The sequence below is a fragment of the Pseudorca crassidens genome, chromosome X (genome assembly GCF_039906515.1).
Source record: "Pseudorca crassidens isolate mPseCra1 chromosome X, mPseCra1.hap1, whole genome shotgun sequence".
NCBI lineage: Eukaryota > Metazoa > Chordata > Mammalia > Artiodactyla > Delphinidae > Pseudorca > Pseudorca crassidens.
Window position 1 is genome coordinate 28891380 of NC_090317.1, and position 121896 is coordinate 29013275.

At 39.9% G+C, this 121896-nt stretch overlaps 2 protein-coding genes and 1 long non-coding RNA gene across 5 annotated transcripts; 1 reads left to right on the forward strand and 2 right to left on the reverse strand.

Annotated features, from left to right (window-relative positions):
• Positions 1-69702: 69702 nt before the first annotated feature.
• Positions 69703-95315, reverse strand: LOC137217069 (uncharacterized). 2 transcript variants are annotated; one of them, XR_010940001.1, is made up of 3 exons: positions 95152-95315; positions 84978-85098; positions 69703-73709 (listed from the first exon to the last, which is right to left on the reverse strand). It is a non-coding gene; the product is annotated as an uncharacterized lncRNA (long non-coding RNA). The 2 variants fall into 2 exon arrangements; XR_010940000.1 differs by having other exon boundaries at positions 94921-95315.
• A 33-nt stretch (positions 95316-95348) lies between these two features.
• On the forward strand, positions 95349-100578 carry C1GALT1C1 (C1GALT1 specific chaperone 1). Its single transcript, XM_067723325.1, has 2 exons — positions 95349-95574; positions 97654-100578. The coding sequence occupies exon 2, from the start codon at positions 97659-97661 to the stop codon at positions 98613-98615; it is 957 nt and encodes a 318-aa protein (XP_067579426.1). The 5' UTR covers positions 95349-95574; positions 97654-97658; the 3' UTR covers positions 98616-100578.
• Positions 100579-109964: 9386 nt separating this feature from the next.
• MCTS1 (MCTS1 re-initiation and release factor) lies at positions 109965-118401 on the reverse strand. 2 transcript variants are annotated; one of them, XM_067723328.1, is made up of 6 exons: positions 118057-118401; positions 116713-116865; positions 116084-116181; positions 112952-113085; positions 110935-111002; positions 109965-110171 (listed from the first exon to the last, which is right to left on the reverse strand). In XM_067723328.1, exons 1-6 carry the CDS (start codon positions 118065-118067, stop codon positions 110090-110092), a joined length of 546 nt encoding a protein of 181 aa, XP_067579429.1. In that variant the 5' UTR covers positions 118068-118401; the 3' UTR covers positions 109965-110089. The 2 variants fall into 2 exon arrangements, with proteins under 2 accessions (XP_067579429.1, XP_067579427.1); XM_067723326.1 differs by lacking the exon at positions 118057-118401 and adding an exon at positions 117433-117984.
• Positions 118402-121896: the final 3495 nt, after the last annotated feature.

The window sequence follows — 121896 nt, forward strand, 5'->3', positions numbered from 1 at the left end:
TCACTGCAACTAGAGAAAGCCCGCGCGCAGCAACAAAGACCCAATGCAGCCAAAAATAAATAAATGAAATAGATAATTTTTTTAAAAAAATTCTATAAAAGAAGAATAATACAGAGAGAAACCCAGGTATCCTTTACCCAGTTTCCCCAATAAGATTATCTGTAAAACTGTAGTACCATATCACAACCAGGATACTGACATTGATAGAGTCACAACACAGAACATTTCCATCGCCTCAGGGATCCCTCATGTGCTCCTTTAATAGCCACACCCACTACCCCCACCTTAATCCTGGCAACTACTAATCTGTTTTCCATTTCTGTAAGTCTGTCATTTCAAGGATGTTATACATTTGGAATCATACAGTATGTAGCCTTTAGGCATTGTTTTTCTTCATTCAGTGTAATTCTTTATAGATCTACCCAAGATGTATGTGTGAAGCAATAATTTGTTCCTTTTTACTGCTGAATACTATTCCATGACATGGATATACCACAGTTTGTTTAACCATTCACCTGTTGAAGGACATCTGGATTGTTTCCATTTTGGGGCTATCACAAATAATGCTGCTGTGAACATTTGTGTAGAGGTTTTTGTGTGAACATAAGTTTTCACTTCTTTGGGATAAACACCCATGAGTACAATTGCTGGCTTGTAGAGTAGTTGCATATTTAGTTTTATAAGAAACTGTCCAACTCTCTTCCAGAATCTGTACCATTTTACATTTCCGCCAGCAATGTAAGAGTGATCCAGTTTCTCCACATAAGAGGAAAGGTTTTCAAAACAATACAAAACCACACTCGTAGATACAGAGAACAGATGGGTGGTTACCAGAGGGGAGGGAGTTTGGGGGTAGATGAAATGGGTGAAGGGGGTCAAGAGGTTCAAACTTCCAGTTATCAAATAAATAAGTCATGGGGATGTAATGTACAGCATGGTGACTATAGTCAATAATATTGTATTGCATATTTGAAAGTTGTTGAGAATAAATCTTAAAAATTTCTCATCACAAGAAAAAATGTTTTAACTTTGTATGGTGACAGATGTTAACTAAACTCATAGTGGTGATCATTTTGCAGTGTATACAAATTTTGAATCATTATGCTGTACACCTGAAACTAGTATAATGTTAAATGTCAATTATACAGCATTTTTTTTAAGAAGAAAGATTTTTAATTCAGTTATCAAGTGTTTTTTGTGAATCACAAAGTAGACTGGAAAAAGGACACTGGGATCAATTCTGAAGAGCATTAGCCATAAGCACAGTCCAGAAATATGTTGCTAAGCAAATAAAAGAGGTGGCACCCAAATGCCAAGCCACTCACTGCTTGATACGCTGATAACAGTTAGCAATCAGTAACATGTCCCTTGATCACATTCAGTATTGAAAAAAACCATAAAAATTGTGAATATAATCAAATTGTGGCCCCTAAGGGTATGTCTTCCCAGCATGCTGTACAAAGAAATGCAGCAAATACCAACTCCACTTTTCTACTCTAAGCATGCCAGCTGTTGAGAGAAATTACTTTCCTGCAAGTTATTAAAACAAGGGATGGTGGCAGGGGGGAAGACTCTGACATTGATAATGACACTAAGGATAATTTCTCAGATTTTAAATGCCTTGCTCAAGAGGTATTTCATAGCCATATATTCAGAATCTCGAAGAGGCTGCAAGTAATTACTTCAGTGATGAAATATCACTGTGCTTAATGTTAAAGATGAAATGAGCAGGATTTCTTTAAAAAGACGAAACTATGGGGCAGTTTTATCACTAAGAATTTGACTCTGCCCCAACATGTGGAGATTTCTTCACTTCTCACAGAAAGAAATAGACTACATATTGTTGGGGACATTTAAACATCACATCCAAGTCTTTCAGTAGAACTTGCTACCACACTTTGTAGAACAGAATCAATCAAAGAAGTGATCAGTGAATCCACACCCATCTACTTCCTGGTTTAACTATTCAGCCTTCCAGCCTTTGAGTATGATTTGTTCAAGGACTTTAGCATCTGATGGAGTGCTTCAAAGTGTCAGCAGGGAGCTTTCATTGTAATTTCTGGGCCCATGTTTGTTCCAAACACCCAAAACTATACAAGGAAGCCACTAAATACTTAAGGCAGTTCCCAATGACCTATGATTCTGAGTTAGGATTTCTAACTTTTTATTATGAAAATTCTCGAACATATACAAAAGTAGGGTGGATAGGACTATGAGCTTCCATGTACCCACTACTCAGCTTCAGTATTAGTGCAAATGCCTCTGGGGCCCTACATCACAGTCCCTCCATCCACCTCTGATTTCAGCCAGAGCTGTGATGGACAGTTCTGTGCAAGCTCAGACTCATATCACCCCAAGAGCATCACACCTCAAGATCAAGCTTCTCTCTTTCTGCTTCTGCCCCAGTGCCTTCTCCAAAGCCAGTCCACATCAAAGCACAGCCTGGAAGAGTGGGAATGCTAATCCCTTTGGGGATAACCTTGAATGGGGGGAGGGGCGGGGATAGGAACAAGTGGATGAGAACTACCACCGCTCATCCATCAGGGGGACAGTTCTGGGAGATGTTTGGTATCCTTCTCAGGAAGCCCAACCAGAATCAAGCCCTTGTGGCGCAATGTAGCAACCGCACAATGCACCCTCACGTTGACTTTTCCTCCTTCTCTAATTCTCCCAAATACCTCACTCCTGCTTCCTGGGACAACACCCCAAATATACCCAACTACTCCCAAGTCCTTGCCTCAGACTCTGCTTTGGGGAAACCTAACTAAGACAAATAAGTTATCAAATTATACGATTTTTATTTCATCTATCCTGGGGTATTTTAAAGCATTTAAAGTATTTTAAAGTTTGGATTTTTTTTTTAATTTAGTAGAAATAGGAAGGAAAGAAACCAGTTCAATATAGAAGTTGATCTGTGGTCAAGCTGTGCATCACCAAGGTAGACCTATACACCTTGGTGAAATATTGCCCCTAAATCTCATCCCTCTCCCTTATATTAAGTTATTATTAAATATATTATTCTAAATAATATTTTAATATAATGGTGATAAAAATGCGATAGGGTTTCTTTTCAATTTACCTCAACAGTGGTCTATGTGTAGGGGGGCTGCCCATTACGTGGCTCTTGAAAATCAACAATGAGAAACACTGACCATCCAAAGACTCCCCACAGTAGTTCACAGGAGTCTGTGAACGCCTATAAAAATGTAGGCTGACATGTGCACACACATGTGCGTTTCTGCAGGGAAAGGTCTTTCACCAGATCCTAAAGCAAGTCCTTGACCAAAAAAGGGCTAAGAATCACTGATGAAAGGCTATCAGGCATTATGAACCTGACTAGGGATGATTTTTATGGGAGTGGGAGCCTTTCTGGAACTCTTTAAATCATTCTACATGGCTGATCATCATCTTTGCCAAACTGCATGGCTAACCTCATTATGTGAAACTAACTAGAATTGATATGATTACAATGAAAAGATTTTCCCCTCCTCAAGGTCTAGTTTATAAAGAAGAGATTTTTTTTTCCCTCAAGGCCTAGTTTATAATAAAAGGTTTCTTCCCTCCTCAAGGCCTGGTTTTCCACATCTGGATTAGATGATCTGGTCCCAATTTTCTTCTCAAAGCTATCTCTCCTAGCCTCAAAGAACTTTTGGGATTTTGCCAATGAACAGGAAAAGGATTTAGATTACAGTACGTGCTTTTTGCAGACTAGCCCTAGTTCTCCCAGATAGCTCTGTACCCTGAACTGGTGCACTTCCAGGAATGTGAGAGATTCAGGGCCAGCTGTCAGTGAAGAAATTCCTTCCACCTGCATCTTGTCCAGCCCTGAAATTACTAACTCAGAAAGGAAGTTGGAAAGTTAAAGAGGCACACTTTCTCTAAAGAGACTTAATTAGGTTTAGCATTTGGGTTTGGGTTTTTCTTTTTTTCTTTCCCTATTAACAAAGAACTATTTGTACATCATAAACACAAGTAGAGGAAGAAAATTACATCTTAAAATCATTTCCACTTAAAAACCAAGACAAAAATGGTACAGGTGGCTTTTTAAAAGGCGGGGGGAAAAACTCCTCCACATAAGCCCTTTTCTTGAATAGGCCTCTAACTAGCCCTCGTGCAGCTGCAAGGACGCATTTAATGTTCCTGTGATTTATTACTCTAAAGAGGATATTCTCAGTCATCATCTGCAGAAGAGGGCCTAGCAGGATGTAGAATGGGAGACTAGGAACACATTGGAAGGAGCTGAATTTTCCATGTGGTTTTCATTTTCTTTTTGATTGTACACTGAAAATCTCTTTTTTAAAGAGTTTTTTAGACACCACAAATATCACAAAGGCACCCTGCTCCTAGGGCGGCTTGCAGCAGGCCTGAGCAAGGAACTGAGCCCACTACGAAGGGGAGGAGCCCAAAACAAGCTCCATATTGAAAGGTAAAGCTTCCTAAAGCCTCCTCTTGGCACAAAATGTCCTCCCTGACTCAAAGACATAACTGCTATGGTGTGTCTCCCGACCAAGTCACCATTGGTAGGTAGTAAAGAGCAGCTAACTACATGACAGGGAATGTTCTGGGCCATTTGCTTGGGTTATTTCATTTAACCTCAATTTATCATACCCATTTTTCAGATAAGGAAACTTTAGCCAAGGGAAGTTTAATCACTTTACCCAAGGTCACAGAGCCTGTGAAAAGAGAGCCAGGATTTGATCCATGGTTTGTATGATTCCAACAGTAGTGCTTTTAATGACTACATAGTTTTCACCCCTTCCTTTTCTTCTAGGGTCTGTCCCTGACCACAAGTGCCAGGCTTTATACTAGCTCCTGGCTACCTAGGAGCTCTAGCTACCGTAGCTATCTGGCCTGCCTTCAGGACTAATGCCTCATGCGTGAAATTTCCCATTTATCCAAATATATCTAACCCCATTGAACTCTGGGTTTCCCATCAAATCTTTAAGAAAAACTATGGCACTTTATATAATGAAAAGCACTTCGGATTCTCTTGGTATTATCTCTAAAATTGCTCTTGTGTATACCCCCCCACACACACACATCTTCTCATTGTACTAGTTCACATATATTGAGCATTCACTTTGTGCCAGACATCATGTTAATTACTTCACATGAATTTTCTCATTCAATTCCCCACAGTAACCTTATGAGGTAGCTACTATTATTACTCCTGCTTTACATATGAGAAAACTGAGGCCTAGAAAAATTCCGTCACTTACTCAGGCAACTGGAGGAGCCAGAATTTGAATTCAGTTGTGTTTGACTTGAGAGCCCAAACCTCGAAAGCACTACACTCTACTTACACTCTTCTTACCAGTAATAAGTCACTCTGATAGTATATACCTGTGATATAATGTGGTGAGACCTGCACTTTACTGCTGTGTTGTTTCTCCCAAAATCCATAGCCCCAGCAAATCTTGAGCAGAAACATCAGACAGATATCATTGGAGGGGCGTTTGAAAAAATACCTGACCAGTATTCCTCAGAACAGTCAAGGCCATCAAAAACAAGGAAGAATCCAGGTGACATCTGTGAAAATGGTAGAGTAGGGAACTCCAAAAGTTCATCCCTCCACAAAAGCTATGAATAAACTGCCAAAAACCATCAGAATTAACTTTTTCAGAACTCTGGATACTAATCAAAAGCTTGCAGAAACAGGGGTATATTCAATCAAGAGAAAGCAGCTGGATCTTGCTAAGAGAGATTTGTGGCATTTTAATTTACCTTGGACCCATTCCTTGCTCCCCAGCTCGGCAGTGACCTTGAAGACAACAGCAGCCCACATTCCTGGTATAAGTACCCAGTACCCAGGACAGCAGAACAGACTTTATTCTCAAAGAATTGTGTCTGTTTATTTTAATGTGCCTGGAGACTTCCTGAAAGACCAACTCAAAGGGCCTACCTTTATTTAGACTAACTCAGAACTCTCCCAGGGCTGAGGTGACTACCCAGGGGGGCAATTGTTAAAATCATCTGAAGGCAAACATTAGTAGCTGCCACCTGGGGTAACGCATAACAGTTGGGGAAACAATAGACTAAGCAAAAATCTGGGGAGGAAAGGCTGGGCAATGAGATGCTTTGGGGAATAAGGGCTTTGAAAAGCTTCCACATATTCCTGGGAATCTAGAAGGCCACACGCATGCCCAGGACCGGGCGCATACTCAGAAGACAGCTGAGAAGCCCCTAAGTGCTATATCTGATTGACAGTGTATACTTTTCTTCTTTTTTTTTAATCTTTTGGCCGCACCACGTGGCCTGTGGGATCTTTGTTCCCCGACCAGGGATCGAACCCACACCCCCTGCATTGGAAGTGCAGAGTCTTAACCACAGAACCACTAGAGAAGTCCCCCAATGTATACATTTTCTTATATAACGTAAAGAAAATTAAACAACATGTATTGTTTGTGACATGAGAAAACATAGAAATGTATTTTCATATCACATTCAGTATACATTTTGGCCACTCACCTCCCCTATTTTTAGTATGCTACTCAGGTTCACAACTGTGCACTCTTACCTTCCATCATGATATGTACAACTGGAAGACAAAACCAAAATTGTCTTCTAGAATGAGTTCCAAAGTCACCTTGTAACCGAGCAGGACTGTATGGGGCCTTCTGGAGACAGGACCCCCCATCACCACCACCACCAAGTCCTCTGCCTGCCTCTTGTTTGTGGAAAAGCTGAAGTCTCCCAGGCCTCTCCTGAGTCACAAAAGCCTGGATCGAGAATTAATGATTGAAAGGATGTGAACATGTAGTGACAAAAGTAGCAGTTGGGCCAGGAGAATGGATAAGAATTTAAATGGTAAATCAGACATACAGCAGTCACAGAATCTTAAGTTCCTCCCTGAAATACCTAGATAACAGTATCTGATGCACATTTCTTAAGTTGTTTTACAGATGCTAAAATCCTCACCAAATGGAAGAAGTTAACTACATGATGACCATGAGCACAAGCCCCCAGACCTACTGGAGCCTAAGGATTGATAATGTTAACCCCTGTGACACCAACCTGTTACCTCACCATCAACCAATCAGAGAATTGTACACAAGCTGGTCATACACCCTGCGACTCCCCTCCCTCACCTGGCCTTTAAAAATGCTTCCCTGAAACCCGCCGGGGAGTTTGGGCGTTTTGAGCATGAGCCACCCATTCTCCTTGCTTTGCCCTGCAATAAACCTTTCTCTGCTCCAAACTCTGATGTTCCAGTTTGTTTGGCCTCACTGTGCATTAGGCACATGAAAACTGTTCCATAAACAGACTTTTTATTTTTTTAACATCTTTATTGGAGTATAATTGCTTTACAATGTTGTGTTAGTTGCTGCTGTATAACAAAGTGAATCAGCTATATGTATACATATATCCCCATATCCCCTCCCTCTTGCGTCTCCCTCCCACCCTCCCTAGCCCACCCCTCTAGATGGTCACAAAGCACCGGGCTGATCTCCCTGTGCTATGCAGCAGCTTCCCACTAGCTATCTATTTTACATTTGGTAGTCATAAACAGACTTTTAAATTACCTCCAAGTTCTCAACCCTGTACTCACTGTCAAAGTTACATGGTTCCTCCAATTCCCAAGCCTATCTGAAATTTTGAAGGGAGAATCAACTTACTTTTCATTGGTCTTCTTTTGTGAGCACTTGGGATGAGACCTTCCTCCATTCTGTTCAGTCATTTACCAGTCATTCATATGCTTTTCCTCCTCATATACTGAGGTTAGGAGTTACTGATGAAGCCTGGTTTCATCAAACATGGAGAAGAAAGAGATAAAAAAATAAAATCAATGCACCAGTCCATGATATCCAATATCTGACTATTAGGTGTACTAGAAAGAGACAACAGTATAAAGGAGAGAAGGAAATATTAAAGAAAGAATACAAGATTATTCCCCAGAACTAAAGGACATGAGACTCCAGATGAGTCTCCAGCTAGAAAAGCCCACTGAGTGTCCAGCACGATGAATGAAAAAAATAGCCCCAGTAAGGCTTATCATCATTACATTTTGGAAAAATCAGTGCTAAAGATAAGTTATTCTAAGCTTCCAGAGGGGGAATAATCATAACAGGACACAAACAGAGATCAAGAATACTGATTGGGAATCAGAATCACATTCAATTCCTCAATAGCAACACTGGAAATTAAACACTGGGGATTTTTTTTTCCAACTTAGAAATACACACCCAGCCAAACAACAAGAAGTTCTAGAAAAGAATAAAGACATTTTCAGATATTCAAATTCTCAATTTACTTCCGATGCATCTTTTCTTAGGAAACATCTTGAGAGGAACGTATGAAATCCAGGAAACAGTGAACGGAACGTAGAAGAGATGCAGAGAGAGATCCCAGAATGCAATTGTGCATGAGGCCAGAGCAGGGCTACTTGAAACGTGGAAATAAAACCAATATATCATTTGCAGAAAAGTGTTGCAGATAGCTCACTGAAAGATCCTTTCCTATTGAACACCAGAAACAAAATGCAGAAATGAAAAAGAAAAAGATCAGTGGTTATTTTAAGGGAATTTCTGGAGAAAATGTATTTAAAGGAACTTTAGAATATAGTTAAATGTAGTTAACTATATATAGTTTAAATACAGTTCACATGATTATATGAACACATTCCTAGGGCCACACTCAGAGCTTCAGAAGGGGCTGGTGGAAATACAGGACCCTGTAGCTCAAGCTTCATTGGTGTCAAGGCAAATCTATCTTTAGCACAGGCATTGGCACTTTTCTGAGGGTACCATCAAAGAAGCTCCTTCAAGTAGCTTTTGGGACAGTTCCACCTCATTGTTTTTAGAGTCATACCATGTCTGTCTTAAAATGAGAAGTATGTTCTTTGCACACATAATTTTATTGAACACTTGATCTTTGCCAGACACTGTTCTAGGAATTTTACAAATACTACTACAAGCATGAATTAATTCTCACCATAACTCTGTGGGCAGATACTATTATTATCTCTTTTACAGATATAGGAAGTGAGGTTCAGAAGATAAAACTATTTGCCCAAGGTCATGTAGATAAGTTGTAGAGGCAGGATTTAAAGTTAGGTCTCTATGATCCCAGAACTCTAACTTGTTTCACCACAGCCAAAACTCCAAAATTCTTTTCATTTACCTGATTCTTCCACTTTCTTTATCTGTCATTGAGCTTTTCCAGCTGCTTCTGACCATGGCATTCTTTGTTTAAAACCCTTGGTTTTCTTTGGCAGTAGCTATGGCTGCCATCAGCACAAACAATGCTATCACCGCTGTTATGCCATCAAGGTGAGAAGGAGACTCCCACCTCTTGCAGTATTTACAGGATTTTTTCCAAGCATCCTGACTCAGATTCCTGGATCTGTGTATTCTAACTATAAGGGATGTAGTACTCTATATCAATCAGAGTATCAAGGCATATACTACATCCATATAATATACAGCAGCCAACCCTCTTTCTGGACCCTTAGCAGAGCCTTCAACAGCCTGTTCTATTGTTCTATCAGCTATTCTGTAAGCCCTCAGACAGTGGTGCCAGTGTGGGCAATGTGGGCAGAGAAGGTGAGTCTAGAGTAAAAAACCATTCAGCTGAGGAAGGATCACTGCCCTCTTCAGGACAGACGAGATCCAAGTAATTGATCTGACACCAGGTAGCTGGCTGGTCTCCCTGAAGAACGGTGCTGTATGAGGGCTGCCACACGTTTGGGCACCTCGCTGTGGCAGATGCTAGATCAGCTTTAGTGAAAGGAAGTCTACCCACTGGGTGTATTTCCTTCTCCACTGTCCTTCAGAGCCCCTGCTGATTGGAGCTAGAATGGGACAGCAATCCATTTCCACACGGTGCCAACATATTGCCCTGACCCATCTGCTAATCAGGCCAGAATCCGTTCCTCCTCTGTCAGTTAATAGCAGCAGACAGCACACCACCACCACCACCAACAACAACATCAGGCAACACAGGTGTGGCTTGAAAGAGGGGTGGTGCCACAGAAACAGGTGACACCTGTCTGGGCCATCTGCTCTGATGCTTTGTTCATGCCTGCTGGACCTGCTTGAGCCCAGTCCCAACTGTATCACTTCCATCCACAATAGACTGTTGCTGTTCATGCCCAACCTTACAACTCGGTATGTCAGTTAACACCCATTTTACTATGAGGAGCTCGTTTTCACAGTCGGTGTCTGTGGTGGACATACCTAAGGTGACTCCCAATGAGTCACATGCTTATATAATGCTTTCCCCTTATGTGTAGGCAGAACCTGTGACTTGCTTCTAGCCAACAGAAGATGGCCAAGGTGACAGGACAATCACTGCAGTGTTTATGTTACATTATATAAACTCCACCTTGGCAGACTGGAGTGCTTCTCCTCCTGGCCTCTAAGAACTAAACTGCATGGCAACTACAGTTAATAATATGGTATTGTATACTTGAAAGTTGCTGAGAGTAGATCTTAAACATTCTCACCAAAAAAAAGAAAAAAAGTTAACTATGTAAGGTAATGGATGTGTTAATTATCTTGATCTTGGCAATCATTCTACAATGTATATGAAGAAGAAGGAGAAAGAGAGGGAGAGGGAGGAGGAGAAGAAGAAGAGAAAGAGGAAGAAGAGGAAGGACGAAACGGCAATGTTGTAGGAGGACCTGTGTGAGGGCCATGTGACAAGAAACCACGGGCAGTCCCTGAGACTAAGAGAGGTGCCTGGTCAACAACCAGCAAGCAAACAGAGACCTCAGTCCTACAGCTGAAAGGAGCTTAATTCTGTCAACAACCACATGAGCTTGAAAGAGGACCCTGAGCTCCAGAAAGGAATGCAGCCTGGCCAATACCTTGATTGCAGCCTTGTGAGACCCTGAGCAGAGGATTCAGCTAAGCCAAGACCAGACTCCCAACACATGGAAACTACCAGATAATAAATGTGTGTTGTTTTAAGTTGCTAAGTTTTTGACAATTGTGTAACTCAGCAAGAGATAACTAATACAGTGCCCCATGATGAGCTGCTCAGTCTTACTAGCACACTAGATGATGTTTTTAAAAGAACAGTTTTCTGGTGGGAATGCAAATTGGTAGAGCCACTATGGAAAACAGTATGGAGGGTACTCAAAAAATTAAAAATTAGAATTACCACACAATATAGCAGTTCCACTCCTGGGTATTTATCCAAAGAAAATGAAAACACTAATTCAAAAAGATATATGTACCCCAATGTTCATTGCAGCATTATTTACAATAGCCAAGATATGGAAACAACCTAAATGTCCATTGGTAGATAAATGGATAAAGGAGATGTGGCATACACACACATACACACACACACACACACACACACACACACACACACACAGAGGAATATTACTTAGCCATAAAAAATGAAATCTTACCATTTGTGACAACATGGATGGGTCTAGAGGGTATTATGCTAAGCAAAATAAGACACAAAGAAAAATATCGTATGATCTCACTTATATGTGGAATCTGAAAAACAAAGCAAACAAAAACAAAATGAAAACAGACTCATAGATACAGAGAACAAACAAGTGGTTGCCAGAGGTGAGGGGGTGGGAGTGGGGCAAAATAGGTGAAGGGGTTAAAAGGTATAAACCTCCAGTTATAAAATAAATAAACCATGGGGCTATAATATACAGCATAAGGAATATGGTCAATTACATTGTAATAATTTTATATGGGGACAGATGGATACTACCGTTATCATGGTGATTATTTCATAATGCATGCAAATGTCAAATCACCATGTAGTATACCTGAAACTAACATAATATTGTACGCCAACCACCAAGGGCATGACCCTGCTCCAGAACCTTAGAGATCTGCACTGTGACTTTCCTAGGGTTTGCCAAAGGCTTAATCTAGCACCACTGGATCTGATACATCATAAGGCCCAGAAGGCAGATCAGCTTGTCAGGTGGTCTAGTCCTCCTGCAGAGCCCTCTCTTGCTCTGGGCCTCACGTGAACCCAGCAGCCTTCTAGATTACCAAATAAATGAGTCAGAGGTGTGTTCCATGTGTTGTATCCAAAATCCCAAAAGATCTATCAGTGCTGTGCCTCTTAGTGGTAGGAGGTATAAAGTACAGGGTTTTGTCCTTTGCCTTTGAGAGTATATTCTGCCCCAGACCCTCAAACCTGCAGAAATTCATGATGTAAATATATTCATCAATATAGTGGGCTAGTGTGATATTCTTCAGTGTCAAGATGTATAAGCCCTGAATACAATATTATTATAGAAAGTATGAGAGCTAAAATAGGCCTGAGGTAAGACAGTGAGCATGTCCTTGCCATATAAAGGTGAACTGATTGTTAATTCTTTATTGATGTATGATTTACATACAAAAACTATACAGTTCTTAGTTTTGACAGCTGTATATACTGATGTAACCACCACTCAAAATAAGATATGCAACATTTCCATCACCTTGGAAAGTTCCCTCCTGCCCTTTCCAGTTAATCCCGACACCCATCCAGAGGCAACCACTTTCTGATTTTCTTTCTCCATAGATTTGTATTGTCTGTTCTTGGAAGTCGTTTAAATGGAATCATGCAGTATGTATTTTGGGGTATATCTGACTTCTTGCATGCAAATAATGTTTTTGAGATTGTGAACTGCTTTCAATTCTCCCTATGAATGAGCATAAAAAATTTCTAGAGCAGGGTGTGTACTTTTCTTTCAAAGCTGTGCCAAGATGTAATTCTGGTTATTAACTGGAGGTAGTGAGGATGGTGAGATGCATCTTGAGAAAAAAGGTCATCTCACAAGGCAGCTGCTTCAGGTGAAATCATTACATAATCTCCATGAAAAGGAAACTTACTCTCCTCTGGCAAGGGAAAAGCAGCTGCTTCTGCCAGCAAGAAAAGCTCGGGGAAACTGGAGGTTCATAATACTTGGATTCATCTATCCAAATAACCACTCCAGATCTCCATGTTCCAATTTTTCCCTATCTGATCTTGAAAAAATGCCCTGACAAGGTTGTACATTTAGTCTTTTTTGCACCTCTGCTACCCTTATTATCGGATCCTGAGCCTGATTTTTAGTATAGTCTGTCCTGCAGCTGCAGGAGATAAGGATCTCCTTTAAATCTTCCACAGAGGCAGAGTTCCTCCTGCAGTCAAAAGCAACAATTCTACTCCAAGATCCTTATAAATAACATTGTCCATATATTGATTAAGTGCCACAGTCACTTGACCTCCGCATATCTTGTCTTGTGCCTACATATCATACCAATAAAATACCACATAGCACAGGTGAAAGCCCGAGAGATTGCAATGCCATTTCATGGCAGGGGTTATCTTCACACACTTAACACCAGCAATAGGGTCCCTACTGCTTTTATTTTTTTTTTAATTTATCCTTTGGGGGTTTTTTTTTGATAATTTATCCTTTGTTTTTATTTATTTTTTTAATTTTTATTTTATATTAGAGCATAATTGATTAACAATGTTGTGTTAGTTTCAGGTGTACAGCAAGGTGATTCAGTTATACATATAGATGCATCAATTCTTTTTCAAATTCTTTTGTCATTTAGATTATTACAGAATATTGAGCAGCGTTCCCTGTGCTATACAGTAGGTCCTTGTTGGTTATCTATTTTAAATATAGAAGTGTGTACATGTCAATCCCAAACTCCCAGTCTACCCCTCCCCCCAACCGTTCCCCCTGGTAACCATAAGTTCCTTCTCTAAATCTGTAAGTCTGTTTCTGTTTTGTAAATAAGTTCATTTGTATCATTTTTACAGCTCATGTGACTCAATATCCCCAAAACAAACAACCCAGTCAAAAAAGTGGGCAGAAGACTTAAATAGACATTTCTCCAAAGAAGACATACAGATAGCCAAGAGGCATGTGAAAAGATGCTCAACATCGCTAATTATTAGAGAAATGCAAATCAAAATTACAATGATGTACCAATTCACACTGGGCAGAATGGCCATCATTAAAAAGTCTATAAATAACAAATGCTGGAGAGGGTGTGGAGAAAAGGGAACCCTCCTACACTGTTGGTGGGAATGTAAATTGGTACAACCACTATGAAGAACAGTATGGAGGTTCCTTAAAAAACTAAAGCTAGTGGGAAGCAGCCGCATAGCACAGGGAAATCAGCTCGGTGCTTTGTGACCACTTAGAGGGGGTGGGATAGGGAGGGTGGGAGGGAGGGAGACACAAGAGGGAAGAGATATGGGAACATATGTATATGTATAACTGACTCACTTTGTTATAAAGCAGAAACTAACACACCATTGCAAAGCAATTATACTCCAATAAAGATGTTAAAAAAAAAAAAACTAAAAATAGAGCTACCACATGATCCAGAGATCCCACTCCTGGGCATATATGGGGAGGAAAACATGGTTCAAAAGGATACATGTACCACAATATTCGTTGCAGCATTGTTTACAATAGTCAAGACATGGAAGCAACCTAAATGCCCATTAACAGATAAAGAAGATGTGGTACATATATACAATGGAATATTACTCAGCCATTAAAAAGAATTAGGTGGGCCTTCCCCTGGCACGAGCATCCCGATGGAAAAAAAAAAAAAAAGAATTAAATAATGCCATTTGCAGTAACATGGATTGGACATGGAGATTATCATACTAAGTGAAGTAGGTCAGACAGAAAACGACAAATATCATATGATATCACTTATATGCAGAATCTAAAAAAAAGAAATGATACCTACTGCTTTTAGACAGGAGAACAACACAGCTCCCAAACCCCATCCTGATAGTCTGTTTTCTAGAACCATTTCTAATATCAAATGTCTTAGCCAGGGTCTTATAAAACAGAACCTGAGGGCTTCCCTGGTGGCGCAGTGGTTAAGAATCCGCGTGCCTACTCAGCCATAAAAAGAAACGAAATTGAATTATTTGTAGTGAGGTGGATGGACCTAGAGTCTGTCATACAGAGTGAAGTAAGTCAGAAAGAGAAAAACAAATACCGTATGCTAACACATATATTAACACATATATATGGAATCTCAGAAAAAAAAAGTTCATGAAGAACCTAGGGGCAAGACGGGAATAAAGACGCAGACCTACTAGAGAATGGACTTGAGGACACAGGGAGGGGGAAGGGTAAGCTGGGACAAAGTGACAGAGTGGCATGGACATATATACACCACCAAACGTAAAACCGATAGCTAGTGGGAAGCAGCCACATAGCACAGGGAGATCAGCCCGGTGCTTTGTGACCACCTAGAGGGGTGGGATGGGGGGGTGGGAGGGAGGGAGATGCAAGAGGGAAGAGATATGGGGATATATGTATATGTATAGCTGATTCACTTTGTTATAAAGCAGAAACTAACACACCATTGTAAAGCAATTATACTCCAATAAAGATGTTAAAAAAAAAAAAACAGAATCCGCCTGCCAATGCAGGGGACACGGGTTCGAGCCCTGGTCTGGGAAGATCCCACATGCCGCGGAACACCTAAGCCCACGAGCCACAACTACTGAAGCCCGCACGCCTAGAGCCCAAGTGCCGCAACTACTGAAGGGTGCATGCCTAGAGCCCGTGCTCCGCAACAAGAGAAGCCACCACAGTGAGAAGCCCGCGCACTGCAACGAAGAGTAGCCCCTGTTCGCCACAACTAGAGAAAGCCCGTGCGCAGCAACAAAGACCCAACTCAGCCAAAAATAAATAAATAAATTTATTATTTTTTTTAAAAGAAAAAACAGAGCCTCAGTCAGAAAATCAAGTACTAACCATATGGGAGTTGTGCAAGCCTAAGGCAACAAGGATGAGGAAAAAAGGCAAGTGAGGCAAGGAAAGATGTAAAACAATGTGACACAATGCATTACTTCACTGGCCATCATGTCAGAAACTGCAGGTCACTTGCCAGGTGTGTTTGCTCACAATGGTTGAAAGGAAAACACGCATACACGTTTCAGAGTTGTACACAACGGGAGAAATTAGGAGAAATTGATCTGCCTGGCTCCCTCCTGCCTCCTCATTTCCACTAGTCAGTCCCCTACCCCAGGGTACTCATTCCCCTTCACTTCCAGTTGCATCATCTGGTCCCTTGGCAGTTTCTCACGAAGCCAGATCCCATTCCCATGGTATGGCATTTTCCCCAGGTATGGAAGTGGAGTGATAACTTGGCACTCACAGGTAAATGGGTAGAACATGAGGGTCATGCAGGTGTAGGGCATCAACTTAGACTACCTTGTAGCTCTGAAAGTTCAGGAGGGATGCTCCCAAAATGGAATGACGGCAGCACAATTTGGAAAGTGGGCAGCATCTCAGAAAAGAATCCAAGAAGGCACATAAGCTTGTGTCCAATACAGGTTAGCCCAAGTAAGACCAAAGGATAGTCTGGACTAGAGTAGTGACATTGGGGATGGAGAAAAGAGGACAGATTTAGGGTACATTTTGAAGATAGAGTCAACAGTACTTTCTAATGAACTGGATGTGAAGGGTCAGGGAAAGGAAGGATTCATGGATGACGCTTACATGTTTTACTTGAATAACTGGATAGTACAAGATATCATCTCTGAGATATGGAATATGGAGGAGTAGATTTGTCAGGGAGGGGAGTGATATTTAGTGTAATACTGTCGACATTTTGATCAAAAACATTTTGTGTTTATTTTTTAAAACTGAAGCATTAGACTTAACAACCACATCCCAGGACAATTCCATTCCCTAATTCAAAGGCCAGCCCTACACATGGATAGGACCAGTCACAACTTGCATGATGTAGTTGGGAATACATGGACCCACCTGCCCCAGAAGATCTCCCCCACCTATTGGCCAGCTGCCCGCAATATATGTTCTGATTATCTATCGCTGTGTGACAAATCATCTCAAACTTAGTGGCTTAAAACGACAACATTTATGCTGGTCACAACAATGGACAAGGTTTGGCAAAGCGGGCTGATCTTTGCTTCATGTGACATCAGCTGGGGTGGATCAATGGGGAGCTAGAGGAACTACATCCCAGATGGCTCACTCACACTGATTGGCAAGTTCATGCTGGCTGTCAACTGAGAGCTCAACCAGGGCTGAGGGCCAGGAGCCTCATTTCCTCTCCACAAGGACCTTTAAATGGGCTGGTTGGCTTTTGTCACAGAATGTGTCCGAGTTCCAAGAGTGAACACCCCCAGAGATAGGAAGTGGAAGCTGCCAGTTTCTTGAGGCATAGGCCCAGAAACTGGTACAGTGCCACTTCTGCCATATTCTATTGGTCAATCATTCACAGAATGCAGATTCAAGGGGAGGGGATTAGACATCACTTCTCAATGGGAGGAGTGTCAAAAATTTGGGGGCCATGTTTTAAAACGACACAGCTTAGAACCCATAAGCTGCCACTAGGTAATGGTGTCTTTGGTTTCATGGTGGTGGAGTAGGGGACACTTAAGCCATTAAGTGTCCACTTATATGATTTTGTCAGGTGAACTCTTGATACCCCTCAGGTTCCTGAGAGAATGGTAGCCAGGATGGAGAGAACAATATAGATAATAATAGAGCTACCACTTTTTGAGCACTTACCATGTGTCAGACATTGTTCTGAGCACTATACATATATCAGCGCATTGAATCCTCCCAGCAATCTCATGAGATAACAATATTATTATTGCTATTTTATAGATAAGGAAAGCGTGCGTGGCACAGAAGGGTTAAATGATTTGTCCAAAGTTGTACAGTCAGGGAGTAGTTGAGCTGTAGATTCCAGCACAGATCTGTCCACACTCCAGAGCCCACACTCAAAACCATTATACCACATTGGAAAGGGTAAGAGGTGGGCTTGTCAAAGACAGAGGGGCTGCCAGGCCACAGCCCTGAGCAGAGACCAAGGGTTTATCAAGCCTTCACTGGTAGCTGCCTTATAGGAAGAAGTATGTGTAAAATAACAGAGCTCTTGGGATTTTCGACCACAAAAGATTTGTGGTCTGGAAAAGCATGAAAGGAAACAAATATTCATTGTTGAGTACCTTTTTTTCAGGCATTACACTAAGTGCTTTATGTGCATTAATTTCATATAATTCTCTGAACAATCATGTGGTATTATTATTACTGCCATTTTGTAGCTGAGGAAACAGAAGGAGATTAAGTAACTCAATCAAGGTCACATAGGTGATAAGGGGCCATGATGGGATTCTAGATCAGATCCAACTCCAAACCCAAACTCTTAATCATTACATGTGAAACCTTGGGGTTCTGTCTATAGTGACATAGACCCAGGGTTGGGACTGCTGTGTACAGCCTTGGGGAAAAGATTGCTGAAAAAGTTGGGAGAAGGTGCAGGATACTCTGAATCCATCTAGTCCGTCATATTGCTCTTAGCCAAGCATCACCTCTAGCTGGGTGCCTCCCTTTGTGCCGACTTCATTTTATCCAAGATCTCATTAACAGCCAAGAATATTGACTCTACAAGGCACAAGCTAGTCTGAGCAAATCCATCTCCAATTACTCTCCTCTTTATTCCCAGTTAATAGCTAACTATTGAAGAAAGATTAAAATAATTGACTTCCCGATGACACTGAACAATTAAGTTCTCAGCTCTCTTCAGAAATCTAATCACTACCTAAGTGGAGATTAATAGAGATGGATCCTCTCTCCATCTAATTCCCATTTTGCAACCAACTACCCATTGCAGGCTTCTGACCCTTCCAAGATAGTTTCCCTGAAGCAAGTTTAAATCTTAGCTCAGTCAAGTAAACATTTCCAATCATCAATTAACCTGTTGTTAATTGCAAGATAACTAGTCCAGAAAAGTGGGGAGAGATGGTAACAGAAGGGTGTCTAGATTTCAGGATACCAGTTGGGCCACTTAAATGCTTCTTGAAGCATGCCCAAAGAGATTAGGTTCAAGCCTACCTGGCTTCCTCCCTATAGATTTCTAAATCCTGGTAGCCTGGTCCCTTGACCTTCAGCTCTGACCCCTCTCTAGTCTGAGGCAACACAAAGTCTCTAGTCTAGAGAGCAATGAAGACCTAAGACTAGAAGACCATCACTCTGAGGCCTGTAATGGAGTCCTAACCTAAGTTTGCAGACTGATATCCCAGGGTTAACTTTAGATCCCCATCTCACTAACATTTTGAACATCTCTCATCCCAGCCTGACCTGGAGTTCAATGTGCTTCTACTCAGATGCTTCCTTCCAAAATGGTTCTCCTACCCAGCCTACCCAACTTTCACTGGCCAGACCTAGACATCAGTCTATGAGCCACTTGTCCTAGAGACACCTCCTGGAAGAGTTCACAGCAACTGTATCATTCTTAATCCTAGTTATCACAGGAGCTGAGGGAGGAAGCTACCACTTTCTGGTTGATGGCAGCAGCCTGTTAAGTAGTTGGCAATGAACTTGGCAATGAACATTAACTAATGAACTTTAGTTAATAATATGTATCAATATCGGTTAGTTAATTGTAATAAATGTACTGGAGTAATGCAAGATGATAATAAAAGGGGAAACTCTGAAAGACGGGGAGAGGAGACATATGGGAACTCTGTACCTTGGACTCAGTTTTTCCGTAAACCCCAAAGTTCCCTACAAAATAGTCTGTTTAAAAAACAAAAAAAAATTACTTATGCTGATTGCATTTCTCATTAAAAAGGATCCATGGGGGCTTCCCTGGTGGCGCAGTGGTTAAGAATCCGCCTGCCAATGCAGGGGACACAGGTTCAAGCCCTGGTCCAGGAAGATCCCACATGCTGTGGAGCAACTAAGCCCGTGTGCCACAACTACTGAGCCTGCACTCTAGAGCCCGCGAGCCACAACTACTGAAGCCCATGTGCCTAGAGCCCATGCTCTGCAACAAGAGAAGCCACCGCAACGAGAAGCTCACGCACCACAACAAAGAGTAGCCCCCACTCGCCACAACTAAAGAAAGCCCGCGCTCAGCAACAAAGCCCCAATGCACCCAAAAATAAATAAATAAAATAAGTAAATTAAAAAAAAAAAAGGATCCATGGCTCCCTGGAGAAATGGCTGTTTCCAGATCTAAAGTAGAAAATGTTCAAGATGAGACTGGGGCATCTTGTCATACCAGAAAGCAAGGACGCTATCAAAGACTGCTGAAGACATGTCAAAAAGACAGAGGAGCCAACTTGAAAGGCCTTCTACCGACCAAAGATTGTCAAATTAATTGAGCATTAAAAAAATGACTGAGGTTGATTCAAGCACATCAAATATATAAAATTCTACAACTTCATTATTATACTTAAGAAAAAAACCCATTGATTATCATTGGAGGTTTCTAGAGCAACAACTCATTAGCTAAAAATTAATAAAGGTAAAGAATTAAGCATTGATTCTGCATTTCCTGGTCAAACAGTATTTCAGGGTCACTAAAATAGTTGAGAAGGAAAGTTCTTCATCATGGAGAATGCCACTAATCAATGCAAAAGGAATGATAGGATGATAAAATCACCATTTCACAACTTCAAACGAAATAATGGATTTAGACAAAGATCATCAATGAATTCTAAATCTATTAGGTGAAAGCTTAACAAGGAACAGGCCAAACACACCTCATAATGAAATCAATCTCATGGCTAAAACTGGGACAGACACAATGTGCCTTCTGACTGATGCAATTAAATGTACACAGAATTACCTACAAAGTATTTTGCCAAAAGAAATGAACCTGAAACAAATCAATCCTCTAGTCTAGATCTAAATACCAGTATATAGGAAATAAAAGAGATAGAGTAACAAGTTAAATGGTACCAGGAGGTAATCAGCCAAATGCAGAAAGTAGAGCATTTTAAGGAACAAATGACCCAATTTCTCCAATAGTATAGTGTCTTAGCCGATTCAGGCTGCTGTAACAGAATATGTAACAGACTGGATGGCTTATAAACAACAGATACTTGTTTCTCACATTTCTGGGGCCTGGACATTCAAGATCAGGGTGAAAGCATGGTTGGGTTCTTGGTGAAGGCCTGCTCCCTGGTTGCAGACAGTTGTCTTCTTGCTGTGCCCTCGCATGGTGGGAGGGGTAAGAGAGCTCTGTGGGGCTTCTATAAAAGTGCTTCTATAAAAGCACTACTCCTATTCATGAGGGCTCCACCCTCATGACCTAATCACCTCCCAAAGGCCCAACCTGCAAAGACCATCACATTGGGGATTATATTTCAATGTATGAATTACGAATTTTGGGGGGACACAAGCATTCAATCTATAGAAACTTGGCAATTCTACTCCTTTAAAATATATATTTATTGAGGGACTTCCCTGGTGGTCCAGTGGTTAAGACTCCATGCTCCCAATTCAGAGGGCACAGGTTTGATCCCTGGTCAGGGAACTAGATCCTGCATGCCGCAACTAAAGATCCTGCATGCTGCAACTAAAGATCCTACATGCTGCAACTAAGACCCAGCGCAGCCAAATAAATAAATATTTAAAAATACATTTATTGAGGGATAATTTACCTTCTTTTAGTGTGCAGGTCTATGAGTTTTGAAAAGAACTCATACAGTTGTATAAGCATCACTGTGATCAAGATATAGGACATTTGCATCATATGAATTTGGGGAGGGTGGGGACACAAACATTCAGCACATAACACATGGGAAGAAAATGAGGAGGGGAAATTGTTACAGAATAAAAAAGACTCAAGAAACACAGCCACAAAATGTAATGTGTGGCCCTTGTTTGGATCCTGATTCAAATTAACCATTTCTTAAGATAAACAGGGAAATTCGAATATGAGCTGGGTATTAATAAATTACTGTTAATTTTGTTAGAAGTAATAATATCATTGTGGTTATATATTAAATAAGTCCTTAGTTTTTAAAAAGTGGGGTAAATTATATATGTATCTGTGTGTATACATACACACACATACACACACATGTGTGTGTGTATACATATATATATGTAACTTTTTAAAAAGACTTTGACTCTAAGAGTAGAAAGGTTAAGTATTGGTTGAAAGAGCAGCTTTTTTTTTTCTTCGCTTGATTGCTAGAGCACATTAGTGTCATAACAGCAGAGACAGACACAGAAGCAACTAAAGACTTTGATATTGGGTTAAAGGAAATGGGTGACACAAAGCACTCTGCTTGCAAACCCACTGACTGGAAGGCCCCCACGAAATTAGCTGGCTACTAAGGCTGCCAATGGCTTAAAAGTCTTGTCTTACCAGCTGGAAATCAATTGAGCTCCTGAACCAAAAGCTTTCTTTCCAGAAGGTGGTAAGGGAAATTGTCCAGGACGTCGAAATAGGTTTGAGTTTCCAGAATACAGCCTTAGTGTACTTCGGAAAGCCAGTGAAGCATACAGGGTGGTTTTATTTGAAGATTTTAACCTGTGAGTCATCTGTGATAAGAGAGTCTCTGTCAGGCCCTAAGATGCCCTGTTAGCCTGCTGGATAGAGTGAGAAAGACCTTAAGTTAAGGCAGTTTTTATGTGTTTAATAGTAAATTATGCAAGATATTTTGTTTTCAACTTATGACTTTTCTTACAAAGAAATGTTTATACGTTTTATTTGAGCTTACATCATCCCATCATTCACTCAAGATGAGTGTGAAGAGTGACTATCCAGATTAATGAAGGGAGCACTATGGCTCAATGGTGGCAAACTGCTAATCTATAGAATGGATGCGTGGTAGTTCTTTCTCCTAATGATGAATGTTTCTGTATATTAATGAGTTGTTGGGTAGCAATTACAATACTAGAACATGTAGTGGGCTCTTTTGCAATAATATTGCTTATGATTTGATCCAAGTAGTTAATAGTTGAAACTGTTTTTTAAAAATTGAACTTGAATTCTGAGCATCATAAATGATTATGACTACAGACTTATTTACACAAGGTAAAGTTTATAAATCTTTGACTGAGAGTCAAATTTCTAACAAGGAGTCAATGACTGCTAATTTTTTATTTTGTACAACAACGGATGTCCAAAACCTAGTATTTCTGCTCTTGCTATGTCTCAATTCTATTAACTCCCTTCTGGGGAAAAAAAAAAAAAGACAATTCTACAGGAACTCAGAACAACTCCATGTAATAGCTTAAAATCATATTAATTCAAATTAATATTATTGGAGGAATGTATGACATTACTACCATAAAATAATAATGTGTAAATTATTAATATACTAAAATAAAATAATTTTCTTATTCCTAAAAAAAAAGAAATTGAACTTGAACCTGAGTAAGCATCTAGATCCAACTACTAAGTTATAGGAAATACAGAAGACAGAGGAACATGTTAAACACCGTGGGATAGCTTTCAGCAAAATCCAGGCTGTGGAAAATTCTACTGAACAAACAACCCAGTTTCTTCAATAACTAAATTGCAAAGAATAAAAAGGTATGAGAGGAACCTATAAATTAAAAGAAATGTAAAAGACATATCAACCAATTACAGTGTATGGCCCTTATTTGCATCCTGATTCAAATAAACAGGAAAAACAAGACATTTATGAGACAACTGAAAATTTATACATGAACGAATATTTTATTATAATTAAAGACATTAATTTAGATGTATTATGAATATTTTGTGGGTTTTTATCCTTTTTCTTTTACAAATATACACAGTCATAGTTACAGATGAAATTATACAATATCTTTTATTTGACTCAAAACAATACAGGAATGGATCTGCTCTCACCACTCCTATTCAACATTGTGTTGATAGTGCTAAATTAAAGAGAAGCTAAATAAATGGAGAAAGATACCATGTTAATGTGTTGAAATACTTAATTCGTGGGAATTCCCTGGTGGTTCAGTGGTAAAGCATCCACCTTCCAATGCAGGGGACATGGGTTCGATCCCTGGTCAGGGAACTAGGATCCCACATGTCGCGGGGCAACTAAGCCCATGCACCACAACTACTGAGCTCATGCGCCTCAACTAGAGAGGCTGCATGCACCACAACTAGAGAAGAGAAAAAATCCCGTGCACCACAACTAGAGAAGAGAAAAAATCTGCATGCCACAACTAGAGAGAAGCCTGTGTGCCACAACGAAGAGACCTCATGCCGCAATGAAAGATCCTGTGTGCTGCAACTAAGACCTGATGCAGCCATAAATAAATAAATAATTTGTTAATATGTCAATTCTCTCCAAATCGATCTACACTTTAAACATAATTCCAATCAAAAGCCCAGCAGGATATTTTGTAGAGCTCAACAAGCTAATTCAAAAACTTATATGAAAAAGCACAAGAAATAGAAGAGCCAAAACAATTTTGAAAAAGAACAAAGTCATAGGACTCATGATACATGCTCTCAGGGCTTTCTATAAAGCAACAGTAATCAAGAGAAGTGTCAAGATAAACAGACAGATGAATGGGACAGAATATAGCCTAGAAGTAGACCAACACATAAGTGCTCAATTGATTTTTGACAAAGGTGCAGAGGCAATCCAAAGGAGAAAGTATAGTTGTCTCAACAAATGAAATTGGATCAAATAAACATCCATATGCAAAGAAAAACAAAACAAAATATTGACCTAAATCTCACACACTATACAAAATTAACTCAAAATGAATCTTAGAAAACATAGAAGAAAATCTTCTTGATCTGGTACTCAGTAAAGAATTCTTAGACATGACATAAAAAACATGATTCATAAAAGAAAAAAATGATTAATTAGAACATCAAAAATTTTAAATTCTGCTCTTGAAAAGACACTGTATTGAAATGAAAACACAATCCATAGACTGGGAGAAAATATTTGCAAACTGTATATCTGATAAAGGATTTGTATTCTACCTATCTGTCTATACCTCAAAACTCAACAGTAAGAAAAAAAACATTCCAGTGAAAAAAAATGGGCAAAAGGTATGAACAGACATTTCACCAAAGAGGAAATTGAAATTCGTTTCCACAGAAACCTGTACACAAATGTTCATATCAGCTTTTTTCATAACAGTCAAATTTGGCAACAACCCCAAAGTCCTTCAATGGGTGAATGGACAAATTGTGGTACATCCATACCATGTGATACTATATACTATAAAGTGTCATAAAGGAACATTTTAGGGTGATGCAAATGTCCTATATCTTGATCACAGTGATGCTTATACAACTGTATGAGTTTTTCAAAACTCATAGACCTGCACAATAAAAGAAGGTAAATTATCCCTCAATAAATATATTTTTAAATATTTATTTATTTGGCTGCACTGGGTCTTAGTTGCAGCATGCAGGATCTTTAGTTGCAGCATGCAGGATCTTTAGTTGTGGCATGCAGGATCTAGTTCCCTGACCAGGGATCAAACCTGTGCCCTCTGAATTGGGAGCATGGAGTCTTAACCACTGGACCACCAGGGAAGTCCCTCAATAAATATATATTTTAAAGGAATAGAATTGCCAAGTTTCTATAGATTGAATGCTTGTGTCCCCCCAAAATTCATAATTCATACATTGAAATATAATCCCCAATGTGATGGTATTTGGAGGTGGGGCCTTTGGGAGGTGATTAGGTCATGAGGAAGGAGCCTTCGTGAACGGGATTAGTGCCCTTATAAAAGAACTCAAAGTGTTCCCTCGGCCCTTCTGCCACGTGAGGCCACAGTGAGAAGATGGCCATCTATGAACCAGGAAGCAGCCAGCTCTCACCAGACACAGAATCTATTAGCAACACCTTGATCTTGGACTCCCCAGCCTCTAGAACTGTGAGGAACAAATATTTCTTGTTCAAGCCACTCAGTCTATATGGTATTTGTGTTATAGCAGCCCAAACAGACTAAGACACAAGTATAGAGGGAGTAATGGGGATACAGATGTTACAAAATTGACCATGGGTTATTAATTATTTAAAATGTCTGATGGAAACATAGGGGTTATTTATACTGTTCTGTCTACTACTGTATCAAAATCTATAATATACCGACCCCAAAAAATGGAATCTGAGAAATCTGGCCATACACATTTGTGATAGAATATGGGCTTTTCCATAGGTGAAATTTACAGTTTCCTTAGATAGATAGATGATGATGATGATGATGATGATGATAGATAGATTGATAGATAAAATATTTTTAAGCAAAGGAAATCTGGTAGCTGAAGAAAACATTATAGGTGTTTATATAAGAGCTATTTTTAATATATTGTAGAGTAGCATTTTTAAATTAAATGTTTTGCAGTTTATAAAATATAAGTATGCTCTGTCCACACCTCAGAACAATTAAATCAGAATCCCTGGGGTTTGGGGCCTGGACATGGGCATATTTTTAAAGCTTCTCAGGTGATTCTAGTATATAGCCAGGGTTGACAACCATTGCTTTGGGAGAATTGTAATAAGAAAGACAAGGCTCACACTTTAGTGTGAACAGCACTCAAAGTCCACTTGTTCCTTGAAGCAAGTACCACCACTATAATCACTCACCCAGCACAACAGCTTCATTCACACCCTGCCCTATCCTCACATACATCTAAATCTCCCTGTCTTAAAGCCTCTGGAGATCTTGATTTATACACCCCCTTGTCCTCTTTCATGTGTCTCCTTCTCTCCAGGATACTAAATGGACATGGAGGTATCTAAGCAACTCTGTGTGAGCATGTGTGTATGTGTGTTTCACAGATCGAAAGGTCACAGAGAATAGATTTCCCAGGGACATAGAAAACTGTAACAGAGAACAAGAGAACAACAGGTCACTGAATCAATTCCAGAAGTGGTATCAGTAAGTCAATAAGCAGAAGCAAAGTACAATTTGGTTGATGCCACACGGCTAGCTTTTAAATTGGGGCTGCTTTGGAGAAATAAAGAAGAAAAACACACCTAAGAGATCAGCCTGGGTAGCATCTCTGTTGTTTGGAAAGTTCTCTGTCTATCTCTATCTCTCCTCTTAAACATTAGATAAGATGGTTTCAGTAAACTTAGGCCCATGGATTTCAGAGTCTATGAAACCCCTAAAATTCTATGCAAAATTCTTTGTGTGTGTGCATTTTTCTAAGAAGTCTCATAACTTCCATCAGATTCTCAAAGAATACTAACAATCACTATCTTAAACAAAGGTGTGCACGTGTGCACGTATGCACACACACACACATTCACACACACATCCTGTCTTTAGGGATGTTTTAGTTTTTGATCCCATGCCGGCAGACCCCATAGCTATTTCTGCATATGAAAAATAGCTGACCTGATCTCACCACTGCTTCCTTTCTTTTCTTTCTTTCTTTTTTCTTTTTTTTTTGGCACTTACTTTTAGAATCTGCCCTGTCCTGGTGTTCATTTCTCTGGCTATCAGGCCTTGCACTGCATGCTCAGGGTTATATCTCAAGTTGTAAGCCATTTTCAGCCATTAGTATCCCACACATACTCATCCTGAACTCTACCTCCACTTCATCCTGCTTGAGTTGCCCCACTCCCAGGTTCCTGCTGTTGGGCCTTCCCTGCTCACAAATGATCACTATCTGAAGCCTCAGATCTTGGTCCCCACCCATTCTTGGCCTACTTCCTCCCTTGGTCCTTAATAGCTGAGGAGCACAGAATGATGAGCAGAGCAATCTATTGTTAGGGGGAATATAGTTAGGGGGAAATGGGCCACGTAGAGAAGCAGTGGAAAATGAAATCAGGCTCAGTTAACTTAGGACCAGGTTGCAAAGGTCCTTGAAAGAAGGCTGGCAAGGTGGACATCCCTCCCCAAGGAGAAAATGGGGAACCACTGGAGATTTCTAAACTGGGAAAATGGCATGATCAAAGCAATGCTTCAGGGCAACATTTCTGAAGAAGTTTTGTATGTAATATTAACTGATGTTTCATGAAAAAGAAGTTTTGTGGTCAACTAAGCATGGGAAATGCTGGGTTAAAGAAAGTTAAAAATGTTTATCACAGAACTTCTCAGACCCTTTAACATGCTAATCATGTACATCGTGAATTTTCAAATTTGAACATTCCCTGGTTTCTAAACTTGCGTTAGCACAAAATCCTCTTTTTAATGGGGGCTAACGTTCCTCAAAGCACAATTTGGGAAACACGACTTTAGGAAGTCCTGTTAATCTGGCAACGGTGTACAGGTGAGGCGGAAGTGAGATGAAAGTGGGCTGGGAGACTATGGGCAGCAAAGCAGGTCTAGTGGAATAGCAGCCCACACTACCACCTGGGCAGTGAGAATTAAGTGGAACTGGCGAATCAAGAGACTATGTGAAGAAGAACGGGGGGATTGGGGTTAAGCTTCTGGAGGAAGGCAGAAACTGTGTCTTATTCCTGTTTTATCGCCTACACTTTAGCATCTAGCAAAGAGCTTTGCATATGAGGGAAATATACATACTTGCTAACCATTACTATATTCCAAACACTAGAGATTTAATAAAATTACTTTTTTCTGTTCCACTTTAAAAGTAGTTTACCTGGTGTTTTTAAATATAATTAGCACAATTTGCAAAACTAATTTACTGTTCACATTGCAACTGAAGAGGGGATTGGGGTTATCTAAACAGAGTTTCTTTTTATCTACTTGCAAGACAGATTGTATATTTTGGTGAGAGTGTTGGACTGAGAGCTTTTGTATGAAAGAGAAGAGGGAGGAAGAAGATAAAGAAAGAATACTCTATCCCAGGGATCTTTTGATTTGTTACTCAGCCCACCTCCCCAAAGCTTTCATGGTATCTATATAGTTTACAGTGTTATGGTTACACGAAAAAGACACAACATTAACAGTTAACAAGTTCACTAGCCAGAGAAATCTGACTGAGGTAAGAAATTCCAAAGCACAATTAGGGGAAATTTTGCTTGGTTAATCAAAGTTTACAGAGTTAGTCCCCATAATTTATTTTTCCTTTGGCCACACAGCTTGTGGGATCTTAGTTCTCCGACCAGGGATTGAACCTGCGCCCTCGGCAGTGAAAGCGTGGAGACCTAACCACTGGACCGCCAGAGAATTCAGTCCCCATGATTTTAAAATCCTCATGTCATGCAAATGTGAAATAGATAGCTAGTGGGAAGCTGCTGCAAAGCACAGGGAGATCAGCTCGGTGCTTTGTGACCACCTAGAGGAGTGGGTAGGGAGGGTGGGAGGGAGGCTCAAGAGAGAGGGAATATGGAGATATATGTATACATATAGCTGATTCACTTTGTTGTACAGCAGAAACTAACACAACACTGTAAAGCAATTATACTCCAATAAAGATGTATAAAAAAATCCTCATGTCATGGATCTCTCAGTTGATGTTAAGTCAGTTACAACAAGTTGTGGAGTTCAGATTGTTCTCCCAAGATTTGACATTAACATCACCTTTTTGGTCACATTTTAAAATTAACCAACATGTTTCTGACTTTTCATAGCCCCTTTTAGCAGAAGCAGTCCCTGGTGATGGCAGAAGAACGTGGTTTCCCAAGAGGGTTCCAGCAGCCTTCAGGACATCATCCATGCCAACAGTATCAACATGGTAGCCAGAGATTCTTAGGCAATAAATACAGCCCCAATTCCGGTGGAGCTTGACTGTACTGCCACCCCCTTGAAAGGAAACAGCTATCCCCAAGGCTGCTGCACTTTCTATATAAACCTATACACAGGGGTGGGGGGGGACCTTCAAGATGGCAGAGGAGTAAGACGTGGAGATCACCTTCCTCCCCACAAATACATCAAAAATACATCTACATGTGGAACAACTCCTACAGAACACGTATTGAACGCTGGCTGAAGACCTCAGACTTCCCCAAAGGCAAGAAACTCCCCACGTACCTGGGTAGGGCAAAAGAAAAAAGAATAAACAGAGACAAAAGAATAGGGACGGGACATGCACCAGTGGGAGGGAGCTGTGAAGGAGGAAAGGTTCCCACACACCAGGAAGCCCCTTCGCGGGCGGAGACTGCGGGTGGCGGAGTTGGGGAGCTTCGGGGCCGCAGAGGAGAGCACAGCAACAGGGGTGCAGAGAGCAAAGCGGAGAGATTCCCGCACAGAGGATCAGTGCCGACCGGCATTCACCAGCCCGAGAGGTTTGTTTACTCACCCGACAGGGAGAGCGGGGCTGGGAGCTGAGGCTCGGGCTTTGGTCGGAGCGCAGGGAGAGGACTGGGGTTGGCGGCGTGAACACAGCCTGCAGGGGGTTAGTGCGCCACGGCTGGCCGGGAGGGAGTCCGGGGAAAAGTCTGGACCTGCCAAAGAGGAAAGAGACCATTGTTTCGGGGTGCACGAGGAGAGGGGATTTAGAGCACCACCTAAACGAGCTCCAGAGATAGGCGCCAGCCATAGCTATCAGCTCAGACACTAGAGACGGGCATGAAACGCTAACACTGCTGCTGCAGCCACCAAGAAGCCTGTGTGCAAGCACAGGTCACTCTCCACACACCCCTGGGAGCCTGTGCAGCCCGCCACTGCCAGAATGCCGTGATCCAGGGGCAACTTCCCCAGGAGAACACACAACGCACCTCATGCTGGTGGACCGTCACGCCGGCCTCTGCCGCCGCAAGCTCGCCCGGCATTCCAATTATAACTACCATACCCCTCCCTGCCCCTGACCTGAGTGAGCCAGAGCCCCCTAATCAGCTGCTGCTTTAACGCCATCCTGTCTGGGTGGGAACAGAAGTCTGAGGGCAACCTACATGCAGAGGTGGGGCCAAAACCAAAGCTGAACCCAAGGAGCTGGGTGAACAAAGAAGAGAAAGGGAAATTTCTCCCAGCAGCCTCAGGAGCAGTGGATTAAATCCCCACAATCAACTTGATGTACCCTGCACCTATGGAATACCTGAATAGACAATGAATCAACCCAAAATTGAGGCAGTGGACTTTGGGAACAACTGTAGGGGGGTTTGCCATCTGAGAGTGACTTCTTTCTGATTTTTATGTTTATCTTAGTATAGTTTTTAGCACTTGTTGTCACTGGTGGATTTCTTGATTGGTTTGGTTGCTCTCTTCTTTTTTTCTTATTACTTTTTTTAAAATAATTTTTTTATTTTTATTATTATTTTTAAATTTTATTTTCTTTCTTATTTTTCTCCCTTTTCTTCTGAGCCATGTGGCTGACAGGGTCTTGGTGCTCCGGCCTCGTGTCAGGCCTGAGCCTCTGAGGTGAGAGAGCTGAGCTCAGGACATTGGACCACCAGAGACCTCCCGGCTCCACATAATATCAATCAGCAAGAGCTCTCCCAAAGATCTCTGTCTCAACGCTAAGACCCAGCTCCACTCAATGGCCAGCAAGCTCCAGGGCTGGACGCCCCATGCTAAACAACTAGCAAGACAGGAACACAACCACACCCATTAGCAGAGAGGCTGCCCCAAATCATAATAAGTTCACAGACACCCCAAAATGCACCCTGCACACCAGAAAGACAAGATCCAGCCTCACCCACCAGAACACAGGCACCAGTCCCCTCCACCAGGAAGCCTACACAAGCCACTGAACCAAACTCACCCACTGGGGGCAGACACCAAAAACAATGGGAACTACGAACCTGCAGCCTGCGAAAAGAACCTCAAACACAGTAAGTTAAACAAAACGAGAAGGCAGAGAAATATGCAGTAAATGAAGGAGCAACATAAAAACCCACCAGACCGGGCTTCCCTGGTGGCACAGTGGTTGAGAGTCCGCCTGCCGATGCAGGGGACATGGGTTCGTGCCCCGGTACGGGAAGATCCCACATGTTGCGGAGCAGCTGGACCTGTGAGCCATGGCTGCTGGGCCTGCGCATCTGGAGCCTGTGCTCCGCAACGGGAGAGGCCACAACAGCAAGAGGCCCGCATAACGCAAAAAAAAAAAAAAAAAAAAAACCCACCAGACCAAACATATGAAATGGAAATAGGCAATCTACCTGAAAAAGAATTCAGAGTAATAATAGTAAAGATGATCCAAAATCTTGGAAATAGAATGGAGAAAATACAAGAAATGTTTAATAAGGACCTATAAGAACTAAAGAGCAAACAAACAATGATGAACAACGCAATAAATGAAATTAAAAATTCTCTAGAATGAATGAATAGCAGAATAACTGAGGCAGAAGAACACATAAGTGACCTGGAAGATAAAATAGTGGAAATAACTACCACAGCAGAATAAAGAAAAAAGAATGAAAAGAATTGAGGACAGTCTCAGAGACCTCTGGGACAACGTTAAACGCACCAACATTCTAATTATAGGGGTCCCAGAAGAAGAAGAGAAAAAGAAATGGTCTGAAAAAATATTTGAAGAGATTATAGTTGAAAACTTCCCTAACATGGGAAAGGAAATAGTCAATCAAGTCCAGGAAGTGCAGAGAGTCCCATACAGGATAAATCCAAGGAGAAACATGCCAAGACACATATTAATCAAACTATCAATAATTAAATACAAAGAAAAAATATTAAAAGCAGCAAGGGAAAAAAACAAATAACACACAAGGGAATCCCCATAAGGTTAACAGCTGATCTTTCAGCAGAAACTCTGCAAGCCAGAAGGGAGTGGCAGGACATATTTAAAGTGATGAAAGGAAAAAACCTACAACCAAGATTACTCTACCCAGCAAGGATCTCATTCAGGTTTGATGGAGAAATTAAAACCGTTACAGACAAGCAAAAGTTAAGAGAAGTCAGTACCAGCAAACCAGCTTTACAACAAATGCTAAATGAACTTCTCTAAGCAGGAAACACAAGAGAAGGAAAAGGCCTACAAAAACAACCCAAAACAATTAAGAAAATGGTAATAGGAACATACATATTGATAATTACCTTAAATGTAAATGGATTAAATGCTCCCACCAAAAGACACAGACTGGCTGAAAGGATACAAAAACAAGACCCATATATATGCTGTCTATAAGAGACCGACTTCAGACCTAGGGACACATACAGAAAGAAAGTGAGGCGATGCAAAAAGATATTCCATGCAAATGGAAATCAAAAGAAGGCTGGAGTAGCAATTCTCATATCAGACAAAATAGACATTAAAATAAAGAGTATTACAAGAGACAGAGAAGGACACTACATAATGATCAAGGGATAAATCTGAGAAGAAGATATAACAATTGTAAATATTTATGCACCCAACATAGGAGCACCTCAATACATAAGGCAAATGCTAACAGCCATAAAAGGGGAAATCGACAGTAACATAATAATAGTATGGAACTTTAACACCCCACTTTCACCAATGGACAGATCATCCAAAATGAAAATAAATAAGGAAACACAAGCTTTAAATGACACATTAAACAAGATGGACTTAATTGATATTTATAGGATATTCCATCCAAAAACAGCAGATTACACTTTCTTATCAAGTGCTCATGGAACATTCTCCAGGATACATCATATCTTGGGTCACAAATCAAGCCTTGGTAAATTTAAGAAAACTGAAACCATATCAAGTATCTTTTCCAACCACAATGCTATGAGACTAGATTTCAATTATAGGAAAAGATCTGTAAAAAATACAAACACATGGAGGCTAAACAGTACACTACTAAATAAACAAGAGATCACTGAAGAATTCAAAACGGAAATCAAATAATACCTAGAAACAAATGACAATGAAAACAAGACAACCCCAAACCTGTGGGATGCAGCAAAGGCAGTTCTAAGAGGGAAGTTAATGGCAATACAATCCTACCTCAAGAAACAAGAAACAGTTCAAATAAAAAACCTAACCTTACATCTAAAGCAATTAGAGAAAGAAGAACAGAAGAACCCCAAAGTTAGCAGAAGGAAAGAAATCATCAAGATCAGATCAGAAATAAATGAAGAAGAAATAAAGGAAATGATAGGAAAGATCAATAATACTAAAAGCTGGTTCTTTGAGAAGAGAAACACAATTGATAAACCATCAGCCAGACTCATCAAGAAACAAAGGTAGAAGACTCAAATCATTAGAATTAGAAATGAAAAAGGAGAAGTAACAACTGACACTGCAGAAATATGAAATATCATGAGAGATTACTACAAGAAACTATATGCCAGTAAAATGGACAACCTGGAAGAAATGGACAAATTCCTGGAAAAGCACAACTTACCGAGACTAAATCAGGAAGAAATAGAAAATATAAACAGACCAATCACAAGCACTGAAATTGAAACTGTGATTTAAAATCTTCCAACAAACAAAAGCCCAGGACCAGATGGCTTCACAGGCAAATTCTATCAAACATTTAGAGAAGAGCTAACACCTCTTCCAAAATATAGCAAAGGGAGGAACACTCCCAAACTCATTCTACGAGGCCACCATCACCCTGATGCCAAAACCAGACAAAGATGTCACCAAGAAAAGAAAACTACAGATCAATAGCGCTGATGAACATAGATGTAAAAGTCCTCAACAAAACGCTAGCAAACAGAATCCAACAGCACATAAAAGGATCATACACCATGATCAAGTGGGGTTTATCCCAGGAATACAAGGATTCTTCAATATACACAAATCAATATGATCCACCATATTAACAAATTGAAAGATAAAAACAATATGATAATCTCAATAGATGAAGAAAAAGCTTTCGACAAAATTCAACACCCATTTATGATAAAAACTCTCCAGAAAGTGGGCATAGAGGGAACTTACCTCAACATAATAAAGGCCATATATGACAAACCCAGAGCCAACATCATTTCAATGGTGGAAAATTGAAACCATTTCCTCTAAAATCAGGAACAAGACAAGGATGTCCACTCTCACCACTATTATTCAACATAGTTTTGGAAGTTTTAGCCACAGCAATCAGAGAAGAAAAGGAAATAAAAGGAATCCAAATTGGAAAAGAAGAAGCAAAGCTATCACTGTTTGCAGATGACATGATACTATACATAGAGAATCCTAAAGATGCTACCAGAAAACTACTAGAGCTAATCGATGAATTTGGTAAAGTAGCAGGATATAAAATTAATGCACAGAAATCTCTTGGATTCCTATACACGAATGATGAAAAATCTGAAAGATAAATTAAGGAAACACTCCCAATTACCACTGCAACAAACAGAATAAAATACCTAGGAATAAACCTACCTAAGGAGACAAAAGACCTGTATGCAGAAAACTATAAGACACTGATGAAAGAAATTAAAGATGATACAAACAGATGGAGAGATATACCATGTTCTTGGATTGGAAGAATCAGCTTTGTGAAAATGACTCTACTACCCAAAGCAATCTACAGATTCAATGAAATCCATATCAAACTACCAATGGCATTTTTCACAGAACTAGAACAAAAAGTTTCACAATTTGTATGGAAACACAAAAGACCCTGAATAGCCAAAGCAATCTTGAGAAAGAAAAACGGAGCTGGAGGAATCAGGCTCCCTGACGTCAGACTATACTACAAAGCTATAGGAATCAAGACAGTATGGTACTGGCACAAAAACAGAAATATAGGTCAATGGAACAGGATAGAAAGCCCAGAGTTAAACCTATGCACATATGGTCACCTGATCTTTGATAAAGGAGGCAAGAATATACAATGGAGAAAAGACAGCCTCTTCAATAAGTGGTGCTGGGAAAACTGGACAGCTACATATAAAAGAATGAAAGCAGAACACTTCCTAACACAATACACAAAAATAAACTCAAAATGGATTAAAGACCTAAATGTAAGGTCAGACACTACCAAACTCTTAGAGGAAAACATAGGCAGGACACTCTATGACATAAATCACAGTAAGATCCTTTCTGACCCACCTCCTAGAGAAATGGAAAGAAAAACAAAAATAAACAAATGGGACCTAATGAAACTTCAAAGCTTTGGCACAGCAAAGGAAACCATAAACAAGATGAATAAACCCTCAGAATGGGAGAAAATATTTGTAAATGAAGCAACTGACAAAAGATTAATCTCCAAAATTTACAAGCAGCTCATGCAGCTCAACATCAAAAAAACAAACAACCCAATCCAAAAATGGGCAGAAGACCTACATAGACATTTCTCCAAAGAAGATATACAGATTGCCAACAAATACATGAAAGGATGCTCAACATCAGTAATCATTAGAGAAATGCAAATCAAAACTACAGTGAGGTATCACCTCACACCAGTCAGAATGGCCATCATCAAAAAATCTAGAAACAATAAATGCTGGAGAGGGTGTGGAGAAAAGGGAACCCTCTTGCACTGTTGGTGGGAGTGTTAACTGATACAGCTACTATGGAGAACAGTATGGAGGTTCCTTAAAAAACTAAAAATAGAACTACCATACGACCCAGCAATCCCACTACTGGGCATATACCCTGAGAAAACCATAATTCAAAAAGAGTCATGGGGCTTCCCTGGTGGCACAGTTGTTGAAAGTCCGCCTGCCAATGCAGGGTACATGGGTTTGCGCCCTGGTCCGGGAAGATCCCTCATGCCGTGGAGCAGCTAGGCCCATGAGCCATGGCCACTGAGCCTGCGCATCCGGAGCCTGTGCTCCGCAACGGGAGAGGCCACAACAGTGAGAGGCCCGCGTACCGCAAAAAAAAAAAAAAAAAAATGAGTCATGTACCACAATGTTCACTGCAGCAGTATTTACAATAGCCAGGACATGGAAGCAACCTAAGTGTCCTTCGACAGATGAATGGATGAAGAAGATGTGGCACATATATACAATGGAATATTACTCGCCATAAAAAGAAACGAAATTAAAAAAAAAAAAAAGAAACGAAATTGAGTTATTTGTGGCGAGGTGGATGGACCTAGAGAGCATCATACAGAGTGAAGGAAGTCAGAAAGAGAAAAACAAATACCGTATGTTAACACATATATATGGAATCTAAAAAAAAAAAAGGTTCTGATGAACCTAGGGGCAGGACAGGAATAAAGATGCAGACGTAGAGAATGGACTTGAGGACATGGGGAGGGAAAAGGGTAAGCTGGGACGAAGTGAGAGAGCAGCATTGACGTATGTACACTGCCAAACGGAAAATAGATAGCTAGTGGGAAGCAGCTGCCTAGCACAGGGAGATCAGATCGGTGCTTTGTGACCACCTAGAGGGGCGGGATAGGGAGAGTGGGAGGGAGACATGAGAGGGATGGGATATGGGGATATATGTATACATATAGCTGATTCACTTTGTTATACAGCAGAAACTAACACAGCATTGCAAAGCAATTATACTCCAATAAAGATGTTAAAAATTAATTCATTAATTTTTTTAAAAACCTATACACAGCAAAACCAGCATATCAGTCTGTGCCTCTGTTTCTTCATCTATAAAATGGCGATAATAACAGCACCTACTTCATGTGATTGAGGCAAAGATTTAATGAGTTCATATATGTAAAATGCTTAGTACAATGCCTGACAACAGTAAGTGCTCACTGTTGACTATTTTTACCATTATTATTGTTGTTTTTGTTGTTAATGGAATATATTATCAAAGCCCAACAATCTATCAAGATCCAACCATACAGTGGTTGGCAGATGGAAGATTTTCTTATAGGAGCATGCCCTATTTCCTTCATTCAAATCTATACCTTTCTCACATGCATCCTCAAAGCCCATTTCCTCTGTGGAAACCTGAGTGTGAAATCTTGAGTTTCTTTGCCATGTAGGCCCCTTCAAATGTCCTCATTTACCAATATAGACCAAAGCACTCAAGTTTCCATAAAGTAATATGGCAAGGCAGCAATGAAACACGACTGTGATGAGAATGCTCCCAAGAATAAGAACCAAGTCTTTTTCATCTGTCAATCCTCAGTCCAGTGCAGAGCCTGGTCCGGAGTAGATGCTCAGTGAAATTTCATTGAATTGCACGAGAAGAGAAGGAAGAAGCAGTTCTCAACCTTCCCTAGCAGGTATCACAGCATTAGGCAGTAGACGAACTGAGAGGGAGATACTGTCACCCACAGCATGAGTGGGGACATGGCAAGACCTTCATTCCAGAGTCACTTTCTTTTACATTAGATGCAAATTCATTACTCTTTCGAGATGGCCTTAGCCTCCTGTGTTGTCACCATCAACCACTAGCAGCATGGTGTTGTGAACAGAAAGTGCAGCTCTGAAAGTGCTTCCTAACCAAAGTGATCCCGCACACTGGCCTGTCATGCTGCCTTATCTTCTCAGTACAGTCTTCACTCTTTAAAGGGTTAAGATGTATACTTTATACTATCTTTTCTCCTATACTGTAGGGTATATACTTTATACTATCAAGGATTAACATGCAGCAGAGGGACTTCCCTGGAGGTCCAGTGGTTAAGAATCCGCCTGCCAATGAAGGGGACACGGGTACGATCCCTGGTCTGGGAAGATCCCACATGCCGCGGAGCACATGTGGCCCCAACTACTGAGCCTGCACTCTAGAGCCCCCGAGCCACAACTACTGAAGCCCAGGTGCCTAGAGCCATGCTCCACAACAAGAGAAGCCACAGCAATGAGAAGCCCACGCACTGCAACAAAGAGCAGCCCCCGCTCGTCGCAACTAGAGAAAGCCCATGCCCAGAAACGAAGACCCAATGCAGCCAATAAATAAATAAATAATAAAATAAAATAAAATTCTAAAAAAAAAAAAAAAAAGACTCTGAGCTTCCACTGCAGGGGGCATGGGTCTATCCCTGGTCAGGGAACTAAGATCTCACATGCCACACGGCCAAATAAATAAATAATGTTTTTCTAAAAAACGCAGCAGAGATTGGGTCATCTGATTAACATGGAGAGAGCCAGATCTCAGCTCTTATAGCTCTTTTGCGGGCAACCTATGATTCTTCAAGCCTTCTGAATTCTGTATTATAATATCCTTCTATACTTTTAATAAATGATATTATTACACAATTATATATATTATACTCCTTATACTTTTATTCTTTTATATTTGATTAGGCATGTGGTAGGTACATGGTTCTCCTGCATAATAATGTAAGAAAGCATCCTTCTCCTAGAGTTGGTGACCAGTCTTCTGGTACTCTATGTTTATATCTGATATCTTTCTCTGACACAGTGGCATAGAGCACATAGGTTAAGTGACTCTTACTTGCAGAGACTTGACGGGGCCAATGTCCTAGCTGCGTAACCAATCCAACAGTGCAGATTTTTTTAAAATTTATTTATTTTTGGCTGTGTTGGGTCTTCGTTTCTGTGCAAGGGCTTTCTCTAGTTGCGGTAAGTGGAGGCCACTCTTCATTGTGATGTGCAGGCCTCTTCGCGGCCTCTCCTGTTGCGGAGCACAGGCTCCAGACGCGCAGGCTCAGTAGTTGTGGCTCACGGGCCTAGTTGCTCCGCGGCATGTGGGATCTTCCCAGACCAGGGCTCAAACCCGTGTCCCCTGCATTGGCAGGCAGATTCTCAACCACTGTGCCACCAGGGAAGCCCCAGATTTTTTTAAATGGTAGGAACAATGGTATGAAGCCAAATTTGGAGAAGGAGCCAAAAGAGTTTATGAATCAAGACTGTCAAAAGCAGTAGAGACCTTAATATATACCATATACAAAAATTAACTCAAAATGGATCAAAGCCCTAAATTCATAGAAGAAAACATAAGGGCAAATCTTCATTACCATGGTTTGAAGCATGTTTCCTTAAATATCACACCAAAAGCACAGGTAACAAAAGAAAAAAATTAATTAAATGCACTTCATTAAAACTGAAAGCTTTTGTGCATCAAAGGACACCAAGAGAGTGAAAAGACAAGCCACAGAATGGGAGAAAACTACTCGCAAATCATATATCTGATAAGGGTTTAATATCCAAAATATATAAAGAACTCCTACAACTCAATAACAGAAAGACAAACAACCCAATTTAAAAATGGGCAAAGGATTTGAAAAGACATTTGCCAAAGAAGATATACAAATGGCCAATAAGCACAAGATGCATCGTTAGTCATTAGGGAGATGTAAAGCAAAACCAAAAAACGATACTACTTCACTCCTACTAGAACAGCTATCATCTTTTAAAAATCAGAAAATAACAAGTATTGATGAGAAGTTGGAGAAACTGGAGCCCTCATGCATTGCTTATGGGAATGTAAAATGGTGAGGTCACGGTGGAAAACAGTGTGGCAGTTCTTCAAAAAGTTAAACATAGAATTACTATATGATCCAGCAATTCCACTTCTAACTTGAAAGTAGGGTCTCAAAAAACAGATATCTGAATACCAATGTTCATAGCAACCTTATTCACAATAGCCAAGAGGTGGAAACAACCCAAGTGTCCATCAACAGATGAATGGATAAATAAAATGTGGTATACCCATACAATGGAATATTATTCAGCCACAAAAAGGAATTAAATACTGATACATGCTACAACGTGGATGAACCTAGAAAATATTATTCTGAGCAAAATACGCCAGGCACAAAGAACAAATTTTACATAATTCCATTTATATGAAATATCTTGAATAGGAAAATTCATAGGGACAGAAAATAGATTAGAGGTTACCAGGGGCGAGGAATGGGAGGGATGAAAGAGTGGGGAGTTATTGTTTAATGGGTACAGAATTTTTTGGGGGGTGACAAAACTTTTTAGAAATAGTGGTGATGGTTGCACGACATTGTGAATGTAATTAATGCCACTAAATTGTACGCTTAAAACAGTTTAGGGCTTCCCTGGTGGTGCAGTGGTTGAGAATCTGCCTGCCAATGCAGGGGACACGGGTTTGAGCCCTGGTCTGGGAAGATCCCACATGCCGTGGAGCAACTAGGCCCGTGAGCCACAACTACTGAGCCTGCGCGTCTGGAGCCTGTGCTCCGCAACAAGAGAGGCCACGATAGTGAGAGGCCCGCGCACCACGATGAAGAGTGGCCCCCGCTTGCCGCAACTAGAGAACGCCCTCGCACAGAAACGAAGACCCAACACAGCCAAAAATGAATAAATAAATAAATATTTTTTTAAAAAAGGTAAAAAATCTTAAAAAAAAGTTTAAATGGCAATGTTTATATCATATATATTTTACGACAATTTTAAAAAAGCAATTGCTTTATTCATGTCACTGTTTATATTTGAAATGAGAAGACATAACAGAAGCAGAAGCAGCTCAAGGGCACCTTGACAGGGGGCCTGAGAGGACCGTGCCAGCAATTCCAACCTTGCTTTTGCACAAGGATGATGGTAGTTCAGTGTGCTGGTTCAACCATCCCCATTCTCATCAGATGCTGCTTTGCTGAGCTTCAGGTAGGATGCATGATCCATGACTCTATACAAGAGATCTCTGGAGGCCCTGGAAATTGAATGATCTCAACACTTGTGTTACGCAGGGATGGGGTGGGGTGCTCCAACAACTGTGGGTGAAGCTAACATGTTTGCTGCCCAGGGTTACATGGCACAGAACCAAGGAGAAGATTCCAAAGGTAGAGTCCTGAGGATGCCACGATGAAAGTTGATATAGAGCCCAAAACATAGATCACCCAGTCTGAGGGCCTAGCAGAAATGTAGAATCATGATATGAAAGCAAAAATGGGAGAGATGCCAGGAAGCTAACCCAGGAAGTGAGTTAGGGTGGGCCTAAATTAATCCTGAGCTGTCTGCCTCAGATTTTTTAGAGGATTCTCATGCCTGATTTTGCATTTAAAGGCCTTAAAAGAACAGGAAGTTGAAGGTATTTTGACATTATAAACCACAATTATTAGATTCTTTTAAGAACATTCCCTTTTAAAAAGAGAAGTTACCTGGGAAACTGACAGGAGCTGTTAGCCTGAGAAGAGAAGAATCAGGGTATGTAAATCTTTCCTCCTCTGCAAATGAGCTATAGAAATAGCGGCATCCTTCAGATGCAATAAAAGAACGTAGAGGACATTTCATTGTAGGCACAGGGACTTTAAAAATGGAAGAGATAACAATTGCCTATTGCATGACAATTGGATATTGGATATTGGAAAGTGGATACTACATGAAACAGATGTTCCTGGGATGTTAGTACCTGCTATGGAAGCCCTACCCCAGAGTGACCAAACCCACAAGCTAGTTGTCCAAGTCAGATTAGTGTGCTAAAGGCTAAGAGTGGTAAGAGGTAGAGAAAATGAGGACAGCTGAGTGGAGCTGAGGCAAAGAGGGAGACAAAACCTCTGGTAGAGGAGACTTATTACACAACTGGGAAGGCTGCCCCTTTCAACCTCAGCAGTGCTCCTACAGCCCATGCTTATCAATTCAGTGCAGGGACTATCAAATCATGAGGCTCACTAGATTCTTCTATTGCCACCTAGCAGAGATCTGGGCCCAGAAGGAATGAAAACGTCTTTGAATGTAGAGAGGAGGCAGAGAAGGTATAGAAAAGTGAGGGGAAGCATTGATAAAATAAAGTGTGGTGGGGTATAGAACCCAGCCTGCTTCTTCCATTACAATTTCAAGGGCTGGGTTGGGGCTGGGGGCTGGGGGTGGGGGTGGCTTGCCAGAATCCCAGAAGAGTCAAGGATTAAATATTTACCCATCAGTCAGACGCTAAAATAGATTATAATGTGAAACTAGCTGATTTATGAGAATTACTTGAGCAGTAGAAAACTGAAATATATTAAAGTCATCCATCAGGCCCTGCTATTGCTAGTAAATGATAATTGGCTGAATCCATTTTCTGGGCTTGCCAGCCAAGGTTGCTCAAGCTCCTCTTCTGACAGAGAGTAAAAGGAGCAGGCCCTAGGCAGTTAGCCCTGAGGGCAGGATTTGAAAGAGAGGTTCTTCTTTCCTGTATTAGGCATAAAACAATAAATAAACAGTATGGTGGCAAGGGGAGAGGGATGGGGTGGGGAGGAAGACAGCAAGTCAAAGTTAAATAGGGAGTTCAAATATGCTGTCAGTCAAAGTATTTAGACCTGAGGTTCTTAACCTTTTTTGACCCATAGACACCTGTGACAGTTTGGTGAAACCTATGGATTTCTTTTCAGAATAATATTTTTAAATGCGTGAAATAAAACATAATGAATTACAAAGGAAACCAAATATGCCGCTATACAATTGTAGAATATTTTATACATGATATAGTAATATGTGCATTTTCTTATTAACACATTAAATAATAAGATCTAGTGGTGGGTGTAATCACTACCATAATTTCAAAAGCAGTGATGGGCATAAAAGGTATTTGGAAATCTCTACAACTTCTGTCATATGATATAAAAGGATTCCTACTGGTTTCAAAGTTGCAGGTACTGTGAATATACTACTGTGGTTCATTGCTTACATTCATGACAGAAGAAAACGTTAAATATCAGTCAGAGGGACTTCCCTGGTGGTCCACTGGTTAAGCCTCCGTGCTTCCAACACAGGGTGTGGTGCGGGTCCGATCTCTGGTCGGGGAACTAAGATCCTCCCACATGCCGCGAGGTGCGGCCAAAAGATTTTAAAAAAAAATCAGTTAGAGGTTAGTGAAAACAAAACTGTATTCTTTTTTCCCATGCAAATTTAATGACCCCTTGATTTTCATCCATGGACTCCCTGGGAACTTGTGCACCCACATTAAGAACCCTTAGGAGGGGCTTCCCTGGTGGCACAGTGGTTGAGAGTCCGCCTGTCAATGCAGGGGACACAGGTTCGTGCCCCGGTCCGGGAGGATCCCACATGCCGCGGAGCGGCTGGGCCCGTGAGCCATGGCCGCTGAGCCTGCGTGTCCAGAGCCTGTGCTCCGCAACGGGAGAGGCCACAGCAGTGAGAGGCCCGCGGACCGCAAAAAAAAAAAAAAAAAAAAAGAACCCTTAGGAGAAGTGAAAAATAGGAGACCAAAGAAGAAATGGTGAAAAGTTAAGAACAAAGAGTCACAGAAGGGGCGAGAAGGAGTTCTAAATGAATTCAGATGATGAAGAGCAGATACCTATAGTGGCTTTTTAAGTGTTCCCATCTTGCACTTGTTTGGCTGAACTGCATTCAGTTAAAGGGCCTGGCAAAAGGTAGGTGGGGTGAAAATGAAAGAAGAGTGGCTATGTGTTGAAAACTACAGAAACTGGGTGATGAGTAAATCAGAGTTCTTTATACTACTCCCTCCACTTTTCTGTATATTTGAAATTTTTCATACTAAAATGATTTCAAAGTAATAAATAAAATAGAAGATCTCACATGCTGTTTGGTATCATAATTCCTGAAATTCACTCATTTACCTATTCAGTCAATAAATACTTATTGTTACCTCTGGCACAGTGTAGAGTCTACAGAGGCTAAAACCAGACTCACGTAGGGGTCAGACCAGGAGAAACAGTTAAGGAGGCATCAGTTCCATTCCAGAATAAAAGCCAGAGAATGGTAGGATGAAGCCAAGGGATGGAGTAAGAGGTCTTGAGGGAGGACATCTGGATGAGATTTAAGTTCTTAAAAGAGAGAGGGAGAAGAGGGTGGGCACACTACAATGGAGGTGGGGCTGAACAGTATCTGGGCACAAGCTGGCTGAGGCAGGAATGGAGGGAGTGGAGAAAAATGGCTGAAGAAGGTGGGGAGCCACCAACAGCAGCTTTTGCCTCCTCCTTCACAACTCTGCCTAGCCCTGCATGGAGGGATCTACATGGTAGCTATTTTCTGCCCCCAAAAACAAATTCAAGAATATACCACTTGGGTAAATCCAAAAAGGCAGGTCACATGAAAGCTCTCTCCTAGAAACATGAGTTTTAAAGTTTATTATCAATCTCAAAAGAAAAACATATATATTTAATTTTGTAAAACAGAGCTTTAAAAGGAACACAGTATAACTTGGAACTAATGCAAATCAAATGTCAGAGAGAAGAAATTAATTTCTGTGTATATTTCATTTCCTCTAACATTTGCCTAACTTGGAAAACAGCAACTGGGTTTTAATAACATTGGAGGAGTAAAAATTCCCAGGATATAACCCTTTAAATGTTTTCTTCCAAAGCCTGTTCCAATAACAGCTTAGTAATTATTGCGCTCACAGGAGAGCTCTGACTGATACCTTCCAATAGGGGCCTGAAGGACTCTGCTGGCAGCCAGGTGCCCGCATTCTAAACTTCTGACTCATTCAAGAAAAGAAGCAAAGTCCAGACAAGTTACATCAGGAAACCCTTTGGTAAGAAGCTTGGCAAATGAGAGGAACTCTGCTTCAATGTGTGCTTCTCCTTCACTCGCTACTAACTGTGCCTCCTTTAGCACTTCCAGTGGCTCTGTTGACTATGACACAGTGACTTGAACTTACCCAACAACAACTCCAATTCCCTTCAGATGCCCTAGTTACATCTGCCACGACATCTGAACAGTAGGTGGTCCAGCCCCTGTCCACAAAGGTACACGATTCGCAGGGGACAATAATACCTTTTATAAACCTTCTTACGCCCACAGTCAGCAGCAAAACAAAAAAAAAAGTCCTATTTGCCAGTAGCAGCGTTCAAATAGTTTACTGATTTAAAATCAAATTAACCTAACCTATCCTGGTCAAGAACACAGGCTCTGGAGACAAACGTGAGTTTTAATTTAAGACACCTCTTCTTACTCAGTAGCTGTGGGACCTTGGACAAGTTACTTAACTCCTCTGAGACTGTTTCATGATCGGGATAACGATAGTTATGTATCTCCTAGAGTTGTTGTAAGAATTAAATGAGAGATTTTGGTGCAGCTCCTCCCCTGGCATGCCACTCCCCCAGAATGCAGGCCCACCACTCCACTAGCAATGGACTCCCTCCGGGGCATGAGCCTCAGTATGAGCACCCAGAGCTCTTAGGTGCCCTAGGGCAATGTGAACACTTACTCTACCCCCACCCCACTACCAAGGCCAAAGGACAAGAGAATGGCCACCTGAAAAGCAATAAAGATTAACATCTATAGGCAAAGGGGAGTCTCCTCACTCTGAATAGGACAGAGGAGGCAGCCCAGACCACCAGAGGTGCCACTGAGTCAGTACCTCCCAGTCTTGAGTCCAGGAGAGAGCCCATAAGAGACTCAGAAGAAGGAAAGGAAGAGGATGAGGGGAAGAAGAAGGGAAGAGAGATGGAAAGGAGGAGGAAGAGAAGAAGAAATAATTTCCCTTACAGGAGCCTTTCAAATAGAGGCCCATCCTTCAAAAGAAACCAGAAAGGGGTTGAAGATGTGTCTCCTGCCTCACTCACCAAGGGGATTAAGAGAAGGAGGAGGTCAGGCTGGTAGTATTAAGCAGTCTTCCAGGAAGAAAAGCCCACCACCACCACTCCCATCCCAGGAATCCCAGGCAGAGGTGACCTCTGCCAGTAGTGGCAGAGACACAAAAAAAGAGACAGTGATCTAGGTCAAGAGCTGTCCAGGCCGGAGACCAACACCGGCACCAAGAGCCAGGGAGCTGGGTGGGGGCACACAGTTGATTTCTAAGCTGCAACAATTTGTCCTATAGTTGTACAGTCGCTGGCCAAACCTGGTGCTCTGGCTTTCTCCTCATGCTAAAAAAGGAACAGACTGCTGACCCCTCCCAGCCACGTTTACCCCCTTCTTCCTGAGGCATCTCCCATTATCCATCTGGCCTTCCTTCCTCAAGGACAGTTGAAAATGGTCTCTCCCAGTTTCCCAAGTGAGTTTAGGGAGGTAAAATTCTCCTGTCTGTGTCCCCACCTCCTTCTCTGGCTCTACACCTGCAGAGGTCAATTTCTGATTCTCCTCCCTACTTCTATTCCTGTTAAGTTTTGTTTACCCTGCCCACTAAGCCCCTGAGCCAGTAGAGTGCCTAGACTCTGAGCATCCACACGCTCCACACCATGTTGAGTTTTTAGCCTCTTGTGCTATTCCCAGGGTCTGAGTTAGAGCACTGGCCATCACTAAGTTTATGCCTCCAGACTGTGAAAATCAACTCTGTGTTCCTTTTAGACATGATAGGGACATGGTTAGGCTTTGGGGAAGGGGCAAGAAAGTATCTAATGTAAAACAACTTCTTGTTATCTCTTTCCCCGCTTGTTGCAATTAACATATAATGGCAAACCCTGGATAGATACAGAAATAGATGGTACAGATATAGCTAGAAAGATGTAGATGTACAGATAGAAATGGATACAGAGATAGATATTTAATTGCTAAAACCATTCTATCCCACTTGACTTTACTGTAACTTTTTTTTTTTTTTTTTTTTTTTTTTGTGGTACATGGGCCTCTCTCTGTTGTGGCCTCTCCCGTTGCGGAGCACAGGCTCCGGACGCGCAGGCTCAGCGGCCATGGCTCACGGGCCCAGCCGCTCCGCGACATGTGGGATCTTCCCGGACCAGGACAGGAACCCGCGTCCCCTGCATCGGCAGGCGGACTCTCAACCACTGCGCCACCAGGGAAGCCCTACTGTAACATTTTTAAAAGAAATAAATGCTGATCCCTTTAGGAATCAAATAATTAAATAAATAAATAAATAAATAAGTAGACAAATAACCAAGCTCATAGATACAGAGAACAGATTGGTGGTGGGGGGTGGGGGCAGGCAAAGTGGGTGAAGGGAGTTAAAAGGTACAAACTTCCAGTTATAAGATAAATAAGTCAGAGGATGTAATGTACAGTATGGTGATTATAACTAATAATACTGTATTGTATATTCAAAAGTTGCTAAGAGAATATTAAAAGTTCTCATTACAATAAAAAAATTTTTGTAACTTTGTATGGTGATGGATGTTAACTAGATCTATTGTGTGATCATTTCAAAATGTATCCAAGAGGGATGGACTAGGAGTTTGGGGTTGGTAGATGCAAACTATTACATTTAGAATGGATAAATGACAAGGTCCTACTGTATAGCACAGGGAACAATATTCAATATCCTGTGATAAACCATATGGAAAAGAATATAAAAAAAGAATGTCTGTATGTGTATAACTGAGTCACTTTACTGTACAGCAGAGACTGCCACAACATTGTAAATCAACTACAATAAAAAAATAAAAATAAATAAAAACAAAATGTATACAAATATAAAATCATTATGTTGTACACCTGAAACTAATATTATGTTGTATGTCAATTATACTTCAATAAAAAAGAAAGAAATGCTGATCCCTCTAAAAAAGAGAGAGAAATTCAATAAGATAGTCTATGTATGGTCCTTAGCAAAAACCTGGCACAGAGTAAGTGTTCAATAAATGTTGGCTTTTGTTATTATTCATTTTAAAGATTTCAGAGTGCTCTTTTATTTCTCCATTCATTTGCTCATTCAAAAAAATTATTGTTTGGGGGCTTACTTTACCATGAGCATAACAAAATACTAGATACTGGAGTTGGAGTACAAAGAAAGATAAGAACACCTCTAAAAAGTTTCTACTCGCCAGGAGTTTACATTGTAATTGTGGAGACAAGCTGTATGCATGAGCAATACTGTCAGGAACCCTGGCAAGGCATTAAGTCCCTAAGTGAATGATTCAGATTGAAAGGGTACACTTGATGGAGTTGAAGGCAAAGATGGCTGCGAGCAACTTGTGTTGACCTTTGAAGGATGGCCAAAAGTTGTGGTGGCAAAGGACACTGCAGAAAGTGGCAATAGCATGGGCATAGACTTGAAATTCCAAATGAGTAAAACATATTCCAAAGTCAGTGAGAAGCAGGACAGTGGCCATGGAAGTCGGAATCCGCTAAGGAGTGTGTAACAACTCACATGCCAAATCAACTAGCCCTGAAAATGGACGGTGCTGGAGCATTGGGCCCATACCCGGCCACTGCCAGCAGCCGGAGCATGCAGCTCAACATCAAAAAACAAACAACCCAATCAAAAAATGTGTGGAAGATCTAAACAGACATTTCTCCAAAGAAGATATACAGATTGCCAACAAATACATGAAAGGATGCTCAACATCAGTAATCATTAGAGAAATGCAAATCAAAACTTCAATGAGGTATCACCTCACACCAGTAAGAATGGCCATCATCAAAAAATCTAGAAACAATAAATGCTGGAGAGGGTGTGGAGAAAAGGGAACCCTCTTGCACTGTTGGTGGGAGTGTTAATTGATACAGCCACTATGGAGAACAGTATGGAGGTTCCTTAAAAAACTAAAAATAGAACTACCATATGACCCAGCAATCCCACTACTGGGCATATACCCTGAGAACACCATAATTCAAAAAGAGTCATGGGCTTCCCTGGTGGCGCAGTGGTTGAGAGTCCGCCTGCCGATGCAGGGGACACGGGTTCGTGCCCTGGTCCGGGAAGATCCCACATGCCGCGGAGCGGCTAGGCTGTGAGCCATGGCCGCTGAGCCTGTGCGTCCGTAGCCTGTGCTCCACAACAGGAGAGGCCACAACAGTGAGAGGCCCGTGTACCGCAAAAAAAAAAAAGAGTCATGTACCACAATGTTCATTGCAGCTCTATTTACAATACCCAGGATATGGAAGCAACCTAAGTGTCCATCGACAGATGAATGGATGAAGAAGATGTGGCACATATATACAATGGAATATTACTCAGCCATAAAAAGAAACAAAATTGGGTCATTTGCAGAGAGGTGGATGGACCTAGAGAGTGTCCTACAGAGTGAAGTAAGTCCAAAAGAGAAAAGCAAATATCGTATATTAATGCACATATGTGGAATCTAGAAAAATGGGATAGATGACCTTAACTCCCAAGCAGAAACTGAGACAGAGACATAGAAAACAAATGTATGGATACCAAGGGGAAAAGGGGTGGGGTGGGAGGAATTGGGAGATTGGGATTGACACATATATACTATTGATACTATGTATAAAATAGACAACTGATGGTAGCATCCTGTATAGCACAGGGAACTCTACTTAATGCACTGTAGTGTCCTAGATGGAGGGAATATGTGTATATGTATGGCTGATTCATTTTGCTATGCAGTAGAAGCTAACACAACATTGTAAAGCAACTATATTCCAATAAAAATTAATTTAAAAAAAGAAACTTAGTGAGAAAACCAGCCTGTAGAGGGACCATGGCAGAGGGCAGCATAAAGTACAGCTAGGGTTATATTAAGATTAATGCCTAACAGGAGTTGGGGATACATAGCTCAGCTTCTGACATGTTGGGGCCAGGAAAAAGTTGGTGTTTGTAGGGAAGGGGCACTGATGGTGAGGAAGAACAGTAGAGGGTAGGAAGCAACTGTATGTGGAGATGATAAACTAGGTAATAAATGTCAAGTACAGGAAAAGCCTGTACTAACTGGAAAGTTTGAAGCAATTCTTTTGGGCAATAGAATATTCTAGCAACTAAGTGTTAAGCAGAAACCCCTTTGGATTATTCTCCACAACCAAGCACACACCCCTTAGAAAGGCTTTTTATAAAACTGAGCTCATCCTTTCTTAGTAAGCAGACTCTGGGTGAGACACAGTATTTTTCTACTGGCCAAGAGCCTAAGGGTCATTGTTATCAATTATGAAAAATTAGGGACATCTAGGGCATATAGTTCTCAGATCAGCTGAGTGTGGACTGAGCCTAGGACATGCTGTACAAATTAATTTTTAAAATAAATTTCGGATACAGCCTATTTTTGTATTCTTTGCTTTGTTCTCCTAAAAGCTAAGCATAGCAAGGTAAGAAAAACAAAAGTTAAAATTGAGTTAATTAAATTCTGCTTCCAGCCAAGATGGATTAACAGGAACTGGATACCCTTCCACCTTAAAAACTACGAAATTGTATAAACACATGAAAGAATGTTTTTCGGACATTGGGCAACAAGCAGTGAAAGACTGCAAGTCCCAAGCGTGTAGAAACAAAGTGAGCCCTACAACTGCACCAGTTGACTGCACTGAGGCAGTTTCCAGGATGCAGTGCAAGGAGAAGGAACCCAAACAGAGCCCAGCAGTCTCACTGAGTTGAGTAGACAGAGAGACTGGTGTTCAGGGGGGCCAAGGCAGCTATAATTTTTAGGGTAGACTATCAGAAAAGAAGGAGCTACACAGAGAAACAGCTCTAGAGATATGCAGAAGGGTCCCCTTAAGTCTTCGGCTGAGTATTGATCTGCACAGATGTGAGAGAAAAATACCCAGGGCCAGGGAAAGAAACCCACAGAAAAGAGTAATTAGAATAATTCCTGGAGCTCACATAAGGCTGGTAACACTCCATGTCCTAACCAGCCAGAATAGAAAGATCTCCTAATACACAGATCATCCAGTGGAATCCTCAGAAGGATGGTACCTTAGTAGGGGGACAAAATTAACCCTAGTCTAAAGGATGTTCTGAACCTGTCCTGACAAAGTTTAAAAGCAAGACTTGAAAGGATCAAACTAATTCTGAGTAGCTTCACTGTGTGTCAGAAAAATAAATCCAACACTATTTAAAGGAATGCAACAAAATCCAGCAACCAACAGCTAAAGTCTAACAATGTCTGGCGTTCAATATAAAGTTACTAGGCATATAAAGAAGCAAGAAAATATGACCGCTAATGAGGAAAAAAGTCAATAGAAAGAGGTCAAGATATGACCAAGATGATGGAAACAGCAGACAAGGACATTAAAACAGCCTTATAAATATGCTGCATATGTTTAAGAAGGTAGAGAAAAACACGAGCACAATAAGAAGAGGAACAGAAGATATAAAAAAGACTCAAAAGGAGCTTCTAGAGATGAAAAATTACAGCATCTGAAATGAAAAGTACACTTGACAGATTAAAAGCAAATAAGACATTGCAGAAGAGGAGTAAATTTGAAGAAATAGCAATAGATTTTTTTCAAAACTGTATACTGAGAGAAAACAGATGGAAAATTTAACTAGGGTTACTAAATAATAAAACAATGAAAATGAAAGTAAAACATCAAAATTCTGCTAAAGCAATCCTTAGAGGGAAATTTATAGCATTGAATGCTTATATTAGAAAAGAGGAAAAGTCTCAAATCAATAATATGAGCTCCCAAGAAACTAGAAAAAATAAAATGAAACTAGAAAAAGAAACTAGAAAAAAAAAGAATGAAATAAATCCAAAGCAAACAGAAGGAAGAAGAAACTAGAAAAAGAAGAATGAAATAAATCCAAAGCAAACAGAAGGAAGGAAATAATAAAGATAAGAGGAAAAACTAATGAAATTAAAAACAGAAAATAATAGAGAAGATAAATGAAAAAGCTAATTAATTTAAAATATTAATAGAAGTAATAACCTGACAAAGACTGATAAAGGAAGGAAGATAAGACAAATTACCAATACTAGAAATCAGAGAATGACTATCAGTAGAAATGCCTCACACATTAAAAGGAAAATAAGGGAGTACTACAAACAGCTCTATGTACATAAATTTGACAACTTAGATATAACAGGCAAATTCCACAAAAAACACAAACTATGGAAATTCATCCAAGATGAAATAACCTGAATATTTCTATAACTATTAAAGACATTAAAGTTATATTTTTAAAACCTTCCAAAAAAGAAATCTCTAGGCCCAGATGGTTGCACTGCTAAACATTTAAAGAATAAATAACATCGATTCTACACAATCTCTATCAGAAAGATAGTAGAGGAACAAACAATTGCCAGTGCATTTTATGAGGCCAGCATTACCTTGGTACCAAAACCAGACTAAAACAGTATGAAAAAAGAAAATTACAGACCAATATTTCTCATGAACGTAGAGGCAAAAATCTCCATCATGGTAATAGAAAAACATGCACTTTAGAGGTACACAGGCCTGGGTTAGAGTCCAGAGTCTGCCATTTACTAGCTACACCATCTTCACCAACTTAACCTCTCTGATCTTGTTTCTCATCCATAAAATGGAGATGACTGTAACTAATTCCATAGCTTTGTTGTAAAGATTAAATGAGATAATATAAAATTTTAACGTAATTCCTGAAACATAGTAGCATTCAATAAATGTTGGATAGTAGTCCTATTCCTATTATTATTGATGTTCCCACACATGTAAAAATGTGAGTTCCATTTAAAGCAACTGAAACAGAGTGGACAGTAGTACATGCCTCTGATCTTGTGGAAGTTGGACAAGATGATACATCCAGGGTTATAAAGCAGAGGTAGTGTGCATACCAGGAGCAAAGACCTGGGCCAAGTGGTTAATAGAAGTGGAATGAGAGAGTGGAATTCCTCCGTCCAAGGATTGATAGGAACAAAGGAGGAAGCATGACTTCCCCTCAGACACAAGTACTTCGGTGAGGAGAGAATGTGAAGTCCTGCCAAACTGAGGGCTTCTGGAGTCAAACAACCCATGTGACCTCAGACTCATGATAAGTAGATTCTGAATCAGTGGATCTGGGATGGAGCACAGGATTCTTAACATTCTCAACAAGCACTACAGATGTTTCTAGTGCACATGGCTCATTGTTAGGGGCTGAATAATGGCCCCCCCCAAAACCATATGCTGAAACCCTAACACCCAGTACCTCAGAATGTAACTGTTATTTAGAGGTAGGGCCTTTAAAGAAGTGATTAAGATAAAATAAGGCTGCTAGAGTGGGCCCTAATCCAATCTGACTAGGGTCATATAAGAAGAGGAAATCTGGACACACAAAAAAGATACCAGGAATATGCACACACAGAGGAAAGGCCATATGAGGACGGCCATTTGCAAGCCAAGGAGCCAGGCCTCAGCAGAAACCAAACCTGCTGATACCTTGAACTTGGACTTCTAGCCTCTAGAACTATGAGAAAACAAATTTCTATTGTTTAAGCCATTCAATCTGTGGTATTTTGTTATAGCAGCCCTAGCAAACTAATACACTCCTGAATCATACTTCTTAATTCAAAAAAATACTAAAAATCACAGGTTTCAAAATTCAAAAACTATAAAGGATTATACAAAGAGAAGTCTCCTTCCCACCATGCCCCCAGCAACTCATTCTCTTCCCTGAAGGCAATCAATGTTATCAGTTCCTTACATTTCCTTCCAGAGATGTTTTGTGCAAATGAAAGTAAATACATATATTTGAGCAGAGTCATGAGCCACACTTTAGAAACCCTGCTGTAGACAGTGGGAGAGCTGTTAGGGTTTTCTGAGCTGCAGGGTGACATGGTGATGGGATTGGCAGGCCTGCCAGCAGGGGAAAAATGACTGATGGGTCCCAGCTCAAGCACGTAATGGTTGGAAAATGGGTAGGGAGCATAGTGAGGGGACCATGATTCACACGTAGGTAGTAAGGGCCTAAACAAGGCCAGTAGCTGTGAGACTAGAATGGCAGAGACATGTAGGAAAAACACATCCAAGGGCAAATGAGCAGGACTTAATTAATAAAATGATTTTGTTTGTACTCCTCTAAATTTTAAAATTAATTGGCATGATTGAAAAATACACCTCTCCTCACTCCCATTGGTTTCAATATGGCCAGTGAGCCAGAGAAGAGTGGAGTTTTTTCCTAGACTTATTTTAGATCTCCTGAAAGACATATTGTCCACAGTTGTCAGAGATTTGTGATGAAATTATTATTTCTGATGAAAAAAATTTTTAAATCCTCTGTGGGAAAAACCTTTAGCTGCTTCAACCATAGAAAACAGTGAGAATGATAAGCTTTCTGTGGACAAGGACTCACTGCTGGGTGGCTGAAGCTAGTGTTAAAACAAAATTTGTACCATGGCACATTTTGCTTAAAACCTGTTGGTGACTCTTGCTGCTCTGAAGACAAGATCCAGACTCCTTCCCACAGCGTCCAAGGCTGTGCAGTGGCCTCGTGGATACTTCCAGCCTCATTGCCAGCCACTCTCCTCTCTGAAACAAGACCTTCTGTCAGGTCTTCAGTGGTGCCAAACTCCTGCCTGTTTTGTGGTATTTGCACATGCTGTTTCCTCTGTCTATAAAGCTCTATCCCCTCCTATTTGCCTAACTCCTGTTTACTTCAGGCCCCAATTTAAGTGTCACTTACACAGGGAAACTTTCCCCTAGATTAGGAAAATTTTCCTTTTTTTAACTGAAATATATTTGACATACAACATTGTGTAAATTTAAGGTGTACAAAATGTTAATTTAATACATTTATATATTGTAGTATGATTGCCATTGCAGCAAAAATTAGTACCTCTATCATGTCACATAATTATCCTTTCTTTTTAGTGGTTGGAATAATTAAGTTCGAGTCTCTTAGCATGTTTAATGATTATAATACAGTCTTGTTGTCTATATTCACTGTACTATGCATTAGATCTCCAGGCCTTATTTACTACTAGTTGCAAGTTTGTATCCTTAAACATCTTTCCTGTCCTACCACCCTGACCCCAGCCCCTGGTAACCACCATTTTACTCTCTGTTTTTAAGAGTTTGGCTTTTTTAAAAACACAAACACTAATTCGAAACAATACGTGCACCCCAGTGTTCATAGCAGCATTATTTACAATTGCCAAGGTATGGAAACAACCTAAGTTTCCATTAACAGAGGAACAGATAAAGAAGATGTGGCATATACATACAATGGAATACTACTCAGACATTAAAAAGAATGTAATTTTGCCATTTACAACAACATGGATGCACCTAGAGATTATCATACTAAGTGAAGTAAGTCAGACAGAGAAAGACAAATACCATATGTTATCACTTATATGTGGAATCTAAAAAATACAACAAACTCGTAAATATAACAAAAAAGAAGCAGACTCACAAATATAGAGAACAAACTACTGGTTACCAGTGGGGAGAGGAAGAGGAGAGGGGCAATATAGGGGTGGGGGAGTAAGAGGTGCAAACAATTAGGTATAAAATAAGCTACAAGGATATATCGTACAACACTATACTTCAATTAAAAAAGAACATCCACACCCTTGTGGTCGGCCATACAATTGATTAATTGAATCAAAAAAAAAAGAGAGAAGGGCTTCCCTGGTGGTCTAGTGGTTAAGACTCTGAGCTCCCAATGCAGGGGGCCCGGGTTTGATCCCTGGTCAGGGAACTAAGATCCCATATGCCTCACAGCGTGGCCAAAAAAAAAAAAGAGTTTGACTTTTTTAGATTCCACATATAAGTGAGATCATACAGTATTTGTCTACAATATTTGTCTATCTCTGTCTGAATTCTCTCACTTAGCATAATGTCCTCAAGGATAAAGAAGATGTGCTATATATACACAAAAACACACATGCACATATGTGTGTATATATACATATACATACATATATACATACATACAATGGAGTGTATATATATATATATATATATATATATATACACTCACACACACACACATATATACACATACATACAACAGTGTGTGCATACACACACACACACACACACACACACACACACACACACTGGAGTATTATTCATCCATGAAAAAGAAGGACATTTGTAACAACATGGATGGACCTTGAGGAAAAGTTTCTTTAGTGTTTGTTTTCTTAGCACCCTCTTATTTTCCCTCATAATATTTATTAACGTCTGGCTCCCCAAGTCGACGGTGAGCTCCAGGAGAGCAGGAGCTATGTGTCCTTTATTCATTACCATATCCCCAGTGCCTGGTAGCATGCAGGCACTCAATGAAAATTTCAGTTGAAGGCAGAGAAACAGTAAAATATGCCCTAGGAGTGGTTTCCCCATGAGAAGCCTGGTAAGAGAAGTGACTCAACTACCTTCTTCACTTTCTCCCTCTGCCATCTCAGCAGTTTTGTCCAAGTTCTCCATTCCTAGCCTAACCTAGTCTTCAGCCCACTTCTGTCCTTTATTTCTTGAATCAACAGTCCTCTCCCCTCTCAGTCTAGCTATTGTTTTCCCAATTTTTATAGAAACTGGATACAGAAAAAGATTTCACTTTCTTAATGTTGCTAGAAGAAAAACAATGCCAGTTCTGTTCTATAAAAAACAGTAACAGACTTTCAGATTCAATGTCAAGTTGATAATAAGGGCAGCCACTGCTCAGTTCCAGTCAGTTGTTGTCATGAGGAAATGGGGGCTCTATGTGCCAGATTCTGTTTTTGCAGAAGTAAGGAATCCATGTTTTTGTATGAACCCTCCTATTTTTGAAATATTGGCAACTATCTTTTTAAATGTGAACACATGTTAGCTTAATACAGCACATCTATGGGTCAAAGGTGTCCCATATGCCACCACTTCGTGACCTCAGAATAGTAAATAATTTAACTATAATGCAAATCAGAATGAAAACAGTGATATTATGGGAGTAAAAGCAGCATGTCATAGGAACACCATGACGTGGAACGACCACAAAATGGACATTGTCATATTAATGGATCCAGTTTTTAAAAAATAGGCCAGGTGACCCATTTGTGTGAGAGCATAGCCAAGGCAGGGTTTCTGTACTCCAACCTTTGTTTGGAGTCACACAGCTTGTCCTATGATCCATGACATGCTCTCTTGCCTATCTTTGCCTCCTGGATCTTGGCAATGACGGCAGGAAGTAAGGGAGGAACGATGATCAAAACAAAGAAAAAATAAGCTTAGAAAAGAGCATGGTGTTCTTTCAGAAAAGCACTACAGGAAATAAGTTCAAGAAAAACGATTCTTAGGCATTTGTATTCATTAATAGTTCATTCCTAGGTACACCTGTTCAGTTTAGCCATTTTGGTTGTAATTTCCAATACTGCACTTTAAGATCCTCACTTTAGTCCCTTGCCTCATCTCTTCAGTCTCCTAATTAACCAGAACATTCAACCATGTGTTTGCCACTTAATATTACCTAACCTCAATATTCTAATTTTCCTTTAGTAAGAGTACTCCTAAATGTTACTTAAATCTAACCACTTCCTCAAAGCTTATCTGGACTATTCTCACTAACTCAACTTATTTCTCCAGCCATCCTTCTTCCTTTTCATTTCCTTAATCTGTGATGCTTTGCGAATACCTTTGTGTAGCTCCATAATTCATGGACTCTTTTATGATTTACCTTAGGTAATTAGTTTCCTGGAATATAGCCATAGTCCACAAAACTAATGTTCATAGCTCTCTTGGGACTACCTGAAATCCTAGATGAGCATTTCTGAAGACAAGTTACATAAAGAGGTTTGAGAACATGTGGGACATATAGAGTCAAACGCAAGAATGTTCAGTGAAGAATTGTTTGTAATAGAAAAAGACTAGATAAATCCATCACTTGGAAAATGGTTAAATGTATCAGGGCACAACCCTCCTGTGGATTACTATGAATCTTTCCTCTATGAATGGACACAGTTTGTCTTAAGTTGGGTTTGCTAGAAGCAGGGCCTGAGACAAGGATTCTTGTGCACGTGATTCATTGGAGAGGTGCTCTCAGAAGGGAGTAAGGCAGTCAAGAGAGAACCAGGGGGGAAAGCTAGGCAAGAATTTGGTCTTAGCTGGAGACTAGCTTCAACATGACCCCACAGAGATCCTCTGGAGTATACATTGCACTACAGAGCACCCCTCCCCTAACTCGAGGAAAGGGCCTTTTGTACCCCCATGCCCATCAGTCCAACAGTTCTCAAAATGTTTGAGTTCCCTTTTTCCAGTGTACCAAATAAATGGCCATGGGTCCCTTTGGGAAAGGACGGAAGGAATCATTACTACATATACTTGCAGTTTATGTATACCTTGCACTGGTATTGCAGGGTCCTTTCTACCTGGAAACTTGGACCCCCATTTAGTACATGGGTTCCAGGTCTGAAAACTGTCTCATATCCAGAAACTCAGCACGAGGGCATGACTTTGTATTGGAGCAACTGCTCTCAGCATCCTGATTATTCAAGCTTGATTGCTTTTGATTTTGCAGATTGAGCAGTGTCCTTGTTGCCTGCCCATCTATTTTGCCCCTAGGGATATCATATGATATGCACCACCTCCTCAACTCCCACTGGGTCAGGCCCCCTTGGCTGCCACTCTGACCTAGTTCCTTATTATGATTGTTGCATCCACCTAGCTTCTGGCAGTTGAGCATAACCACCTGGCCTCTATTACTTCAGTTTCCCCACCACCCCCTTTGCTAGTTATGAGCCTAACTCTGTGATTGCCTCTCCTGCTATCCACCCTGGCCTGCATGTGGCCTGCACATGAACTTCTTAGTGATGTTGGTGCCCTCTCACCAGCACATTCCTCATGGCCTTGGTGAACAGTGTGTTTGTTCCCTGAGCCCTCATGTGCAACATAATCCTCCAGTGGATCTTCTGGCCTCACATAACATATCCACTCCCAGGGTCCACTGAGCCTTCTAAGCCACTGTCTGTCATGGCAGTTCAGGCATTTCTACCCAAAGTTAATATCAACCAACATGTTTTCCATGCTTCTAGGATCCAACCTTCTAAGTGTGTTAGTATCGTTATACAGGGTCCTTGCCAGGGTGTTAAATCCTGTATCACAGGAGAATATTCCTATATTTATAAACTATCTTTTATCCAAACTTGTGTTCTACCCCTCCATGGTTTAGCAAAATCTTTGCACATACCTACTGTCCCAGCTCCCACTGATACATTTTGACAGATGCTGCAGTTTTATCAGGGTATTGTCCCTTTCCTATCTTAGCAGCATAGCACATCCCCAGTTGGATTACATGGTGATTTAACCCTTGTTATTGGAGGAGCAAGGTGGAGAGGTGGGGAGGCAAACCCTGAGGGGGGAAGGCACATATTGTCTTGTAATGGAGAGGCCTCTGTACTGTGTTCAAGCAAATGAGGAGGAATGGGCCACTTCTACAGGCTCAGAGAGTCAAGGCAATCTGGAAATTCAAGGTTTTCAAGGCCCAGAAGTCCCTTTCTCATGTCAGTCTCATTCTTTCCCCACCAGAGCCCTGACCTTGGCATTGCAGACCTGCCTTAGTTGGGATTTTAACTACCTTTGGAGATTGACTACCCTTATGACTAAGTCTTGGGCCTGATCCTTCCCTTTCTCTCTCATCCTGCTGCAGGAGTGACAGCCTCTTTATATGCTACCAAAGAGGTTCTATGGCTTTCACACTTAACTTTAAATTGCCAACTAATCGCTTTCAGCTTTTTGTAATCTTTTTCCAGAGTGTCAATCAAACTTAGAATAACCACCAAATTCTATTATTTTACAGATTACTAGTCTCCCCATATTTCTAAAATATATATAAGCCAATAGCTAATATATTCCCTTGCACCAACGAAAGTTTTAACTGCACTGTGACCTTGTGTCAGGGAATATCCATGCTCCATCTCTCACCAGTATGGCATCTTCAGTGCCAGCCAGGCAGTGGGTAATCCAGGTCCAAAATCCTGTAACATGTGCTTCTACAGACCACTCTGGGCACCAACTATCACAGAGTCTGGGTTCCCCAGGCAACAGACTCTGAGATAGGGACTAGTGCGTGAGATGTTAATTTGGGAGTGCCCTTCGGATCAACACCTGTGGAAAGGCAGTGGAGGAAACAGCATTGGTCAGTGAAGCTATAATGCAGTCCTAACAAAGGCCTCAGCCAACCCCATGGTAAGCTCTGGAAATAGAATAACTGGTTGTCCCAAACTGGGTTAAGAGGCCTGGGCCTCTGTACCCCTGCATTGATTAGTCATCGGATGTAGGCTTCCCTTGGGTGAGGCACTTTTCTTTAGCTGAGGTGATCCCTAAGGAAAGCTGACACCTGAGGGCCATCTTCTAGATGCGCTCCCAGCAGCTGAGGGAATAACATCTTCATTGCTGAAAGGAGATCTAGGCAGCACATTAGAGCATTCAGCACATGTGCTAATAGCCATACCATGTGAATGCAAACTTTCTGATCTGCTTTCTAATGGGTATAGAAAATAACACATTCATTAGATCAATAGCCACATATGTTAATCTGCTCTAGTGATGATACCACATTTGACACAGCAGTTGGTACTACTACTTAGTAAAATTTTTGGTACTTCATTTTGTCACCTGCCGTGATTCATCTGGTTTTTTTTCAGGGGCCACACAGTGAGTTAAATAGGAACCTGATGGGAACTGCACTGTATAAGTTGTTGAGAGCACTAAATTCTGCAATTCTCCCTGGGATGCAGTATGGTTTTTAAATTTTATTTACTTACTTAACTTACTATCTTGATATGCGGGAGTGAGGAATTTCTGAGGCTTCTATTTGGCTTTTCCTACCACAATAGTTCTCACTCTACTGGTCAGGGAACCAATGTGAGAGTTCTGCCAACTGTTGAACTTCTCCAGTCTAGTTATACAGTCTGGAACTAGGGAAATGACCATCAGGTAGGTCCATACACCCAGCAGACCCATGATGAACCATTCCTGGGCCAGGACTCCATTAGTTATCTGACCCCCAAATGTTCCCTCTCGAACGAACTAAGGGCGCTGGGTTTCTCCACTGTAAAGTTACTATTTTTCCCCTTGCAATCAGTAAGTATCTTGGGGGAGGTACTTTGAGACTACACAAATATCCTATTTCTTCTCAAACTTTTGCCCACTGATGTTAGCATCTATCTTATCCACAACAATTATTATTATGATATTTGTCTAATGGTGATTTTGTATTTTTCTCATTTTTTCTACATTTCTTACTTGGAATTCATCTGTAAGGTTTGTCCCTTCTCCCCAATATTTAGGTGATTTCTAAGCTCACTTAGGAGTCATTGTATTCATCACAACTTGTAACTTTGTTTTTCTGTGTAATTGGTATGGGTCTGTCCCTACAATCAAGTAGTCAAGCAGTCCCTAAGCAGCAATGCATTGGCAGCTGCTAGGTTGACTTACTACATTTTCATGGATTCAGCCAATTGGAAGACAACGAGCCTAAATGGATACAGACAGTTTATTACTTACACAGGCAGCAAAAACAAGATCATCATGGTGTCGGCACCCCATGTCCCTAGTCCCACAGGATGACATTGAATTGGAGGGGCCACATGACAGATGACATGAGCAGTGGGTCACTGTTGCAGAGGAGCCAAATCTAAACTACAGCCAAGCAGCTTATACTGCAGCTATACTGAAAGGGATTGTGTCCGTGATGGTGGAAAGCTCTATGCCTTACCAGAACCAGAGAGACAGATGAGAAACTGTTTCATGGTAGCCTCCCACAGGATAGGGAGGTGGATAAGAAATGGTCTTGTAACAGTTCCTCACAATGTTGCTTATCTTGCCATGTTCCAGAGAGGATTACAGGGCATTCCTCTAAGACTTGAGTCAGACCATTGTTGAGCCTTGGCTATGTGGCCTGTGTGGAGACATTCATGGTCACCAAGGCACCGTGGAGGAACTATTCTCCTGCACCCACAACTAGGGTGAAAGTTCCATGATTCTAAATTCTATATCTGGCTTGTTCACTGCTATAACCCCACTACCCAGAATAGTGCCTGACATATAGGAGGTGCTCAGTAAACACTTGATTTATGAATTAATTAATTACTAGGGACATAATGTCTGCTCTTCTGAAGTGAGGAGATGTCTGCCATCCCTCTCTCTACCTCAAAGTGGGATCCATGTCCTTCTCTTTCCTGGTTCTTCTTTAGCTCTAATGATTTACCTCTGTCACTGCTATTCAGTTTGCTTGCACTACTAAAATCAGACTCAACAAATGACATTTCTAAGATGTTTTTTTACTCCCCTTCCCTCTTCCCCATTGAATGCCCTGAGACCAGTCTCTGAGAAAGTTGGACTGACTCTTAGAATGTTGAGTCACTGACTTTCTGTTAGAGCAGTGTGGTTCTCAACCCAGGCTGCACCTTAGAATTAGCTTTAAAAGAGAAGAAAAAGGAAACTTTTTCCCAGGTTTCACCCTTAGACTCTGATGTATAATAATTACTCTGCTGTGGGGCCAGGACATGGGTAATTGCTTTAACTCTCCAGGTAGTGTTAATGTACAACCAGGGTGGAGCACCACTGCCTGAAGTAGAGGACAGTAACCCACACCAAGTGCTTTTGGGTGCACCTGCTTTTGAGACCTTAAATATTTTTAACAGGAAACAAAATGTTTCATTCCACAAAAGAGAGAGAACAATGAAATGCAAATGGCACCAGAGATGAATTAGACTGGACCGAAAGACAGTAGTGCTTGAGCGCTGGGTTCTGAAGTCAGATGACCTGGGTTGGAGCACAGACTCAGCCACTAACCAGCCAGGTGATCTTGGGCAATTCACTTAACTTCTCTAACTGAAGTTGGAAAGCACCGATCACCATGCCTGGCATGTAACAGGTCCTCAATATGTGTTTATTTACTCTGAACATGAATCTCTGAACTTCATCTTAAATTGAGGGCAATAATGCCCACCTGCCTGCCTACCTCCTAGACTGAAAATAAATAATGGCTGTAAAGGCACTTTACAGATGTTTAGGTGTTATACAAATGTAAAGTATAAACATTATTTTTCTTTTATGGAAATGTTAAACATATATATCACTTTTTGGAAACTTTTCTAAGAATTTTTCTGCCTGTAGTCTCACAGAGCCTCACAACAGCCCTAGGATTAAACTGGGCAGTAAATTAACTAATAAGAAAACTGAGACAAGAGAAGTTGTTGCTCAGCAGAACTAAGAACTGGATCCTAGAACGGTTAACTCCAAGGCAGAGACTCTCTTCACCAGATGACTGTTATGAAAGGTCTATTCATAGATCCCCTAAATAAGTAGGTTGGTCATCTGATCAGTGCTCTGGACTGTTGAACATGTTGGGACAGTTTCTATTACTTGTCCCTTTCAAAGCAGGTAGGAAATCCAATTACTATTCCCTGGGTCTGTGTTCAGTCCTTAGGTACACAGTTTATTTAGTTTTTGGTTTCCCTCCATCTCTGTTTTCTCATATAAAACATTTCAGTGACCATGCTGCTGATACATCGAGGAAAAAAAAAAGACACCTTCCCCACTTCACCACCATCACCTTAGTTTCTTGCTATGTGCCACTTTTCTAATTTCAACACTGAAAAACACTGTGACAATGGCAACACTAAAGACCAATAGCCACAAGATGGCAGAGTTTACCATTTCATTTTTTTCTTGCTTACATCATTCATTCATTCAAGAATTATTCTTCGAATGTCCGCTATGTGTCTAGTGCTTTTCTAGGAATCAAAAGGATTACAAAAGAGGCACACTATGTGATATGGTTCCTGTCCTTGATGAGCTTGGGGGAGGGCAGTCTGTGGGGAAGAAAAAACACACCTGAGAACATTTAAATGAAAATACACATTAATGTGTGATTACAGGCCAAATGAATGATACAGGCTGCTGTATGACTTTACAATGAGCCAGAATGGGCAGGAAAGTCTGCATGGAGGGGGTGAAAAATGAGCTGGGGCTTGAAGGATTAATAAAATAGATAGGTTGGAAAGAAAGAATAAATCCTAGGCAAAGGGACCAGTGTGGGTCATGCTACTGAGGTAGAAATGAGCAAAACATGTGCCCAGGTCAGTGATGAGACTAACCTGGTTATAACAAATGGATATTGGGTAAACAAGATTGAAATAAATTAGATCTCCATTGATTTTGCTAGAATGATGCTCACCATAAAAGCTAAAATTGTCTATTAAGTCTGCCAATAACCATAGCCTTTGGGCAGGCAATTTGGTCTAGCTTCAGTTCTGTCGTTTGTGAAATGTGCAGGTTGGACAAGATGACCTCTAACAGCCCTTCCAAATATCCTACCACCTTTTTTCAGAGCCCCTATGTATTTAGATCTATTATTATTATGTAACTATAGTTACCACAGGCAGAGTTATGAGACTCTGAAGTCAGACTAGAACTAAGTCCTCATTCTGCTACTATCTTTGTGACTTTGAACAAGTTGGCCTTTTCTGGGACAGTGTTTGTTCTCAGACTCATGAGACTTTAATGAGATCACACATGGAAAGTGCTTAGTACAGTGTCTGGAATATAACATGCACTCAACAATATTACTGTTACATCTTACAGATGATTGATTAGTCTGAGCAAGTACCTATTAAAATGTACAGCAAAACCAGAATATCAAAGGGCCTGTGACAGTATGCTGTCTCAGCCTGCCGGGGAAAAAACTCCCTCATGATATACAAACATGATTGAATCTTCCTGTAACCTTGAGAAATAAAGGGAACTTTGAAGGAGGCAAGAAAAGCTACAGAAGGTTGAATTGGGGCCTCCGAGAATTAAAATGTATTGTTTACTTTATATGCTAATAACATCATCTGGAATGCAGAAACAATGGAGTAGGCCCCAAAGGATTGACTTTCGAAATGGTAGCAAACCTCTGAGGGTACCAATATAAAATTTATACTTGATCTAATCTATCCTACTTTGGATCTTTGTGTCCCTGATTCTCCAAAACTCCCTGATTACCTTGAGAAAACTGAATTAATTTCCCATGTCCTTTGTTTGGGGGAATTAGCTAACAGCCCATTTTCCTCCACTCCAGTGTTATCTGATGTGCTTAAGCCACTGCTGCTCCTTTGAATAGATATCATTCTAAAAGGGATCTTTGGGTAGGAAAAGCCTTCATGAGGCAAGGGATTGAATCTCCAAAGGTGGAATCTAAGAAAATAAGACATGCAATGGAGGAAATAGATTCAGGAAGAGCACATCACTCTGTGTGCTTCAAATCAGGCAGTGGCCAGGAGCAGGTGTTTAGAATCAGACAGATGGGATTTCAAATCCAATTTCAAGTCCTAGATCTACAACATACTAGCTGGGTGATCCAGGTAAATAAATTAAGTCCATTTCCGGAACTGTAAAATGAGGATAATAAGGATCTATCTTACCAGGTTGGAAAGATTAAATAAGATGACATAAAGTTATCCAAGAAGAATCTGGGTTTTTTTTGTTTTTTTGTGTGTTTTTTTTGTTTTTTTTGCGGTACGCGGGCCCCTCACTTTTGCGGCCTCTCCCGCTGCGGAGCACAGGCTCCGGACGCACAGGCTCAGCGGCCATGGCCAACGGGCCCAGCCGCTCCGCGGCATGTGGGATCTTCCCGGACCAGGGCACGAACCCGTGTCCCCTGCATCGGCAGGCGGACTCTCAACCACTGCACCACCAGGGAAGTCCCAGGTATAATTTTTTGAATGCTTACATATTGTTATTATTTAATCACATCTGGTGATTAAATAGAACTGACCGTGTCCTAGTCTTTTCTGAAACCATGGTGGGCTCCTCCCAGAGAGCCCTGGGGCCTGTGAGGTGGTCTACCCTCTTTGTATTTCAGGCAGAGGGTGGAAGGAGCAGCAATGATGGGAAGCCCAGACCTCTCTCTGGCCACCGGTCCCACTGCATGGGTAATAGCCACATGCAAGACACAAAGAGGGAAACTTAGACAGATGAAACCCATACCTTCCTCACTACAAGTGAAAAATAAAAGCACAATTCAGAATAAATTATGCCCAGACTTCTGCTGGGAGAAGTTTGCCCACTGTTTTACATAAAGGCCACCAGGTCTATTAACACCCTGAGTGCTTAAAGGAGTGGAGTTGGGGGAAGCAGGTAACAGGCAAGAGCTTTCCTCTCCTCTACCCTCCCAACAACTACCCTTCCCAGCAAACCTCAAACCTCAGTTTTTCAGACCCCTTCAGTCTGCTCCCAGAAACCTCAGATGGTTTCTGCTTCCCACTTTGGAGACTCCAGGCTTTTCCCAAGTCGTTCCCCTCTATCAAAATGTACCTATTTGTTCCCTCAAGTCCTTACTCTTTACCAGATGTCAGGGATATAATTCGGGGTTAAAGCACACTAATATTTTGATGATTTTGCTTCCACTAACTGCAGATAAGAGTTTCAAAGAATGCATTATGAAGGATATTAAATCAACAAATATTTCTGAGGGCTTAGTGTGCACCCAGCATTGTGCTAGATCCTTTAACACTGTACCAAGGAACAGAAGATTTGCCACAGTGGGTCTACCCAGGCTACTACCCAGCTGCTAACATTAGCAACAAAGAATATGCTCAGGAAAAAACAGAGATGGAATGTTCATAAAACCTTTCTGGCTGGCAATTTAGCCAAACAAAGCAAAAGCTTTAAATTTTTATATAATCCTTGACCCAGTAATTTTGCTCCTAAGAATTTTTACTAAGGAAGTAACCAGAGATATATACAAAGATGCAAGCACAATGATGTGTATTGCAGGATTATTATTTATAATACCAAAAACTTGAAAACAATCTATCCAGAATAGAGGACTGGGTAAATAATTCATTCTGCATCCACACGATAGAATACTGTATATACATTAAGGTCATATTAATACAAAACTCTTTAAAAAGAGAAAAAAATTATTTATTGCTGAGTGTGAAATTTTTTCTTTTAATTTTATGCATAGAAAAAAGGTTGAAAAGATATATACCCTAAATGTTGAAAAAAATGATTATCCCAAAATGATAGGATTACTAAAGACCTTTTTTTCAACTACATGTTTTAAATTTTCCTGAAGAAACATTCTTTTTTAATTGGAAAAAACAATAAAACTTATCTATTTTTTAAATTTAATATTCCCTGAGGACTGTTTGTCTTCCTTATAACATCAAAGAGTAGCTAAAATCCCAGCTTCTCCTAATGTAGCCATTTATGGTTTTGCATTTATAAGTGTGTCTAACACTTTTAATCCTTTTGATTTCTGGTTAGTAACTTCTTATTATTTTTTAATCACTATACATTCAAAGAAAGTTGCAAGAAATGTATAGGGAAGTCCCATGCAATGTTTCCTTGGTATCCCCAATATTAGCATCTTATACAACTATAATGCAACATCAAAACCAAAAATTGACATTGGTACAATTCACAGTGCTTATTCAGATTTCACTAGTTATACATGTATTCATTTGTGTCTGAGTATGTGTATGGGTGGGTGTTTAGCTCTATATAATTTTATCACATGTATAGCCTTGTGTAACCACCACAACAATGAAGATATAGAATATTTTCATTACCACAAGGATCTTTCATGTTGCCACACTTACCCACCTCCCTCTCCAATTCCCTAACCCCTAGGAACCACTAAACATTCTTCCATCTCTATAATTTTGTTGCTTCAAAAATGTTGTATAAATGGAATCACACAAGATGCAACCTTTTGGGAGTAGCCTTTCTCACTAAGCATAATTTGGTGATTCATCCAGGTTGTCGTATGTATTCATAGTTTGTTACTCTTTCTTGCTAAGTAGTATTCCAAGGTATGGATGTGCCAGTTTGTGCAACCATTCATCCACTGAAGGACAGTGGGCTGTTTCCAGTTTTTGGCTATTACAAATAAAATTTCTATGGGCATTCGTGTACATTTTAGTATTTTTTAATTCTCAATTTATGTCACCCAAGAACCCAAGAAAGCCTCCTTCTCCTGTATACTAGGACTTGTTGAAAAAATCCATGTTTACCTTACCCATACTGGCACAATTTTATGAGAAACAAGTTAGACTAAGAAAAGAACATGGAGTTACACTGTATTTTCTCACTGAATTTTTTAATTTATCTGTCTCTGTCCCTCGACTATGAACTATATGGAGGCAGGGATCATGACTGAATTGCTTCTACTCCTAAGGCAGGGCACAGGACCTAGCATAGAGTAGGTGTTTAGAAAATGTTAGGCTCTCTAGGGTGGGTGGGGCCCAGGGATAGATGTTCTATGAGAAACTCCACGGATTATAATAGGCAGTCAAGGTTGAGAACTACTATTCAGCTGAATAAATTAATATATAAAGGAGAAGAAGGAAAGCTCATGATAGGAGAGGGCAGACTCAGGACAGAGGTGTGGATAATGATGTTCTATTATCCTTCTCCACCTTAAAGAGAGAGTTCTGTGTCCAGATTAACCTCTAGACTGCATGATAGAGATCAGTAATTTCCAGTGCTGTGTTTGAGAAGTGCTATTGTTGAATTCCTACCTCTGACTAGGGCAAAGAAAAGCCAGCTTTTGTCTTCCCTGTGGTGTTTTCCCTATTTGAAAGGCTGCCCCACTCATCTCTGGAGGCCCAGACACCTTGAGGAGTTTGATGGAAAAAGCAACTGGTGATATGAATTACCTGGAGGCGCTTATTTGTTTAGATGGCATAATTACATTTGGCAGAGCTTTGGAGGAGAGGAACAATGGCTCCTTATATTACTGGATCGCCTGGAAAACACAGCCTAAAATTGTCCCTTGACAAATGCCAGTCCTGCCAAACCTCAATAAAATACATTGGACATATAAAATCACAACAGGGGCTGGGCACAGACTGGGGAAAGATGACTGAATATCCAGGGCCCAACATTTAAAAACACTGGGGGGATTCTGTAGACACTACAGGACCTGATTGAAGGACTGTTCAAAGATTGCAAAACACCTCAGTGAGTTGGTTCCTGAGATCAGAAACAGAAGACAGAGCTGAAGAAGGAGGGGAAGGCTTGTAAAAATACCAGGGCCTGTCAGTCAGGAAGACTTGTTCTTGGGGCTCAACTGTGTTGCATATCAGAGTAAAGCTGCTGGGGGAGGCCTTCAAGATGGCGGAGGAGTAACACGTGGAGATCACCTTCCTCCCCACAAATACATGAAAAATACATCTTCATGTGGAACAACTCCTACAGAACACCTACTGAACGCTGGCAGAAGACCTCAGACTTCCCAAAAGGCAAATAAATCTACACGTACCTGGGTAGGGCAAAAGAAAAAACAGACAAAAGAATAGGGACGGGTCCTGCACCTCTGGGAGGGAGCTGTGAAGGAGGAAAAGTTTCCACACACTAGGAAGCCCCTTCACTGGCAGAGGCAGGGGGTGGGCACGGGGGAAGCTTCAGAGCCATGGAGGAGAGCGCAGCAACAGGGCTGCAGAGGGCAAAGCAGAGAGATTCCCGCACAGAGGATCAGGGCGACCACCACTCACCAGTCCAAGAGGCTTGTCTGCTCACCTGCGGGGGCGGGTCGGGGTGGGAGCTGAGGCTCGGACATCGGAGGTCAGATCCCAGGGAGAGGACTGGGGTTGCCTGCGTGAACACAGCCTGAAGGGGGCTAGTGCGCCACAGCTAGCCGGGAGGGAGTCCGGGAAAAAGCCTGGACCTGCCTAAGAAGCAAGAGACCATTGTTTCAGGGTGTGCGAGGAGAGGGGATTCCTTCCCTGTCTGCCCAAAGAAGGCAGAGCACCACCTAAAAGAGCTACAGAGATGGGCGCAAGCCGTGGCTATCAGCTTGGAACCCAGGGACAGGCATGAAAGGCTAACGCTCCTGCTGCAGCCACCAAGAAGCCTGTGTGCAAGCACAGGTCACTATCCACACCTCCCCTCCCGGGAGCCTGTGCAGCCTGCCACTGCACTGTACCATTTTTCTAGGTTCCCATAAATGCATTAATACACAATATTTGTTTTTCTCTTTCTGACTTACTTCACTCTATATGACAGTCTCTAGATCCATCCACGTCTCTATAAATGACCCAATTTCGTTCCTTTTTATGGTTGAGTAATATCCCATTGTGTATATACACCACATCTTCTTTATCCATTCCTCTGTCAATGGCATTTAGGTTGCTTCCATGACCTGGCTATTGGAAATAGTGCTGCAACAAACATTGGGGTGCATGTGTCTGGCTTTCTCTGGGTATATGCCCAGTAGTGGGATTGCTGGGTCACATGGTAATTCTATTTCTAGTTTTGTAAGGAATCTCCATACTGTTCTCCATACCGGCTGTATCAATTTACATTCCCACCAACAGTGCAAGAGGGGTCCCTTTTCTCCACACCCTCTCCAGCATTTGTTGTTTGTAGATGTTCTGATGATGCCCATTCTAAATGGTGTGAGGTGATACCTCATTGTAGTTTTGATTTGCATTTCTCTAATAATTAGTGATATTGAGCAGCTTTTCATGTGCTTCTTGGCCATCTGTATGTGTTCTTTGGAGAAATGTCTATTTAGGTCTTCTTCCCATTTTTGGATTGGGTTGTTTGTTTTTTTAATATTGAGCTGCATGAGCTGTTTATATATTTTGGAGATTAATCCTTTGTTTGTTGATACATTTGCAAATATTTTCTCCCATTCTGAGGGTTGTCTTTTCTTCTTGTTTGTAGTTTCCTTTGCTTTGCAAAAGCTTTTAAGCTTCATTAGGTCCCATTTGTTTACTTTTGTTTTTATTTCCATTACTCTAGGAGGTGGATCAAAAAAGATCTTGCTGTGATTTATGTCAAAGAGTGTTCTTCCTATGTTTTTCTCTAAGAGTTTTATAGTGTCTGGCCTTACATTTAGGTCTCTAATCCATTTTGAGTTTATTTTTGTGTATGGTGTTAGGGAGTGTTCTGATTTCATTCTTTTACATGTAGCTGTCCAGTTTTCCCAGCACCACTTATTGAAGAGACTGTCTTTTCTCCATGGTATACCCTTGCCTCTTTTGTCGTACATTAGACGACCATAGGTGCGTGGGTTTATCTCTGGGCTTTCTATCCTGTTCCATTGATCTATATTTCTGTTTTTGTGCCAGTACCATATTGTCTTGATTACTATAGCTTTGTAGTATAGTCTGAAGTCAGGCAGTCTGCTTCCTCCAGCTGTTTTTTTCCCTCAAGACTGCTTTGGCTATTCGGGGTCTTTTGTGTCTCCATACAAATTTTAAGAGTTTTTGTTCTAGCTCCGTAAAAAATGCCATTGGTAATTTGATAGGGATTGCATTGAATCTGTAGATTGCTTTGGGTAGTATAGTCATTTTCACAATATTGATTCTTTCAATCCAAGAACATGGTATATCTCTCCATCTGTTGGTATCATCTTTAATTTCTTTCATCAGTGTGTTACAGTTTTCTGCATACAGGTCTTCTGTCTCCCTAGGTAGGTTTATACCTAGGTATTTTATTCTTTTTGTTGCAATGGTAAATGGGAGTGTTTCCTTAATTTCTCTTTCAGATTTTTCAACATTAGTGTATAGGAACGCAAGAGATTTCTGTGCATTAATTTTGTATCCTGCAACTTTACCAAATTCATTTATTTGTTCTAGTAGTTTTCTGGTGGCATCTTTAGGATTCTCTATGTATAGTATCATGTCACCTGCAAACAGTGACAGTTTTACTTCTTCTTTTCCAATTTGTATTCCTTTTATTTCTTTTTCTTCTCTGATTGACGTGGCTAGGACTTCCAAAACTATGCTGAATAATAGTGGTGAGAGTGGACATCCTTGTCTCGTTCCTGATCTTAGAGGAAATGCTTTCAGTTTTTCACTGTTGAGAATGATGTTTGCTGTGGGTTTGTTGTATATGGCCTTTATTATGTTGAGGTAAGTTCCCTCAATGCCCACTTTCTGGAGAGTTTTTATCATAAACGGGTGTTGAATTTTGTCAAAGGCTTTTTCTGCATCTATTGAGATGATCATATGGTTTTTCTTCTTCAATTTGTTAATATGGTGTATCACATTGATTGATTTGCATATATTGAAGAATCCTTGCATCCCTGGGATAAATCCCACTTGATCATGGTGTATGATCCTTTTAATGTGTTGTTGGATTCTGTTTGCTAGTATTTTGTTGAGGATTTTTGCATCTGTATTCATCAGTGATATTGGTCTGTAATTTTCTTTTTTTGTAGTATCTTTGTCTGGTTTTGGTATCAGGGTGATGGTGGCCTCATAGAATGAGTTTGGGAGTGTTCTTTCCTCTGCAATTTTTTGGAAGAGTTTGAGAAGGATGGGTGTTAGCTCCTCTCTAAATTCTGATAGAATTCAACTGTGAAGCCATCTGGTCCTGGACTTTTGTTTGTTGAAAGATTTTTAATCACAGTTTCAATGTCATTACTTGTGATTGGTCTGTTCATATTTTCTATTTCTTCCTGGTTCAGTATTGGAAGGTTATACCTTTCTAAGAATTTGTCCATTTCTTCCAGGTTGTCCATTTTATTGGCATAGAGTTGCTTGTAGTAGTCTCTTAGGATGCTTTGTATTTCTGCGGTGTCTTTTGTAACTTCTCCTTTTTCGTCTCTAATTTTATCGATTTAAGTCCTCTCCCTCTTTTTCTTGATGAGTCTGGCTAATGGTTTATCAATTTTGTTTATCTTCTCAAAGAAGCAGCTTTTAGTTTTATTGATCTTTGCTATTGTCTTCTTTGTTTCTATTTCATTTATTTCTGCTCTGATCTTTATGATTTCTTTCCTTCTGCTAAGTTTGGGTTTTGTTTGTTCTTCTTTCCCTAGTTCCTTTAGGTGTAAGGTTAGATAGTTCATTTGAGATTTTTCTTGTTTCTTGAGGTAGGCTTGTATAGCTATAAACTTCCCTCTTAGAACTACTTTTGCTGCATCCCATAGGTTTTGGATTGTCGTCTTTTCATTGTCATTTGTCTCTAGGTATTTTTGATTTCCTCTTCGATTTCTTCAGTGATCTCTTGGTTATTTAGTAACGTATTGTTTAGCCTGCATGTGTTCGTGTTTTTTACATTTTTTTCCCTGTAATTGATTTCTAATCTCATAGTGTTGTGGTCAGAAAAGATGCTTGATATCATTTCAATTTTCTTAAATCTACTGAGGTTTGATTTGTGGCCATAGATGTGATCTGTCCTGGAGAATGTTCCATGCTCAGTTGAGAAGAAAGTGTAATCTGCTGTTTTTGGATGGAATGTCCTACAAATATCAATTAAATCTATCTGGTCTATTGTGTCATTTAAAGCTTGTGTTTCCATATTAATTTTCTGTTTGGATGATCTGTCCGTTGGTGTAAGTGAGGTATTAAAGTCCCCCACTATTTTTGTGTTGCTGTCGATTTCCTCTTTTAGAGCTGTTAGCAGTTGCCTTATGTATTGAGGTGCTTCTATGTTGAGTGCATATATATTTATAATTGTTATATCTTCTTCTTGGATTGATCCCTTGAACATTATGTAGTGTCGTTCCTTGCCTCTTGTAACATTCTTTATTTTAAAGTCTATTTTATCTGATATGAGTATTGCTACTCCAGCTTTGATTTCCATTTGCATCGAATATCTTTTTCCATCCCCTCACTTTCAGTCTGTATGTGTCCCTAGGTCTGAAGTGGGTCTCTTGTAGACAGCATATATATAGGTCTTGTTTTTGTATCCATTCAGCAAGCCTGTGTCTTTTGGTTGGGGCATTTAATCCATTCACGTTTAAAGTAATTATTGATAGGTATGTTCCTATGACCATTTTCTTAATTGTTTTGGGTTTGTTTTTGTAGGTCCTTTTCTTCTCTTGTGTTTCCCACTTAGAGAAGTTCCTTTAGCATTTGTTGTAGAACTGGTTTGGTGGTGCTGAGTTCTCTTATCTTTTGCTTGTCTGTAAAGCTTTTGATTTCTCCATCAAATCTGAATGAGATCCTTGCCAGGTAGTGTAATCTTGGTTGTAGGTTCTTCCCTTTCATCACTTTAAATATATACTTTTTTCCTATATTTTTTGGTTGCATGTCTTTTGATCACCTCTTCATCCAATACACCTTTTGTAGTACAATTTCTATAGAGAGAACAGAAAAACAACTCGGTTTTTTTCTGAGAGTTTGAAAAGTATTTTGCAGCTTCACAAGTCACCACCACTGGTCAATGTCATGTAAATTTTTTGGATTGTTATAAAATTTGGGAAATCCTCCGTCATTTCTTTTATACGTAAGCTGTAAGATTTTACGATGTGTCACGGTTTTTAAGTAATAACTAATCTTAAATAAGCTTTAGATTTACCACTTCAGAAATGTTTCCACAAGTCATTCCTACACTCGTACAGCCAGCAATAACTTAACTATATGCAGAAGTGATAGCAAACCACATAAGTATATCCCACTAACTCCAAATAAATGTATATGCAATTCAATTTCTCTTTGGTTTGATCCCCAAAAGAATAGCTCTGATGAAGACAGAACTCTCCCTAGAAAACAAAGCAAGGTAGGGAATTCCCTCGTGGTCCAATGGTTAGGACTCCATGCTTTCACTGCCGAGGGCCCAAGTTCAATCCCTGGTCAGGGAACTAAGATCCCACAAGCCACTCAGTGCAGCCAAAAAAAAAAGAGAAGCAAAGCAAGGCAGAAAATATGAAAAGGCAGAAGTGTTTTCTGGGTAGGAAGAAGGTAGAAGACACTCATTCTTAATATACCTTGTATCATTCAAAGTTAATAAAAGTATTCCCTTCCCATGTACGTTTGAAAGTATTCTAGCGTTGTGAATTCTGTTGTAGAATTTGGAACACCACACCCCAGAAGAATGAAGCCTCAGAGGAAAGCTGGTGGACCTAACTTAAGGTAGGAGAGGTTTCACCCCCATTGAACTTCAAACCTATGCTGTGGCAAAAGATTTTCTAAAGGAAGACAACAAGGGAATTCCCTGGAGCTCCAATGGTTTGGACTCTGTGCTTCCACTGCAGGGGGCGCAGGTTCAATCCCTGGGCGGGGAACTAAGATCCCACAAGCTTCACAGCGTGGCCCCCCCCCCAAAAAAAAGAAGAAGAAGAAGACAGCAAAGACCAAAATCCTAAAGGAAAAGATGGACAGATTTAACTGTATTAAACTTTAAAACATCTGTGTGGTTAAAGTAAACAAAATCAAACATCAAACAAAAAAACTAGAAGAAAAAGTACCTGTCATTCATATTACAAAGGCTTAATAGCCCCAGTACAGAAACCCATTAAAAATTTTAAAGCATGAGGAATCTAACAGGAGAACCATCAAAGAACATGAACAGGCCATTTACAGAGGAAGAAATACAAAAGGCAAAAGTTGAAAGAACTGGCCAAGATTTAGGGAAACTAAGCCCTCTCACCCTGTTATCAGGAATGTAAATTAGTTCGCCTTTATATGGGGCAATTTGACAATATAAAAATAACACTAACATTTATAAAGAGCTTACTATTTACCAAGTACTCTGTGAAGTGCTTTATACTGATTGAGCTATTCAATCCCCACTCAACTTGTATGGACATTCAATGTGCATCACGTGTAATAACGAAAAACTCGAGATTCCTCAGACACTGAACAATAGGGTTTGGTTAAATAGAACATGGAATCTCTATACAATGGATTGAAATAATTTATATTTACCAACATGGAAAACCCTGTAAAATGTAGTAAGTTTTTAAAAAGGCGACAAAAGAGAATGTACAATATACCTGTTAAGTAACAAAATTCAACTAAGTTGTTTTTTAAAGATTTATTTATTATTTATTTATTTTTGGCTGTGTCAGGTCTTAGTTGTGGCACACAGGATCTTTGTTGAGGCATGCAGGATCCTTCGTTGCAGTGTGCAGGCTCTTCGTTGTGGTGCGTGGGCTTCTCTCTAGTTGTGGCATGTGGGTTTTCTCTTCTCTAGTTGTGGTGCACAGGCTCCAGGGCACGTGGGCTCTGTAGTTTGCAGCACATGGGCTCTAGTTGAGGCACGCAAGCTCAGTAGTTGTGACATGCGGGCTTAGTTGCCCCTCGGCACATGGGATCTTAGTTCCCTCACCAGGGATCAAACCCACGTCCTCTACATTGCAAGGTGGGTTCTTTACCACTGGACCACCAGGGAAGTCCCTCAACTGAGTAAGCTTTAAAGATTTTATTGGCTTTATTCAACAATTCATGAATTGGGCAGCATCTCATCTAGCAAATAGAAAGGAACTCTGAAGAGCAGTACAAAATAGAAGACTTTTACAAGCAGAAGGTGGAGGGACAAGGAAATTACTAGCAACGAGTGGATTGTTTCAAGCAAGGTCACCTTCCTTTGGGGGACAGCAGGGGTCTATCAGGTGGATTACCTCACTACAGCTGACCAGACAATTCCAGACTGACTGGAATTACATTCCTGGGAGAGGCTGAAACTGCAATTAGGTTAGGTATTAAGTCTCAGTTTGGTGATGTGGGCTTAGCACAAGTGACTCCATTTGGGGCCTATTGTCTCTTTTTTAACAATTCCCCCCTTCTGATGAGACTCTCAGCTTAACTGGGAGATGTGATCAAAATTTAAGCATTAGTGGCACTTTCAGCTACCACTCTGAAGTTCCCACAGTTTTTGCTGATCCTCTGTGTAGTATTCACAGGTCATGACTTTTTAGCTGAACCTCTGTGTCATTCACGGGTCATAACTTCAGGTTCACAATTTTTTAGCTGGTCGTTCTCTTCGTTCTTTCCTGACATTCCAGTCTTAGAACATTTGCTTGGTGGTGAGCAGCTGCAACCATGCATTTAAAGCTTTTGAGAGAACACAGCACACCAGGGAGACTACTATGACTGTGGTAAGCAGGATAATTCCCAAAGTCTGGAGTGCACTTTGGAGTCATGGTCCCCAAGACCCAAACCAATCAACTACATCAAAGAAAGAACCCGTTGAAGGAGTTACTGTCTTAAGCCAGTGACTTATTCAGTGATCTTATACAGCTGAGTTTCAACTTCAGCAGTACTAATCCAGGTGCAGCAAATGGTGCTGGCCACAGCACAGACAACTCCTTGCTCAGCTAAAAGATAATCAAGGGTTATCTTTTTATCAAGAGCAATCTTGATCAGAGAGTGTAAGGATTTTTGTTGGGCAGCTATGGCTTTTGCAGTAGATTCTGTAGTATTTTCGAGAGTTAAGAAGAGGTTCCTGATCATAGCCTTACTTGTATTCACTCCTAACCAGGGAAGTAGGGACCTGCCAAAGGAAGTGAATCCTGAATCATGAACACCTCCTGGGAGGTCTTTTCTAACTGGACGATGTAAATTCAGGGGAGTTGACCAATGAGGTGTCTCAGTTTGATTGTGGACAGCTAGGGGCACAGTTAGATAACCTAAGAGGCATTGATTGCTCAGTTATGCACCAGCCATCTAGGCATTCATGGGCTCAAGGAGAATGACAAACACCACAGACAAAGATAAATCCTGTCAGGGCACAAACCATTCCCACCAAGGTGGTATTGTTAATGGATTGTTGCATTTGTCCATTCAAGCCAGGGGTCAGTTAGGTTTTCAGCACAATTGGAAAGTAAACCTCTAAGCCTGAAATTAAAAGTTGTTCTAATTCCTTGCAAAGATGAGTGCTGCTGGTGAGAGCTTTTCATGATTGGGGGAAGATCTGATTTAGATAATCATAAGAACATGGGGGTGCATATGTACTATGATTTATACAGGTATTTGTATCTAACTGGGCAAGTACAGTTATAATTGAAGAAAAGTCAAAGAAGGCACAGGATGTTCTGGCCATGAAAGTCAGACTCTAAGTGACTCCTGGTGGGGGCGGGGGGGGCGTCAATTGGGAATAGAAGAGAAATTGGTCACAGGGAGGACCAGGGGGTCTTCTGGCAACACAGATAGGCATTTTTGATGACAAATCCAGCAGTCTGAAAGGTTAACTCTATTAGCAATGGCCTGGAAGAGTAAAGGAAAGAAAGAGAAGGAGAGAGAGTTTCATGTTTAGCTAAAGTATGAAGTCTTGATCTGGCATCTTGGCAGTCTACATCAATGTTAGCTACTTCTCTTCCTCTGATTTGGAGTCTCCAGTGTCTACACAGGACCAGTTGTCGGGTGCAGCCTTCTTTAGCTGTGAGATGTGTACCCAAGGTTCAAGTCCCTGAAGTTTGGCTGCCATCTGGATAAATGAGGAAGACCTGGTATAGTCCCTTCCAAGAAAATTTAACAGCAGCCTTTATTCTTAGTGATTCCAAATCAGAAGGGTGGGAGAAAATTGGAAACGTTAGTTTGGAGAGTTATAGCCAGATATTTGAGGAAACTAAAAGAATTGAGGATCCAGTCCAGTTTACAGGTATATAACAAAATTTCAAAGACAGTTAACAGGACTAAAATCTAGTATCTACAAAGGTGCAAACATAATTTTTCTCTCTACAATCACCCCCATTTTTTACCAAGATAATCACAGTAAAACTAATTTGTTTGCATTAAAACTGGCCTTGTTATTTACATAAGTGCAGCAAGAATAGTGATTGACCATATAAGTTCTTTTTAAGACAGCTTTGCTGGAACTTTTCATAAGAAATCTCAGCTTGAACTCTTAAAAGCCTCTGAGGACAGGAAGCCTAGCCAAGATTTTGCCTATAGTTGTGTGAATTCCTCTCTTCTTCAGATCCCCAAAATATCCTGAGCTTTCTAAGCCTGCCAGGAAGTGACCTTCCTTACTTACCTGGTAAGGCTGCCGGGAATCCAGTAAGCAAAGTACCAGGTCGATGTTTCTGAGAGGCTTTATTGGCTCCATGAAGTCAACCTTAGTACCTTAGAGCTGTCTGGTCATATCTGAGTCTATGCATGTCTCTCTCAAATATGACTTTCCTGTCAAAGCCTTGGTATTGTAATATAGCCAGTGTTTCTAATTGTGTTCTGTTACAAGGAGAACAAACAAATCCTTATTGAACTTATTCAAATAACTAATTAGGGCTTCCCTGGTGGTGCAGTGGTTGAGGGTCCGCCTGCTGATGCAGGGGGCGCAGGTTCGTGCCCCGGTCCGGGAAGATCCCGCATGCCGCGGAGTGGCTGGGCCCGTGGCCCATGGTTGCTGAGCCTGCACGTCCGGAGCCTGTGCTCCGCAACGGGAGAGGCCACAACAGTGGGAGGCCCACGTACCGCAAAAAAAAAAAAAAAAAAAAAAAAAAAAAAAAAACTAACTATATTGCCATGAAAAGAATACTCAAGAGTTTCTAAATTATGGAGGGATTGGGTAGGGAGAAAAAGTACATGTTTCATCTTTGCTTACAAAGGTATACTTTACCAAATTGCTGCATGTCATAGCTAGCTTAAGAGAAAAAGTTTCCTTAAATCTGGAAAAACAAAACATTAAGGAACCAGCAATGTTTCAACCAAAAAGTCATTAAAAATTATAATCATCCTCCTCAGTTCATTCAGACCCATGTAATTAATACTTGTTCTGCTTGAATCCAATTTTTCCATTAGCTCTGGAAATTCTCACTGAGTTCAGCTTTATGATATTAAAGTTATCAGAAACCTGTACTTGTCAAAGTTCATTCCGTGAATCTCCTTGAAGATGGAAGTACTTTGCAGGAACATTTTTACAAAAGTATCAGAGTAAAAGAGTAACTGTCTGTAAAAAGACTTAAAAAATGCTCATTGTTAAAGATCTGATGAGAATTAATTACAATGGAATTGATGAAGAAATTTGGTTATTTCTGTGACGTACAACATTTTAAGATAATAACTGGAATTATTACTGATAACATACCAGGACACTTCAAATTCCCAGGAATTTCATACAATTTCTGGATCACATATATCTATACAAATACAACATAAAGAAGGCTTAGTACTACTTATTTGACAATGCTTCCCATGTAATTTAGCATATCAAATATGCCTAATAAGTTTAACATCTCTCTTTTTCTAAGGAGAGTAATTCTGTTGTGATTTTCCAGGGGCTTCTGGAAAAATCTCAAAGTTACTTCCAGGTCAAAAAGACTTCATTTAGAATTTGATTTTTTTTTGGTGGGGGGGGTAGTTTTCAAAAATATCAAAAGGCTTTAAAAATATTTGGTCAAATAGGATCATAGGTCACTGAAACAATACTTAATTATCTATTTAGCCATAGTGACAATTAGACTTCACAGGCAAATACAGAAAATTAAATACTTGTAAACAAACAAACAAACAAAATACCTTAGCTCTTTTAATAGAGAAGACTCAATTTTCTTAAGTAATCAAAGACTTGATAAAGACAATGTGAAACAGGAAATTATTATTATTATTTTTTGCGGTACGCGGGCCTCTCACTGTTGTGGCCTCTCCAGTTGCGGAGCACAGGCTCTGGATGCGCAGGCTCAGCGGCCATGGCCCACGGGCCCAGCCGCTCCACAGCATTTGGGATCCTCCCGGACTGGGGTACGAACCCACGTCCCCTGCATCGGCAGGCGGACCCTCAACCACTGTGCCACCAGGGAAGCCCGAAACAGGAAATTATTTTGATAAGACACAAAATCTTTATCTTCTAGGCAAATTACTTAAAAGAAAGAAAAACCATTTACAATCTCTTACAAGAGCAGATCAATAGTGCACAAAATCTTTGTCCTTTTAACAGAGAGAAAACCAAATTCTAATATTGCACCAACTACTTTTGATATTAAAACTCATTTTTCACTCAAATAAGTTCATTTTAATATTAGCCAGCTTAACCATGCATAAAATTATTTCCCAAGATTCCTTTCCCATAAACCTTTTAAAACTTTCTTTTTTTACATTTAGATTTTGTCCTATGTTTTCCTTCTTTTCCATTCTGAAATAACCAGCCTTAGGACAAAATTACTTCCCTTTCCCTCAACAAAAATGCATTTCCATTCCTCATACCTTCTTTTACTGAAAACATACATCCTACTTTCCTTGCATACGGAAACTTTCCCTTATTATTTCTAGTAGTTTTAATTACATATAACTTTTAACCCTTAAAAACTTTAATTTCTACTGAAAATAAATAAGTAAACAATTGTGAACTATTTTATACATTAGCATTTTGTGGCAAATTTATAAACATTTTATATTTTCTAGAAACATATGCTTTTTCATAGTGATTTTTTTTCAGTGTGGCACAAAACATGTTTACTAATAAACCCAAATATCTTTAGCTGCTCTGTAAAACAAAACCAAAAGTGGATAAACCTACATTCAGTAATTAGTGTTTCAGTATTTCATCTTATTTGGAAATTATCTAGATATTTAATGACTATCATTTAATTTAACTTAGCAAAACTTTAAGGTTTCAGGTTACCAAAAAGATTTGGGGAAACTGCTTAAGCAGATATACTGTAAAATATAATTATTGCTAAAAAGTTCACCTAAAAACTCTTATCTCACTTACATCTATTTAATTCACTTGTTTTCAACAATTATGCTTAGATTACTTCATCATACCAAGTTATGTTTCTTACTGACAAGTTTTATAACAGAGATATCATGAACTTATTTGACTAATAAACCTAGGTAGAATAAAAGTTGTATGTCTGCATTATATTCAATGTTGATAACTCTAAAGACATGTCTATTTTAATTAAACCAACAGATTTAAATTAGCTTTAATACCAAATATTTTCCTAGATCACACGAACCTGAAAAGCATTTGGGTTAGTTTCTATTATATTTTTTGAGAATTTTATAAATACTTAATTCATATAGGCATTCATTTTCTTTAAGCCAATTAAACAGAACTCTTTTACAAATTAATTTTGGCAATACCATCTGGAGGTAAAAAAAAAATACCACACATCTACAACATATATAGAGACACACATAAACATACAGATGCAAACTTTATAGTTGAGACTTTATAGTTCTTGTCCTAAAATTTTAACCATGAGACAGATATGATAATATAAAACTCACTAGCTTATAAAAGAACAGTTGAAATAAGTATACCTGCTCCAATGGCTATGGCTAAAGCTTCTTCTAATATTTGTGGAGAAGACACTGAAGATTTGTATTTGTCCTTAACAAGTAACCTTATAGAAGCTGTAGACCAGATTTGGGGCAAGAGAGCTTTTATGGCAGTTTGTATTTTTTAAAAGCCTTCCCCCCACTTTTTTCTTTCATTCTCAGGAATTGGCAATGGTCTAGATAAGAGTTCCCAGAGAAAGACTAGGTAAAACATTTACTTCTCAAAGGCTCAGGGAAAGAATGCAAGTTCCTCCAAGAAGGACTTTTGTTCTTTAAAGACCAGAATTTTTACAATACTTACAAGCTTTCTGAGATAAGTAGGGGAGGTTTTGGGATAGGTAAAAAAGATAGGTGGACTTTGCATTTTTTCTGGAGCCACATTTCTGGTTTTGCAAAGATCTGTAAGATAAGGACAGTTGCTTTTAATTTCTCAAGAAATTGGGTTGCAACTTAAATGGCATAGGTTGTTCCACTCATCCAACCACATTATCTTCAATCTGCTTTTCTGTATCAGGGAGAAGATTCCCAACTAAGATGAAAACCAAAATATTTCTATGTTCTGGATTTAGAAATATTTGTCTTTGGAATGTTTTAGTAAATCCTTCCACAAAGGCTTCAGAAGGTTTTTCTTTCCCTCTGGGTGTATAGTTTTCATTTTAGCTTGGGGGAGAAGGCCTTTAAAAAAGTTCCCAGGGCTTCCCTGGTGGCGCAGTGGTTGAGAGTCCGCCTGCCAATGCAGGGGACACGTGTTCGTGCCCCGGTCCGGAAAGATCCCACGTGCCGTGGAGCGGCTGGGCCCGTGAGCCATGGCTGCTGAGCCTGCGCGTCCGGAGCCTGTGCTCCGCAGCGGGAGAGGCCACAACAGTGAGAGGCCCGCGTACCACAAAAAAAAAAAAAAAAAAAGTTCCCAATAGGCTTTGAATATCAGCTTCAATTTGGCCCACTTCTGACCACAGAGCTACTTTAAAAAAAAAAAAATCCTTTCAAATATCTTGTCAGGTTTCATCCAGGAAAAACAGTAAATATTTCTGGCAGTATTGAACAATTCCTTGGACTAAAGAGGCGCCCCCAAAGAGGGTGCAAACGTATTTTATTTTCCTTTCTCTACAGGATACAACAGACAGAGATCTGGGAGAGCCAACTGTAGCAAGAATTATTACCCTTAGCCAGCTTCTGCCAGTTTTCCCAGGATCCCATCTGCAAGCTCTGAGTGGGGTTTAAAGTAGAGAGTGTAAGCTCTGGTATCTACCAGAATTTGGTAAAGTTTTTGATTGATTTTAACTTTAGTTTCCCCTTGGCTGCTTAAGGGAATAAAGTAGCAGTTTACTAGAAAAATCCCTCAGAGTCTCATCAACTCTGGCCCCTCCTTAGAAGGTAGATTTGGGGGCATTCAAGCTGATGTGAAGAATTTGCATAGGACCTTTGAGGATCTCTTTTCCAGTATCCTAGTTGATTACAATAGATATCAATCTCTAGGACAGCATTTTGATGATGGACCCCTAGGAGGGTGTAATTCAGGAGGCCTTGGTGTTGTTTTAGATACCTTTTGTGTCTTTGATTTTCCATTAGCCTTTTACAACAAAATTTTCACTGAAGCTATTTTGGAATCTAGAAGCCTTTTGGAAGCTTCTACATATCAATTAAAATAGGTATCCCATTCTGTTTGTTTGATTTGGGAACCTTTGCTTTTTAGTGAACCTCTTAACTGAACGATCTTGTCTAGTTGGAACATTCCCCATAATGGTCATTGTAATTCTAGGATTTTTTTTAGCAAGATTCTGTCATTTTTGTAGATATTTATAGCTTCCGGGACCATAGTTCTTACACATAAAATAAGCAGGTGTGCCAAAAGGTGGTGCATTCAACTCTTTGGAATTTAAGGATCCCATTTCTTTTAGCTAAGCCTTTTTGGTCTCTTGGAGCCAAACTACAGTAGTCTGTCCTTAATCACAGGGGAAACATTCCAAGAAAGACCCCTAGTGGATGCCTGAAACTAAGGATAGTACCAAACCCTATATATATTTTTTCCTATACGAACATACATACATATTGTAAAGTTTAATTTATAAATTAGGCACAGTAAGAGAGTTACACTAATAACAAAATAGAACAATTATAACAATATACTGTAATAAAAATTATGTGAATGTGGTCTCTGTCACAAAATATTTTATTGTACTATACTCACCCTTCTTGTGATGATGTGAAATGATAAATGCCTATGTGATGACATGAAATGAGGTGAATGACGTAGGCATTGTGATGTAGCGTTAGGCTACTATTGACTTTCTTATGATATGTCAGAAGGATCATCTGCTTTGGGTGATCCTAGATCATCGAGCCATGATGATGTTGATGGCTGGATGTCAGGAGCGGACAATGTCACTGGTTGGGGATCCTGGGCAGGATGGAGCTGGAGGGCTCAAGGTTTCATCAAGCTACTCAGAATTGTGTGCAATTTAAAATTTATGAATTTTTTAATTCTAGAATTTTCCATTTAATACTTTCAGACGGGCTTCCCTGGTGGCGCAGTGGTTGGGAGTCCGCCTGCCGATGCGGGGGACACGGGTTCGTGCCCCGGTCCGGGAGGATCCCACATGCCGCGGAGCGGCTGGGCCCGTGAGTCACGGCCGCTGAGCCTGCGCGTCCGGAGCCTGTGCTCCGCAACGGGGGAGGCCGCGGCAGTGAGAGGCCCGCGTACCACAAAAAAAAAAAAAAAAAAAAAAAAATACTTTCAGACCATGGTTGACTAGGGGTAACAGAAACTATGGAAGGTGAAACTGCAGATATGGTGGGACTACTGTAATACCTAAGAGGGTTGTGCTGCTGCATTGGGGATTGTGTGGTGTTTTACAGCATACCTCATTGCATGGAAATTTTCTTGAGGTTGGTTATCAACTTATCCTAACACAGGAATCTTAGAGTTAGGTGGTGAGTGCTCCATCAGTTTTTAAGTACTTGACCCATGCCCACCAATTTTGCGACTTTTGGCTTCCAAGAATCCCATTAGCAATAGCCCTTATCTACACAAAACAAGACAAACATGTGCACCTTAACACACCAGCAGTAACCAAGAGATGTTACTGTGGCCTGGACAAGAGAAGGCCCTGTACACACCACCAGCAATTCCCAATGTGGAACCTGGGACTCGGGAAAGGACTGAACCAGCAGACCCAGCAAGTGGGGACTACAGACTGGGATTCTAAACAAATGGGGAACTATTGACAGAATCGCCAGCAGTTCCCAACGTGGAATCTGGGGACTAAACTAAGGGCTGGGGTTTTCCAGTCAAATAGGGGATTGTGGTCTAACTACCAGAAGGTCCCAACGTGGAACTGCAGAAAGCCAATTAGATTGGAAGCTCAAGGCAAAGAGAGTGGAGCTCAGAACCAAGAGGAACTTACCCACGGCCCTCGGAAATGGCAAGAAAGAGAACTCAAGGGGTTCACAAGGTATCACTCCTGTGTTTCTCATTGTCCCTGAAGCCATCAGAAGTCTCCTTCAGTCCCACTGCTGCCACCGAATCTGTTAAAGAACAAAGTTCAACTGAGTAAATTTTAAATATCTTATTGGCTTTATTAAACAATTCATGAATTGGGCAGCATACCGTCTACCAAATAGGAAAAAGCTCTGAGGAGCTGTACAAAATGGAAGACTTTTACAGGTAGAAGGAGGCAGAACAAGGAAGTTATTCTAACAAAGAGCTGGTTGTTTCAAGCAAGGTTACCTTCCTCTGGGGGACAGCAGAGGTCCATCAAGGAGATTACCTCTTTAGTGCTAACCAGGAAATTCCAGACTGACTGGTTAAGATTACATTCCTAGGAGAGGCTGAAACTGTAATTCGATTTCCTATGTATTAAGTCTCCATTTGGTGACATGGGCTTAGCACAAGTGACTCCATTTTGGGCCTCATCTCCTTTTTTTAAAAATAAATTTATTAATTTATTTGTTTATTTTTGGCTGTGTTGGGTCTTCGTTGCTGCACATGGGCTTTCTCTGGTTGCAGCGAGTGGGGGCTACTCTTCGTTGAGGTGCGTGGGTTTCTCATTCCGGTGGCTTCTCTTGTTACGGAGCACAGGCTCTAGGAGTGTGGGCTTCAGTAGTTGTGGCACGTGGGCTCAGTAGTTGTGGCTCGCGGGCTCTAGAGCACAGGCTCAGTAGTTGTGGCGCATGGGCTTAGTTGCTCCACGGCATATGGGATCTTCCTGGACCGGAGCTCGAACCCATGTCTCCTGCATTGGCAGGCGGATTCTTAGCCACTGTGCCACCAGGGAAGCCCCCTTATCTCCTTTTTAACATACAATTTCTATAGCATAAAAAACTGTATGAATATGTGTCTATATATGTATATGTATACAGAAACATCTCTTGGATATGTACACCAAAATAACAAGGGTTGTTTCTACGTGGTGGGAGTTTTAGATGATCTTGATTTTCTGCTTTATACCTTTCTATTATGTCTTTGTTATCACTATTCCTGCTGCCCAGGAGTAAGGTCAGCTTGATGAGCATACAACCTGTGCTATCACACAGGGTCCCATGCTTAGAAGAGCCCATGTTTGGTTTAATATTCTGCTGTCACTATTTTGAAATTCTGAGTAATTCATAAACAAGGGGCCCCACATTTTCATTTTGCACTGAGCCCTACAAATTACATTGCTGGTCCTGTCAGGAGTATAGCTTGCCTCTTCAACTCTCATCCGGAAATGTGCTGTTCTACAACCACCACGTGAGAACTTGCTACTCTCATTTTTGTTCCTTCAAGTAGAAGGGTGATACCTCTCAACAAGGAGGCTTTTCACCTATTTTTTCCACTGTCAGCAAGACAATCAATCCTCTCTCTGAAGAGAAGGGAAAGCCTCTGAGGGCAGATTATTTTTTCTTCCCTACTAGATTTTAGTTTTACGCTCTCTCCCAGCCCCTGACAGGATGGATTGCAGGTGTCCATAATAGAGTACCTACGTTCCAACATGCCAATTCTAGGAGGACAAAAATCTGTTCTCCTGTGATCCACAATCAATCCCAGCCACTACTCTAGCATCAAATGCATATGTGTACATTTACATATGTGAATTATTGTTAAGTCATTCTATAATGAGCCTTCGTGCCTAGAGCCTTGCCAAGCAAGGTTTTCATAATATCCCTAAGTAGTTTAGCAACAACTCAGAGCAACAACTAAAGCCAATCTTCATAGCTATCAGTGAATATACCCACGCCCATATTCATGAGATTTCCTTATAGTTTATTCCCATCAACTAAGCTTTTTATTGTCAGGAAGTTTTATGTAATTCTCCACCTGGAGATTTCACTGTGCATTCCTTCCTTTGGATCTTTTATAAAGATTTTTTTTTAAACTAGCCTCCCCACCAATCCCTAAGAAATCGTATTTTCAAAATGTCAAAATAATGTCCTTAACCTCCTTTAACTCTACGTCTGTTTCTTATTTCTAAGGTGATATCTACTGAGAGGAAAGAGGGTCAAGGTCCTATAGTGACTCAATTCCCTTACAAACAGTGGTCATGGGAATTCCCTGGTGGTCCAGTGGTTAGGACTCTGCGCTTTCACTACTGTGGGCCCGGGTTCAATCCCTGGTTGGGGAACTAAGATCCTGCAAGTGTGGCATGGCCCCAAAACAAACAAACAAAAACCTAAAAAACAGTGGTGGTAAGATCTTGTCAAAAACTTTTGGAGGTCAATTTATATTATATCCATCAAATGTCATATCTGCATGCTGTTTAATCCTTCAAATAAACCCACTTAGCGAGATAAGAATTATAGAAATCACCACATTTCCTCTAAGGAGTTCTTTTGGTTCAAATATCCTCTACTAGCTTTACTGACATGACATCAAACTCCCCAGTTTTTGAGTGACCTCCATTGTTCCATAACTGTCACATAAACAAAAAACTTTTAATTATGGATATTTTCAAACACACACAAAAGTATAGAAAATAGTGCAATGAAGTTCCAGGTAGCTACTACTCAGCTTCAGCAATTACATTTGCCTATCTCAATCATCACTTTTAAATTTTGTTTCTCGATTTAGAGGAAATTTTGAGCATTAGATTCTAACTAGGAATACAGCCAAATTCATATTCTCACTTGAAATAAAGCTGTCACCTAAGTAGCAGTTATCTAGTTAAAATCAAAGAGCATCCCCATTTCCATCTCTAACCAACCTGCTTTCTAACTCCCTCTCCTCCTGCCCCTGAGCTGCAACTGGCACTTGTCCCAGCTAACTGGTCTAATCCTTTCAACTACTCAAATGTAGGACAGGAGGACTTTGAGAATAGATTTGCTTAGCATACTGCAGAAGAGGCAAAATTGCCCTCTGACCACTGCATCCCAGGGCAATTCCATTTCAATTCTTTAACTTCTGTAGAAGTGAACAAGTAACAGCATTGGAATAAAGCTTATTTTTCAGAACTTTTGTTCAAAGCTCAGTGTAAAAGTATGCCCACGTCTATCCATGTGAAAGTGGATATTACACAAAGTAGGCAAGAAGAGCAAGGCTCAGAGGGAATAAGATGGAAGATTAAGTTATGGATCAAGGGAAAGGAAGTAATGTTTCTAGGCTCCCTCTGGGAGACTTTATCTCCTTTATCTTCCCAGCAACTTCAGGTATAATCTAATTCCCATTTTACATATGAGGAAACTGAGGAAATTCAAACCTCAGAAGTCCTATGGCTCAAGACACCAGTTTGTTAATGTTGCAGGAGGAACTGAATCTGATCTATTTGACTCCAGAGCCATGCCTTTCTAAGTCAGGAGCACTGGAAATTGGTTGGGATCCCCAGGACAATCCTTTCTGAGGCTTGAGCCTGCAAACAAATACCACTTTGTAATAAGACTTTCTCTCTTTCTCACCAGATGGTCCCCTAAATTAGTTGAAGCCTGTGGGCCTTAAATATAAAATAGGCAGATGCATCTTGATTATAATACAGCAGTTTGGTTTTAGTTGCAAGTGTTATGCTTAAAATGCAAGAATGTGATTGATTTACAGAATTTTTTTTAAAGGATAGGGGTTTTTTTGTGCTTGGCCAGCCCAGCTCCTGAATGCCTGGCTGCTCTCCAAAACAGACAGAACTACACCTAGGCAGGCCACCAAAAGTAAGGGTTCTATTTCTCTGGGACAGCCCTGAGCAACAGGACCTTCGCCCAATCCATACTGCTGATGCTGCCTCTATGAGACCCACCGGAGGCAGTTCTTGCTCTTCCTCCCTTAACCAGACTAGGCAAGAGGTATTTCGTCAAGAAGTCCCCAGCTTGCTGGAATAATATCCATCCAGCTCCTTCTTTGCCATTGGCATTTACCCTAGCCTGCCTGGATCTAGAAGCTGATCCCTCTGGACTAAAGATCGTGCCTCTTCTTCTCCAATGAGTTGAGGGGACAAGAGGCAGCTTTAAAACTTGCTTCTCTTTTACTCACACTTAGTATGCCTGTTTCGTCTGTATATAAAGACTCCACTCACCTACAGCTATGAAAAACCCCGCTCTAACTTTGGAACTGAGAAATCATTCTTTATTCAGACACGTGCTTCCTCCACAAAGCATAGCAGCTGGGTGCATTGGAGGCAGCAGTGAGGGTGCAGGATCCAGGAGGGATGGGGAAGAAAGCAATTCTGAAAGGGAGTGAGGAGCAGTCTCAGGGAAGGGAGATGTCATCAGAGGGTTAAGCAGGCAGCAGGAAGGAAGAGGAATTCACTATTGAGGAGAAATGGAGAAGGGACTAAGTACCAAGCACTATGCTAGATGCTTCACATATACCAAGTGAGGAGGGACTGGAAATGGAGAGAAATTTATGAATGCTATTAAACTAGTGCAGGCAAGAAGTAATTAGGGACTTAAGAGAGTGGTGGCAGTTTGAATGGGAAAGAGAGGACAGAAGCAGGATTCACTGTGAAGTGAGGCTCGGCCCGACTTAGCAATTGATTGGGTGTAGAGGTCAGGGAGAAGGAAGAAACCAAGAGCTTTGGTTTTCATAATAAGTGACTGGGAAGATAAGAGGAAATGATTGTCAGGAGATGGATTTAGACAAGGTTAATCAATTCAGTTTGGGGCCTATTTAAGCTTTTAAAATTTTTTGTTATGCAAATTTCAAAACATAGACGAAAAGAGAGAATAGGATATTGAAGTCCCATATACCCACTACCTAACTCAACAATTATCAACTCACAGCCAATCAATACCCTTACCTATTCCTTCTCTCCCCAATGGGATTATTTTGAAGTAAATCCCGGACACCATATGATATTATCCATAAACACTTCAGTATGTATTTCTGAAAGATATTCCTAACATAGCCACATATAATTATCTCACCTAAAAAGGTAACATTAAGCCTTTAATGTCATCAAATACTTAATGTCATCAGTAATTATTCAAACTTCCTCAATCGGCCCCTTGTTTGTTTGATTTATATAGTTGATTGGTTAAAACCAGGATCCAGATAAACAGTCCCATTGAATGTAAGATTCTGTCTGAAACAGCCATATGGAGATATCAAGCAGGCAACTGAAATTTTGGGTCCAAAATTCAAGAGGTAGAGGCCAGAAATATAGATGTGGAAATCATCTTCCCAAAGAGAATCGTTGAAGCTATTTGAATAGATGAAGCTATTGAGTATGTATTAAAGGGGAAGAATATAACAATAAAAATGGCCCAAGGATAGAACCCTGGGGAAAAACTACATTTTGAAGAGAAGAAAGAGACTGAGGATGGGGACGAGGAGGGATTAGTCTGGGAAAGAAACAAGAAGCTGAAAAGTTGAAAAAGAAAACAAGATAGTGTTGTCCCCGGAACCAAGAAATGAAAGTGTTGCACAGAGGGAGGACCACACAATTTTCCTCACTCAATGTTTTCCCTCAAAAGAGCCTTGTACTAGGACTCAGTCCCTACTCTACTGTGTGACTTTCTAGCTGTGTTACAAGTTGAGCAAGTCACCTCCCTAAGTCCAAGATTCTTCAGATTTAAAAACAGATAAGACCAGTCCTGATTAACAGGCTGCTATGAGGATCAAATGAGAATGGAATCATGTGAAGAAGGCCTTTGTTAACTGCAAAGCACTGGACAAATAGGAGAGGCTGTTCGTTCAATACATCCTTATTGTTATTTTTATTAATTATGTGAAAATATAACTGCTGAGTGGAGGATTTAAAGTTTTTAATATTAGGAAATCCTGAATTTGAAAGGCCATGATTCTTCAAGAGTCTCAGATATAATAGCCGGCTCTTAGGAGCATCTATTGTGTGCTAGACACCTTTCTAAATCCTCCACATACCTTAACTCATTTGATCCTCAAAAAAAAATCTTATGAGATAGGTACTACTATTAACCTTGTTTTACAGATGAGGAAGCTAAGGCTGAGAGAAGTGACCTAAGTTGCCCTAGGTCACACAACTAGGAAAGTAGCTGAGCCAGAGCTTAAGCCAAGTATTTCCTATGGCAGAGCCTGACTTCTTAATCACTACACCAAACTTCCTCTTAAAAATATGCCTTGGAAAATTAGAAGACCACCATATTGCAACCCTAATGAATTATGGATCTAGGCATCAATGGCAGCTACCATCACAAAGACAACCAGACAGGGCTTCCCTGGTGGCACAGTGGTTAAGACTCCACCTGCCAATGCAGGGGACACGGGTTCGAGCCCTGGTCCAGAAGATCCCACATGCCGCGGAGCAACTAAGCCCATGTGCCACAACTACTGAGCCTGTGCTCTAGAGCCCATGAGCCACAACTACTGAGCCTGCGTGCCACAACTACTGAAGCCTGCGCACCTACAGCCCATGCACTAAAACGAAGAGCAGCCCCTACTCGCTGCAACTAGAAGCCCGTGCACAGCAACAAAGACCCAATGCAGCCAAAAATAAACAAAACAAAATAAATAAAACATAAAAAAAAGACAACCAGACATAATGTTCCTGAAGGAAGCACATGCCACCACCTATGAGGTAATTTTGCACCCCCTCCCTCCCCCGCAAAAAATTGAACGTGAATCAAACAAAGCTTTTAGATTAGGGTTATGGTTGCCAGATGAAGTTCAGGATGCCCAGTTAAAACTGAATTTCAGATAAACAACAAATAATATTTTTAGTGTAAGCATGTCCCATGCAATATTTAGTATGTCCCATACACTAAATTTGGGACACAGTTATACTAAAAAAGTATTCATTGTTTATCTGAAATTCAATTTTAACTGGGAACTCTGTATTTCTATTTGCTAAATCTGGCAACCCTACTTTAGATCCAACTACCCATTTATAAGGAACACAAACAGCAGAGAAACACATTAAAGGAACCAGAATAAGGCTATCTGCACCAGACTGGGTAAATGTACAAGACAAACAACCAGACTTCTTTAACAAAGAAATGTCAAGAGCGAGAGAGAAAGAGAAACCTATAGACTAAAGAGACTTAAAAGACACAAAACTCCATCACTATGTGTAGACTATTTAGATTCTGCTTCAGATTATTAAAATACCACGACACTTGTGATATTATTGGTAATTTGATCACTGTCAAGTAATTCCATAAGTATATTAAGGAATTATTCATTTTTTAGTTTTCTAGTGGTATTGTGGGTTTTTTTAAGAAGCCCTTATCTCTTATACATTTTGAAATGTTTATGGATGAAATGACATGTCCCAGAAGTGCTTCACAATAATATGGAAAGGAGGGAAGTGGAAAGAGTATAGATGTAATAAGATTGGCTTTGAATTGAGGATGTTGAAGCTTCCTTAAAAAGTACACGTGATTTCATTATACTTTTCTATTTCGGTATATGTTTGAAGTTCCCCATAATAAAAAAAGGCTTTTGAAAAAAACAATACCTAAAACAGAGCCTGACCTACTGTAAACACTTAATACATATTTGTTGGCAGGCAAATGGGTTTAATTTTAAAAAAGGAAAGCTTCCAGATGGTCATCAAATGGAAAAACATTTTAAAATGAGATTGCAAGCATGAATATGCCTGAAAACACAAATGAGATTCATTTAGGGACCAAACTATACTCAAATGGAACCAATAATGAATTTGCTCAGACAAGGGAATTTGTTTATTAAAGATGAACAGTTGTGAAATTCTGGGCAGAAGAGGTTCATATATTATAGCTATTAATTTTGGTAAACACAGAAGACATTTTTAACCCTTCAAAAAGATGTTATGCAGAAAACAATCCACCTTAGATTTTCTTCAATATTTATTATTCCACTGAACTGTTGTAGAAAGTCATGTTAATTTCCCAAAGGCCTTTGGACAGATTTCGAAAATTTGAATGTTCAAATGCAAGTGATCGCCAATTACTAAAAATTAATGACTTCTCATGCTGAATAATGCATGCACTTGGCAGGAGGACTTTACCAAAAATGCAGTGTTGTCAGTTTTTAATGCAATCTTGCCTTAGCTGCTGGGTACATGAAGGCAACCAAATTCAAAAGCAACCCTCAGCCCCCCACACACAAGGAGCAGGTTAGTGTGTTTACTGAAGTGTTTAGTGCAGGTGAGATAAGCTGTTTATTTTATGCTTAATGTTACACTATATGGATGCACCGTAATTAATTCAACCATTCTCTTATTGATGGATATTTCCCACTATTATCAACAACAATGCATTTGACCTTATACATTTAGCCTTACATTCTGGTGCTTTAATTTCTGGGGGAGAGATTACAAGAAATGGGTTAGCTGGGCCAAAGAATATTTATAAATATTTTTAATTTTAGCAGAAACTAATTGCATGTATTTTTAAAATTAGGGCTACGATGTGGAATGGCATTTTAAAAATGAATCACCTAACTACAAATCAACCATCTCACTAACCTCACTTCAAATGCAAAGTATGTTTAAGCTCTGATTTAAGTAGAGAACTGGGTTCTTAGACAATCTCTCATTGACAGCACTTTTGGTGTTGAAAATTCCATGGTTTATTCTGTTTCAGAGCATCTTGTATCAGTACTTCCAGTTTGGTATTCCTTCCTGTACTAGAAGGAAGCAGCATCTTAAACTGACTCCTTGCCACTGTCTCTGAATTCTGAGTGCCACTTCTGTCTTTCCTTGGTCCCTTTTTGCAAGGAGAGACTGGCTGTCCGCACTCTTTAAAAGGTATTTTTATTGGTATCTTTTCCTCTTATTCTTTTTGTCCCTCTAATTTTAAAGATCTTTTTATTTGCTGTTCTTCAAATTCAAAAATAACAAATGCTTGTTATAACCAGTGAAACAAGGCAATAGGAGGATGTATAAACACAAAGCTAATCATCACACGTCGACCTCCTGATGTGATCAATATTAATAGCCTGCTGAGCAGCCTTCCACAACTCCCCTTGCTCATACAAGCAGATCAAACATATGTGCACATATGTAAAATTCTGTTTGTTTTCACCAAAGTATAATCATACTATACACATTATTCTGCAACTTGTTTCACTTAACTCTCTCTCTCTATATATATATATATACATATACACACATATATTTATATATATGTGACAATAGACAATATATGTTATTTAAGAAAATATAGTGGAGATACTCTGCAGTCATAAGTTCTTTTCCAGTTCTAGAATTAATTTTTGTATTCCTTTGGAGAATATACAACCATGTATTTGTAATGAATTGTTTAATGTCTTTCTTCCCTGCTAGACTGAGAGCTCCTTGAAGGCAGGGGGCTAATTTTGTTCACCACTATATCTCCAGAATTTAGGGTAGTGCTGCCAGGACAGTAATTGCCTTTATAAAATCTATTTGTTCATTGTTTCAGTGCTTCTTGAAACCTTCAGTCTACTTAAACTGGGTCATTGCCAATACTCAAATGTACGTGTCTTTAGGAACTCAGGCCTGAGTAAATCACCACTCAAAGTTATTTAGATGGAAACTGGTGACAGTACATTTTAAAAATTTGTAAGACTTCGTGCTTTTTAGCAAAAAACCCTTTCTGCCACAAAAAAAATGAATTTTAAAGGACAGAGCACATGTTTAGCAGAAAGAGAGCTCTACACTTATAATTAGAGCTGAATTCTAGTCCCACCTCTGCCATTAATTACTGTGTGGCCTTTAGAAAGTTCCTTATCCTTTCTGGTCCTGGTTCATCTGTTGCTCTAACATTCATTAATTCCAAAACTATGTACTGTCCCCTGCGTGCGGCACTAGGTTAAGTGCTAGTGATACAGGGGTGAGTGATATAACAGCTAACAGTTAACGAATGCTTACTGCATGCTTGGCCTTTTGCTAATGGAGTCAAAGGCACTATCTCATTTAATCTTCCATGATAGCACTACCGTGATACTTTCTGTACTTTACAAAGGAGGAAACTGAGGCATAGCGAGGTAAAGTAACTTTCCCAGCATACCAAAGGACGCGGTGAAGACAGGATTGGAAGCCGGACAGTGAGGCTTCAGATGCCGTTCCAACAACCTTAGTGATCCTTGCCCTCATAATTCAACGACTATTGGCCTGCATTTAATCCCAGCCCAGTACTGGGTGGAGCGCCCTCTTGTCAATGGGAGGGTGCAGTGCCTCAGGTGCTTGTCAGAGAAACCATTGAGAGACCTGACACGATCTCAGTCAGGTGAAACACTACCTCGCTCTCGCAGTTTCCACAACCGGAAAATGAAGCGGTGGGACGTGTCAGCAGGTCGTACGCACGCACGCCTCTCTGGGCGTCCCATTGGGTACGGGTGAGCGTGCGGGTCACGCCAGCAGGACGCGCTTCTCTGAACTCGGCACGGGGCGGGGAGAAAGGGCGCGCTGCGTGCGCGCGGGCCCTTCCGACGTCGGCGCGGGCGGGCGGCTCCGCCTGGCCTAGGGCTCCTTTGCCCCGCCCCGCTGCCCGCGCCGTTGTGGCGTCTACTTCCGGGTCCTCACCACCTTTAGCGAAACCAACGAGAAGAAACCGCCTGCATGTAGAGCAGCCCGACCAGGAACGTATCCGAGTGGCGCGCGAACGTGAGAGGAAAGCCGTGCGCGGCTGCGCTTTACCGCCCCTGAGCCGCTCTAGACGCGGGTGAGTGCTGGGGCATCGGCTCGCACCTGGAGCTGCCCGCGGAGCAGCCCCCGGAGCGGCCTGACCCCGCCCCTCTCCGGGGAAGGCTTGGGCCCTGGCCCACTCCCAGCGTACTCCACGCGGTGTGTCCGGGCAGGTGCAGTGTGAGGAACAGTGAGGGGGCTAGTTAGAGCGCCTGCTTCCTAGAGGCGCTCCCTCGGCCCCTCCTTGGGGTGTTGAGATGACCATGTCTCTCCCTCACTTTTGTTCTCCATTTCATTCTCTTCCTTTTTCCATACTCCGCCCCAACCGCCTTCATCTAAAAGGATTCATCTCAAAAACCACTCCGGTCGTTTCTGCCTCGCTTGTGCTTGTGTGCGGTTTTAAGTTTCCCTTGCCTCTGCACCAAATATCCTATCATGTGCATCTCTAGATGCTACTCCTTAGAAAAATTTGTGCAAATGATTCATAAGTAGTATCCCCATCAGGAAGAATTCTGACATACATATACCATTATCAATCTAAGAGACACTAGTGAATTATTATATAATGGCCAGACATATTGAAAATTGTGTAATATGAAATGCCAAAATCCTATATAAAATAATTCATTTTGGAGTGCATCTGACAATTCTAAAACAAGCAGAGCTTGTTTCCTGTGAATTTTCTTTTCCTTATTAGAGCTGTGTTTGTTGACCAAGTTCTGTGAGTGACACAGGAAACCTATCCTGCCTCTTTCCCACCCGACTTCCCACCCCTCCTTAGGAATTACATCTGTCAAGTTGTTCCACACGTTGTCCTTCTAAGGTAATGGAGGTCAAAGTCCATTTCCTCTAGAAGAAAACCAAGGGATGGTTTCCTTGTAGCAGTACGGTGATGCTGGATGCAAAATATCAATTATGGTTAACAGATCCTACATGTTTTTACATTTGTAGGAAAACAAGGTTATTCAGTAACTTTTATTAAATTCTCAATAATATGGGTGGAAGCACTGTTGAAATCTTTATTCTGTAATAGAAAAACCATTAAACTGATGCCAGGATATCTGATTTCTAGTTCAGTTCTATTGCTGACTGTGACTTTGGGTCAGTTACCTAACCTCTGTGGACCCTCTGTTTCCCTATCTGTAAAATGAGAAAAGTGACATTAGATAGCTTCTAAGGCCACTTTCAACTTTAAGAAACAAAGGGAAAATCTAAGTAGCTCAGTAGAACATTCCTTGTGGAGATAGAAGGGAGATTGGGAAAATCTCAACAGTTGTATTTAATGTTGGGTTTTCTTTTAATTTCTAATTGAAATAAAAGTGTAGACTTTTCCCTTTTTACTTCCCCAAAGAATAAGAAAATGCCTTTGGAGGAAATAAAAATGTTCATTAATAGTCCCCAGATATGCCTATATTGACTCAGTTCTCATCCAAATAATTTAGCTATTTTCATTATGGGCTTTTATTATTATATATCAGTTAGTTGAGATACTGTATTGGAAACCATTTAGTCTTAGGAACAAAAGGGTAAATATTAACATATATGGTATCAATTCCAAGATGTACTCAAAACACCTAAGGACAGCAGCCATCAGTTAAATAAAGCACTAGGTTGAGAACAGAGGCCAGCACAGATACCATTGGTGATTTACCAATTGTATGTGGTTTTATCTGTTCAATTTAAGGTTTTGTTGTAAAAGTCCATTTATATCCACAGAGGTATTTAAATAATATAATGCAAGCTTGTGAAATGAAATTCCTTTAAAGAGAATGATGGACAGACAACCTCTGTAATATCAGTTTCTGGGGTTAGTGCTTTGGTTTAGTACTTGGTTAATTAAATCCCTATAGATGAAGTGCAAAAATAGCCTCCCAGAAAATTCTATGGCAGCAAGGTGTTGCTGCAAAGTTCCACTTTGTACTGAACAGTAATCAGGTATCATTGGAAGCAAAAAATTCTTAAGACTCTCTTGTGCTACTTGCACTGACTCGATTTCAAGCTTGGGAGCCTTTTTTTTTTAACATTAAGAGCAAAATGTAAGTATGGGGGAATATCAAATCAAATCACTAGACTCCTTTTCTATTAAGTATCCTAAGGATCTTTTTCTTCTTTATAGGAAAAATGCTTTCTGAAAGCAGTTCATTTTTGAAGGGTGTAATGCTTGGAAGCATTTTCTGTGCCTTGATCACTATGCTAGGACACATTAGGATTGGTCATGGAAATAGAATGCACCACCATGAGCATCATCACCTACAAGCTCCTAATAAAGAAGATATCTTGAAAATTTCAGAGGATGAACGCATGGAGCTCAGTAAGAGCTTTCGAGTATACTGTATCATCCTTGTCAAACCCAAAGATGTGAGTCTCTGGGCTGCAGTGAAGGAGACTTGGACCAAACACTGTGACAAAGCAGAGTTCTTCAGTTCTGAAAATGTTAAAGTGTTTGAGTCAATTAACGTGGAAACAAATGACATGTGGTTAATGATGAGAAAAGCTTACAAATACGCCTTTGATAAATATAGAGACCAATACAACTGGTTCTTCCTTGCACGCCCCACTACATTTGCTATTATTGAAAACTTAAAGTACTTTTTGTTAAAAAAGGATCCATCACAACCTTTCTATCTAGGCCACACTATAAAATCTGGAGACCTCGAGTATGTGAGTATGGAAGGAGGAATTGTCTTAAGTGTAGAATCAATGAAAAGACTTAACAGCCTTCTCAGTATTCCTGAAAAGTGTCCTGAACAGGGAGGGATGATTTGGAAGATATCTGAAGATAAGCAGCTAGCAGTCTGCCTGAAATACGCTGGAGTATTTGCAGAAAATGCAGAAGATGCTGAAGGAAAAGATGTATTTAACACCAAGTCTGTTGGGCTTTTTATTAAAGAGGCAATGACTAATCACCCCAACCAGGTAGTAGAAGGATGTTGTTCAGATATGGCTGTTACTTTTAATGGACTGACGCCTAATCAGATGCATGTAATGATGTACGGGGTATACCGTCTTAGGGCATTTGGGCATATTTTCAATGATGCATTGGTTTTCCTACCTCCAAATGGTTCTGATAATGACTGAGAAGAAATAAGAGCATGTATATGATCACCGTGTAGGACATGTGGTGTTATTTGTAGTAACAACTGCATATCCAACACAGCAGTATGTTTCTTTTCTTTTTTTTTTCGTTTTCAGTTTGGTGGCACTGGTTTATTCACACATTGAAGTTTAGTAATACATTTTAAAATAGGGTAGGGTTTTTTCCCTTAAAACACACATGAGAATTTCAACTGTGTTGGAAAGAAATGTTTTAATAATAATAATTTTACAAATAAAGAATATATTTATAAATAATATATTTATGTGATAAATTCTAAATTATGAACATTAAAAATCTGTGTGGCACATGTTTTTGCTGATTGGTTAAAAAATTTAACATGTCTTTTTAGCTTTCTAAGATACGCAAATGAAATCTCTAGTTGTGAATTTGTGATTAAAGTAAAACTTTTAGCTGTGTGTTTCTGTTACTTCTAACGTTGGTTTATGTTCTAAGGCTTCACAAGTGCCATGGATTTGCTTTCTCAAAATGCACAACCAAGCAATAAAGGGAATGTTCCCAACCACTGTTAAAGTGAAAGTTGAAATCTATCCCTGAGAGAAAAAGTGAAAATTAATTATAAAGGTTAATAATTTTCCTGGGAGCTAATTTAGTGGCCTCCCTCAGCATACACAATTTCAGTGTAACCCTCTATACTTCTCTATGCAGATATTGAAGTTGGAGTGGTGACTGTAAAGAATGTAATGTCATTTAACTGTATTGTTTCCCAGTTAATCAAGCTCTCAGCTGTGGCTTGGATAAAAATATATCAGTTGAGATTTATTTACTCCTGCAGAGCAAACGAGTTCTGTGGAAGTCTTCTTTGAAGAACTCCTTTCGGAAGTCTGGCAGTTTCACTTACTTGAATTGAGTCTGTCCTGGCTTTTGTTTACCTGTTCAAATTTTTAGATTTTTCCCATGTTCATGATTGCACCATATCCAACAGTTTTTGGTGTGGAGGTCTTAACCTCACCATTCACCTTGGATTACTCTGCCATTTGCCTGATTTCGGTGGCTACCCAAAAGCTTTATGGATGGTGGATACAACAGCTTCTGTGTTTATAAATGTGTGAAACACTTGGAGCTGACTTGTCCTAAAATCAGGCCTGCACATGCCATATTAAGTCAGATCCATAAGCCCCCATAGGGTGTGAAACCATGACATTTTAGAGGTTAATTTTTCTTATAACTGGCTTCATGATGTTAATGGTCTCCTACAGCTTTTGCAAGCCAGAAAGAATTTCCTCAAGAGGGCCTCGGGCTTCAAATTATTGATCATCAGAGTAGTGTGTAAAACCCTTTGTTTTAATTTATAGATTTTCCTCACTGGGGCTCTTGATTAAAATGAAAGGTTATTAATTTTGAAAAATAATAAAACCCTTTTATCAAGCACCAAAATATGTGGTCTCAGATGTAATTACTACAAACCAAATCATATTCAGTGTGAGTGCAATGATAAACAGTATCTCACTGAGTGTGACACCCAGTTTACAAGTGTCACATTGCCCCCAACACCAGTATCTTAAAACTTTTTCTACTATATTTATCGCCTTCAATTACATTAGTGTATCAAGGTATAGTTGTAATAAATATATCAGAAAATGCATTCCATTGTTTGATTTCCTAGTGGGTACTAAAGTAACAATTGCTTTTTAAACCAAATTGATGCTCTTGATTGTATTTTTTTTTTTTTTTTTTGCGGTACACGGGCCTCTCACTGTTGTGGCCTCTCCCGCTGCAGAGCACAGGCTCCGGACGCGCAGGCTCAGTGGCCATGGCTCACGGGCCCAGCCGTTCCGCGGCATGTGGGATCTTCCCGGACCGGGGCACGAACCCGTGTCCCCTGCATCGGCAGGCGGACTCTCAACCACTGCGCCACCAGGGAAGCCCTTGATTGTATTTTTATACATGAATATTCCTTTATAAAATGTTAGTTGTCTTAAATAATATGCTGTCTCCTTGAACTTATTTGTACCTAGTCTTGTAGATAAATTTGGAATCAGTAACACAGAAAATTGTGCTACAGAAGTCATGGTTACAGATTTGATCATCATGCATTCAACAGCCAAAAACTATAACCCTAACTCCACTCTGTTATTGGGAAGAGAGTCGGGAAGAGTGGAGGTCTAATGGGAATTGATCATGATTGTGAATATATTTTACATATGGCTGGGTAATGCCTACTATATTGGACAACACAGGTCTAACCAGTTCTGGAAGTGTGAGGCCCACTGGCTGAGATGTGAATGAGAGAAAACTTCAAGTTTCTTCTAAAAGTTATATTTATCTTTCTGGTTTTCTTGAATGCAGGGAGACTGCAACCTGACTTTCAGCAGGCCCCAGGCCATCTCCTTGCACAAGTTCAATCGCTAGACCTTCTTTCTCAAAACATTGGATTTGGAGCAAAATATAGATTAGACCCCTTGGCTTTTTTTTTAATGTAGCTAAAATACTGCTTGTGTATCAAATCTGATTTATAATGCCCAGATTCAGGGAACACCTGTATTAGAAAAGTTACTGAAAGCACAGAGTTTAGTAATGGTGTACCACTAATTTTCCACTCAGTTAAAGTATTGTGTTCCTTTTAGTGCTAGCTGACTTGGATTGATGCATTCAATGCATGTCTGAGTGTTTATGTGAAGAGCCTGTTTGTAAAAGTTTAACTTTCTTTTGGCATTCAAAGAAATTCAGGGAAGGTTTTGCCAACCTTCCCACCAAGGAGTCCCCCAAAGTCTAATGAAAAAATAATCACTCAATTCCAGTATCATCAAAGATAAAATACTATAAAGTATTCAAAGGGTAATGGGGGAAATGACTTATTTAGAAAGTATGAAATAATGGTGTATGTCTGGGGTCTCTAGCATAATAGAAAGGAAAGTCCACTTTTATTAGTGTGGAATCTATATACTATACTACTCCTTGTATATATTGGGTATCTATGAGCTTAACACTAGACCTGGTATTTTGTGGAAAGCAAAAAGAGCCCAAACACATGATTCATACAGGGAGTCAAATAATCATTTCATGTAAGCTTTGCACGAGCAATAAAACAAGCCATTGTTTACTATTAGAATATGGTGGTCCTCTTTGCCTTAAAAGTCCTCAATTTGATAAGTGTTATTTCTCTTAACCCACATAATTCCCATTTCTTTGATAGTTTTCACTGATTCCATGCAAGAATGGCCACATTGGTTTTGCCATTGCTTTGGCAATTTAGTGAAAGCCCTGGCAGGAAGAGCAGGGCCTAAAAATAAGACTCAGATTTTCTATGAATGGATGATGGATGGATGGGAGTGAGGACGGATGCCATTAATTATGGGACAGGCTTGTGTTTGGAAAAAAGTAAGAAATGCTTCTAATGAGTGACTGATAAGAGACATCCACAAAGGTACTCAAAGTGCTGAATAAATGGGGATGTTCTAACAGTCAAAACACCAACCCCATACCATCTGAGGGGAAAAGGGGAAAAGTGGTCCTAACTTGATGAAGACTTTATTTTTTAATTAATTTTTACTGGAGTGTAGTTGATTACAATATTGTGTTTCAGGTGTATGGCGAAGCGAATCACTTATACATATACATATATCCACTCTTTTTAAGATTCTTTTCCCATATAGGCCATTACAGAGTATTGAGTAGATTTTCCTGTGCTATACAGTAGATCTTTATTAGTTATCTATTTTATATATAGTAGTGTGTATATGTCCATCCCAATCTCCCAACTTATCCCTCCCCCCAATGGAAGACTTTAAATACTGGCACTGAGAATCTTCTTTTCCATATTTGCCATTCTAAGGTATTCACCTCCAGAAGGAAGCTTCAGGGAATACTGCCTGTTCTCCATCCCAATGCCATCCAACAGAAATATAATGGGAGCCGCATGTGTAGTTTAAAATTTTCTAGTAGCCACATTAAAAAAGACAGAGGTGAAATTACTTTTAGTATTATATTTTACTTAACCCAATATATCCAAAATATTGTCATTTCAACATGTAATCAACAGAAAAAATGAGATAGTTTACATTCTTTTTTTTATTAAGTCTTCAAAATCCAGTGTGTATTTTACAGTAACAGCACAGATCTAACCAATTCCAGAAGTGTGAGACAACACCCCACCCCGGGGCTGTCATGTGAATGGGAGAAAACTTGAAGTTTCTTCTAAAAGGCCTGTTTATTTTTCTGGTTGTCTTGAAGGCTACGGAAATTGCAACCTGACTTTTAGCAGGCCCCAGGCCATCTCTTTGCATGAGTTCCATCACTGGATCTTCCTTCTCAAAATTAAGTCATTGGATCCTCCTTCTCAAAATTAACTCATTAGATCTGGAGTAAAATATTGATTAGACCCCTCAGCCTTTTTCCTTAGATTATAATTGAACCAAATTGCTCCTGTCAATTTTAATATTCACTAATCCTTTTCCCAACCTATCTTTTGGATGTATTGATAGTCACAAAGCAGCTGCTAGTTCTGCCTTTGCACTTACACTCTACCCTCATCTCCCCCACTTAACCAACCCTCCCCCTTGTATCCTTTTCTTTAAAAATCCAGGAAAGGCTTCTAAATGGTATAACCTTTAAATGGTCACAAATCACCTAGCCTGAAGGTGACAGAAAAAGTTCCGACCTCAGGACTAAGTTCAATTTCAAAAGATTCTCCCAGAATACCCTGCTAATGAAGAGGGAAACAGAACATTCCTCAGAAGCACACTGCAAGCAACCCAGTCTTACTGCATTCTAATCCTACCCATATTTTCCCACTGTGGAATAGAGGCTTGGCTAACTTACACTTCTCTACAATAGCCCATAAACAAAGATGGTGATGCAACTGTGGGCCAAGATTAACATTTTATGAAACGTGAGGGGAGATTTTCTGCAAAATAGGCATTGCGGGAGGGAGGTAGGGAGGTTTAAGCAAATTCTGAGTGTAAATTCTTTATACGTGAAGTATGAATGGAAGGTAGAAAATGTCTCTTCTAGCATGTAATCTCTTTGTCAAAGAATATTTCTCTTGACTGTTTTAACACTTTACCACTCAAGTATTTTTACAAGTTCTGAATTAATTCCAAGTGTTTTATGTATTTTTTCATATTTACATACCATCTTGCCTGAAGTTCTTGCTATTTTTTTTTACATCTTTATTGGAGTATAATTGCTTTACAATGGTGTGTTAGTTTCTGCTTTATAACAAAGTGAATCAGTTATACATATACATATGTTCCCATATCTCTTCCATCTTGCGTCTCCCTCCCTCCCACCCTCCCTATCCCACCCCTCTAGGTGGTCACAAAGCACCGAGCTGATCTCCCTGAGCTGATCTCCCTGTGCTACGCGGCTGCTTCCCACAGCTATCTATTTTACATTTGGTAGTGTATATATGTCCATGCCACTCTCTCACTTTGTCACAGCTTACCCTTCCCCCTCCCCATATCCTCAAGTCCATGCTCTAGTAGGTCTGTGTCTTTATTCGTGTCTTACCCCAGGTTCTTCATGACATTTTTTTTTTTTAGTTCTTGCTATTTTATTCAACCATGGTTAAATTTTAGAAAAATTCCAGCTTGTTCTAAAAACTGTTTACTTGCATATCAGTGATACTTAGCTTTATTATCAATAAATTAAAAGCTTAATTTTGAAATTTTGGTGCATTTTCAGGTGGCCTCTCATCTTCCTGAAGGTTGATACTTATTTGCTAAAGGCCTTACAGATGTTGAGATACTTAGCTTTTAATGCATTTGTATAAGCACATTTATAGAGTTCAGAAAAATTGTCTAGAATTATCCTACTTTTAATGGTGAGAAAAGGATGCTGTGTTTAAATTTTATTTTAATATTAAAATATTAGATTTTTTAAAATAAAAAATATATGATAATGTAAAAATAAAAAAAACCAGGCTTTGCAATCAGGGACACTTAGGTTCAAATCCCAACTCTGCCATTTATTAGCAGTGTATCTTCAGGAAAGTTATATAACCCTTCTGGAGCCTTAGCTTCCTCACTTATCAAATGAGAATTAAAATCTACCTCATGGAATAGTCATAAAGATTAAGCAAGATATATAAGTAGAGCTTGTGCGTATAGGAATGTTATTTATTTCCCTTTCCCTCTGACCCATTTGAACAAGTTTAACTAGCACTTTACACAGTTAAATATGTATCAATCCTTTTATTAAGTATCTTTCTGGTAAAATATTAAAATATTGATGTGAATAACAGCTGGTATTGAATATTCAAAGTCACAAGGGAACTCCTTAATTAATAGTTCTAAGATAACATCTGTACATTGAATCTGTGCCATGCAATAAAACAGCTCTTCCTCAAGCAGCTTTTTAATAAAGTAAATATTTTTAAGGAGAAATTTGGAAGTTGCTTTTAAGAACATTAACTTAGAACATATTCCCCCTTCACAGTAAATTAGACATTATTGGAGCCGAAATTGCCCAAATCAGTATGGTTTCTATCTCCTCACACTTTAATCAAGATGCTTCTATTTATATTGACAAAAACCACTGCTTAAGTGACACTCTTGCATCCCCAGTAAATGCATCTGGGCATTCGGTACTTGAGAGAGAATTGGATTTGACAACACCCAGAAGCTCACGAGGCCATGTGCCTTCTTTCAGACCTCTGCATTTGGGAGCAAGAAAGCAGAATTACTTTGTGGACTCCTTTCAAAACATTTTACAAAATATAAAATTTTTATCTTGTAAAGCACAAAATAAGTGCAGTGTAAGTTTCCAAGTTTTTACTGTATTTTAACCCCTACTTTTTTAAAAACAATAAAGCATTGCCAGTGAAAAATATCTTCCAGTCATGTGCATTTTTGAAAGCGATTTAGGAGACAGAGATTAATTTGATGGGTTAGAGACTGCTGTTATCCCACCAAATGAAGCTGTTTCTACTCTATATTCAGATACAATTCAGGTCGAACTTTTTGCAGGATCTTAGTTCTCCGACCAGGGATCGAACCCGTGCCCCCTGCAATGGAAGCACGGAGTCCTAACCACTGGACCACCAAGGAATTCCCAGGTTGAACTTTCTTAAATCCAAAATGTTTACACAAGCAAACTTAGAAAGATCTCAGTCTCACAAAAGCATTCTTTTTCCTAATCCTGGATAAGTTAGCTCTCTAAGAAAGCTGTCCAGAGCCTACAGGGCAAAAAGGACTCTCCTCCCATCCTCCTCACCCTGCCCAATTTAATCCAGATGTTTAAGTGAACAGTGAATTTTGGCTTTAAAAAATGAATTCTGAATGGGGCAGCATTAGAACTGATGAGAACAGTGTCCAGACTAACAAGTACAAACCAAATCTTTCAGATCATGAAAAACTAAAAATTTGTTAAAACATTGGTATGAAGGGACTTCCCTGGTGGCGCAGTGGTTAAGAATCCGCCTGCCAATGCTGGGGACACAGGTTCAATTCCTTGTCCGGGAAGATCTCACATGCCACGGAGCAGCTAAGCCCGTGCGCCACAACTACTGAGCCTGCACTCTAGAGCCCGTGCTCCACAACAAGAGAAGCCACCGCAATGAGAAGCCCACGCACTGCAATGAAGAGTAGCCCCTGCTCGCCGCAACTAGAGAAAACCCACGCACAGCAACGAAGACCCAACGTAGCCAAAATAAATAAATAAATTTAAAAATAAATTAGGGAACCTAGATAAACAAAGTTAAATATTTACTACATTTTGTTTGGGCATACATTCATTTCATATTCCCATTAATATATAATTGCTACATTATTAATATTCTCATGAACAAAAGAGTGAAATATTTACTATAATGAAATACATCTATAAATTTAGTCATTTGCCATTCTTGTATCTTCTGAAGTACTATGCTTAGAAATATTGTATCCTCGGTAGTGGATTTCTACATGCAGGGGGAACTTGGCTGGATATAATCATTATTTGACAAATGCCATATGACTTTATGTTTGGGGATTATCAAATCCCTCAAATTAGAAATGTTCATAGCTGTCCTTTGGATAAATCCAGCTGCTTGTTTTGGGTCCAGAACATTAAAAAAAGGAAAAATGCAGCTGCCAACAGAACACCACCAAACCACTATAATAGTCTGCTAGAAGAGGGTTTATCAGGCCTTTATATTACCACACAATGGGACAACAATCTGAGTTGGAATGCTGAATTGTTGCAACTCCAAGACATCTGGATTTTTTTTAACCTCACATTGGATATAATCTAGGAATATTTTTATATCTGGTTCATGTATAATTTGCAAATTTTAATGACTGAAATTGGAAATGTATTAGTAACTTCCTACTGGCTTTATAAGTTGCTATTGGGCTGTCACCATTACCCAGATTTTTTAAACGTAAATTTACTCACTAGACTGGAAGCTCCTTAAGGATAAGGGCCACTTGTCTATTATTCATCTTTGTGCCACATGCCTAGAACCTAGTGGATATTCAATGAATGTCCATTGAGTTGAACTGACCTCGGCTGAGGAAAAGTGTGTCAGATGCACAAAAATGACTAGGTTGTAGGTTGGCTTGACACAAAATGTGTCAAGCTTGACACCCTAACTAAAAATGAACTGAAGACACATTGCCTGTGAGAAAAACAGGCTCTCCCTGTATTCCTACTCTCAGGAATATGAGAAAACTAAGTTGCCTTTAAGCATAGTGCATAAAGAGGCTGATAGTTAAACCTCTTTGAATTGGCTTCCTTGCATGACCTAATGTTTAGAAACAGACTGGGCTCCAACCTATGGAGTGACACCCCGGATTAACTCTATAACCTGAGGCCTCAGACACAGGGGGAGCAGGAAATATACATATTTAGTCCATATTACCAAGGCAACAAAGTCAATGTACCTGAACATAGTAGGAAAACAAGCACAGATGATGTTGAATATTTTAAAAGTGTTCCCCACACCCACCATAACAGTGGTTAGAAACATGGATAAATTATTTCTGAAACCACACAATTAAAACTTCTCTAATATATGTGTGTGCTTTGTTTTTCATTGCTAACACTCCATAGGCAATCTTGGTCAATTAACATTATCTTAGTACCAAAAATAAGGTTCAAAGTTTGGTTTTGACATAAATGACTTATTTTCTTTTTAAGCATATAAGGAGCTATAGACCTCGAATAGGCTGCCTCTCCCCCAAATGGGGAAACATCTGAATTTGAAACTAGTAAATCAGCATAAAATGAGACTATCTGTTGAAGAAACCTACCCTGAAAGATCATTTATAATTGTGCTACTGATGAGATTATTTACACTTTTATCCACCAGGAATAAATAATAAAATATAAAAATATAGTAAGCTGTAGAATATAACTGTCATAACAAAGAAAAATATTCTACATAGAACTAAAAAAGGATATAGGAAGAAAAGTTATCAGGGCACCTCTACAGGCTAGGAAAGAAAGATTTTGGCAGACATAAGCATTCTAATTAATGATGAAGCAAGAAAAATTCTCCAAGCCTTACCCTGGCCCAGATGAAATACTCCCCCAAATTATCAACCTTCCTTTACTCTTATCCATCTTCACCAAGAAACTTCCTGTTTACTAATTGTTTACCCTAAGCAGACTTACCACTATAAATTAATACATTTACATTCTAACGTGGGAATCTCCAAGTCTTATAGGTTTTGTTACTGGAAAATAGTTTCTCAATCTGAGTCAGACCCTGGATCTATACCCTTCACCCATGTTATATCTTGGGAGGCCCAGCTGCAACAGCCAGCCAAATGGTGTCTCTCTTTTTACTATCCACCCTCACCTTTCTCACCAACTTATAACCGTAACACAGGTCACCACAATCTTGTAAATGCCTGTATCCATCTGAAAAATAAAATCACATGTCATATATTTGTAAACAACCAAATGAAGATGGCTGAAACACAGTATTGGGTTGGCCAAAAAGTTCGTTCGGGTTTTTCTGAACAACAAACTTTTTTCCAAACAAACTTTTTGGCCAACCCAATATAACAGCAATGTTATTAGGAAGAAAGACCTGTTATCACTGTATAAATTCATAACTGCTGTTTAATTCTCAAAACAGCTTACTGTTCTCACTGAAGTAGGTCCATGGTCTTCATATGCCACTTATGATAGGAGATACGCATTCTTTGGGGAATACAGTGGGGACTCAAATCTGGAAGTTCTGGGCATCTGTGTAGTATGATTCAAGAGAGGGCATTAAATAAATTGAACTGGAATCTGATCAAGCCGATCTGTTTACAGGCTATACAGGGAGTACAAAAACAAGTTAAATTACTTTACAGTGATACAATCAACAAAATCCAGAATGTGGGAAGAAACGCTATATGACAAAACAACTAGATTTCTTACATAATTAATTTAAAGGGAAAACGGACGGGGAACTTAGAGATTAAAACAGACAAATAACAACCAAATGCAATATATGGACCTTGTCGGATACCAATTTCAAGCAAACCAATGGTTAAAAAAATAAAAAGAGAAACAATTGGGTCCATCTGTCACATAATTGAACACAGTTCAGATATTTGACCTTATTAAGAAATAGCTGAGACTTCCCTGGTGGTCCAGTGGTTAAGAATCTGCCTTCCAATGCAGAACATGGGTTCGATCCCTGGTCGGGAACTAAGATACCACATGCTGCGGAGCAACTAAGCCCGCATGCCGCAACTACTGAGCACGCAAGCCACAACTAGAGAGAAGCCCACGTGCCACAACGAAGATCCCGTGTGCCACAACTAAGACCCAATGCAGCCAAAAATAAAAAATGAATATATATATTTTTAAAAAGAAATAGCTAAAATTTTTAGGTGTGATAATGATATTATGGGTTTTTTTAAAAAGTACATATTTCAAAGACATATTAAAGAAACTGGATGAAATGATATATCTGAGATTTGCTTCAAAATAATCAGAGAGTGGGGTGGGAAGGAGTGAGATAGAGATGAAATAATATTGGCCACGAATTGAAGCTGGGTGATGGATACAGAAAAGGTCCATTATACTATGCTACCCATACTTTTCTATACGCTCAAAATTTTCCATAATGAAAAGTTTAAAAACAGCAACAGCAAACAAAAAACACATACAAAAGAGAAGGGGAACTTCTAGGTGCCCTGGGGTAATGGGATAAAAATCCCAGTCTAGCTTCCAGCCCCATTAAGTAGTCAGATTCTCTGGGGGGGTCAGCCATATACTAGCAAGTTCATTTACCAAATCTTGCCCTTCATCTTACATCATTAGCCTGAGAAAGGACATTAAGTTGTCTGAGTTTGGTTACTTACCAGACACCTTTTAATGTCCAAGTTTGTGACCCAAATTTAACTTGAGTTTAAGAAAAAATAAAATAATTTTTGAAGCTAACAGAATTTTAGCATCTGTTGAATTTATTCAGCATAACCACAGAGGTATTGTCTTCATGTTGTCACACACAGACACAAACACAGATACAACACAATATCCATTTTTAGCCCAAGTGCATTCCTTCTGAGGCTCATTTATATGTCTTCATATGCCACAGCCCATCATTTAAATAATGGATATTTTCAATGCCAATTCCTTTGTTGACTTTCTCACTGCAGAAGGAATAAAGCACATAAACATATTGTTAAGTATTTTTATAGGCTTACTCATGGTAAATATAATTCAGGGTGCATTGCTATCTTGAAATTATTGAGCCACATGTAGGGAATTTATTTATATTACACTAACATTATCATCTACATTAAACTACATTACTCTGCTGCAGTTCATGTCTTAAAGCGATTCTAGTGATCTAACTAGTGGGTCCACAGAAACAGAGTAATGATGTCACCAAACCAGGAGAACATCAAAGTGTTATAATTAACCCTGAAACAAAATTAATAGGAATATTTTGGTCATGAGTTCCAACGTTTTTAAGTATATTGACTATATTTTGGTAATATATCTTTAATATTTCCTTAATATTTTATACCACCATGTTAAAATATAAGATAAATACTGTGTGGTACTAAATTATGTCACCGTTTTTAAAAACTAGCAGTAAAATATCTTTCCCCACACCTAATCTAAATCATACTAAATAAAAAAAATTCCTAAAATACCACACACATACATATAATACAGCTGTGTTGGCACACAGGTTCTTTTCAGAATGCTAAAGGAAGAATGCAATCCCAGAGACAAAATAGGTTTCAATGGCTTCCTAAGTGTTAGGAAAAATCAGAAATGAGGCTTCTGTGCTTAAATATTTATAAGATATGGTATGAATGAGAGCAAATTTCACCTGTAATTCTGATTCTTCCTGCATAGGTTACCTATATCTTAAAAGCTAAGGAGGCCTAACAGGAGACTTACATATCTTCTGCAGACATCTTCATGACTCCAACACACAGAGCATGCTGTTTTCCTTCTGCCATGATTGCCTGAAAACACACAGCTAAGAAAACTATTTATCTATCAAAGTGCCTTGGAGAGGGGGTGTCACATTACTACTTAAGCCACTGTGAACCCAACTTGCACCTTCGCCTAGTCCATTAACTCCTTGAGGGCAGGGACCTAGCAAAATTTATGGGCAGATTGCAAATACTCAATACATGCTAAATGAATGAATCTAATAATCATTCTCTGTTTTTAAGTCAAATGTTAATAATACCATAACCCAATGCCAACAAAAGAAGAAGAAAAAGAAGTCATGCAAAAAAGGAGACAACATTTCTTGCATATAAATATTAAAAATGGAAATAAATATCAATTGTTCTAGTGCTTTAATCACTAAATGGTGGTTTTATATAAAGGATACATTAAAACAATAATTATATCCCCAATCAATCTTTAAGAGTCCAATGTAAGTTGCAATCTATCCAGAACAACCAGAATGTTCTTGGTTATCATTTGAAGTGTCTAGAATGTTAAACACTGCAGTACATATTTTAAAAAGTAAAGGTTCAAGGGTACACAGCCCCTCTCTGTACTAGTTTTGCAACTTTCCCAAAGTCTATAATTATTTCAAAATAAAAATTATTTTAAAAGTAAAGGCTAAGTACTAGGAAAATTTTCCATTTAGGGGAAACCCCAGAACTATAAACTTTAAAAACAGAAAAATCATAAACATAAAAGGGTAACCTGTCCTCACAGAATACTTTTCTCCCTTGGTTTTCAAGTCATTCATTCATTCAATGTTCCACAAATATTTGATCACCTATTATGTGACCAGTATCTATATCAACACAAGCTGTTCCTAAGATATAAATATATTGATACAACTTATACTACCCCTTAGATATAACTGCCACAAGAGAGAACACCCTCCTTTTGAGCACAGGACACACTCTTAAACCCACTCTAATGGCCTTTCCGCTCCAGTGATTTCCCCATTCCCACCAAGTATGGTTCCTTTTCTCAACCTGAGGCAAATGGCCACTTTATCTATGACAGAGGAGAAGATGTCCTCCTGTCCAGACTAGGTGATAAAAAACTAATCTGGAATATAGCTGAAACAGCACTGTAGAAATGGAAATAATGCAGAATTATTCAGCTCCATCATGAGTTGAATAGATTCTTAAGGACTATCTGGGACTTTATCATTTCTCTTTGAGAAAACATGTTCTGAGGCCCAAACAACCAACTTAAAAATGAACTTTAGGGGGCTTCCCTGGTGGCGCAGTGGTTGACAGTCCGCCTGCCGATGCAGGGGACACGGGTTCATGCCCCGGTCTGAGAAGATCCCACATGCCGCTGAGCGGCTGGGCCCGTGAGCCATGGCCGCTGAGCCTGTGCATCTAGAGCCTGTGCTCTTCAACGGGAGAGGCCACAACAGTGAGAGGCCCACGTACCACAAAAAAAAAAAAAAAGAAAAAAAATGAACTTTAGAATAAAAGTTCATTGGAACTTCAAAATAAAACCACTGGGATTGCCAATGGTTCCCACTACTCACTTCTAACATTCCACCTGGTGCTTAAGTTCTTTTCCCTTTTGAGTGCTTTTACTCCAGGGTATCTGGGGTAATTCAAACATAAAAGTAGCAAGATGATGTCCAAATAAGTGATCCAATCATATCATATACAACCTCTCTATTAATAATTAAGAGTTTTATACTGTGTCCTGAGTCTGATAACACTGGTCTCTAACTGAGCTGAAATGCAGCTGGGACTCTTGTTACTTGTTCTCATTTAATCTCTAAGATGGGACAGAATTTAGTCTCAAGAAATAATGTTGCTTCCCACATCTTCAAATGTAGCCAGAAAGGCATGAGATAACAGTAAGAGTAACCTCCAAAAAAGTACATCTAATGTTCTCCGGGATGACAGATCTTTCAGCAATAACAAGAATACAATGAACACATTTTTCAACAGTTACAGCCTGGGAAGGATACAACAATCGTATCTACTGCAGCAGGGTAAAGTTTAGCTCCAGGAGAAGTTAAGCCTGGACACATGATATTTGCTCCACTGAGTACAAATTTGATGGCTCCTTTATCAACCTGCTGGTGTGGCAGGATAAAAGGATCTAGAAGAAAAGAAATGCATTACATAAATTAGTAAGACTAATGACTCAACAGAAAAAGGCAAAGGACATGAACAAATATTTCCCCAAATTACAGTATTCTGTGACACATGCAAAATAAAACTGAAACACCCTCCTTCACTTATCAAATTGGTATATATTTTTAAGAAAAGTATTTCCCAGTGCTAGCAAGAGTGTAGGAAAACTGACATTCCCATATACTGCTAGAAGACTTATAAATGGGTACAAGCTTTCTTTAGGACTACCTGGCAACATGTATCAACAGCCTCGAAAAGGTTCAAACTCTGACTCAGTAATTCTACTTCTAGGACTTTATCCTAAGAAAAAAATGAGAGATGTACAATATATTTAGATAGAAAGATATTCATTATAGCACTAATATTTATATTAGAAATAAACTGGAATCAACCTAAATGTCCAGCAATAAAGTAAGAGATAAATGACTTAAAGTATGTCTATAATACCTATATAATAGGACCATGTTTTTGGAGAATACCCTGGGAAATATTCAAAATATATGATAAGTGAAAAAAGCAGAATAAAAACTGCCAGAAATGGGGCTTCCCTGGTGGCGCAGTGGTTGAAGAGTCCACCTGCCGATGCAGGGGACACGGGTTCGTGCCCCGGTCCGGGAGGATCCCACGTGCCGCGGAGTGGCTGGGCCCGTGAGCCATGGCCGCTGAGCCTGCGCGTCCGGAGCCTGTTGCTCCGCAACCGGAGAGGCCACAACAGTGAGAGGCCCGCTTACCGCAAAAAAAAAAAAAAAACTGCCAGAAAGACCAGTGGTTGCTAGGGGTTGGAAGAGATGGGGAGGTGGGAAGGATGAATAGGTAGAGCACAGGGAATTTTTAGGGCAGTGAAACTATTCTGTAAGATACTGTAACAGTGCATACATGATATATGCAATCGACAAAAACCACAGACCGTACAACACAAAGAATGAACCCTAATGTAAACTATGGACTTTCGTTAATTATAATAATGTATCAATATTGGTTCATCGATTGAAGCACGGCAATGCAGGATATTAATAAGAAAAGAAGGATGGGAAGGAAGTATATGGGAACTCTCTGTACTTTGTTCATTTTTTCTGTAAATCTAAAACTGCTCTAAAAAAGAAAGTCTATTAATTAAAAAACAAAAACTATTTAACAGAGAGCCCAATTTAAAAAGGAAAAAAATATGCATTTACACATAACACACAGACACACACACAATACAGGAAATAATGGGATGGAAGTACACTGATATACTAACCATGGTTACCTCTAGGTCATGGGAATACAAGTGATTTTACTTCCGTATTTTACAAATCTCTAGAATGAACACATACTCCTTCTGTAATCTTAAAAAAATTTGTGTGTGTGTATGTGTGTCTATTAATAATTCATAACCTAAAAACTAAAGGACCCTCAAAGGATTTAAAACAATATCTATGGGAAAAACTTTTTAGGCCTCTCAGGGCTCTCCAGGAATAATAACAATAATTGGTAAAATGTATTCATTTTAATGTCTTACCACTAGCTCTCCCACTAGTCAGAGAACAAATAAGTCTTTTTCCTACCAAGACTAGAAATTAATTTAAACACAGCTCCAAATTAAACATCTTACTGAAAAAAAGGAAGCTGAATGAATGAATGTGTTTACTACTCAGAAGCCATAATTTGTTTTCTAGATCTCCATCCTCATTAATATCTGTCCTTTAATAATAATGATAATGATGATCCTGATCATGGGGATGATGACAAGTAGTAGTAGTGGATGGACATTTACTGAACAATTACTACATCATAATAATGGCTATTATATATTGAGCACTTACTATGTTCCAGGCATTGTGTTAGGTGCATTACATGTGTGTTACTATCTTATTTAATCCTCACAACCCTGGGAGATGTAACATAAAATTGCTTCCACTTTTAAAGATAAGGAAACAAAGCTTAAGTGACTTGACAAAAGTGACATGCACTGGGAATTGAGCCCAGACCTGCCTAACTCCAAGTTCACACTTTTAACCACCATATCATCCTGCTTCTTGCACAAGAATAACTTTAAGATGTTCTAAAAGGTTGGTTCCCAGCAAAATATTATTAAACAGGAACATCTTTTTCTTCCAACTTATTATGAAAATGCTTAACATATAGAAAAACTGGAAGAATAGTTCAATGAGCACCTGGATACCATCCACTTAGTTTCAACAATCGTTCATTAGCACTTTGCTATATTTGCTTTATCTCTTTCTATTTATACACACATATTTTTTTCCTCTACCATTTGACACTTCAGGCACAATGCTTCACCATAAATAAGCACACATGCCAGACACATACTAGCTTGAAAAGCAGAAATTTTACTTTGCAGTTGAAAAACTCTTGTACACTGGGATAGCATCTTCCTTTGGGTTTTCTTTTGTAATGTAATCAATCTAACAACATGCAAATGTGGGTACATAATAAACATTATTTTGTTTCTTAACACCTGACCTTGGCACTCAACTAACAATAACTGGGATTCCATGCTTTCCCTTATACAGACTTACCTCTATGAGGCAAATCTGGATACAAATGTAAAAGAAAATGCTCACAGCACTTATTACAGTTTGTGAATATATATTCGTGTAATTATCTAATTGTTGTCTATTCTCCCAACTAGACTGTTAGCTTCCTAGGGACAGGGACCATATCTATCTTTGCTTCCTATCACATTCTCAGTACCTAGCTCAGTGCCTGGCACAGAGTAAGTTTAAAAAATAGTTTTTGAATTAAGTAATGAATGAATGAATGCTCTTTCTTGGGCTTTCTGGAATGCATAATGAGAGAATTTGCATTTTTCAGATTTACCACAAGATGGGGAGGGGGGAAATCTTTTTAGTTTTATATTCCATATAGCTTAGTACTAATAAGTTAACTACCAGAAGTCACTTTCAACTCCTTTTGTGTCTTTCTATATGCCCAAATACATATTTTCTAACAAGACTTACATTTGTGAAGTAATCTTAGAGTTGGATAAAAAGGCCCTTCTCTTTGTCTAAAAAACAGTAACTCTCCATTTACTGTAAGGATCTCTATATGTTCATGGCTGTAAGACAAATGTCACAAAGTACCAAGTTAGATATTTTCTTTCAAAAATGAATGTGCCAAACATCCTTTAAATAATGTATAATATGAAGCATGCATATACAGAGATACAGTAAGCATTAAAAAAAAATTTCAATAAAGATCCAGGGCAAAAAAACATTTTTTTTAACTCATACCAGTCCAGTAGAGAAAAAGGAAAAATATGACCTGCTACAATTTTATTTCACATTTTATTATTTTAAATTCCTTTTCAGATAATTAATAAAACAAATCTCTAAAGCACAAACTGAAATAAATCCAACTCTGAATAAAAACATTTAATTAACTCTTTAATAAAACAATCAGTACACAAAGCCACATTTTCACAAACATAGAAAAACACTTGAAAATACAAATATTGATAAGTTTTAGAGTTACTCATTTAGAGTAGATAAATAGTTAATGTGACGATAATTACATTTATTATGAGTGCAATCTAATCATTCAATATTCAGCTTCTCTGAACTTTACATAGAAAAAAATAAAGACTTACCATCGCACTATTTTGACAGGATCTTTCTTAGGCATGATTTGATTAAGCCATGGTTCAATACCTGGAAATTGTTCTAACAATTGGTTCTTAATACCCTTTATAACTGAGGTTTTCAACTGGATGCAGTTGGACACATTTTCTTTTTCATCAAATCTGCCAAATGATTTTTGCAAGGAAAAAAAAGGCATTTCCAAGAAGACATATCAGAATAGCTAAAGGTATTGTTTTAATTAGTCATCTATTTCCAAGCAAATATTTAGACGTCTAAAATAATTATGAAATAAATTGTTTTTTTAAATACCATTTCCCTTTTATTGTGTCCAGCACAAAACCAAAGTCTTAATACAATATTAAAATAAACTGTCATAAAGTCACAATTAGCTGGGAGGGGGGGCGAGGGGAGAAGGATATGAGGCATATTTCACATTATAATCTGTAATTAGCTACACAAATGCCTCTCCTGGAAAATCTTACTCAACTCTACCCAGGAAGAAACAGATTCCCACCTATAACAGAACCTGTGTAAAAAAACAAAAGCAAAACAAAACAAAATGAAAATACCCTCAAGCGTTGATATACAAAAGACCAACACAAATATAACAGTGAAAATCGGTCCCTCCTAGGCTATGTAATCTGCTGAGATTCTTTTTTAAGTGATGATGACGACGGTATTTAACATTCCTATTTATTTTTGCTCAAAATGTCCTGCACAAAACCCACCTCCTTTTGCCCATGATCCCCCTTTGCTTTTTGCGTCTACCAAATCTGGAAGGCAAACCCACTAGGTAGGTTCCAAAGAATTTTTGTCTTCCTCACACTGAATAGCCTATGGGGCAGTCACGCTATTTTCAAGACAAGGTTCATCTGGCAGCTAGGCAATAGGTATCACAGTCCGCTAGCTTCCTGTCACCCAGACTCCTTCACTCCCATGACCCAGGAAGTCAAGCCTTCCCTTATTCAGTTCATAACTAGTAACCACAAGGCAGTGAGTGCAGGGCTCTCTTCTCTGCTAAAGAGGATATGTCCCCAAATCACAGTGCAAAGATGTGATTGGTAGAACCCTAGGAACGGAGATAGGACTAGGAAAGGGGGCAAAAGAGAAAGAGAGGTAAGGAGAAAGAAAATGAGGGTGGGAGGACCCAAACCCAACTGAGGATTAGGGACGAAAAGCTTAAAGAAGTGTTGCTAGTTGCCAGTTGAGAAAATAGTACTATAGAAAACCTTAGGGAGTAAGGATGGCAGGGGCGGGGGAGAGAGAAAGAGAATCTTTGCTCTCGCCCTCTTCCCCACCCCCACCCCCACCCCCTTTGTGAGCAGCCAACGGAGGCCACAGCATGTCCTTACTTCTTGAACATGATCCAAGGTGAAGGGGGCGACGATAGGGAAGGGCCCGGAATGGGGAAAAAATTGAATTAGCAAGGGTCCGGCAGATCCCCTTACACGAGGAAGGCCGGAACTGACAGTCGGAGCTGTTGTCGTTATCCGGAAAGGGAGACAGCCAGCCGCACTTTACGGTTCTCAGAGAAATTTGACTACTTCCGCTCCTTAAAATCGTCGGCTCTTTTGCCGGCCCTTTTTGGTTTACCGATCCCTATCCAGAGCGGGTAGCTGAAAAGGCGGGACTTGTGAAGGAAGAAGAGATAGAGCAATCATTGTAAGAGCAGGAAGAGAAGATGGAGGGGGCGGGGCAATCAATCAAGGCAGTATTTAAGGCCGTTGCGTCACTACGGGTTCCTCAAAGGGTCAAAATTCTTCCGTGTTTCATTGCTACCTACAGTTATTTTTTAGTGGGAATGGTTTTTGTTCCCTGAGACAACCGAATGGATTGGTGCTTACCGACCAGCTTGAAGCCAAGCAAGCCTCTTGACATCATGTTTATGTACTCGTGGGCTTGCCAAATTTAGCAAATAAAAATATAGGACGCCCTGTACAGGACATTTGGATTTCAGAAAAACAATGAATACTTTTTTTAGTATAACTATGCCTCATCCAATATTTGGGACATACTTATACTAAAAAAAGAAAAAAAGTACGTGCTATCTGAATTGAATTGGGCGTCCTGCATTTTAATCTGGCAACCATATTCACTGGCCACAGTGAGGTGCCCCCAAAGAATTATTCACTAGGCTGCTGTCCCCTGCCTCACCCCCATGGCTAAAAGTTGAGCTATTATAAATATAAAGAGGTACCTTCCCTGAATGATAGAATGTCCTGTAGCCGATCGATACTAGACTAATCCGATTGAAGAGATAACAGTTAAAGAAACACGTTTTACTTACGTGATTTTAAAAAAGAGCAAATCAAGGGTTTTGATCAGCAAAGAAAGCATAGAAAAATGCAAAACCTAAACAGGCACTACCCAGGCGGTGGGATGGGTGTGCACTTATCTGTAAAACAAATACACCAGTCTCTCCAGGGAGCAAATACTCTATACTGGGGAGATGGGCCTTGGCAATGACAGCAAATGGTATTATGTGTTTGAATTGTACTGCTAACTCACCTTGCCTTGATTCTATGGTAGCAACAATCTTCTGATTATAATTTAGCTTCCCACGAAGATCTGCCCGGAAAGAACTTGCTATTTTCAAATCATATCTGCGTGAACAATTGTCTTTATAAATTAATAAATTGGCATTATGGTTTATACATCAATCTCTTGAGAACGTCCTTAGCGTGAATCCGCATTCCCAGCATCAGTCAACTCTGTGACATTTAAATATCGTTTATGAACATACAAAACTGAAGCCCAGACCCCAAGCTGTGGTTAGTGCTACACTGTTAGGCTTCTTACAAAACAGGAGAACTTTCCTCTACTGGCAACTCACATCGCCCTGGGAGCCTGCCATGTAACAGTAAATATATTATAACAACTATAAACAGTTATAATTAAGCGGTTGGAGGTAGGAGAAAATAAATATTTTGTGTTCAATCTAAACATAACACCTTAGTAATAACAATGTATTCCACTAGTAAATAAAATTTAACTTGATGAACTCCAAAATTAATAATACCTAGATGGACTTCCTAATTTCTTGAACTTCCTAATTTCTTGAACCTACTAATTTTAGACTTATTAAAAAGTATTATGCTGAGTATTTGCAGTGCTAGAAATAAGAGCTAACTTTTAATTCTATAAAAATTATACATAAGGACTTCCCTGTTGGGCCAGTGGTTAAGACTCCACGCTTCCACTGCAGGGGGTGCCAGCTTGATCCCCGGTGGGGGAACTAAGACCCCACATGCCGCGTGGGGCGGCCAAAAATAATAATAATAAGGTTTTAAAAAATAAAAATAGGGCTTCCCTGGTGGCGCAGTGGTTGAGAGTCAACCTGCCGATGCAGGGCACACGGGTTCGTGCCCCGGTCCGGGAAGATCTCACATGCCGCGGAGCGGCTGGGCCCGTGAGCCATGGCCGCTGAGCCTGCGCGTCCGGAACCTGTGCTCCGCAGCGGGAGAGGCCACAACAGTGAGAGGCCCGCGTACCGCAAAAAAAATAAATAAATAAAATTTATACATACTCTAAATTATGACAAATCCCACATGCATGGAATAGATATATAGCTACATGTGCATACATATTTTAATCCACTTTCATATACTCTGATAATCACAGAAACTGAATCTGAATTATGACAAATGCCAAGTTAGGTCATTAGTATTAACGAGGGAGATATTTAGTTGTGTATGTGTACATGAATACCTTTATTCATAACCCATCTACACAGATACATAAGCAGGGCCCACTTTTCACTTTTAATGTGTTTCTGGTCTTGTGTTGTAAACAGGATTATTTTTCCAAGGTTATAATTGGGTGTTTACTCCTGACAGAACTCATCTTCAAATAAATCACTGCTACAACAAACAATATGTCATAAAAGAAGAAATACCTCAAAATAAACCTCTTTCAAAATTGAAATAATGAACTTCATTTATTCATGCAATAGTTATAAAGGACCTTTATGTTTTAGACATATATGCTGTCTATACTGGAATTCATGCATAGATGTTCTGTGCAATTTATTTTACAAGGGACATCAATGTACATGCAGCACAGGACACAAAAAACCCAAGTCTAGCATACAGTTTACTAAAATAAGTAACCTAGCTATAATAAGCATTAAACATTTAATGATTGTATTTGCTGTCTTAGAATTTTGAAACAATTTTATAGGATCATCTTGACATAAGACTCTAAAATGCTGCCCAAGGAAGTTTACAGTAAGGCCTCCTTTTCTTCTTCATAAGCTTCCTTGAGCAATAAGCATGGTACCAAAACCCTTCAGAGTGTCCAGTAAAAAATGGTTTCTTTAGGAGGTGGGCCATAGCTTTGAACACTGGAGGAGGTGCTTTCACTGCAAGAAAGAATTGGGCCACTGCCAGACCCCTACTGGGTCTCTCATCTCTCAGAATCTACAGCCTGTGAAGTCTTCCATTAAGGTCACTTTTCCCACAAACCGCCCCGCAGCCTTATACTTCAGAGCCACCTGCAGCCTGACTTTATATCCCCCACAAGGTCAAGACATACCTAAGAATCACACCACTACCCCCACCACCAATCACTGTGCAGAGCACAGGTGAGAAAATGCATTGGCCACGGCCTGGATCTTTCCATACAGAGCAATATAAGGAACACCAACCAAACAGCATCATCAACCTCTATTCCCAAATACAGCTAAATTTGGAGAAACCTGAGAGACCCCTATTTATCAAAAGACTGTCAGAAGTAACCATCTTGACAAATTTATGATAAGCCAAACTCACTGTGCCTCACTTACATCCCTATTTTCTTTTGTCATCGCCCAATATGTAAGCACCAAGTTCAATCTATTATTATGTGACCTTGGGCAAGTCACTTAAACTCGTGTGCCTGTCTTCTCATCTGCAAAATAAAGGCTCTACTTTATGAGGTTGTTATGAGGATTAAATGAGAGAATACAGGCAACGCATTGTTAAATTATTAGTATTGTTATTATTAAATTACTATTGCTGTCATTGTTATTCCTCTCTTCTAACCTCATTCCCATATTCCTCTGTGCTTCTTCTCCTGCCACCTGACCTCTCATTACTACCTTAATTTCCAGGTGCTTCTGCTATGCCTCCCTGGAACACAATTCCATGATTAACAAACTCTCCTACCCATCCTCCAACTTATCCCTGAATGTCCAGTGATATTCCTGGCTTTCC

Coding starts and splice junctions, on each gene's coding strand:
- C1GALT1C1 (XM_067723325.1), top strand. CDS start 97,659: ATGCTTTCTGAAAGCAGTTCATTTTTGAAGGGTGTAATGCTTGGAAGC.
- MCTS1 (XM_067723326.1), bottom strand. Junction 113,086..116,083: donor TCTAAGATTACTTCACAAAT/GTAAGTCTTGTT, acceptor CTTTTCTTCTAG/ATCCTTTTATCCTGCCACAC. Junction 111,003..112,951: donor CTGCAGTAGATACGATTGTT/GTATCCTTCCCA, acceptor GTGTGTTTTCAG/GCAATCATGGCAGAAGGAAA.